This window comes from Vipera ursinii (assembly GCF_947247035.1).
Source record: "Vipera ursinii genome assembly, chromosome: 1".
Lineage (NCBI taxonomy): Eukaryota > Metazoa > Chordata > Lepidosauria > Squamata > Viperidae > Vipera > Vipera ursinii.
In genome coordinates, this window is record NC_139512.1 from 153,095,934 (window position 1) to 153,240,112 (window position 144,179).

The following is a 144,179-nucleotide window of genomic DNA, read 5'->3' on the forward strand; positions in this document are numbered from 1 at the left end:
TAGGCAGCTATTGTGAGCTGGTTCATAGGAAACTATAATCTGCTTTTAGCACAAACTACTAAATAAATTACAGTTAACTGGAATCACATGCTAAACCACTGACCGTGATTTTCTAGTCACAAAGACTAGAGTCATATAGTAATGATTGCTTTACAGCTTAGAGCAGACATGTCAAACTCATGATGTCACGTGATGTCACGCGACGTATCGGGACTGTTTTGCCATTGCCGGCAATGGGGTGGGAGCGGCTTCCGCATGATGCATCCGGCCTGTGGGCTGGCAGTTTGACACCCTTGGCTTAAAAAGGTAAAGGTAAAGGTTCCCCCGCACATGCGTGCTAGTCGTTTCCAACTCTAGGGGCCGGTGCTCATCTCCGTTTCAAAGCCGAAGAGCCAGCACTTGTCCGAAGACGTCTCCATGGTCATGTGGCCAGCATGACTAGACGCCAAAGGCACACGGAACACTGTTACCTTCCCATGTAGTGGTCCCTATTTTTCTACTTGCATTTTTACGTGCTTTCGAACTGCTAGGTTGGCAGAAGCTGGGACGAGTAACAGGCGCTCACTCTGTTATGCGGCACTCGGGATTCGACCCGCCAAACTGCCGACCTTCTGATCGACAAGCTTGGCTTAGAGTGTTACATAAACTACGCTGGAGTTTTACTAAAGTTTTTCCAGTACTTCCCAGGGCCAAACTGGCTTTGTTGTTCTGGTTATTTCTTGGCCCTATGGCTAAACTCGGTTTCTTTGTTCTGCATCCACATATATGTTTTCTCACCCAGGAAAAAGCATAGATTTGATGAGAGGACTTTCAAATTAAGGCAGTGTGGATTAAATAAGTGTTTTTCATCCTTGGCAGCTTGGAGATGTGTGGACTTCAACTGCCAGAATTCCCCAGCTGTAAATTATTCATGACACCTTTCTACTTACTTATTTAACCTGCTTCATGTGGTTGAGATGGATGTAAAGGCCTTTTCTCCAGGGAGATGGCAATGCATTTCAGTTCACTGTAGTATCTTTATTCCCCCTATGATGCTGACTGCAGCATGTTTTTACCAAGGTCAAAATGCTTGAATTTCTATGAGTAAAGATAAAACAATACATCAGCACCATACATTGAATATTGGTTGTGGGTTGTGAGGGGTTTTTTCCCCCGAATAAATCAGCATGGATTCATTCAAACCCTCATTTCAAATGCAACAGCAAGTGGCAAATAATGATTTTTCAGTAAGATCCAGAACAAACAAATGAGTGACAATGAATTAACTCAACTGGAAGTCAATTGTAGAATTTCTGTCAGTGGATGCTTGCATTTTGCAGTTTTTGCATACTGAGAAGGAAAGGAAATTTGACTTTAGAATACTGAAAAAATACCTTGGTAATTTTTTCTGGTTGGGCTCCTTAAAATTAAATTGTAAGAGAATAATTTTTGACATTTATCTCTTTCCTCATTATATTTGCTACTACTCCCAATGGCAACAGTGGTATAATGGGCTTCATTCATTCATTCAGCTTATGATCCACTGTAATCCTCAAGGACCTCCAGCTGTAGAAGAAACGGAAGACTCTGGGGGTGGAGTTAAAAGAGGGATCAGCCTAGAATCCCTATGAGTCACAATGGAATGAACTCGAATCTACCTTGAATTCTGTTGACTTGCATCTAACCCCATGCAGGTGTTAACTGTTAGTTGAGAAGATACTTGTGCATAGCTATGGTTAGCAGTAAATCAATTTAACTGAATCTTCACACGAGGACCTGAGCTTTTGTGCCTGACACCAGTAGTTAATAAAGCCACATAATAAAAGCATAATATAAAATGACATAATTTCATAACCAAATCAAAGCTGAAACCAGCAAATCAACCCCTGCCCCCAACCTTGAAATGGCCACTGCTTACACCACAAATTTCATTGGAAAAGCTTAGTTTTCAGCAACTTCCAAAATGACACTGAGGAGGTCAGACTGAACTCAACCAAGATGCTGTTCCAAAAAGCAGGTACTGTCCCAGAAAAGCAGCGCTTCTGTATCTCAGCTTTTCCCACTTCATGGAAGTGAAGTACTACCAACAGTTTCTCCTGGACAAACAAGTCAGGTGGGTCAATTCTGGTTGGAAAATAGGTTCCTAGAGACATCTGAGCTCCAAGGCCTGTAAGCCTTTACTAATCAGAACTTGCAGTTTGATTGCATCTAGAAGCCAACGCAGGGCCTGTAGCATAGGGACTAATGTGCATTTGGTGACATGTGCCAATCAGCTAGCTGACTACTGCTTTTGAAACTAATTGTAGTTTCGGCATGGTCTTCAAAAGAGACCTCTATAGAATGGATTGCAACAGTCCATATGGGTGGTAAGGAGAACACATTCCTTGGTTGAGTTCTCCTGAGGAGCACAACCATGAGTAGTTTTATCGTAAGATTACATTAACAGCATCTTGCAACAGTGGAAGTATTTCCTTCCTCATTTCCTTTTCCTGCCCAGAAAAGTAGGGAGGGTCCCTTTTGAAACCCTTCCCATGCCACCCCTTCTGTGGGATGAGAAATCTTTTACAGGAGAGTTGTCCAGTCTGTGGCTCTTCCCCTTGTGTCCCAAGGTCATTCCCACATGCTATCTGCTCCTTTAAAGCTACAACGGTATATCAATCAGAAGTGTGGAAAAAGACTCACCTCTTCCTGGCCATGGCTTCCACTTAGCATGAGTCAACAAGGACCCCAAAGTTGTAGTCCTGCTCCTTCAGAGGAAATGCTTCCCCATCTAGGTGCAAGAGAGGTAGTCCTTGACTTATGGCCATAATTGAGCCCAAAATTTACGCTGCTGACAGTTGTTAAGTTTTGCCCCATTTTACAAGCTTTATTGTCACAGTTGTTAAGTGAATCACTGCAGTTGTTAAGTTAGTAACAGGGTTATTAAATGAATCTGACTTCCCCATTGACTTAGCTCATCAGAAAGTTGCAAAATGTGATCACATGACCCTGGGATACTGCAACCGTCATGAGTCAGTTGCCAAGCATTTGAATTTTGATCATGTGACGGTGGCAGTTAGCTTTACTGGAACTTTCAAATCAGTGGTTTTGGTGTCATCCATGCAACACTGACAAGACTATTGTAATTTATCATCACTGCTATGGCAGTGTTATAAATTGCTAGCATATAAGCTCTCTTTGCTTGAGCACAATTTTATCACACCGAGGCATCAATGTAGAATCTGTCATTCAACAAAGAAATGAACAAATGGTCATTAATTATTTTATTTTATTTTTTTAGTACTGTGGAGAGCTCAGTTGAAAGATACAATGAAAATAAAATAAAACATGGAAACCAAAAGAGCACAAATGTAGTTTTATGTACATCAATACTGCTTTTTTTTTACATTATTTATATATGCTAATCGCACTGCCAACAGGTTAAACAGCTTGCATTATTCCATATATAGCCTTGGTCTACACCATTTAGTAGCCACTTCAAATTTCAAAAAGCTAAAAAGAAAAGTGATCAATAACTGCAAACTATAATTCAGTGATAGGAAGAACTGTTTTCATTCAGCACTTCCTGTAGAAAAGAAAGATGGTTGATAGAAGGATCACAGCACACTGGTAGCAATGGCAATATTCACAGGCTTCAGCATCTTCCAAATTATCTCTAATGGCACAGGACACAATGATCTGTCAATAGTTTGCAAGCGAGGCCTGCTAGGGCACGTTTGCAGAAATAACGTTGTGTCCAGAACAACTGTAGGCTCAAATATGTACAAACAGGTCTTTACAACTCATACCTGTAGCAGTATTATTTTTTAAAAAAAGAACGTAGGCATATACTATACTGAGAGCAGCTGATTATGCAGTACTTTAAGACAAAATAGAATTCTACTTTTTTTTTCCCTCCACTCTTTCCACCATCAAGGCATTTTTGTTCGCTGTTTTTCTCCTCTGAACATTTGACTGCTACCTTGAATTAACAGATAACCTCCGACATTTGTATATTCCTTATTCCTATCTGCTGCAATGTGCTAGGAATTAACCTGTGACCTAACTGATTGTTCAGTGCAAAGATAATCCCATCTTAGGCAAGGGACTGGATTTCGACAAATCCCCAGGACTAAGATACTACTTGCATGTGTTTGTATATGTGCATGTGTGCTTGCACACACGGGCACAAACACAAGTGTGCGCATGTGCACTCATTCCGATTTGGTAACCAGCATAAAAAATAATGCATCTTGGAATTGGTATAAATAGTAGGGATAAGAGGTTGCCTCTTAACAGAAAGTATAAAATTGCTCCAAGCTGAAACAGCAAAACAGTGAAAGCCTGTGCTGGATGATGCCACAAGGGTTCCACGCACAATCCAAGGAGTGCAGCATCTCCTCATACAAATTGCTTCCCTGTCTGAATGTTATAGAGAATTAAGAGACTAGAACACCTGGTCCTGGTTTCCCCCCCCCTCCCTTCCCTCCCATCACAACAGAAACCCCATTTACAAAAATAGTCACATATAAACACCCTGCGGATTTGATTTTTTTTTTAAAAAAAGAACAACACGATAAATTCACCTATACTGTGTGTTGGTGTGCACACATGCGAGAATATGGCGAATGCGGCTGCTGAAGAACACACAGTGAGAACACTTCCTGAATTAAGTGTCTTGTAACTTTACTGAACGTGTAATGGCTTTGCCCAATTTACACTGAGCAGCAGTGTCACCCCTCTCTCTCTTTTGCTGCAAGAGCAACAAGGGGCGGCCACTTTGTTTTCCAGAGTTAAGGTCTGGTGACGAAGGGGGGGGGTCACTGTCTTATTAAGAGGCACTAACCTTGAAAGAGAGCGTACATATCTATATAGTGACATGTCTGCGTGTGTCTATATCTATACCTAGATATACACGTAATATATTTATAAACACTGACAGTTTAAGCATAACTCTCCAGTGGAGCTTTGCTGACAAATACATCCCCTTCAAAGGCTGTAAACAAGTTGAAGAACAAATAATGCAAATGATCGGTTTCACTTTTTGCTAATCCTTATATCTTTCCCTTTAAAGCCTCTGTCTGTTTTGCCCTTTTCATATTTCTCTTTGTTTGCCTTAGTAACACTATCGTAGGAAGGGGGGCAGGTGGTGGAGGAGCTCTTGTCTGTTCTCTCTGGACTGGAATTCCCATGAAACCTATCAGAGGTCACGTCTTTGATTGGTAGGACGTTGCCGTCTCTGCATTTTTCTTTATTATACCTAGAAGTTACTTTTTTAACTTTCTGCTTCAGGAGGAAACGCCTGAAAGTCCGCTGAATGACGGTGGCGGACACCTCCTCCTGCTTCCGCTTTAATGTGGTGGTGATTGGTTCGTATGAAACTTTGGATGGATTGGCTGCCATGAAGCGGTCTTCCATTTGCACTCGCAGTAAATCCATTTCTTCGCTTTCTCCCAAGACGCGCTTGGTAAAGGCAAACAAGATGTCGAGGCAGTGAATTCTGTCACCGCTCACCATGGGCAGGTCCATCGCAATAAGCTGAACTTTGTTTGGTTTTGCAATCAGAAGAGGAGGATCCAACGAAGCAGCAAAATCAGAGAGTTTACTATATTCTATGAATTGGGACGCATCCGGATCAAACTTTTCCCAGACCTCGTAGAACATCTCAAAATCATCCTCGCTCAAAGGCTCAGCACTTTCTTCGGTAGCCACGCTGAAGTTCTCCAAAATGACAGCAATGTACATGTTCACTACAACTAAAAATGAGATGATAATGTAGCTGACAAAGAAGAAAATCCCAACTGAAGGGTTGCCACAGTCTCCCTTGACTGAGCTACCCGGGTGGTCTATCTCCGGGTCGCAGTCTGGAGGCCCGCTGTTCAGGATGGGCGCTAGCAGGCCATCCCAGCCAGCAGAGGTGGTGATCTGAAAGAGGCAGAGCATGCTGTTGCCAAAAGTTTCAAAGTTGAACAAGTCATCGATGCCAACTTCTCTCTTCACGTAGGCAAAGTTGGACATTCCAAATATGGCGTAGATGAACATAACCAGGAAAAGGAGGAGACCAATGTTGAACAAGGCAGGGAGAGACATCATCAAGGCAAAAAGCAGGGTGCGGATCCCTTTTGCCCCCTTGATTAGACGCAGGATTCGACCTATCCTGGCAAGCCGAATTACTCGGAACAAAGTGGGGGACACAAAGTATTTCTCAATGATCTCCGCGAGGAACATTCCTGCAAAATAAAAATAAAAAATTAAAAGTGACACTGTAACAGCACCCAGTATTTCTCATTACTTTATAAAGCAGAAGCTGGGCATACATGAAAATTAAAACAAAATATTTTTAAATGATTCTTAAATATAAACTGCTATATTAGTCCAAAGGAAACATATTGATTAGATGCTGGTAGGTTGAAAAAAAATTAACAAGCAACAAACTTAACAGTAAAGAAAAATTAAGACTGTTAATCTTCATTATCTTAGGCAAATTCTAAAACAATCAATTTGCAAACACAAAAAAAATGTGTAAAAATTCTTTGGCTCTGTCAGGGAACTGTGCAGCCATGGAGTCAGACGCTGAAACGACCTTGTAGTTTTATATAACTAAATATATTTTACATTTATATTTACAGTAAACAAATAAATACTGTCCATTAACACACGAAGAGAGAGTCAGTTTGGTGGAATCGTTAAAATAGCGGTTCCCAATCAGCTGGGGGGCAGAGGGGAACCAGGCTATGCGAGTGGCAGGCTGTTATGCATGCACATGTGCAAAGCTCCACTCACGAGACTGGCGAGCCAGCCTGCCGCTTGCATGAGTGGAACTGGGCATGTGTGCATGCTGGCCTGCCATTTGCACGAGTGGAGCTGCACACCTCTCATGCGGCCCGGTTCTGAATAGGCCATGTTGTGGGCCACAGCCCAGGGGTTGGGGACCCTTGAGTTAAGACATCAAGATACAACCTAGGAGACCTTTAGTTCTAGTTCCACCTTAGGCACAAAGCCAAATGGGTGACTTGGGCCAGTTATTTGATTTCAGCCCCAGGAAGTCAGCAAGAGCAAATCACTTCTAAAATCTTGCCAAAAAAACCCACAGGGACTTGTCCAGGCAGTTGCCAAGAGTCCAAACAGACTCAAAGGCACCCAAAAAACTCAAACAACAATGAAGATCATCATCCCTTATTTTGTCTCTTGCATTCTCTTCATATGCCTTTTAACTCGTTATTATAAAATTTCAGTTGCATGAGCTGACTCAAATAAAATGCCAAACCAGATTTTCCTTTCATCTATCCTCTGATTTACTTACCACTGTCTTAAGACATGCTGTTTAACTGGGTTACAAGATCAACCTATCAGGTGTACAAGCAGATTAATGTGAGAATTTCAGCCTATGAGAAGGGAAAGGAGAATTCTCAACCTTTATACTTGTTTATTAGACTATTTTAAAAGCTTTGTTGGATCAGGATGATGGCTTATGCAATATATAATATCATATTCCATGATATATAATGTCCAATAAGATGCATGAAGTAACTTCCCATTATTGTTTGCCAGAAGCTGCCAATTTAAGACAAGCTGCCTGTGATTCAGGTGATAGCATGCAGCTGCTAGCAACCCTGTCCTCCATGAGTATGTCTTGATTGCACTTAAATTCAACAAAAGTCTGTATTTGAAGTTGGCATTTTTGTATATGCTTCAATATATCATTTTGATTATGCTTATATTTAATTGTATTTGCCAATTACTATTACTGTAACTCTTGTTGGCATTAAACAATCCTACTACTAAACTGGGAATCTAAAAAAATAGTACATGACTTTAATGAATCAGTTTACAAATCTATTACTGAATTAGAACTCTAATGCAATTTAGTAAATTATTTTAGCCATCGTTTAATTTTGGAAACAAATGGTTCTTACCTACAATGGAGAGAATGACAACGACAAAATCAAAAATATTCCAGCCAATGGTAAAATAATAATGACGAAGTGAAATCAGTTTGAGTATACATTCTCCAGTGAAAAGAATTATGAATACCAGGTTAATCCTGGATAAGATAATTTCCATTTCTTTACTTTGGTCATCTGTTTCAACCATCATGGTGACCATATTAAGGCAAATAAGAATCATGATACTGATATCAAAGGCTTGTTTGGTTACAAAGTCAAAGACTAATCCTTGAAATTTATTCTGTAACAACAAAAAAACAAAAAATGTTAATAATGCAAAAATAATTTTATTATCGGATTATTATTTTTTCTTTATCGTTTCTTTTCACTAATGTTCATGCCCTCTTCTTTGGGGAATGGATGACTGTACTAATCAGAAGAAAACAACAACAAAAATCAAATCTTGAACCCAAATCCTAAATTTGATAACACAAGCTACAATTTTACATATTTCATTGTCCACATGTAATTACAATAAGTGCACTCCATGTTATTTTGAACAAGATGCTAAGAGTTAGAAAGCGTGGTCCAAGAGCAGAAAATATTCGAAACAGAAATCCTTACCCCTGGTCTCGGTATTGGCTTTTGTGGTTTTTTGGAGCCCAGCTTTTTCATTGCATTGTAATATTTTTTCTGTTCCTCTGTCATAAAAATGTCTTGTCCTCCAAACTAAAGAAATAAAATCAAAACTAGTTACACAACATGTTGCCATATTGATTTGTGTAATGATGGATGAACACATTTTAATCCATTGATAATAACACCATATAATCACAATTTTGTGTAATATCCACTGGCCCGAGTCTATTTTTAGGCCAAATAAAAAGAAATGGGTTTGAAATTTAAGGCCTGGAAGAGTCTTAAGAACTTATTTCTATATAATACCATATACACTGAGCATTTCAATTTCAATTTATTATTACAGCCAAAGGCCGACACATAAATTAAAACATCCAAATACAACAAAACTAAACAGAACCAGCACAAGAGGACATAGCAATATATTACAGTTAATGATGTAATCAATGGGCGACCAAGGTCTGCCTAGTTTTATAGACAGTATAACAAAAACTAGCTAGCTTCAGAAAAACTGAATCATACTGACCTGACAATAAAAATACATTGAATATAGTCTAAAACTGGATAAAACAAGTAATAAAAGTAATTATAAAAGATTATTTAAAAAATCTAAAATGTTTAGTCATGTTTCTGGCGAATCCCCAATGCTGCTGCACAGAATCTAGCCACTTGCGCCGTGATCACTGCCTGCTCATCTTTAAGCAGCCACTGGAGATAAATACTTTCCAAACGACCAGGATACCTATCAATTATGGGGAGGATATGTTTTTCCCCGAATAGGTCTATAGAAGGAACATCGAAGGAGTATGTGTCCAATGGTCTCCACCTCTCCTGAGCCACAGGAGCAGAGTCTTTCAGCCAATGGTGTCTTTTTATACTTGTACAGGACGGCCGATGGAAACGCATGGTACTGAGTAACTTTTTCTACCTAATCTTGCCCTTCAAAATATGGAAGGTAGTTACACAAGATAAGATTTCTTTTTCGGCTATGAGATCAAAAGAATATATAACCCTTCTCGCTGGTCTACATTTGGTAGTAGAAGAAGGAAGTACCATTAAAGGTATCTCTTTTCTCTAGTTTCACCACTGGATCATTTTAACAGAATGGCTGTAATGTTTTCATTGTTTTAGTTGCCGAACTGTAGTTTTGTTAGTTGTCCAGGGAATATTTATCAATATAGAATACTACAGAATAAGTAAAAAAGTTAAAGCAGGATTGGTTAAACTCTTCCTGAAAGAGCAGGTTTATAATCTAGGAAAGTCTTTCTCCACATCTGTCTTTGTATCCCCCAGTGCCAAGAAGCACATTTACAGAATTATGCCTGCCATACCAAGCAACAACCTTTCTGTAAAGCTTAAGCACAGGCACAATTATTTATGTCTTGGTTGGGTTTGGAGTATTGCAATATGCTGTGTGTGAAACAATCTTTGAACAGTGTCCCAAAGCAATTACAGTAATGTAAAATGCAGCAAGTTATTGTTAAACGACTGTTAAAATTCCAGGAACATATTATATTTATGCTAAAAGAACTGCATTAGTTTCAGCTATCTTATAGGCAGAATTGAAGACATAAGAGTTTAATTTTTAATACGCTGGACGGTTTAGGGCAGGGGTAGGCAACCTCGGCTCTTTTATGACTCCTGGACTTCAACTCCCAGAATTCCTGAGTCAGCTGACTCAGGAATTCTGGGAGTTGAAGTCCAGGAGTCATAAAAGAGCCAAGGTTGCCTACCCCTGGTTTAGGGCCTAATGATCTGTTAGGAACCTTTCTTGTTATGAATTTGTTTGGATGTTAAGGGCTGCAGGAAATGTCTTATTTAAAAAGCACACACACACCCCTCCTGTTGTGTATATGGAACAGGGTCTTCCCATGCATCCCTTCCTAGTTATCAAATGCCTACTCTTAGGAGTTGCCTTCAGCCCCTCTTCTCCTTCTGCCTTTGGAAAGGGAGTTAGAATTCACTTCCTGAACTGAGCCTTGTAGTGTTTTCTATGATTCAACCATTTATACGTCTAGTAGTTTAACTATGCTTTGACTTGTTGATCCCTTTTTAGTTTTGCTTTTATGCTGTTGCCCATCCTGATCATCTTTTGGAATAATAAATATGTTTTATTAAATAAATATGTCTACTCCTCATATGAAGTTAATATTCCAAATACAAACAGGCAATTGTTGTAAAGGTCAAGACCAGATCACATGCTGCACTGAACTGTAAAGTCCTGACACCCCCCCACCAACCGCCCGCCCACCCCCGTCACTCATGAAACTACAACTCTGAACAAACCACACTTTCTCAACTTAGCTTGTTGTGTTGGGATCAGGCTCAGGGCCCACCAGTGAAAAGATGTACTATAGTAGCCTTGGTGGAGCAGTGGGCTGATGCCTCCTTAAGTAACACCAGCTGCCTGCAATTAGTGCAGGTTCGCATCCCACCAGGCTCAAGGTTGACTCAGCCTTCCATCCTTCCGAGGTAGGTAAAATGAGGACCCAGATTGTTGGGGGCAATCAAGCTGACTTTGTAATAATGCCGCTTGGGTGTGTGTGTGAAAGCCCTAATAAGCAGGCATATACATAGAATGAAGGCTACTGCTAAGCTTGTAAGCCGCCCTGAGTCTTCGGAGAAGGGCGGGATATAAATGGAATTAAAATAAAATTTAAATTTTTTTTAGAAGAAATTAGTTTTATATACTCTTACTTCCTTATTTCCCCCCCCCCCCATTTTACCAACCAGTACATAAGAACATTTGATTTCTTTACCTTCATATTGGTTCCTGCACTGAAAGTTAAGATGTGTTTGGGGAGGAGGATTACAGATAAAAAAGAAATAAACTAATAATGGTGACATTACTGTAGATAGCAGAAAACCTACTGGAAACTCAGGATGACAAGATAGTAGTAGTCATATAAATATTTAAATATATATTGTTCTAACATTTTAAGGGGGTTTCTTGTGTTGTTTTTTTTAAATTGTAGATTTTACTTCCAGAGGATACAGCAAACACTTTAAATACTTATCTTCTTTTTTTGCTGATTGAAATTATCTATAATGACGCCAATGAAGAGGTTTAAGGTAAAAAATGATCCAAAGATTATGAAGATAACAAAATAAAGATACATATATAAGTTGTCCTCATAATAGGGTTGTTCTTTTACCTACAAGACATAAAATAATACAATCACTTAAGGCAGGCAGTAATCAGATTCTTTTGTAATGCAGCAATTGCAAATTAGGAATCTATTCAGTGGTGGGATTCAGCTGGTTCTCACCACTTCAGGAGAAACAGTAGCTAATTTTTTTTGTTGCCCAGGCCCAGAATGGACTTCTGGATCCAAGCTACTAAATGCAAATGTCTTTCAGTTTATCATTCCTGTAAAGCTTGTTATCAATTACAACAACTCAGAAACACTTTTAAGTATTTCTTATTAACAAAATACGACATATACAGTTATGAACCAGAGACATTTCTCTGGGTTTAATAGAATATGAAAGGATACTTACATCCCGTGAATCAACAGCTGCATACATAATATCCATCCAGCCTTTAAAAGTAGCCTAAACAGAATCAGAATGAGTGAAAGTTCAGTGAAAAAGTGAAAGAGATACAGACATGGGGGGAAAATCCTATTTTGAAAAGTCCTGTTAAAATCAGTGGAATGTAACTTGGTCATGAGGAAATTCTAAGGATGTGCAAAATGATGAATGTATGACTCAAAACGTGAATGTGTCAGCTGTTTCATTCAGGGCTGTGTGAGGGTGTGGGGAACTAGGATAAAGTCAAGGAGACTGGCAGCTAAAGCTGACGAATAGACAACGTTGGTAGAATATGCGGCATGGGAGCACAGGAACAATGGCAGAAATAGCTGCTGGCAGGCACTTCTGTGGAATATACACACTGGGACATTGGCAGTGGCTGAAAGGAAGGTAAAAATACACTAGGAAGACCAGGGACTATCAAGCTAATGGGCACGTTGGAGGCAGCTGACAGGACGGAGTGCAGGAAAGCGCTAGAAAGATGGTGGAAGGGCCAACGAATATGTTGCATGGGGAACTGCTGATGGAAGGAGGGCAGAAATGGGTGAAGCCTTTGTCCTCTTCATCGACCCCAGATTTCATTTTGAAGCCTGGAACAACCAAAACATTCAGGTTTGTGGAACAATTCATCTGGGAGGATTCAACAGAATCTAAAAAACAGGACGATTTGTTTCAGAAATAAAACATTTTTTCTACTTCTGCGCACACCTCACAGTGTGCAAGGATGTCAAATGTAAGCTGCAACAATCCAGATTGGACTTGAGTGGCAGCAAAGAGTTAGGGGGTTTCTAAATTTCTATGCTGCTAGCTACTGGTCATATCAATTTCTGCAGCCCACCTGGAATTCTGAAGTCTAAATCCAATAAACAAAGCATTAAATGTAGTGATTTTACTTTTGCCGCATAAATGCAGGGAATATTGATCTAAACATTTAATGGAAGAGCTGAGTCAGTACTTTACAATCTAGTTTGCATTCTGATATGTTACAGAAGATGGAAGCTGATACAATAATATTGGACTAGAACTAATGCAAAGGAAAATTAGAAGATCCCTCAAAAGGTGTATTTACTTCCTGAATTTGGCTAACAATAAGAATTGGTACACCTGCATTAGTGAACTTGCTATACTCTACTGATGTTTTTATTATATTTTACTGAATATATTTTTGACGTAGTGATGGGATTACTGGATCTGGACGTGGGAAATTAAGTCCCTCTCAGCCACAGAGCTCACCGTGAATAATTTTGAGTCAACTATTTTCTCTTTGCCCAACCTATCTAAAAAGGTATTGTACGCGTGAGAATAAAATTAATAACACTCTTCACTTCAATACGAAGAGGTATCAAGGCAGCCATAATAATATTCTGCACAACAGAATAGGCTTTGGAGATGAGAAGTGTGGATGGATCACCAAATAAATGGTAATACCAATGAACCAAGCTGTGCACCTGATCTCAGTCTCTTCTTAGAAATAAATTAATCTTGTGCAAGCAAGAACAATGAATGGACATTTCAAATCCTATTGTATTAACTCCACAAAAGGAATGTTGTCGCTACAGCAGCAGCAGCCCAGAATCACCCTATCAGTAGAGTTTGCTAATAATGGTAGACAAGGTATATGAATCCCACCATCACGATCCACTGGAATTTTCTCACTGTTGCATTTCCTGTGGGAGTCACTAAAGATACTTGCAATATTGATACAGAACTGTATCATTTCAAAAATGGCTTACCATATATCAGTTTACTCCTTTTGATTTGTCCGCCTCTAACTGCCTCTACAAACAAACCTCCCCAGGAAGAGAGTTTCACTAGATTGACAACACCTACAATACTTCTCCTTTCTTATAACAAGCCTTATATCTGATGGAGTGGCATCTAGAGAAGAGCATCATTGGTGTGATCATGCTTAAATCAGGATTTTTTTTTTACTGGTAGAAATTCCAATGTGAACAGTGCCTGCAACGGCTTCATTACTGCTTTTATTTATTTAATTAAATCTACTCTATATAGTCACCCATCTTACCAAAGGCAACTCTTTTGATCCTGGATCTTGGTACAAGCAAGTATCACTGGAACTTATGTGGAACTTTAGAGTGAATTCAATGAATTTAGATGATTTCCATAGTGATTTTTATATACAGTGGGGGTAGAAAGAATATTACTTACAACTTGAAGCAGAGCAAGATAACCAGCCCCAACGTTATCAAAGTTAACTTTCACGTTTTTCCATCGGGCTTGCTGATTGTTGTGTATGAGCTCATCACATTCAGTTTTATTGTTGACATCGCTGACGTTGAACATTTCACCCGTTGTGGTATTAACGCAATGGTAGAACTTGCCAGCAAAGAGATTCACACCCATAATACTAAAGATCAGCCAAAATATGAGACAAACCAGAAGCACATTCATAATGGAGGGAATTGCTCCAATAAGGGCATTAACAACCACCTAGGTTACATATTGAAGAGGGGGAAAAAAGGGAGGGGGGAGGGGAAGAAGGCCTAGATTATTATTTTTTTTTGCAACTGAAGCTGTTTATATTCACAGATTGTATGGAAAATAATACACTACGTCAAAAGAAGGCAAGGTAAAGTTTACTCTCCCGCCCAAAAGACAAAACAGAAACCAAATGCTACAGAAAGTAAAAAAAAATGAAAACGAAAACCTGGTAAGATGGAATCATAACATTTGCGTGCACTGAGGAGACAAAAAAAGAAAAGAAAGAAAAAAGGTTACATACCAAGAACAAGTAAAAAGTACATATATGTCTGATAAATAATGGCTGGAACAAGAACATAAATATGCATAATATATGAAGCCATAGATTTCAAGAAATGAATAGAGAGACAAGAAAAGGTAACAACCAATGTACGTAGCCCCAACTAACAATTTGGGGAGAGATGAATGATCTTTTGGTTCAATGCAGCCAATCTGGGGGGTCTTTGTGGATTCATAGCTTCTGTTCAACAATGGACAGCAACTGTGATCAGGAAGGTCCTTGCACAGGTCCATCTGGTGCACAGTTGCATCATTTCCAGGATCAGGAGGCCCTCAAAACAGTCACTTATGCACTAGTCACTGTATAGCTTAAATAGTACAATGGGCTCTGGTCTCTTAAAAACCTCCTGGAAGTTTCAACTCCTCCGCTTTGCTTCTGGAGGCGATTGACCTACAAAGGCATACACGGCAGAGGGCCTGGTTATTTGAGGGACCACCTCCCTGTTGTGTGTTTGCCTGGCTGATATCAGCTGACTTGCTTTGCATGCTCTGGGCTCCTTTGATCAAATGGTGTTATCTATGCAGACCCAAGAAGTGTACCTTCTCTGTTGCAGTACCTGCTCTCTGGAATCAGGTTTTCTGAGATCTGGATAGCGTCCACCCAATGGAGTTCCAGAAGGATTTAAAGATCTGGCTGATCCACTAGTGCCTAGGCTAGGGTGGAATCCCTCAATGGATATGTCTTTTAAATTTAAATATTTCTTAACGTGGATAATCAAAACTTCAAAATTTTTAATTTTCTGTGTATACAACATAAATAACTTGGGAGTTTTAGAAAATACACCTTTGTGATTCATAATGCATGTATCGTAGTTATCTATACTGATATTCACATACATGTACGTACATATATCCTTAACACCTGAAGAATGTCCTAATACTTGAAACACAACATAATGTGTGGAAGCACTAAAGTTGGCTTAAACAATTTATGGGGGATATCTCAAAGAAGGTAATAGAAAGGTGTTTTTTTTTAATATTTTGAAAGTACTTATGACCATAGCATGAAATAGTAGTGAAAAAAGCTCAACATTTCTACATTAATACATCATTGCTTATACTGCTGAAACAGATTTAGTTCATGAAAATGTTAATTTCAGGTTTCTTTCTTAACATCTCACCCTCATTCCTTCAAATCGTGACAGAGCTCTTAAAGGCCTCAATGCTCTTAGTGTTCGAAGTGATTTAATGGCACCTAATTCAGAATAGCCTAGTGCATTGGCTACTAAACTGACCAATGAAACCTGGAAGAAAAAAAGTGCATCATTAGCATTTCATTAGGTATCATGGAGAAAGTTCAGATATTCATAGAACGTATTTTGAGTGAGATTCTACAGGCCCCAAAAGGATGGATGGGCCAAGGACACAAAACTGAAACAAAATTCCCATAGACTATGTTCCATCAAGCCAGATTCTTAAGTATTTCTTACTGCTGTATACGTATGTGCCTATAGCTTCTTCTTTTTGTAAACATAAGATGCTTGGCTTCAGAACAGATCTGATGGTACTGTGTACCTCCAAGCCAAGTTCCACTCTGACCACAGAGATTTGAGAACGATCATTTTGGTTCACATGGATTTCTCTTCAATATTGCCAAATAAAAATAACATGCTTGTTTGCGTGCTTTACTCCTGAACCTTGCCTTCCTCTACTGAAAAAAGATAGTTCCATGTATAGTTCTAATCGGTACAGACAATCAGAGGTAGATTAGAATTATTTCCTGATACTTCTATTACAGTTGCTGAAAAACCGATTCCTTTATCTGCAGTAAGGTTATAAGAATCAGTGCAACCACTGCTGAATATTCTGTTCAAGTCATGTTCGGTGACAATTTTTGTTTCCTGGAAAAATTGCTTTAAGAGTCTGAGGATGAGTCTGAAGCACTTCTGTGAGAAAAAATAAAGTAATTAAGGTACTCATTACTTTACATATGCATCTGTTTTTTCTTCTTGTTTACATGGCATGGGTCCGGATTACCTATGGCAGCACCTGCTGCCGGCATCAACTTCCCTCCGTCCAGTGCGCTCCCACAGAGAGGGCCTCCTCAGGGTGCCTCCGATCAAAGAATGTCGATTGGTGGCCCCCAGGGGGAGGGCGTTCCTTGTGGGCGCACCAGACCTGTGGAACCGCCTTCCGGTTGAGCTCCGGATGGCTCCCGACCTGCGCTCCTTCCGGCGTGATTTAAAAACTTATCTATTTGAACAATCTGGCCTGGTCTGATGGGATTTAAATAAGTTCTTAACACATTTTTAGTATTGTATTCTTGGGCATAATTATTTAATTTTTTTAATCTCTTTTTTAACTTTTGTATTTACACTTTTGATATTTATTGCCCTGTACACCGCCCTGAGTCCTTCAGGAGAAGGGCGGTATAAAAATTTAATAAATAAAATAAATAAATAAATAAAAAAGAAATCACAAAAGTAAACATTTGGAGCAGGTTCCTAGCATGGGGTCAGGAAAGGTTTAAATATTTGTTCTTTCTTTTTAGTCTTGATCAGGATCACTTTTCTCCTACTTCTGCAAGCTACACTGCCATTTTTTTAAATTAATTGAAATTGGCTCAATAAAGAATGGTCAAGAGCCATTCCAATGAACTTAGTGCTTACCACCAAATGATTTCTACGTGTTATTGCAATGGCATACATTTCAATTATGTTTATATTGTTCCTTTTGATTTCTTTTCCACGCTGCTAAAGGAAGGTCTCTAACATTAGACGAAGAAAGCCTAACCCAGTCTTCCTTAACTTGTCCCTCCACCCCATCCCATCGTCTCATAACTGGTGTAATCGATGTGGAAGATAACCTTGAAGAAGAGGAAGACCTGCAGCCTAGACATTGTTCAGATAAGAAAAATCTGAGCCCAAACCAGAAATGTATTTTGAGAAAACTTGATTCTTCCAAGTTCTCTGGCGCATAAAGGCAAGGAAAAGGAAAGCTCCTACACAATTCTGTTATTGTAACCTTACAATAAAAGTACTATTAGTATTCATCTTTTTGGTTTCCTGCTCTGGACTACCTCGAAGAATTGACCTATCTAGTTATACCTACTTGAACAAGATAGCAGTAACACATGTGCTATTGGTATCTTCTTTTGCCTTAAAAAAAAATTTTTTTTTTGCCCCCTCACATACTTCAAGGCTAGGATTCTATTATTGCCCTCACTCAGAAACACAGTTTTTGGAGAAGTTAAACTCTTTTCCTCCATTTTTAATTCTTAATGATTCTCTTCTAGTAAGGAAGAAAGATGAAATAGTTGCACAATGTTGTTTTGACCAAAAAATCTAGAACTCCTTGCTAGGGAATGTGGGAACATTTACGAAGAGATGTAAGTTACAAATGTTGGAGGTCCTGGCATTATCTCCTTCACCCATCTAATTTCATGCATGAAGTACATTTCTCTAATTTACTTCATGCATGAAATTGAATGGGTAAAGGAGATAATGCCAGGAACTCCAACTTTTGTACCTTACATCTCTTCGTAAATGTTCCCACATTCCCTAGCAAGGAGTTCTTGTGCTAGGAGATAGGAAGGAAAACTAATACAGAAAACTAATAAAGTTGGAGGAAACCTTGGAAGTCTTATAGTCCAACCTCCTGCTCAATCTATGTTGTTAGCTGTGAAGTCATGTCCGACCCATCGCGACCCCGTGGACAATGTTCCTCCAGGCCTTCCTGTCCTCTACCATCCTCTGGAGTCCATTTAAGTTCACGCCTACTGCTTCAGTGACTCCATCCAGCCACCTCATTCTCTGTCGTCCCCTTCTTCTCTTGCCCTCAATCTTTCCCAGGATTAGGCTCTTCTCCAGTGAGTCCTTCCTTCTCATTAGGTGGCCAAAGTATTTGTGTTTCAGCTTCAGGATCTGGCCTTCTAAAGAGCAGTCAGGGTTGATCTCCTCTAGGACTGACCGGTTTGATCGCCTTGCAGTCCAAGGGACTCGCAGGAGTCTTCTCCAGCACCAGAGTTCAAAGGCCTCAATTCTTTGGCGCTCAGCCTTTCTTATGGTCCAACTTTCACAGCCATACATTGCAACTAGGAAGACCATAGCCTTGACTATATGCACTTTTGTTGACAGGGTGATATCTCTGCTACTCAATTTATACCATACCCCCTATACCATTCCGGGCAAAAGTTGTCTACTCTCTTCTTGACAACCTCCAGTGATGGACCACCCACAATTTGGATTGTGAGGCAAGGTATTCCACTGATTAATTGTTCTCTTGTGAGGAAATTTCTCCTTAATTCTAGACTGAATCTCTTTGATAATCTTGTTTAGGTTACATTAGCCCTTTCAAACTAGGTAGACTATACTTCACTTTCAACATCAAATATAAAAATTTAATAAAAAGAAATTAGTGTATGTATGGTACATGTGCACACGTGTGCATATGAGCATATGAAATTTAACATATGTATATATGTGTTTCTTTGCATGCATACACGTACACCTTTCACCAATTTTTAATCTGGTCAATTCATTCTTAAAATAAATTCCAAAAGGAGGCACAATTAATGTTCTATAGAGCAAGAACTTTAAAATAGAGAGGCAGGAATGACGGATTTCCTCATGTTTCTTTCAAAACTATGGATTTCTTCTTGGATAATATAAAGATTATTTATTACCTTGCGTTCACTTTTCTTTTGCCACAGAATGAGATAGAAAACAAGAAACTAGCATTTGGGGAAATGATACAAAACTGAGAGTAAATATTAAATTTAAATATTATTATTACTAATTTATTATTAGTTAACCAGCATGAGGAGAAGAACATTCCCATGCAAAATGAGAAGGAGGGAGGAAAATAGATGCTATTTATCTTCCAAAGTACTAAGACTACGTCAGGGTGACAACTAAGTTTATCTTTTAAAATTTACTGTAGACTCTGCTTTGAAGTCATGACTGTTTTTCAAATCAAGCACATACTTTGTGCAGGTTGAGAAAAGAAAAACTGGGACATGAGCAGAACTCTCAGGATGACACTTCTCAGAATGACAATGGCTTGACATTATGGCTGAATTCAACAGATCCAGTTAATTATTTCTTCAGTCAACCTTACAAACTAAAAGGGATTCCACAAACTGAGACACCTGCTATTTTTTTTATTCTGAAAGCATTCATGTTATTCCTTACTCTTTTTTTTTAGTCTATTTGATGTTCCTGTGTTTTAAATTTTTCTATGGCTGTCACTGGTTGGAAGCAGTTTGGGTCGTTCTATGACTCTCAAAGAGTTAATATAATTAGCATTGCCTGTCAATTAATTCAGTTTTGTAAACATCCCATGTTGACAGCTTGTGTAAACAAGACTTCAGAGAATATTAACTCAAACAACATATCACTTTCATGGTAAGGCAGAATCAAGCACATCTATTATTTCTCACATATTAGCTTTTATGGCATTCTGAAAGCACAGAAAGACCAAGCTATATTCTAGAACAGGATTGCCATCATTGACTCATGCAGGATGGCTTACTAGTTGCTCAACACTTCCATTTTTTTAACTGCACTCTGGCAGGAAATAAAAATAGGAGTTTTCTCAGGGCAACGCACTAAATATAACAGTAAATGGTTCAGCTTTGTGCTACATATTTTTATGTAGCACAAAGCTTGCTCCTCGGGAGGAAAGCCATGGCAAATCTAGACAGCACACTAAAAACCAGAGACATCACCCTGTCAACAAAAGTGCGTATAGTCAAGGCTATGGTCTTCCCAGCTGCAATGTATGGCAGTGAAAGTTGGACCATAAGAAAGGCCGAGCGCAAAAGAATTGAGGCCTTTGAACTCTGGTGCTGGAGAAGACTCCTGCGAGTCCCTTGGACTGCAAGGCGATCAAACCGGTCAGTCCTAGAGGAGATTAACCCTGACTGCTCTTTAGAAGGCCAGATCCTGCAGCTAAAACTCAAATACTTTGGCCACCTAATGAGGAGGAAGGACTCACTGGAGAAGAGCCTAATGCTGGGAAAGGTTGAGGGCAAGAGAAGAAGGGGACGACAGAGAATGAGGTGGCTGGATGGAGTCACTGAAGCAGTAGGCGTGAGCTTAAATGGACTCCAGAAGATGGTAGAGGACAGGAAAGCCTGGAGGAACATTGTCCATAGGGTCACGATGGGTCGGACACGACTTCGCAACTAACAACAACAACAACAAAAATTTTAACCAGGTGTTTAATGGTTTATGGTGTATTTAATATTAGGAGGGTTTGATTATAAGAAAAAGGGATAGAAAAACGTGAGCCTTGGGGGGAATCATAGAGTAAGAGATAATTCTGTTAATTGTATTCATATTTGCTGCAAAGGAATTCCTTTCCTTTCCTCTTTTTTCTTTATTAGTTAGTGATAAGTTTTTATGTGCTTCATACAATTTTTAATAAAAACCAAATTCCAATCTTACTTTTATGGATATAATTGTGGCTCAGCCTTTAAAATCTTTTTAAACTGTTGCAGTGATTTTTATATACAGGTAGTTCTTGAAGGACGACTACAATAGAGCCCAAAATTTCTGTTGCTACGTGAAACATTTTTTAAGTGAGTTTGCCTCATTTTATGACCTTTCTTGCCACAGTTGTTAAGTGAATCACTGCAGCTGTTAAATTAGTCAAACTGTTGTTCAGCGATTCTGGCTGCTCCGTTGACTTTGCTTGTCAGAAGGTCGCTAAAGGAGATCACGTGATCCCAGGACACAGAAACCATCAGAAATATGAGTCGGTTGCCAAGCATCTTAATTTTGGTAACATGACCATGGGGATGCCACAACAGTCCTAAGTGTCAAAACAGGCCATAAGTCACTTTTTCCAGTGCCGTTGCAACTCTGAACAGTCACTAAATGAACTGTTGTAAGTCGAGGACTATCTGTATACAGTCAAATTTATATACGTATAAGAAGGAATTGGCATGTCACAAGTTGCACAGATCTGTCACATGAAATTATACTATAAGCAACAAAAGAATAGAAAGCTGTCTAATGATTCACACTGAAAACCTCTGAGCGGTCAGAATAAAAAAGAAAACACAGAAAGAGTTGCAGCACAAAAGCCGAGGGTTGTAATTGTTCTCTAATAGAGTGTCGGATTCATGTACTAAACTTTTAGCCATAGTTTCTTAAATAAGCAATAGTAGTCTGATTCATACTTAAAGCAAGCCAGAAACATGACTATAAATCAAAGCAAAAAAATTAAACAACCACATTACAGTACGGTGTTCATGTGGATCCAGATAGCTATTTACTGTCCAGATCAGTCTTCCTCAGCATGGTGCTTTCCAACTGCTGAACTAAAGTCGGATATCATTTAGATTACATTAGATTAGATTAGATTAGATTAGACAGATCTAGACAAGTTAGAATGCTATAAAATTTTGCAATGGACCAAATATAGATGTGCATATTTGAATTAAAAGAGAAAATTACGATCAACTTGTTGCTCCAAAAATCTGCTTTATGCTAATCAGAATGCTAGTAGTATTTCCAGAATAACATTTTATTAAAGGAACACCCATGTTCTATTTCAGTTCTTTCTAACTTATCGGGGTGTTCTAAGCAGAAAGTTGCCAGATAATATATCTACAAAGCAAACTATCATTTTTCAACACTTACATCAACAATTAAAAAATCCAGCCAACACCAGGCGTTTGTGAAATACATCTGGAAGCCATAGGCCACCCATTTCAAAAGCATTTCTAGAATGAAAATGTACGTGAAGACCTTGTCTGCATATTCCAGCACTGTCTTGATAGTCTTACGCTGTTCAATATATATGTCTTCAAAGGCCTGGAAAGAGATGTGTTGCTCTCATCATATTTTAAAATGGAAGAAAAAGGCAATCATTTTCCAGTATCACACAAGGAAAAAATAGCAAGCTGCAAAATGCTTATTTTTCTAATATTTTCTTTTACTTTCTTTTTTTAACATAAAAATCTCAATTATCTTTCCATGGCTTTATTGATTAACTAAAGCTTTCAGAACTGAAAACACAGCCTATGCAACTTCTTGTCAAGTTCTTTCTAAAAGTATTGACACCATTAACATTTTGAGAAGAATATTTAATTTTCTTTTTTTTCTCACCAGAGCACCACTGCTGAGGAGAATCATAAATACAATGAATGTTTCAAACCAGTTATGTTCAACAATGCTGTAGCAGGTTTTTCTAAAATTCCACCAGATTTTTCCTTTGCCATCTTCTATACTCACTTGACAACATGGGAACTTTTGGATGCAGCCTGTTATAACAATAGTAAAAATGTTACTGACAGATATTTTATTTTTTTTAAAAAAGGGTATAACTTTTATACATGGTATTTAATCTTGTAATATCCCTCTGAGGTTAGCATAACCTTAATAGGCATATCAACATTTCCTGAAGTATTAAGTAAATGACGGAATTCATTATTGCTTAGAAGGAAGAAAAGCCAGACTTAGCACAGTTCCGTTTAGCTAAGGAAAATAACTGGCACCTGTGCTTTTGTCCTATGGATAAAATGCAGCCAACAGGATGTATAAAATTTCTGATCGAGTTATTTCTGTGGTTATATGTTAGCCAGGATTTAAAGAAACCATATCCTTTCAGAAGACTGGAATAACCACCTATGATGGCAGAGACTGAGAAGAGGACAAGGCTATAGGGGTAGTACAGAAGACAGTGGTTCTTCACACATGGAATAAGCCGCCTCCAAATTATGCTTCGGTACTTGAAATGACAGCATGTGGCAAAGTTTTTTCATTCCAGACTTTTAAAGCCAAAATCTCATCTTCTAAAAATCTGTTATGTAAGGGTTATTTTAAAGTTTTGGGATACAGGTAGTCCTCAACTTATCACCACGACTGAGCCCAAAATTTATGTTGGTAAGGGAGGCTTTTATTGTGAGTTTTGCCCCATTTGGCAACCTTTCCTGCCACCGTTGTTAAATGAATTACTGAAGCTGGCGGTTGTTAAGTGAACCTGACTTCCCCATTGGCTTGGCTTGTCAGAAGGTTGCAAAAGGTAATCACGTGACCCTGCCACCCTCAAAAATATGAGTTGCCAAACATCCAAATTTTGATCACATGACCATGGGGATGCTGTAACTGTCCTAAGTGTGAAAAATGATTGTAAGTCACTTTTTTCAATGCCACTGTAACTTTCCAATGGCCACTAAATGAACTGTTCTAAGTCAAGGACTACCTGTAGTATATAGCAGGGCTTTTCAACCTTTTCACCCATTGTACCACTTTTAGGATATGGCAACATCCAAGTACCACCAGTCGCCTAGCAAAAGTGATGAAGTACAGGTAATCCTCAACTTACAACAGTTCACTTAGTGACTGTTCGAAGTTACAATGGCATTGAAAAAAGTGCCCCCCAAGCCACAGCCGAGCAAGACACCTGCCTGCCCGCCCAGTGGCGCTCTTCCTGTTGTACGGGTTTTTCATTGTTGTGAGCATTTCTGTTGAGGATTGGCAGTGGGGGTGGGGTGGGGTGGTGTTTGGTTTTTATTCCCCCCCCCCCAATCTTCTGGGTGGTTGCAGCAGGTTTTGGTCACGTCACATGACCCTGGGACACTGTGGCTGTCATAAATATGAATCAGTTGCCAAGCATCTGAATGTAAATCACAAGACCCTGGAAATGCTGCAACATTCCAACTGATCGATGCTTCTTCTGGGCTCAGACGCGCCAGGATCAGCGCTAAGCTCCAACTGGAGCCTGGCACTGATCCTGGCGCTTCCACTGAGCCCTGCAGCTCCAGCCGTCTCTTGCTCAGGCTTGTGTGGTGCTGCTATTCCCCTCCCCCGCTACCACTTTTCTAGGATGGTCGTGTACAACCTGCCAGGTGCCAATGTACCACAGGTGGTACCCGTACCACTGGTTGAAAAGCCCTGGTATATAGTACTCACGCACTCCTGTCCAATGAACCACTAAATTTAAAAGTTTAAAAAGAGAAGAGTTAAATTACTGACACAGGACACATTTGGGGAATGTTTCAAATTAATATTCCACCCTGGGCCTTTGAGGTTCTGGAAACAAAGAGGAAACCTTCCCATAGCTGCTGCTTCTGATTCTCCAGTGGTTTATTTATACTGGAGGGCAAACTCTGTGTGTTATGCATCCGTTCATGACCTCAAGTATGATGACGATTGTCAATACTGAAAAAAAACAAAACTATTCTGTCCATCCAGTCAGCTTCTTGCCGTGGAAGATGGATGGGGTATCATTTTTTTTTCTTTCCCTCAGTTAGCAAAGTATCTTAGACAGGCTCTGGCTTCTGGGTTTTAATTTTTCACAAAGTGATTCCAAAAAATGTTTTTAGAAGCAGACGATGGCATTCCAGGGAGAGGTTGTATTTGAGAAAATACACACAGAGACATTTTTTTTAAAAAAAATCCCGCCTCTGCCATAGGTTTTTTTTGGGGGGGGGGATATGACCCACTAATTTATTTTTGTTTTCTTCTTTCAGGAAAGTGTTTGTTCTCCTGAAAAGAGGGTGTGGAAGAATGGGGGAGGGTGGGAGGAAGCAATGTTTGGGGAGGTGCTTCACTTTTGTTTCATGCAATTTCTCCTCCTAAATTCCTCTTCTAAGTTACTTTCAGATTCATGGAAAATAGGTTTTTTTTCCCCCCTGTGGAGGAAGAAACATCTGAATGGATTTAAAGAAATGAGCAAACTGGCATGAAAAGAGTGAGGCGCCTGACTTTTTTGATGCTTGATAACAGTTTCCAAAGCCCTTTTAGGATGGCGCGCTGCCCACAACTTCAAGCAAGATACGGTATATAAAGATGAGCCTTAAATTGGCCTATCCCAGGGGTAGGCAACCTTGGCTCTTTTATGACTCGTGGACTTCAACTCCCAGAAGTCCTGAGCCAGCATAGCTCAGCATGGAAACCTTTCCCTTTTCCCTCAGCAGGGCTGGCTCAGGAATTCTGGGAGTTGAAGTCCACAAGTCATAAAAGAGCCAAGGTTGCCTACCCCTGGCTTATCCTTTCTGAGAACCCAAACCAAGGAACGTAATCTGCAAGTTATTGACAAAGGACCAATGCTGCGTAATGGTGAGAATGAAATCTGACTGTTAGTGCTTAGAAGCCAGCCTAGTTTGTGCAGGTACCTCATCCACAAAATGGCAGTTCCTGGGAAGCCAGGCTCAGAAATACCCTGTTACCTTCTGTGAAACAGGCTTCAGGCTCAAGAGCTTCTTCGGGTTCGATCTCTGCCTGCTCCCCCTCTCCTGGCAGGGCAACATCCACAGTACTGCCTTCAGATGAACTGGTGGCATTTAACTTCTGGAAATAAAACCCCACAGAAAAGTTTGCTTTTTTTTTCCCCCTCCCCCTGTACGTTTATCACGCTCAAAGAAGGTCTCTACCCAATTTTACACCGATCGTTTCAAAGCAGTGAATAATTTAACATGAATATTAAATCTGCTCCTGCGTTTATGTTTACTCACCAGAAACAGTGCTGACAAACATCTCTATCTGGCAATTCATATTTCATAAATAATATTGTATTGCAATAAATGCAATATCAATTATTATCCTCCTAATGAAAGCAGACGCTACATAGCTACCTTCACGACCGCTGAATATTACAGAAGAAAATGACAGAATGATAGAAAATGGCCTGTTGTCCAACTGTTCCTTTCTAATTTCGCAAAAAAAAAGCAAATTAGCAAATTAAGTTCCTGATATCATTAATATATTAATATCCACATATTATTAAATTACAGGCTGCTGAAAATCTAGCATAAATATAATCCTTAAACCTTGTTGCCAAAATAGAAGAATTCAGCTGGATGGGGTAGGGAATCTAACAACAGCATGTCTTTGTATGTCATTTTAGCACATGGATTTTGTTTGTGCAACTGCAAGTGTGAAGTGCCCTGTGGAACGCAGCACTTTTTGAAATATCTGGGTCACAATCTTTTTCAACTTATGGAAATGCTGGAGTTCTGGAAAAAACTGGAGCAATAATAAGATACAGATTGCAAGACAAGACAAATTCTGAGCAGGAAGGCAGCAATTATTTTGCAATAAATTAAAATTTGAAATCTACAATTTTATGCCTGGATCTGTATATTATTTGAGAACCAGTAACCCACAAATTATAGAATTCAGTCCCCTCATGTTTTATTTTGGAAGTTAATATTTGTTGTTTCGACCCCCCTTTTATTAAATAAAGACTACTTCTTATTTATATATCCCTATAACTTAGTCACTTTTTTCTCAACCCCCTCCCATCTGACAAACTGCAAAACCTGTGGATTTCACACACTGTTTGGACACAGTACAGTTGTTTTTACATTCACCCCAGTGCTGGGAGACCAAGGTGCAAAAGAAATGAGACTATATGAATATTTCCAAATAAAAGCCACACACTGTTTTCAGGTTTGAGGAGCTTCAGTGAAGGGATTAATACAGATATGTTACATGAGGGAGGTAAAACTTTTGTGGATTGTGTTTCGTCTTTGGGCGATGTTCCCTGGAGATGTTCCCAAAGAGTAATGAATGGGGTCGGCATAAAAATTAAGTTTGATTTTTTAAAACATTACTTAACATATTTTCCAGTCACGTATTCAAGAACTCTCCTGCTGCATTAAGATTTTCATTTGGTCACAACTTTCAGATTGCATTTGGGGGCCAGGGAAAACCCTTTGAAGCTCAGCTTACTCACCTCTGCTTAACCAGACTTTTAATACAATGTTGCACCATTATATTCTAGCAAATCTATGTTCCTTCTAACTGTGGTAAGGTGCCATGCATGGTCACAGACTTTCTGGCCAAAGTATTTTATGGAGTCGTTGGTCCTCTTTGAGTGTGGTCGTTTGCTTGGAGATATTTCATTATCCAACTAGGTACCATCATCAAGGTGAGTTTGGAATTTGGTTTCCATTTATATGCAGTAGCTTTTTTGGGGAAGGGTTGTAGTTTGCTTCCTAGGAGTTCCTAGATTAGGGCATTGTTTCTCCATATTTATCTTGGTGCTGGCCGCTAAAGAGGATGTTGTCTTTGTTTCTTTAGTTTTTTTATTGTCTCTTTTGAATCATGTGTAAATATGCTTTATTTCTATGTGTCTATTGATGGCCAAAGTCATCATCCAGATAAGCAAGAACCTTTCTGATGTTTATATTTTATGCACTGTAGAAATAGATATACTGTATTTCTGGGAAACTTCAGGATTATTAATTTTTTATGTTATGGGAGCATTTGATTCACCAGCATGTGCCATCACAGCTATGTGGAAGATGTACTTGACATCTTTTTTTTAATAGCAATATTGTAATATTTTCTAAACAATAAAATATATTCTGCCTATAAATATACTGGTCCTGGTTTACACAAGAAAAGAAACCTTGAGAATTCATTTCTTATTACCCTGTACATTTTTAGTGATTCATTTTTAAATGTTAATTCCTTTGTATTGATACGTTTTTAGGCTGCTACTTTTGAAGACTTTTTCAAAAGACCATGAAGAAGATAGTCCAGAGTTGGACATTCCTCCAAATAATAAATGCACATACTATATGTGAGAAATATCAACAACCTAAGATATGCAGATGATACCACTCTAATGGCAGAAAGTGAAGAGGAACTAAAGAGCCTCTTGTTATGAGTGAAGAAGGAGAGTGCAAAAGTTGGGTTGAAACTAAACATTAAGAAAACCAAGATCATGGCATTCGGCCCTCTCAATTCCTGGCAAATAGATGGGGAAGAAATGGAGGTAGTGACATTTTATTTTCCTGAGCTCCAAGATCACTGCAGATGGGGACTGTAGCCAAGAGATTAAAAGACGCTTGCTCCTTGGGAGGAAAGCATGGCAAATCTAGACAGCACACTAAAAAGCAGAGACATCACCCTGCCAACAAAAGTGCATACAGTCAAGGCTGTGGTCTTCCCAGTTGCAATGTATGGCTGTGAAAGTTGGACCATAAGAAAGGCTGAGTGCCAAAGAATTGAGGCCTTTGAACTATGGTGCTGGAGAAGACTCCTGCGAGTCCCTTGGACTGCAAGGCGATCATGCAAGGCGATCAAACCGGTCAGTCCTAGAGGTGATCAACCCTGACTGCTCTTTAGAAAGCCAGATCCTGAAGCTGAAACTCAAATACTTTGGCCACCTAATGAGAAGGAAGGATTCACTGGAGAAGAGCCTAATGCTGGGAAAGATTGAGGGCAAGAGAAGAAGGGGACGACAGAGAATGAGGGGGCTGGATGGAGTCACTGAAGCAGTAGGCGTGAGCCTAAATGGAGTCCAGAAGATGATAGAGGACAGGAAGGCCTGGAGGAATGTTGTCCATGGGGTCGCGATGGGTCATACATGACTTCGCAACTAACAACAACATATGCCTGATAGTTCACCAATGTAGTTCAATAAAAACTTGTATATCAGACAAAATTTACAAACATCTCAATTCAGTTTTTGAGTTGAGATGTACCAGAAGAGAAGTACATGTAATCATTTAAATAAGTTGCAGTGAGACTCGTACTTTACTCTCTTCATCTTTACTTCTGCAATCACCAATCAGGATATCTGTTTTCCTTTTTAAACAAAACACCATTTCCACTGACATCCATAGTGATGAAAAATTGCTTTTTAAACTTGTGGTTAGTGAAGACAAATCAAAATCAAAGTATGCTTTCTAATTATGCCTGATTATGAAACCCGAGATAAAATAAATCATAATTCCCTGAATTAGTGTTGAGAAATATAGTCAAGAATCATAGGAGAGGGCAGCTCTTTCCCAGAGGGCAAAAAGAGCAGAGAACTTGGAATGTCCAAAAGGCAGGAAGAGAGCAAGGCTGGATTCTCCCTAGTAATTCAAAGAGTATTTCTATAGTTATTGCAGATAATTCCTTTAGTCTGGCAAGATTCTGTTTGTAGGTAAACAATGATAAAGGAACAACTCAGAAGTAACTCTATGTGTTATTTTTGGTTCTTTGGGCCTAAGAACTAGGATGGCACAAGGAACTGATCTTGGCTCAAAGTGGGGGCTTTTGCTTCTAGTTACTTTTTAAAGTTTAGGGAGTCAAGGAAGATAGCTGAAGATGCAGCAACCTATTTATGACATGGGGAATAATAATTCATAATACATGTTAACGGGACTTTTTCATGTTCATTTTCTCCAGTGGGATACAACATCAGCAACATCAGACCTGTTACAATATACCTCATTATTCTCACCTACAATGCAGTTCCTAGTATGTATTAGAAGTTAAGATCCTGAAAATAGTATAACTTTATAAAGCAAAAAGGAGACAATTATAGGTTCTAACTCACAGGAAATAACACATGCATAGAGTAACTGGAATTCAGGAAGGAAGGAAGGAAGGAAGGAAGGAAGGAAGGAAGGAAGGAAGGAAGGAAGGAAGGAAGGAAGGAAGGAGGGTTCAGGATAGGGTTGTCTGTTATTACAAGATACTCAAATCCTTTTGCATAAAATATTAAAAGTTTGAGAAAAGTTATCCAACTATTTTCTATGACAGACCACTCTGCATGTATAAAGAGGAAACATCTTAATTATCTAAAAGAGTACACTGGAAGACATTTGTTGATGAGGCAGCATTCCCAAGGCCTGGATCAGCAAAACAACATGCTGGATTAAAGCAGAAGCCTGTGCAATATTAGTGAAACTGTGCCAAGACAGAGAGATATCCAACTTCTCTTTTTTAAAAAAACATTACATAACATTACATAACATGGGTGCAGTCTAAATTGGCATAGATAGCAATGGGACAATGGGATTTTAAAACTCTCTTTTGGATTTTAGAGAAACTCTTTTTTTGCCCATATCTGTTTGCCCATGTAAGACCAATTCATACAAGCTTTGCACCACAGCATGTTAAAATAGCCCATTTCTATTATTAAAGCATTCACTTCAGACCCAGTCTTGCTCTCATTTTATTTTTGCTTTATGTTACTTCAATGGGAGCAGGAGCAGGTTATTTTACAAATGTTAAAGCTTTACAAACCACTTCATGAGTCAAATGACATTCAAATAAACAAAGGGATTCAGCCATTATAAATTATTAGGAATAAGTCATCTTGTACAGTTTGAGTATTCGAAATTGCTTCATGACTTGACAAACCTGCAGGAAATAGTTACTCTTATTCTTCACATTTCAACCACATCTCTGACTATTTTTATGGATTTGAATTGACTCCTGAGCAATTCTCACTCTGTATTAAAAAAAAAAATTTCTTGTCTCCAAAGCAACTTGAGCACTTAATTTGCAGCCTGGATATAACTGTATATCTACAAAAAGGAAAACCTAACCACTGAGCCTGTTGAAAATCCACCAGGCTGTAACTAGCGCTTTTAATGAAAACAAAGAGTTAATAATTTGCTTGAGTTCGCCTGATCTGTTCAAATGTAGAAGAATTTAAACTCACAGAAGCAACTCTCTCATTCTATTCTAGAGCATTTCTTCGAACTCATTGTATGAACTATAACCATTATGTTTTGTCTCTTCATCCCTTATGCAATTTGATGGTACACGGAGGGAAAGTTTCATAGGAAGGACGTAAACTGGGGAATATAGCCAGAGAATGAGAAAGTACCGTGGAAAATCTTGTATCTGAAGAGCAGAATGTACAATACAAGATATACAGTAAGAGTAGAACCTTGTTGTATTCCAGGGGTATTTGGATAGTATGAGCTGCTTATTACTGAATCACGTAAGAGTGCTTTAAAGCTTCTACATCAGACAGAATTAAATTCTGAATAATTAAAGTTCTCCTTTTAGAGTAACAACCTATTTGTCAATAGTTGTGAATGTTTGTAGTTATGCAGTAGCTTATAACTATTGCTTTCTTATAATAACTTTTATTTCTTTAAGGTTAAAAACATGATATTCAGAAAAACAAGTAGGACAGAAACATCTGTTTCCTAGCAATGGCCAATGCCGAACTGAACGGAACAATCTGAGTAATCTTTTTACTTTTTAAAAATCTCTTAGGCGAAGCAGTAAATGTCACTCAGGCTCTACCTGGGTTGCTTCTTTAGGAGAAGAAAAGGAATCTAATTGGATTTTTTAAATTATGAAATACATTTTGTATGTATTTAAATTACTGATTGCTATTTATTGCACTCTGCCAATATTAAAATCCAAATCGATGCTAGGGTTAATTCATGAATTCATTCTTTGTAGATCATATCTTTGTTCTAAGCGACTGTTTCATAAAACAGTGAAACATATTTTTTTTTATTTCCTGTGTGCACCAGTTGATATCGTACATGAAAATCCAAAATACTCAGACAAATACTGCAAGAAAAGATATTAGAAGTAGAAAAGCTTGCTGCGTGAAAATACCTTGAAATTAAAAAGCAATTAAGCAAACAGAATACAATAAAAATAATAATTTGAAATTGTTTCTCTAAAGTCCACCTGTGTTAATTGTATAAATAATTACACAGCACATTTATAAGGGCTGAATCAAAAAGGGTTGTTTTTTTTCATTGCTTTAAAAACTATGCATGCTCTGTTTTTTCCCCCCTTGACCTTTGAAGGAGTTAACATTCTCGTCAATGTAATCTACTTTGCAACACCTCTAAGTCATGCAGTAGCTGTTCCAAAGAGTTGATAATAAAATGTAATCTAGAGAAATCATTAGCAGGATCGAAATGTATGTAAAGGTTGCCAATCTTGCCTGACCATGCTGTGATATGTGAGTCATAAGACTCAGCAGAGAGTAGCTGTATGTCTGCACCATCTTGCGATGAATAGGGAAGGAAACACAGCTCAATATAGCATGCAGGCCAGTCAATATCCAGAAATTGATTAAGTATAGCTTGTTTAGGTAACCTGCTAAGAGGTGTGATAGGTTGAATCTACCTGGTTAAAAAGCAACAGAGATGCATTCTTGATTGCTCCAGCTTGATTTTACCCCTGTGAGAAGTAAGAACGGCAGGCAATGAAGTTCATGACACAGTTACCTCACAACTTTTGCTCTGGTTTCGAAGCATTTTCAGAAAAGTTAAACAAAAAAGGAGGACGAGGAGGAGAACCTAAAGATGTACCGTAATCATAAAACTAAGAAAGACGAGAGATTGAATGCTCACAGCCCTAATTACACTTTAAATCAGCTTTCTCCAAGCTGGTGGCTTACAAACATTTTAGATTACAAGTTCCATCCTCTCCAAAAGACTTGCCGGATTTTGCTATAGTCCAACCATTCTGTAGACAACTGTGTTGGCAAAGCCATCGATATTACTGGAATAAAGTAAAGCATGATGAACCACTGATACTTTATCACTGGGGCTATGTCACATAATTGCTTTTGTTTTTGGTTTGTTTGTTTGTCTACTAATGATGCGATGCTCCCAATTCATTAGCAATCCTTAAGCAAGCAAGAAAGGATCCTCAACTGCATGCTCCCTCCCTCCTTGACTTGGCTTGACCTCATCTACTCTGAAGAAAAAGAACTTGGCTCACCACCAGAAACAGGAGCTGCTGTGGACCGACCATTCATTGGGAGGGACTCATTGTGGCCACAGTTGACAACTGACTTCTTATTGAATCTGGAGGATCTAAGAGCTTCCTTTGCTCCTTCTATGTTCTATAGTTCTGGTATATTATCAACAATGGTGGTGACAGGAAAAGGTTGTGTAAGAGGGAAATTACTCAAATGTAATTTAAATATTTCTTCAAAGTATTTATTTATTTATTTATTTATTTTTATTTATTTATTTATTGTTTAGAATCTAAACAGCAGGTGATTGATTATTCAGAACAAAACTGAACTATATCAATCTCTAAAATCGAATTATTCCATTATCACCAAAAACACGCATCTTCAGAAATATTTTTTTTTCTTTCCTCCCTTAACATCTCTCTTACCAGAGGACATTCTAATGGGCTGCCACTAAAATTAATTTAAATTTTATAAAAAATTGTTCAAAAATTAAATTCCCTCACTTCAGTTTCTGTAAGGAAGCTTTCCCTAGTCTTTTTTTAAAACTACTGTTCACAGTTAGCAGAAGCACTAAATCAGTAGATACATCAAAGAAAAATAAAACAAGTTTATTTTCTTTGAGGAAGAAAGTATAGGAACTTTTAGAAGGGAAACATATAAAATCCTTTAAAACTCTGCCATTCCCAGTTTGGAATTTTAATAGAAATATAAGAAAATGACTATTTTCCAAGATGAAAATATTTCTTTAACTATAAGTAAATAAAAAGAGGATTGAGCACTTTTCTCTTTCCTTGCAAATCCATATATTCTTTCTTTACCCATTTCAGTGAAAAAGCTGGCCTTGCACAGTGTTATTTACTTAACATGGCTAAAATAAGGCTACAATTCTAGTTTATTTACCTAGAAGTAAGGCTGAACAAATATTGCATTAATTACTTCTGAGTAAACCTGCTTGGAATTTGGCTTATTACCCCTCACTTTCAAAGAAATGGATAGTTAGTACTCAACTGTTTATACTTTATTGTAGTTTTATTTCTATTGTGCACAGTTTATTTCTTGTGTGTCCCTCACATTCATGCTACTGACTGCATTGATCTGCAGAGATGTTCACCTAATTGTGCCCTGCTCCTGTGGCTTCTACTTTACTCTCTAAATTAGTTTGTACGATTTAGGAAAAATCACAATAATTCTTAATAGGTTTGAAAAATATACAAAATTAACTACCACGCCCCCCCCAAAAAACCCCAGAAGTATTCAAATACAAGTCTGACCCAAACATATGTACTGTTCTTTCTGCATTGCGTTGGCTGGGAAATGAAACCTGAAAATGTTGAGGTGTTTAGATCTGAAGCATTTCTTCCAAATAATTTTTGAAACAGGCATATAGGCCTGGCAGATCCTATGGGACCTTTTAAGTAAACAATGAAACTAAGTCCAACAATTTACCTCAAATCCCACATTTATGTGCTTGAATTTTTCACAACCATTTTTGCAGGAGGGTGAAATATTCCCCATGCAAGAAAATGGAGAGTAAATTGAACAAATACCAAAGAGTCTGATTTCTTGACTTCTTGAATCTTTGATAATAAAAGTTTTAACTGAAACTAAAAATACTAAGAATTAATGAAAATGACTCATGCGCTTTTACTTTCTTCTCCCCCCCCCAATTCCTGCATACATATCTTCTTTTCTAGCATGGCTGAGGGTTCTCCAGAATAACATCCTAGGAAGGAACATTATACTTACTAAAATGTAAACCAGGGGTGTCAAACTCAATTTCATTGAGGGCCACATGCCCTCAGGGGGCCGGGTGGGTATGGCCAGGGTGGGCGTGGTCTACTGGGTGGGCGTGGCTAGAGTGCGTATGGCCTACTGGGTGGGCGTGGCCAGCTCTACATCGTTTGCATCAAGGCTGCCTATGGGGGCCTGGGCAGGAGTGGGACAGATCTGAGGGTCTCTGGCAGAAGGAGGGTCTCTGGGCCAGGGCCAAGGCAGTGGGGGCCATTCCCTCACTGTTTCCAGGATGGCTTCGCGGGCCACATAAAACCACTTCGCGGGCCGCATCCGGCCCCCGGGCCTTGTGTTTGACATGTCTGATGTAAACCTACATAAGAAGGCAAGCAGAAGTGTATTGGAAAACCTAGGATGAAGGGGAATGCAGTCTTTAAAATGGATATACAAATCCTGGGTCATCGAAGAAAAGAAAGATCAGCTCGGGCTTCACTACTAAACACCTAAAAATCAAAGCAGCCAAATGGCATGCCCTATAGAAAGATGGCCTATTAATTAACGCAAAGATAAAATGAAGACTAGTTCAAAAAGAATCTAGTTAATCTCTTAGGCTGTAGTAGGTTATCTCTACTGCTAAGTAAAATAACGGAGACCTTGTTGCATGTCTATTGTAAAAAATGCAATAGGATTTTTTTTGGGGGGGGGATCAACAAAGAAAATTCCAGACATGTGGTCAAGAATTATCTCCCTGAATAGTTTTCCTTCCATAACTGTGCTCAATCAGAGTAGCCAGGAATCTATCATGGTTGCTTTAATACAAGTTATAGGTTTGGCTTAATGGCCTAGATACACTCTACTGACTCTGTAGTTTCTTCTTATTCATCTATCATCTGTTTCTTTTTGTGCCTTCAAATCAGTTTTGACTCCTTATGACTGCCTAGATAAGTCCACGCAGCTTTCATGCCAACATTTTCAGAAATGGCTTGTCATTGCTGTCTTCCTAGGTCTGAGAGAGACTGACTGGCTCAGAGTCGCTCAGATGGCTTCGTACTCAAGATAGGACTAGAACACACTGTCTCCCAGTTCCTAGCCTTTAACCACTACACCAAACTGCTTCTCCATTCCAAATTACACAGAACAAAACAAACACCAGTTTATAACTACCAGTTTATAACAACAAATGAATTCATTGTTATTTTTAAAAAATGATTAGTTTTTATTTAAAAAAGACAACTATGTTAACCTTTTAAACTATGTTATAAATAAGAATAATTCAATGTAACACAATTGAAATATTTTTGTGTCACTATTTTTCTGCTTAATATTATATATATACATATATATATATATATATTATAAATATAAGAAGGCCTACCTCTTTGCTTCCTTCCAGCTCAGATTCACTGCTAAATTCTTCTATGTTTATATTTTCAAAATCTGACTCTCCAACTGCAATTGGTACAGTTACAGTGAGGCCTGGATTGTTTATAAATGACATGTAATCATTTTCATCAATAATGTATTTTTCCACACTGCTGCCCGTTCCTACACCACTGGTCGTTCCATTTCCATCTCTCAGATAATTAACTTCCTTAGTTATTTCAACCATGGTGTGGTTGGAAATGTAGACATCTTTCTTGTGGTTTAGTTCTTCAAGGATTTTGATATCATCTATAGCTTTCTGCTTTCTGCTTTTTTGGGCAACTTCTCCCAATTTTTTCTTAATGTAATCTATTCCTTTCTGAATCCTCGCCACAGCAATCTGGAGATTGTTCGTCTCATTATCATCATCGGTAGCAGCAAGATTGTCTGAACTGAAGGAGCTCAGGAGCAAGGCTAGAAACAGGTTTAATACCTAAAAGACCAAGAAGGAAAGCACCAGATGCAGATGAGTTTTTTTATATAAAATTAAGATTTATAGCAAGAAACAATGACAAGCATGGAAGAGGAAACTTGCTTGTGAAAGGAGTGCAAATATCCTTTCCCAGTATCCTATACTGTATTCATCAGCAAGAATGAACAGAGGTCCCCAACCTTTGGGGCACCAGGTTACGTGGAGAGAGGTTTTTGTGCGGACTGGAGGGGGCATGTTCTTGTGTGCTCCCTGCATCCCACGGATGGGGGTTTGCTTGTTTGTGCAGCCCGGTTGCTGGCATGCCGCAGCCCGGTACCAATCCACAGACTGGGGGTTGGGGACCCCTGGTCTGAGATGATGAGAGGTGTTGGCCCATCAATATATTATATCAGGAAAAACAGAACTACACTCTTGAAGTACCATGTGCTGCTTCAGTTCCACACCTCCATTATCTGCTTTGTTTAATTTTATTCATCAGCACCATCCCAAAGAGACAGTCTCACCTTCATGGTTAGCAGAAATCAGAGATGGAGTGAATTGTCTCATTATATTTTAATTCTTAGCAACACTCCAAAACCTTATAAAGTAAATAAATGAAACATACACATCAATTTTCAGTATGTTAAAAAAACAGAACACCAGGACCAAAGGTTCCAGTCTCCTTGCTTTGTGCTATAATATTATTAATAAAAATGTATTAAAGTCATATACTGTCTAACTCCCAGTGACTCTGGGTGGGTTTATATATAGAACGGGGCTTTGCTGTGTTAGTTTTAACTTGGAAAACATTAAAAATATGATACCTCTTAATCAGTACATTCCATTCTGAGAACATCATTACCTCAGTCTGCAGTACACCAGACTAGGCATTAGAATCAACACACTCCAAATATTTATTGATGTTCCTATTCTGCACTGATTTGTCTATTCTTTTAATACTATTAGCACAGTACTGTAAGATGTCCAGTTGGTCCTTATGGAACAAAGTTTTACCCAATCCAACACAACAGTTTCATTCTTATCTATGTTTTATTTTCCCAATTTCTCTATATAGGTAAAATCTTATATAGGGCAGTAATTTTTTTAAAACTTTTTTTAAAGCATCCAGAAAAAGGAACTGCTGTCATACAGCCAAGAGCTCCCTTTTGATCTTTTAGCTGTTTCTGGCTTCTAATGAGACAAGTTGTTTTCATACTGTGTGATGGCTTGCTTCTTTTGCGATCGGAATGATTTTCAGGAGAGCATTCAAACAAAACTCCTGTGGTCAGTTAGCCAGCGTATTTGAAAGCTAAATCTAGCAAATGTGAAAAAAAACATTAGCTATAGGTGACTTACAACAGTTCATCTAGTGACCGAAGTTACAATGGCAGTGAAAAAAGTGACTTATGACCATTTTTCACACTTACAACCATTGCAACATCCCCAGGTCATGTGATCAAAATTCAGATGCTTAGCAGCTGGTTCTTATTTATGGTGGTTGCAGTGTCCTGGGGTCACGTGATCACTTTTCGCAAACTTTTGACAAGCAAAGTCAATGGGGAAGTCCGATTTACTTAACAACCTTGTTATTAAATTAACAAATGCAGTGATTCACTTAACAACTGTGACAAGAAAGGCCATGAAATAGGGCAAAACTCACTTAACTAATGTCTCACTTAGCAACAGAAATTTTAGGCTCAGTTGTGGTTGCACCTGTACTTATATGAAGGCCTCACAAAGTTAAATATGCATGTAATTAAAGTCAACTGATTAAATTGAGGATAAAAGCATGCCTACGTTACTCACTTATACTCAGCCTCAATTTTAAAATAGTTAGCCAATTAGTAGACTCTTCACCTAGGCTACTGCTTGAGAAGCTTTCATAAGTAATGAATATTGCGCTATATTATAGGTAATATCAATAGTAGTCCCAACAAATACTGTAATATATGAATATATTACATCCTGTCAAAGAGGATTTCAGAAATTTGGGTTGGTACATGCCCTTCCTTACCGAATCTTTTAACTCTTGCTGGGGTGTGTGTGTGTTTAGCATCACAAAATATTTCTTCCAAACTGCTCCCACATGTTTTGGTCTGATGCAGGACAGTGGTGGATTTAGTAAAGTCAGACTGCATTGGGTCAGTAGTTTCTTTAATTTTGGAAGAACAAGCTGAAGAGAGCACTGAAGTGTGAGCACCCAGTTCTGATTCACTTCCTTCCATGTTTTTGCGTACCGCAGATAAAATTCCACTTTCTCCCCAAGGGCTAATTTATGCTTTCAATAATCAATAATGCTAAATGCATTCACATTGAGAGGTTTTGTGTAAAGCCTAAGAAGAAATGAAACCAATCTTTAGCCTAGTGACTTTTCTACTAATAACACAGTTACTGTATTGGATAATAAAAAGCAGAGCACTTACCACTAAATTTCCAATCACCATGACCAACATGAAAACAATAAGGCACATGGTTTGGCCTGCAACCTCCATACAGTCCCACATGGTTTCTATCCATTCTCCACAAAGAACACGGAACACGATCAAGAAAGAGTGGAAAAAATCATTCATGTGCCAGCGAGGGAGTTGGCAATCTTCTGCAATCTTGCACACACATTCCTTGTAGCTTTTACCAAAGAGCTGCATACCAACCACAGCAAAAATGAAGACAATAATGGCCAGGACCAAAGTCAGATTTCCCAAAGCACCAACAGAGTTGCCAATAATTTTGATCAGCATATTTAACGTCGGCCAGGATTTTGCTAATTTGAAAACACGAAGCTGGAAAAAAGCAGTAATAAAAAATATACAATTATTAATAGTCAAAACTATTTGGGGGGTATCTTTTTACATTTATAAAAAGAAATATTAGAGGAAGAAAGAACTATGCTGCTTTGTAATGTCCTCGCTCCCAAAGTGAGTGGATTATTTAAGCCCAGTATTTTCGAAGTGTCACTCAAGATTCAAAACAGTTTTTAGTCTATTAAATAGTGTTTACTTTATTAAAACCCACAATAGAGAAAATACAGACAAATGTTTAGAGAAAAAGCAATAGGATTAAAGTATAAGTATCAACCAAGAAACAATAACTGGAGTAATTCTTAGATGGAGACTGAATATCAGGAAAAGGGCTTAGGTAAGGAGCTGAGCAAGGCAGGGGTGTCAAACTGCCAGCCCACGGGCCAGATGCATCATGCCGAAACCCTACCTACCCAGTTGCCGGCAATGGAAAAAAAGTCAAGATATGTTGTGACACGTCACGTGACAGTGAGAGTTTAACAGCCCTGGAGCAAGGCTTTGAACTCATTTAAAATAAAACAAAATGCACTATTTTCTCTCTGTTGTGGCACTTAGACATCATTATACATTCAATTCCTTCCTGCATCTTAGGAAATGGAACTCCATAATCCTGGAATTGGCTTAAATTCCTTCTTTATTCCCAAACAACCAAAACCTCCAGCAAAATCTTCCTTCACTACAGTACATTACTCAATGGGAGATAATCACATTACTAGTGGTAGAGAAGATCAATCCATAGGCTCCAGATTGCTCCAGAGCTCCCACTACTAGAAGTGCCCGTTACCTACTTAAATCCGTGAGCTGCATTGGCTTCCGGTTGCCCTCCGGGTGAGATTCAAGGTGCTGGTAATCACCTATAAAGCTCTAAATGGCTTGGGACCGGATTATCTAAGGGAACACCTGCTGCCGGCATCAACTTCCCATCGTCCTGTGCGCTCCCACAGGGAGGGCCTTCTCAGGGTACTGCCGGTTAAGGAATGCTGGCGGGTTATTCCCAGGGGAAAGGCGTTCTCTGTGGGCGCGCCGGCCCTATGGAACCAACTTCCCACGGAACTCAGGACTGCCCCCGACCTTCGCTCATTTCGCCGGGACTTGAAAACCTGGTTCTTCAAGCTGTTTGGCCCAGACTGAGGGGTTTTAATTAATTAATTTATTGGGTTTTAGCTTAACTTTAGGGACTGTAATTTAATCATAGTTTTAACTGATTTTAATTTTGTATGTTATGTATTTTAATTCTCCCTGTAAACCGCCCTGAGTCCTACAGGAATAGGGCGGTATATAAATTTAAATAATAAATAAATAAAAAATACATTTGATGAAATATAAGCTAAAGATCAGTAAGAGCTGCTTGAAATGTGAGAGCAATATTGAGAAACATATTTTAATTTATCCTTAAATAGTGAACAAAGTTCTCCTGTTATTTTTGATTTTTCAGACTTTGTGAGGGACATTTGCACAGTAATATAAACTGTACTTAAACAGGTTTATGGAGATACTGATCAATTAATCTAAAGTTCATAAATTGAGAATTTTGTTCTATTTCTTATTTCTTTTTCAAATATAGAAGTTAAAATTTACTTTTCAAAAATATTTGTGTTCTTCTGGCACTGTTTTGAGCTACTCTGAACATTATCTAAGTTCAAAAACTGTAATATTAATAATTATGAACTTTGAAAACACCCTTTGCTTGAATAATGGCTGTTTTAGATTTCCCTTTTTATTATTAAGGGTTATAAGACTGCTTTTTTGATGTTTTTAAGGGACATTATAAGTGTTTTTTTCAGTCCCTGGAATATGACTACATGGTTTCTAGGAGCATATTGTACCTAGCCCAGATTAGAAACTGTTCCTTCAGAATCCTTAAATTCATTTGATCATTGAGAGTTCATTGTAAGCTTTACAAAATAATTTTTGAAACAGTAGTATAAAAAAACATTCAAGAATTTTTCAGTTCATAATGAATATTGTGATATTGTTTGTGAATATAAAGACATGGAATTTGGTAAAAAAATATTATATTTCTTGATATATTTACCAGTCTGAAGGATCTTAGGACTGACAATCCTTCCACATTTGCAAGACCCAACTCCATCAAACTCAAGCTGACTATAATGCCATCAAAAATATTCCAGCCTTCTTGGAAATAATAATAAGGATCCATGGCAATTATTTTGAGGATCATTTCTGCAGTGAAGATCCCAGTGAAAACCTATATACAAACATTAGTAAATATGAGTTACGATGTTTTGAAATTAAAGCAAGTACTCAATTCAAATATTTCCTACACATGAGAATCACTTTTTATTCTGAAACTGACCATCATATTCAGGGTTGAGACCTTGTATGGAAATATGTCAGTGGTGGGATTCAAATATGTGAACAACTGGTTCTCTGTGTGGATGCCGCTTCTGGAAATGCGTTCTGGGCCTGGACAACAAAAAATTAGCTACCAAATCCCACCACTGAAATATGTTCTATATCAAATCCAAAATCTTTGGCACAGAAAGCCTCTGTTCTATCAATGAGTTATAATTTTTCCCCACAGAAAATGCAGATACAGCTTGCTATAGAGGTATAGCATTGCAGAGATAGTAATACACAAGTTTAAATGCTTTCAAATTATATAGGTATGTTTTTAATACTTCATCGGGTAATGTATTGGGATTTACTTGAACTACTTTCAAGTGTTTTTTGAATGCTGCTTAAGGTTGCTCAATTGGTATGCCTGTGTAATGGTCTCTGACTTGCCAGACAAGCTGTCTCCAAGAAGATCATTGGAGGATTGGTGGAGCAGTGGGCTAATGCCTCCTTAAGTAACACCAGCTGCCTGCAATTAGTGCAGGTTCGCATCCCACCAGGCTCAAGGTTGACTCAGCCTTCCATCCTTCCGAGGTAGGTAAAATGAGGACCCAGATTGTTGGGGGCAATAAACTGACTTTGTAATAATGCCGCTGGGGGGGGGGGGCGAAAGCCCTAATAAGCAGGCATATACATAGAATGAAGGCTATTGCTAAGCACTTTGATTTGTGCTTTAGATTGTAAGCTGCCCTGAGTCTTCGGAGAAGGGCGGGATATAAATGGGATTAAAATAAATAAATAAAAAATAAAAAATTTGGGGCGGGAATTGGTTCCTTTAAACCTATTGGCTGCCACCTAGTGGCCAACCATATAAGTAGCTGCGCAGAAGCCTCTGATTCAGTTCTGTTTCTGTTTGCCTCAATAAAGCAACGATCCTGTTTGCAATCGCTTGTCTCGCTTACTGCCTCCAAAGAACTCACTACACAACAATCTCAATAGAGGACTCTTTTCTTAAGCCTTGTATGTCTATGTATCTCCCATTCCAAGAGTGTTACTATTGTGTAGGGTAGAAAAACCCAGGTTGCACCCCTTGTTAGCAATAAAGCACAGAAAGATGACTGTGGCCCAATCTAACCTTTCTTAAAGGTTTGCAGTAATCTGCCTTGAACTCTGAAGATCTAAACAGGATGGATGGAAGGAAAGAGAGGGAGGGAGGGGGGAGAAATAAACAGATAAGCAGATATGAGTTCTAGGCCAGTTGGGTGAGCTTAGGCCAGTTGCACTCTCTCATCCCAACCTACCTCACAGGGTTGTTGTTGTAAGGAAAACAGGAGGAGGGAAGAGTATTAGCTATGTTCTCTGCATTGAGTTACAGATAGGTGGGTGGGTTAAAAATGTTAACTCCCTCCCACAACATATCTTCATCCTTTTTTAAAATTTAAATTTCTGTACAGATTTTAGAATAGATGATGAAATAATTTATTAGATTAAGTAAATTCATTATCTGATTTCTTTTTTTTAAAAAAAGAACTTGGTTTAATGTGATTTGCTTTAAGTTTTATAGAAGTTAATCATCATACTTCACCGTAACGTTCTTTGAATAAAAGGAACTGTATTTATTATAGTCAATAGCTCATTCCATACAGTGCATGCCAACCTCATTTATCAGCCAGAAGACTTAAATCCAGGAAACCCCCACTGGCACTGGCACAACATCTGCCCAACAACTTTAACATTGATTCCCAATGGAAAGCCAAGTGGGTCACTGAACACCCAAACATAGAAATATAAATGACCCCACAAAAAGGTGTTCAACAGGTTTTGTACTACCACACCCGCAATGGACAATCCTGAATAGGATTTGTACCTCACATGGCATTTGACGGGGCTCTCTGTATAAATGGGTCATAATATCCTCCCCTCAGTCTGACTGCAGGATCCCATGTTGAATTATAGATTAGAATGTGACTGGATGTAAGCTGAGAGCTTATACAAGTCCAGTATCCAGTATTTTTTTTTAATATAAGCGATGCTGCGTTTCAATGGTTAGATGGCCTGGGCATTGGTATTTGAACACAGATCTTTGTAACATTTATCTTTTATTGTGTTTTTTTACTAAGCTAGGTGAAATGTTAATATATATTGCTAGTCCTCAATTCTTTGGCGCTCAGCCTTTCTTATGGTCCAACTTTCACTGCCATACATTGCAACTGGGAAGACCATAGCCTTGACTGTACGCACATTTGTTGTTAGGGTGATGTCTCTGCTTTTTAGTGTGCTGTCTAGATTTGCTATGGCTTTCCTCCCCAAGAGCAAGCGTCTTTTAATTTCTTGGCTACAGTCCCCATCTGCAGTGATCTTGGAGCCCAGGAAAATAAAATCTGAAATTTTTTCTGCACTGAAAATAATCAAGAACAGGAATTGTTTGGCAGGGAATCCTATTTGGCTCCTGAATTTCAAGGGCACAGTTTGAAAGAATAGGGTTTAGGCCTTGCCTACAGTCTATTCTATAGCAAAAAGCTATAGAATAACTCTCTGTGCTCTAGGGCATAATCCAGGAAAGAGCAACACCCTGTACTCCAGATCATCAAAATGATTGTGGAAAAATCTATCCCTTTCATTAAAGGCACACTATATATTTGCAGTCTTCATAGATCACAAATATGGATACCTAAATGGCATCAAGCTCTATGTCTTCTACCTGGATTCAACTTCCACATATTGTCACATAGTTTTGGCATGAATACATGATTTCTGTCTATAGAAGTTAATACCTTGGTAGACATTTTCAAATCTCTGGCTTAAATTAAATATTTTTTTAAAAGAGTGGCATTTGCTAATAAAAAACATATTGTGAGTTTCAAAAGTGAATGAAACAAATTAACATAATGCAATTGTTATTTCTGAGTACTGTTTTCTCTCCAATATTAAAGTAGAAATATCACACTGAACAATTTTTAAGACTACTTTCAGAAATATGAGTCTCTCAAATAAGTTTAAGAAGTTAAGTGATTCTGACATTATAATACGGTTCAGAAAGTTTCTAGCATTAGAATTTTACAAGTGAACAAAGATGGTACCACTAAATCAGCTTATAGAATTGTATATAGGATAAACCTTAATATTTTTTAAAATGATCTCTATTAAGAAGCTTAGCTATATTTAAGATTGCATAATATTGTCAAACAACATTACTAAGCACATTGAATGTAATAGTGGACTTCATGTAAAGGGAATCATCTACTTAAGAGCTTTGTGTAGTCATTTCCCACTGGTCTTCCTTACAAAGGGAAACTGTCAATGAAATTTCATTAGACAATTTCAGGACAATTTCAAGTAATAATCTTGCCCCTTGATGAGTATGACACTCTTTAGCTTAAGACTGTTCTACACTGCTTCTTCAGCTTCCACTGGCATACTGCTATTAATGCATTACAGAGAGTCCTCGAATTAAGACCATAATGGAGGCTGCCCATTATGACTGTGAGCTGTAACAGTCATAAAACACAATTTTACGACTTTTTTAGCTATCATGTTGCAATGACTCACTATCGGTGTGGTTTTCCTGAAAACCAGAAGCAACTGCCAGTTGTTTAGCAAAACCATTGTAAAATGCGGTCATGTGACTATGGGACACTGCAAAAGCCCTTGAATGTAGCTCTGTTCTCAATCACCCAAAGTTTGGTCACATGACCTGGGGGGGGCAAACTGTCAGAACTTTGGATCTGGGTTGTAAGTCCCATTTTTCAGGTCGGTCGTAATTTCGAACCACCACTAAGCGACAGATTGTAAGTTGAGGACTAGCTGTAATGCATATCCTCCGCAGTCAACTGGAAGAACCTAGGATAAGCAAAACTCTCCTCAATCCCCCCGCCCTTCTTCGCAATCATTGGATAACATCCTGCATTTTTATGAGGTATAATTTAAATTTGAGATAATATTTTCAAAATGTAATGAAGAACATCGTGAAAAGATGACCATGGTTTTAAAATTGGAGAAAGGAACATCAATAACCTGCACTATTTGGATAGGTGAAAATATATCGGATCTGTAACATCCAGTAATAAAAGTCAAGGAGCAGAGTGGAAAAAAATGGACAAAAATAAAATAATAGAGAAGACCAAACTAATGACACAATGGAAATAACCAGCCTTAGACCTGACAATGATATCTATTCAAAAGTTGATACCTTCTGCTTTTTAGGATCAACCACCCAAAGGAACAAGCAATCGAGAAGTATGCTACAGACCAGCATATGGAAAGCAGCCGTGAAGGTGTTAGATAAAAATATTCAGATTACATGATGGGTCTTGAGGGCCACACAGGATGCACTTTGTTATACCAACAACATGGACTTTGTAGTATTGTTTTACTTGCTAACTAACATAATTATTTTGTATTTTATTTTGACTTATTTGACTCTCTTTTTAAAAGATGTTAGTGGTTTGATTGATAACTTCTCACATTCCTAAACTTCAAGATAAAAAACTGTCTTTGTCCTCCAAATCGAGATAGGATGGGATGTCTGATAAGAGAAAGCTTATTAGCACTAATTGTTATCTGGTTTGTCTCTTTGTGAACTCCAAAAGCTTTAGGACTTTTTTTCCCCTCATGAACGTTTTAAATTTTACACCACTGCTTTTGTCAGACCTCATTTAAATGGACATGTATGTGCCTTGTCACATGTAATATGTTTTAACTCCATATAACTGCTTTTCTGTGCAAAGGAGGGGTTACTTTCGTTCTGTCCAATCAACTTTTCTCTTGTCGTTTCCTTTGATGTATTAATTATAAAAGGGACTGAAAGCTGGGTCTCAAGGTTCCCTCTTTGAATGAGAGGAATCCTTTTTAGTCAGAACATTCAAAATAAATTGTAATAAAATGAAATTCCTGTTTTGGTCTGTTTCATTGGAAAGTATGCATGCTGAGGCCTCAGAAACCATATTTGGCTAACAGTCTATACCTACAAAGAACAGAACAGTACATTGTCAGCCTTACCAGGCAGACCAGACAGAAAACATGACCAGATAAATTAATTATATTTAATTGTAGAGATAATAAAATCTTGCAAGCCTGAAAGTAAAATTCTCCTGTTCCCACCTTTACAGATCAAGAACTTCTGAGCCTCTTACTCCAACTACTATGCAGTTGTGGGCTACACTGTCCCTTATCCATTGGTGGGATTCAGCCAGTTCACACCACTTTGGCAGAGTCAGTAGCTAACTTTTTGTTGCCCAGGCCCAGAACAGACTTCTGGAACCAGCATCCACACAGAGAAACAGTTGTTCACATATTTGAATCCCACCGCTGCCCTTGTTTGACCATTCACTAGGCAGCATCTCTTCACCTCATCTCCCAAGGTCTTTCCCACATATCATTATTTTTTGTTTACTAACCGCATTTATATAACTGCCTATCTCACTAAAGGTGACTCTTTTATATATATACAAGTATTCTCTGTAACACTCTATGGACCTGAAACTTGGAGTTTGAAGAAGGATAGGGAACATATTGATGCTTTTGAACTTTGGAGTTGGAGATGACCCGTGAGCGTACCAAGGAAATAAAGAAATGGAGCGAACGAATCAACTTAAAGAGTTTTCCCTCAGGGTATAAATGACCAGGCTGAAATTAGCTTATTTTGCACACATTATATGAGGAGCCCTGGTGGTGCTGTGGTTAAAGTGTAGTAGTGCAGGCAAACTCTGCCCACAGCCTGGAGTTGGATCTTGACAGGGCCTCAAATCAACTCAGCCTTCCATCCTTCCAAGGTTGGCGAAACGAGGACCCAGATTGTTGGGAACAATACGCAAATAATGCTTACATTGTAAACTGCCCAGAGAGTGCTGTAAAGCGTTCTGGGGCAGTATATAAGCCTAAATGCTAACGCTATTGCTCTGAGAGCTAGAGAGGGGTCGAATGCTGGGAAATGTGGAAGAAAAGAAAAGAAGAGAAGAGAAGCAGCAGCAAATGGGTGGACTCAGTTATCATGGGAATGAGTACACCGTAGAAATACCTGAAAGACCATTTTAGGGACAGGTCGTCATGGAGGAAAAAAATCTATCTATGTGGTTGCTAAGAGTGGAGAATGACATGATGGCACATACTCAATTAAATCAATCAAAATAAATAAATAAATAAAGAGCATGTTTTTCAGATCCAATTTAAGAGGCAGCCACTGCATTTTTCTTCCCATACAATAGCTTCTTTTCCCTGTGAGTTTCAGAAATACAGCAAGAAACATTTCCCTTTTCACAAATGAAACCAGCAGTTCTGAAACAGGGCCAAAGCCATTGTGGAGCTATAATATAAATTAATACTTAATAGAAAAAGGAATAAGCTTAATATCCAATTATTTAACTTTGGAGGAAATTTTCCTGGCTCTTTGTTTATTATTAAATGGATACCTCAATACTTTACTGATGATTTTTTTTTTGCATTGGGTTCAATACTTATTCTTAATAATTTAAAATCCTGTACTGCACACTTAACAATTCCTACAGAAAGATGCTGGACACACATATGAGATATAGAGTTTTTAAATCCTGTTTGTCAAATACATACCAGGTTTCCCACTGAAAGTACTTGGTAGAAATCAGAAGTCATTGGGTAATGTTCCATGGCCATAAACAGTGTATTCAAAACTATGCAAATAGTAATAGCAAGATCGACAAATGGATCCATCACTATCAAATTCACAATGTGCTTTACTTTTAACCAAGGGCTCCAGCAATCCCAAATCAAGAAAACATTTGCAAATCTATACCAGCATGGTGGACACTTCTGCCGGGATTCTTCAAGTTCTGGAGATTGATGAAAGATATGTATTAGCTTTTTCAATTTAATGTATTCCATATTCTGCAGTATTCTGATAAACTACATAAAATTAAGAATGCATGGGAAATTTCCTTATGTATATACCAATTGCGCCCCTTTTTGGACCGAGATGCCCTACGTACAGTCACCCACGCACTCGTTACCTCCCGTATTGATTACTGTAATGCTCTCTACATGGGGCTGCCCTTGAAGACCACCCGGAGGCTTCAGCTGGTGCAGAATGCAGCTGCACGGGTTGTGATGGGAGCTTCCCGATACTCCCATATTACACCCCTCCTGCGTGAGCTGCATTGGCTACCAGTTGCCCTCCGGGTGAGATTTAAGGTGCTGGTACTTACCTTTAAAGCCCTACATGGCTTAGGTCCGGGATACTTGCAGGACCATCTGCTGCCAGGAACAAATTCCCATCGTCCAGTACGCTCACACAGAGAAGGCCTCCTCAGGGTACCGTCAGCTAGGCAATGTCGGCTGGCGACCCCCAGGGGGAGGGCCTTCTCTGTGGGAGCACCAACCCTATGGAATCAGCTCCCCCCTGAGCTTCGGATAGCCCAAAACCTCCAATCCTTTCGCCGCGGCCTCAAAACACACCTGTTCCACCAAGCTGACCTAGACTGACAGGCATTTTAATTAATTTATATTTAGTATTTTTAATTCATTTTAAAATTCTCTAATTTTTTATTGCACTGATGTTCTCAATTTTCATTTTATCTTGATTTATGTACTTATTATATGTTTTATTGTGAGCCGTCCTGAGTCCTTCAGGAGATAGGGCGGGATATAAATCCCATCAATAAATAAATAAATAAATAAATATGTTTATTACTATTGCTTACTAATTTATTTACAGAGCCGATAGAAACATCTAGCAAAAGAAGAGGATTCCACGGAAATATGTACCTTTATAACTAAACATGTTTTCATACAGTCTTCAGAATTAATTCTGACACAGGACATTTTAACTGAAACAAATAGACTCTTACTACTTATTGTCTTAGCTGCAATTAAGTCTTATTCACCATAAGAGTTTGCTGCAGTTAAACCAGTAAACATTAGGGGAAAATGAAGGAAGACTTCAATTTTTCAGTGAAGGTAGAAAAACTAGCACACCTGGATCGTGGACTGCCCTTCATTGCTTTATCTGGCCTGCTCTTTGAATTAATTTATTAAATTTACATGTATCTTGTTACATACAATTCTATGTGGCTAAGAACAGTAATAAAATACAGCAATAAAATTACTACAACAAAAGAGTTGCAAATATATTACTTTTTGAAGTCAGAGTCATATTTTAAATTGTTTGAATATGCTATTTTTAAAATAATCACTTGATTCTATGTACAGTAGCTGATCTTTAACTATTCAGGCTGATCTTTTCATGAATTCTATCTTTCTCTGTTAATCTGAAACATTAGCATTTTGATCTAGTCCTCATTCACTACTGAACGAAGTTGTCCCACCATAGTGTGGCACAGAATGTTGGAAGCCAGCAACTCTTAACCATCCCTACATTCCACTTGCTCTGCTACCATCATTCCCACAAAAAGAAAAAAAAAGTACTGGAATCCTGGAACTATTAAATATATGCCTACTAGGATTTCAGTAAGTAAAACTGCTTCCATTTGAGAGAATGAAATCAGAGTGATATCACTTCACGTTAAAACAATGGCTTCACATCCCACCATACCTTCCATAGTATTTGTAAGGATGCTGGCTATACTCATGGCTCTCTGCCTTGCTGCAGATTCTTCCATCAGTTCCATAGAAATCTGATAAGAGCTTAATCTTCTTTTTCTTATTTCTGTTTCAGTTGTTATACCCTAAAAATAAAAAATATTTTCATTTTAATGTGTTGCAGGAGTGAAAGACAGATTGAGTGTTGTTGGACCATCCTTGGTACTTATGTAACCTTAGGGCAGGGGTCTTCAAACTTGGCCCTTTTATGACTTGTGGACTTCAACTCCCAGAATTCCTCAGCCAGGCACGCTGGCTGAGGAATTCTGGGAGTTGAAGTCCACAAGTCAAAAAAGGGCCAAGTTTGAAGACCCCTGCCTTAGGGGGGGAAAAACTTTCCAGATCTCATCTCTGTGTGCCAGTTAATGCTATTAGACCTATCATTTATTATGTGATAATGGAAGTGAGATGTTTCCTCACAGTTGATCTAAGAATCTTTTTCTGTTTCCCAAAATGGTTTCAGACTAAGTTCAGAGAAGAGCAACTAAGATGATCAAAGGCCTGGTGACTAATACATATGAAGAATGGCTGCAGGACTTGGGTTTGGCTAGTCTAAAGAAAAGAAGAAACAGGGGTGACATGATAACAGTATTCCAGTATTTGAGGGGCTGCCACAAAGAAGAGGGCGTCAAACTATTGTCCAAAGCACCAGAAGGCAGGACAAGAAACAATGTTTGGAAACTGATCAAAGAGAAAAGCAACCTGGAATTAAGGAGAAACTTCCTAACAGTGAGGACAATTAAGCAGTGGAACAGCTTGCCTCCAGAAATCGTGGGTGCTCCATCACTGGAGGTTTTTAGGAAGAGACTGGACAGTCACTTGTCTGAAATGGTATAGGTTCTCCTGCTTGAGCGGGGGGCTAGAAGACCTCCAAGGTCCAGCTCTATTCTATTCTATTCTGTTCTGTTCTGTTCTATTATCAGTCTAAAGCTTTAAGTGTAAATCTCTTCACTATAATCCGAAAATGTCACAAAAGAATTAAACTTTTATGACAGTATGTTGCAGGTTTTAGTGAAAGAGCACACAAAAGTTACTCTGAGGCAGTCAAATATATATCATCACATCTATCTCTTCTGCAAGGATAGGAAACAGAAAAATCAGATGAAGTGACGGCACAAGCAGAGTTCCTGCTCACCCAAGCTTAATTTCTTATTAATTCTCCATCCCTCTGTCCCTTTTTCTTGAGATTTCCCAACTCTCAAAGAGCATTTTCATTGCTTAGAGTTCTGAAGAAGGGATGAGTCAATCAGACACACCCTCAGGCAATGTAGACGCAAGTATCTCAAGATGAAAGGATGGACAGTCCAGAAATATAGCAAGTAAGTATTTCAGGCAAGGTCAAATGCAACAAATGTGGCTTAATCACCTCTGGTAAAAATTGTCCAGTAGGTGAAGGGAATGCAGGAGGTCCTCCCATTAAGGAAACAACACCATTGCAATCCACTGTGCTGTGCATCTTCCCATTTGCAGGAAGCACCGGCACCATCTTTGATGACAGGCTGATTTGACTGGCAGTGCTGTTGCGACGCTCACTTGTTTGTCTGTTTGGAACAAAGAGAGACTCTCTCCGGCTCTCGTTGTCTTCCAGAGTGCTGTGCTCGTCGTCAGCAAAGTCATTCTCTGACCCAATATCCTTTGCTCTCCCTCGGAAGCTGAAAATGCTTGTTTTGCTACTGCGTCGTGGGGAAAACAGGGAGCCACGAAAGCTCAGCAAAGACTGTGAGAGAGGCAAAAAAAAGAAAAAGAAAGAAAGAACAAAAGCAAACCAGTTATTGTTGGGAACTCTCTGTAGACGGGTGGCTTCCCTGACAGTGTCTTTCAGGAAAGCAAAGAACTTATAAATGAAAGAAATAAATGCCGTTATTCTACAATCTCATCTTTGACATGCATTCTTGCAAATTAAGATATCTAGCTCGGACCTGTTCTACGAGACCACCTGAGAACAATGGGTCATATATTCTTCTATTCATCCTCTGCTTCCTTGAGTGGAACACTTCAAAGGAAATGTCTTCCAAAGACAAAAAAGGACACATTGACCGGTCAGCTGTTACATACTGTACAGTTACTGGTGAAACTCAGTGGCTAGATCTATTTAACTAAGCCACTGCAATTAATCCACCATTTATTAATCACGCTGCTTCATCAATGAATGCTTTCAGCAGCCACAGGAGACTGAAGTGATGATTTTGAAATAGAGAGCACGAACAAAATCAATTTCTTTCTGCTTGCTTATCCTTTTATTTAATTGCAGTACAAGAAATCCTTAATGGGAACTTTTGCTCCTTCCCTGCATATTTCATTAGTAGCAATCATGAATTAATAAAGTCATCACCAATGTCAGAAGAAACCACATACACATAAACAATTGTTCCTATATTTGAATTTCTTTTCAGTAACTTAAGATTCACAATGACCATTGCAACTAACGATTTTGTTTAGACATTGCAGTAGTACTCATCAATATGAGTACTCATATTAAACTCTAACTGCTCTTTTAAGGAAAAGATAGAGATAATTGCTGAAGTTACAAGAAAAAGTAACTTTTTCAGGCAAATATTTATCAGACAACCATCTCTTAGACCAGGGGTGCCAAACTCAATTTCACTGAGGGCCGCATCAGCATTGCGGTTGCCCTCAGGGGGCCGGGTGGGTATGGCCAGGGTGGGCGTGGCCTACTGGGTGGGCGTGGCTAGAGTGCGTATGGCCTACTGGGTGGGCATGGACAGCCCTACATCGTTCGCATCAAGGGTGCCTATGGGGGCCTGAGCAGGAGTGGGACAGATCTGAGGGTCTCTGGCAGAAGGAGGGTCTCTGGGCCAGGGCCAAGGCAGAGGAGGCCGTTCCCTCACTGTTTCCAGGATGGCTTCATGGGCCACATGAAACCACTTCGCCGGCCGGATCCGGCCCACGGGCCTTGTGTTTGACATGTCTGTCTTAGACTTTAGAGAATCCATTGCAATGCCCAAATACACTTAGTGTAATACGAAATATTTGTCAATATGATCTCTATTTATTGTCTTGATGTTTTATACTCTACTTTATTTAAAGTCCATAAGCCGCCCAGAGTTACCTTGGATGAGATGGGAGGAATACAAGTTTGATAATTAATAAATAAATAAATAAATAAATAAATAAATAAATAAATAAATAAATAAGTATGTAAGTAAGTAGGGAAGAAACAGTCTTTGGCCCTCTTTGCATGCAGTATTTACTTAAATTCTGTAAACCGGGTACTTGAAAACAATAATAATAATAATAATAATAATAATAATAATAATAATAATAATAATAATAATAATAATAATAAGAAGAAGAAGAAGAAGAAGAAGAAGAAGAAGAAGAAGAGGAAGAAGAAGAAGAAGAAGAAGAAGAAGAAGAAGAAGAAGAAGAAGAAGAAGAAGAAGAAGAAGAAGAAGTAGTAGTAGTAATAGTTGGAAGGGACCTTGGAGGTCATCTAGTCCAACCCCCTGCTCAGGCAGGAAACCCTATACCATTTCAGGCAAATGGCTGTCCAGTCTCTTCTTAAAAACTTCTAGAGTTGGAGCATTCACCACTTCTGGAGGCAGGTTGTTCCACTGGTTAATTGTTCTGTCAGGAAGTTTCTCCTTAGTTCTAGGTTGCTTCTCTCCTTGACTTGTTTCCATCTGTTGCTTCTTGTCCTGCTTTCAGGTGCTTTGGAGAATAGCTTGACTCCCTCTTCTTTGTGGCAGCCCCTGAGATATTGGATCACTGCTATCATGTCACCCCTCGCCCTTCTCTTCGTTATACTACACAAACCCAATTCCAGCAACCGTTCCCTATATGTTTTAGCCTCCAGTCCCCCAATCATCTTTGTTGCTCTTCTCTGTACCCTTTCTAGAGTCTCGACATCTTTTTTACATCGTGTTGACCAAAACTGGATGCAGTATTCCAGGTGTGGCCTTACCAAAGCATTGTAAAGGGGTATTAGTACTTCACTTGATCTTATTCCTGCTTTACTTTAGGTAGGCAATACCATTCTTTCCTTTCCTTGGTGGTAGGATATGAAAGCGTCACAGCCCTTCACAATAAGGAAGTCTTAACATAATAAGATAACACAAAAACTAAAGTTAAGGTTTTTTAAAGTTCTTTGGAAAAAAAGAGGATCAAACACAAATGGCAGATTGGAGGCCACACGGTAAAGCAAGTTAGACACTACAAGTATTTCATGACACACAAGGTCATGAGAAGCCCAAATCCCACAGAGGCCATGATCTGATACTCTTTTAAGATTTTTTTCTAAATTCAAATGGGAGGCCAGTTTCTGGGAAGTTTCAAAGAGTAAATATTGCAAAATCTTTTATTTGGTGTGCAGGCCTATGCCTATAAAGATTTCTGTATTTGGGGAAAATACAACCTAACTTTCTGAGGGCAAGTTTTTGGATTCCAAAATAAAGCCTTATTTCTTATTTCCCTAGAAGCCCTGTTTGGCAAGATAAACTCATATATTTGGCTAAAGCTATAATACTGGCCAGAAAGTTATCCCATCCCAACTTTATATAATCAACATCATTCCAGGCAGGTAAACTGTCTCTTGAAATAAAGCGATCTTTCCTTCCCTTTCTAAGACTTCTCCTGAAGAGGCCACTGTGTATTTTTATACAAGTGCCCCACATTTTGAATGATTATGTACTTATCTGTCCTGGTCTGGTTGAATCAGTGACACATGCTCTATCATATTGTTCCTTTTATAAGGATTGCCAATAACATCTCTTTTACCAAACTATGTAGGTAGATCAGACACATTGTAATGGACTCTTTTATCTCATTCATATCTAGCCATCACTTATAAGGTAGCAAAATCTGTTTCTTGGAACTGAATTATTAAGAAACAAATAACAGAATAGGTGATATAAAGGTTGAGTCATAAGTTTAAATGCAATTCTGTTGTTGCACTTCAGATTTTAGAGCCAGTTTGGTGTCGTGGTTAAGGCATCAAGCTAGAAACTGGGAGACCAGGCATTCTAGTTTCCCCTTAGACGCAAGGCCAACTGGGTAATCTTGGGCTAGACCAGGGGTAGGCAACCTTGGCTCTTTTATGACTCGTGGACTTCAACTCCCAGAATTCCTGAGCCACCATGGCTCAGCATGGAAACCTCTCCCTTTCTCCTCAGCATGGCTGGCTCAGGAATTCTGGGAGTTGAAGTCCACGAGTCATAAAAGAGCCAAGGTTGCCTACCCCTGGGCTAGTCGCATCCTTTCAGCCCTAGAAAGCAGGCAAAGATAAAACCACTTCTGAAAAACCTTGTCAAGAAAACTGCAGGAACTAGTCCAAGGAAGTCACCAGGAATCAAAAACTGACTTGAAAGCACTAAATAAATAAATGAATATATAAATAATATTTTTACATTCATAATGCATTTTGTTCTTATGTCTGTAATTATTTCTCTTCTGCTAGTATGAGATCTTCTTCAGTCCAAGACTGAAATAAAGTAACTTTCTAACCAAGACTTTGTCTACTGAATTTTTACTTGTAATGTACTTCCCCACTCCCTTTTTTTTAAACTATTTTTTATTGAAAAGTTTTACAATACATTTTATCTTTAACAATCCCTCCCCCCTCCCTCCCTCCACCCCTACCTAACCTTCCCTATCCCTCCCCCCCCACCCCCCTCCCGACTTCCCAGAGCTAAGTACAAGGTAAAAAGACAAAAAACAATCATAAACAACCATATGCTAACAACAATAAACTATTAAGTCTATCGCACTCTAGCTCATATGAGATTAGGGGTCCCCAACCTCCAGTCCAGGGACTGATACTAGCCCGCGGCATGCCAGCAACAACTGGGCCGCACAAACAAGCAAAGTCCCATCCGTGGGATGCAGGCAGCACACAAAACCACGCCCACTCCAGTCCGCAGAAAAACCTCTCTCCATGTAACCGGTCCCTGGTGCCCAAAAGGTTGGAGACCTCTGCACTAGATGACATTAAAAAAAACAGGAAAAAAAATCTTTGCTGCCATTCAATGGGCATGCAGATCTCTTTTTTTAAACTATTTAGTGGAGCCGTGGTGGCACAGAAGTTAGAATGCCATATTGCGGGCTAACTCACTGCTCACTGCCAGCAGTTTGATTCTGACCAGCTCAAGATTGACTCTGCCTTCCATCCCTCCGAGGTCAGTAAAATGAGGATCCCAGATGGTTGGGGGCAATAAGCTGATTCTATAAACAGCTCAGAAATGGCTGTAAAGCACTGTGAGGCGATACATAAATCTAAGTGCTATTGCTATTGCTATAAGCAAACAACTTGTATATTGTTGCTAAGGTAATGGCATGGGAGGGTCCATATAGTTACTTGATTCAAGGGAGACTTCATTGGGTGTTAATTAAATTCATTGTTGTGCGGCTTTTAGTCTGGAGTCAGTTCTGTACCCTTAGCGTAAATAGTGATAATTTTAATTGTTTCTTCTTTTTACAGTATACTATGGAGGACAAGGAAGAAGCCTCCCTGACTAGTGTAGGAATCTCTAAACTCAGACGTCCCCTGGGCAGCGACACAGAGTTGGCTAATTCTTCCACGACAGCAGCCTGACAATCCTTGTGATCTCCTGGCTTAAAACACATCACTATGAGAAGGCCTTAGGAGTTTGCCACATGATAAATAAAGTAAATAAACAGTGTAACTCTCCATTTTGATTTTATTGCTTTTAATTATCGTAAGTAGCTTTAGGGTCCTTCTGAGCCAAAGAGAAAAAGATAAAGGTTTCCCTGTCAATTAAGTCTGATTATAGGGCACAGGTACTCATCTCTCGTTTCTTAGCCCAGGGAGCCAGCATTGTCTAAAGACAATTTCTGTGGACACGTGGACAGAATGTCTATACTGCCAAAGGCACACGGAATGCTGTTATTTTCCTACCAAAGTACTACTCACATTTGCATGTTTTCAAACTATTTATCTACTCACATTTGCATGCTTTCAAGCTGCTAGGTGGGCAGAACCTGGGGCAAGTAACAGGAGTTCACCCCGTTGGGTGGAGCTCGGGTCTCAAACCCGGGCTGTCAACTGGCAAATTCAGCGTCTTTAACCACTAAGCCATCACACCCCTCTTTCTGAGCCAAAGAATGAGAGAGGTGAAAAGAAACCAGATGGCATCAAATGCAGCAAAAGAAGAAGGGGAATTTCTAGGTGCACCAAGATCTCTGCCTCTATCTCAACATCAACTCTATCATCTCTCTTCCTCTCTATCACCTCTATCTCTATTTCTTTACTGAACAAATACATTTTGAACATAAGCCTCCCTCCTTATGGTGGGATACAAGTATATTAACAAAGAACAAATAAACTATCGTGCTTCTATATTTTACCCACAAGCACAAATGCTTAAGTTGTAACTGAAGTTGCTTTTGCTTTTCAGGGTAGCTATTGGTGGCATATTATCCCATACTCGTAACCCTATGGTTGTCCTGGAATCTGGAAAAAAAAGAAACACTAACTACAGGTGAAACTCAAAAAATTAGAATATCGTGCAAAAGTTCATTTATTTCAGTAATGCAACTTAAAAGGGGAAACTAATATATGACATAGACTCATTACATGCAAAGCAAGATAGTTCAAGCCGTGATTTGTCATAATTGTGAGGATTATGGTGTACAGTTCATGAAAACCCCAAATCCACAATCTCAGAAAATTAGAATATTACATGCAATCAATAAAACAAGGAGTGTACATAGAACAATATCGGACCTCTGAAAAGTATAAGCATGCATATGTACTCAGTACTTGGTTTGGGCCCCTTTTGCAGCAATTACTGCCTCAATGAGGCGTGGCATGGAAGCTATCAGCCTGTGGCACAGCTGAGGTGTTATGGAAGACCAGGATGCTTCAATAGCGGCCTTCAGCTCTTCTGCATTGTTCGGTCTCATGTCTCTCATCTTTCTCTTGGCAATGCCCCATAGATTCTCTATGATGTTCAGGTCAGGCGAGTTTGCTGGCCAATCAAGCACAGTAATCCCATGGTCATTGAACCAGGTTTTGGTGCTTTTGGCAGTGTGGGCAGGTGCCAAGTCCTGCTGGAAAATGAAGTCAGCATCCCCATAAAGCTCGTCTGCGGAAGGAAGCATGAAGTGCTCCAAAGTCTCCTGGTAGACGGCTGCGTTGACCCTGGACTTAATGAAGCACAGTGGACCAACACCAGCAGATGACATGGCTCCCCAAATCAACACAGACTGTGGAAACTTCACACTGGACTTCAAGCATCTCGCAGTGTGTGCCTCTCCATTCTTCCTCCAGACTCTGGGTCCTTGGTTTCCAAATGAGATGCAAAAGTTGCTCTCATCAGAAAAGAGGACTTTGGACCACTGAGCAACAGACCAGGTCTGTTTTTCTTTAGCCCAGGCAAGACGCTTCTGATGTTGTTTGTTGTTCATGAGCGGCTTGACAAGAGGAATACGACATTTGAAGCCCATGTCCAGGATCCGTCTGTGTGTGGTGGCTCTTGATGCACTGACTCCAGCCTCAGTCCACTCCTTGTGAAAATCCCCAACACTTTTGAATGGCCTTTTCCTGACAATCCTCTCCAGGCTGCGGTCATCCCTGCTGCTTGTGCACCTTTTTCTTCCACACTTTTCCCTTCCACATAACTTTCTATTAATGTGCTTTGATACAGCATTTTGGGAACATCCAACTTCTTTTGCAATTACCTTTTGAGGCTTTCCCTCCTTATGGAGGGTGTCAATGATGGTTTTCTGCACAACTGTCAGGTCAGCAGTCTTCCCCACGATTGTGATTCCTACTGAACCAGACTGAGAGACCATTTAAAGGCTCAGGAACCCTTGGCAGGTGTCATGGCTTAATTAGCTGATTAGAGTGGGACACTTTGAGCCTAGAATATTGCACCTTTTCACAATATTCTAATTTACTGAAATTGTGGATTTGGGGTTTTCATGAGCTGTAAGCCATAATCATCACAATTATGACAAATCAAGGCTTGAACTATCTTGCTTTGCATGTAATGAGCCTATCTCATATATTAGTTTCCCCTTTTAAGTTGCATTACTGAAATAAATGAGCTTTTGCACGATATTCTAATTTTTCGAGTTTCACCTGTATAATGGACCCTTGTCACTAAACAGAAGAATTGTGACTTCATAATAAGGTTACCAAATTGGCAAGACACACACACACACACACATATACATATATCTATGTATGGAAAAATGTAAAAATTTTAAAAGATGATACCCATTGTGATCCATAATCAGCAGCCGCTTTATCTTACCCTATAAAAAATCAAAGGGAACTATAACAAACAACTCCAGCATCTGTATGCATATCCTGCCCTGTTCACCAATCTTAAAAAAAAACAAAAACCCACACGTTTTCCTAAAGATGGAATTTATGAGGGTCTTGTAAAAGGAAATTCCATCAATGTGGGACTGATACACCAGGTTCTGATTTTCGGAGCTGAAACACATATTAGAATCTACTGCATAATTTTAGATGAACCCTGTAGCATACCTGGTGAGTTGTGGTTCTCTTTTCATAGGACAAGGGACCTCCCCTTCTGATGCTGTCTTCCGATTCACATTTAGGAAACCTCTCCACTTCTTCCTTATCTCCTGCTTCCGATAACTCCTTCTGCTTCTTTTTTTTCCTTTTGTTCCTTCTGTCTTTAGCGCTCTTTGAGCTTAATTTAGATGCCTCTGAAGAACTTTCCAAGAGCTCCCCCAGTCCACCCACGCCGCTGAAATCTCTTGATGCAACCGATGCTGCGGCCACAGCTGCCGTTGTCTGTGGTGTTACAGTAACAGGGAATTGGCATTACTTGGATTACAACATTCATCGTCCTTGTGGAGAATGCCATTATTATGCCAAGGATACACAGTCACAAAGCAATTAAATACTAACATCAGTAATGGAAGGGTCTTCTTTGGAATGAAATAGAAAGGGAACACAGGCAAACGAAGGCAAATATACGTAATCCCGGGATAATGTTGCAGGATCCAATCTGGGTCGGTCACCGGGATCAGAGGTTTAGTCTTCCAAGTTTTCGGACGTGTGCTGGAGCCCGTCCCCAGGGAACCTCTCTTTACTAGAACGTATACATAGACAGTGCATATTCTTTCTGTGCTGGAGCCCCTGAGGGTTGGCTCCAGCTCAGGTTCGAAAGCTGGGAAGGCTAAACCTCTGGTCCTGGTGACCGACCCAGATCGGATCCTACAAAGGTAATACAGTTTTCTGCAAATACGGGAGTAGAGCAGTAGCTAATGTTTTTAATCAGGCTGTATTAAGGAAGTGATTTGTTGTTGTTGTTGTTTTTTACTTTAGGACCTCTGCTCCAGGATCTAAATTCTGACTAAAAAGTCAAAACTTGGCTGGCGGAGCATCTGCTTTGTGTGACAAGTTCGATCCTTTGCCTTTCTAAACAGGCAGAAAAGTCTCCGTGCTTGAAACCCTGGAGAGCTTATTGTCAATAATGCTGAGCTAGATGGACTAATTGCTCTCTCTGCATAAATTAGCTTGCTCAGAGAGGCTGCTAACCCACAATCACCTCTTGAAACATCTGCATAGGGGTTGTTTTTTGTTTTTGTTTTTTGTAATACAGCAGACCATTCCACCAGCTGTTCAAGAATCAGCTAATGTCAAAGTTTGTAACTACCGTTTCTAGTGTTTTTTAGAAGCTTCGCCTACTGCAGTATTTTTACATTTTCTTGAATGCCAACATGGTGTTTATATCAACTGCTTTCCACATATCTGGCAGCAGAAGGTGAGAGTAGCCACTGCATACATGAATGTGAACTTCAGTCATGTCGGGGATTCCAATCACGTATGAAAACTGTATCAACAAAAAGCCCACTGTTACCTTCCCTTAGCTATAGAGAGTACACAGAACACAATTTTGCCCTATTCCCTACAAGAGCCCTGTTCAACTGCGTCATTAAGGACTTCAGTGTTCTGTATCAGCCTACTATCGGCCCTGCAGAAAAGGCAGGGACAACCCCTTTACAAAATGGCAAGAGGCTGGAACTAAGCCTGCCAAATTTATTAACATAAAACAGAGCAAACAGAAACACGAACCATGAAACAGGAGCTATTCAAACAGTTGCCTTCAGCAAACCAGCCCTCCCACACATTCCCCTTTTAAACAGTTCAAGGCGTGGCTTCCCTCTGCCTCCTTCCGAGGTGCCCCACTGCCTTCCTCTGTTTACTCCTGATTGACTGCCTCCTGTGTCGGGCGTCCTTGAACAGGGCCAGCTGTGGGTCATCTTCATCCATGCTGTCAGGCTCACACAGCTGGGTCTGCGTCGTAACCAGATGGGAGGGGCCTGGCTGAGGGCTCTGCGGAGCCTCAGGGCTATCCTCTGGAGGCTCTCCAACACCCCCCTCCTCCTCCTCTGAATCGTCCGACCCAACTGCCGAACCCACAGGCTGACCCTGAATCACAACATTCAGACAATGTAGATGATGAAACTGTATTTGTTGTATTAACCTCCTGCCCAGTCCAAGACAAGCTCTCTCCAACCTCCACACATTCATTTGGGAAGTGAGAAGAAAAGTATTGCTTTCTCCATGAATGCAAGTAGACCTCCACTTATTACCTGGAAGCCTGGTGGCAGATTACTCAGAACTGAACTCATAATCAGGCATATATGAATTCAGTATTCTTTAATGAACTTAGTTGAGTGTGTGAAGCTGGAAAAATCAAGGATGGGGTGAGTAGGACATGGGAGTAGTGCGGGGAAATATTCCCACTTTTTACATTGTTCAAAATTATCATGCAAATGCCTAAATAGAACTACTGATGGAGCACAAAAATAGGGCTTATTTTTTTTAAAAAAATAAATGCTTGTGCTGTAGTCTAATTTAATTTAATTTAATTTATTAATATTTCTATACCGCCCTTCTCCCGAGGGACTCAGGGCGGTGTACAGGGCAAGAATAAAACATGAAGTTACAAAAATTAAAAAGTTATTAAATACATGCCCATAAATAAAAGCAATAAATACGTTAATAAAACCCCCGATAAAATAGTAATAAAAACCCCAGCAATCCCACCCTCAGGCCAGGCCGGCTTGTTCGAACAGGTATGTTTTCAGATCGCGGCGAAAGGAGCGAAGATCCGGCGCCGTCCGGAGCTCAACCGGTAACTGGTTCCATAGCTCCGGGGCGCCCACAGAGAAAGATCTCCCCCTGGGGGCCACCAATCTACATTCTCTGACCGGTGGCACCCTGAGGAGTCCCTCTCTGTGGGAACGGACAGGGCGAAGGGAAGTTGACGCCGGCAGCCAAACAATTTAATTGTTAGAATAGACTGCTTTGGGCATTTCTTGGATAATGTTACAAAATCAGTTCAGCAAAAATAGGAGGCACTGTTTTAGTCTCAAGTGGGAAGCCATAAAGAGGGATTCCAAATGGATGGGAGTATAGATTCAACAATCTACAAGATGACCAAGATGATCCTCCCCTTGTATTGCGACACTGTCATTATCAATTGATACGGGTCCAGCTTCAGGCAGTATTGTTTAGCATGTTCCTGATAGTGCGTAATGGCAAAGGCATGAGAATGCAGAGATGAGGTATTATGTCACTGGGTTGGCCCTATACTGCAGGTTCGCATCCCACCAGGCTCAAGGCTGACTCAGCCTTCCATCCTTCTGAGGTAGGTAAAATGAGGACCCAGATTGTTGGGGGCAATAAGCTGACTTTGTAATAATGCCGCTGGGGGGGGCGAAAGCCCTAATAATAAGCAGGCATATACATAGAATGAAGGCTATTGCTAAGCACATTGATTTGTGCTTTAAATTGTAAGCCGCCCTGAGTCTTCGGAGAAGGGCGGGATATAAATGGGATTAAAAAAAAATACTCCTGAATGGATGGCAAAGACACTTCTTACGGCTCATAAAAGAATAGGTTTTTTTTTTAATCTGTTCAGAAGATCTGGAAAGAAAAGGTCTAGTATAAACAACTCACATGACAAAAGAAGAGGGAGCATATGAAATCAGTGTGGCTCCATCTCTTCCAGGGTCTGGTAGCCAGCAACCTCCCATTCTGATATGCATCCTATATTTTGCCCATTATCAATTGGGATGCACTTGGATAAAAATTTGGGAAGATGCATTTAATGCATCCCCTGCATTTCAGCAGTTTCAAAATGACATCTTCTAAAAGCAAGCTACCTGAGCCTCTTCTTGCTGTTTTTTCAGCTGTTCCAGCATCTGCTGGAACTCTGCCTCTTTCTGCTCAGCTTCTTCCATGGTGGCTTGATTCTGCTCTTCATAGGCCATGGCAACAACAGCCAGGATCAAGTTGATCAGGTAGAAAGAACCCAAGAAAATCACCAGGACAAAAAAGATCATGTATGTTTTGCCAGCAGCACGTAGAGTCTGGGAAAGTGAGTTGAAGAAAGAAAAACAAACACACAAAAAAGAACTCATCTACGTGATTGTAAAAAATCAGTTTTAGTTATTAAAAAATCATTATTACTTTATGATTGCAATCAGAAAACTACAGTGACGTACCAAATAGGCACAATAAGTAGCAATTCTTTGTTGAAAAGTTAGTTACACTAAAATAAATCAGCAGCAAAGCTGATGTTTTTGTTCCAATATCATACATATTAACCTTGCCTCATGACTGTTCTCACCAGTTGGTAAAGATTTTCCCAGAAGTCCTGAGTCATCAGCCGAAAGAGTGATAAGAAGGCCCAGCTGAAGGTGTCAAAGCTTGTGTAGCCGTAGTTGGGGTTTCTACCAGCTTTTATACACATATATCCTTCTGGGCATTGGCTATGAAAAAGAATTGCATCGAGTATTCTTGTTATTTGCACTTTAAAAATATTTTCAAAGTGACATTTTAATTCTAAACTGAACCATTTGTTTTCCATTATGTTCCTGATTGTGCACGAATGCACAAGACTGGCTTCAGCTGCACTTTAAATCTCACTGAGATCAATGAACATTTTAGTCCTAAATAACTAACACTCTGTTCATGCTGAGATACCAAGAGGCCTGTTTGCCAGAACATGCCATGATTGGTCTTCAAGAACACCGACCCCACAGACTGAGGATGGGCTCCAGCAAAAGTCTGACAGCTCGGAAGACTAAATCTCTGGTCCCAGTGAGAGACCCAGATTGGATCCTGCAATGTTATTTTGGGACATGTATATTTGCCTTCATTTGACAGACTCTACCCTTTTCAGCAGTTCCAAGAAGGCACCACACCCATTTGTACTTCTCAGGTAACCCTGAGGACACAGATAAACCTCCAAGGGGCCTCAATGACTCTCTAAAAGAATGCAAATGACCAGCTATCTGCAAGGAATATAAATCCTTCCATTCCTCACCACCCAATGAGAGCTGAAAAAGCTTCTTTGATGTGAAGCTAAACGTCTTCAAAGAAAAACAAGAAAGTCCAGTTGCCTCATGAAAAAGCACCTTTGGGAGCTCATTAATTTCAAACACAGCTGTCTTAGTGTATGTATTACAGAAAGAGATTTTGCATTATATATGTTTTGTAAAGCATACACAGGCACCTGATGCAGTGGCCAAAATCTCTAATAGTGGACCAGGGTATTTGCTTAATCTGAAAAATACATTAGTTCGTAATTTCAAAGCTATCTGAAATTAGTCTTTACCTGGTGATAAAAAGATTATGGTGAAAAGAATAATAATAAGTAGCCTTCACAGTACTAGAATTCCTGGTCAGCAACAGCTACATATTTAGAGTAAACTACGAGATATTCATGAAGAGTAACAAAGCTAAATACTCATATAATGATCATACTTGTTGGCAACCTCTGCCTACTTTAGCACTTTATCATGCTACTGTATTTTTACACCAATTGTTGACAAAATATGTCATTGTATAGCAAGGGCACTATACAATACTAAATAGTAGGTGGAAATAAATTCAATGAGTGATTGCTTTTGATGCTTTTCTTGCTTATTATTGATATCACCCCATATCATTTACTTTTGTCATTTTAAATGTATTAAGCATCACATGTATCTCTAAAATGACATTTGCAAACATAGTTTTTCTTTAATTGTATTTGGCAGGGACAAAGAACTTGTGAAAACATTTTTGAATAGGCAGAAGTTTCCCAGCCACAATCAAAAGTTTCAGTTAATTAATAAAAGTACAAAAACAAAGTTCAAATACATGTATTTTAAAAATAATGTTCCACATGTGTTGGATTCAGAGAAACCAGATGTAAATGAATATTACAGAACAAGGAAGTCCCCAATTTCCCCAAATGTCTAGTTTCTTTTGCTGTAGTTTTCTGTGCAATGTCCCTCAACTTGTTTCGGAAAGGCAAAAGAAGAACATGGGAAAATGAACAAAGTTGCCAGGAACAATTTGATAAAATATAGGATAATAGATAATAATGCAAGATAAGGATGATCTTCTTATCCCAAACATAATGTTGCAAGAGATGATATCCCCCATCACCACAACTAACCATTGGCTTGAATTTCTCGGCATGCAAAAATTAGCTTGGCAATTATTTAAGAAAGATAGATACTGGCACATACATATTTTTGTCTTTTGACTGATTTTTTAAGAAGTTCTTGCCTTATTCGGTTTGATGTTTTTAACATAAGAATGGTGTAAAAGGGATCGTTGGGTTTTTTTTCCTGCTTCTATTTTAAACAACTCTCGCAGACCGATGGCTTGATAAATAGCTTGGCAATCTTTTTAGAGAAATTTTGATATGCTCACAATTTTAAAAAAAAAATTAAAATACATTTCCAAAATTAATCCTCTGATGATCAAAATACTTTAGAAACATTTTGTTTCAAATAATAGAAAAAACTGGGCGCTTATATTTAGATAAATCCATTACCAGTGCATAACTAGGAGTGGGCTAATTTCTGCTAGCATTAGCTTAGGTAATTACGTGACATTAGAGTGATCATTCTTAATATGCACAATCATCTCTTATGCTCATAAGACTTCCTTCTTCTCACAAGTAGCTCCTGCAGATCCTGGATCATGTGAGGTTAAATGTTTTCTAACTTCATTGTAACAGTATGGAATACAGCGGATTATGAAATATTCTTACCCAGCATCTGAGCTATTACCACAAAGAAGTGCATCTCTATGTCCTTCCAAAACATAAAAATGACCTGATTGAGAAAAAGAAAAAAAAACAACTACAGTACTATTTTTGTTTGCAGATATCAAATATAGATCCATAAACATCAGAAGTATGAAAATACTATAATTAATTATAAACATGTGATGAGGAAAACCCTCTTTTATGGAAGTTATGGATTATTCCTCGAAATGCTATTACTTTTTTTCAATCATTTTTATTATTGTTTTACTGAATTATTTTGTAAACCTCTTGGAGCTTTGTTTGAATTACTAAGCAACAAATAAATTACACCAGTGCAAAACTTTCTCTTCCATATGTTTAGCTTTAGATGGTCATTGTTAGAAACATTCTACTAATTGATTCAAATATATAAATTTGTATTGTCATACGTCTAATAAAATCTTAAATTATAGTCCCACGCCCAATTTCTAGGGGTTTGCCCCACTGAATTCAGGCGAGATCTTGGGATCCTGAGTATGTGATAACGGTGAATCCCCAAGGAGCTTTTTTTACAAAAGGCAAGTAAGCTTGATTTTTTTCTTTGAAAACATTTTGCTTCTCATCTAAAAAGCTTCTTCAGTTCTCACTGACTGGAGGAAAATGGAAGGATTTATATTCTTTGAAGCTCATCGGGTTGTTAGTTCTCTGAGAGTCATTGTGGTCATTTGGGGATGGCTATGGAGCCTTCTTGGGACTGTTGAAAGGACTGCTATGTATCCCTCCCCGGTTGAGAGAGGGCTGTCCAATCTTAATGTAGATGGCCTCTTTGATCCCTCTTTCAAACCAGTGGTCTTCTCTCTCCAGATTGTGGACTTTGCTGTCTGTAAAAGAGTGACCTTTGTCTTTCTAATACAGATGGACCACTGAATCTTGTCCTGATGGGTTTGTTCTCCTATGTTGTGCCATGCATTTGTGAAGTGGTTGTTTCCCCAATGTGCAGGCCTGTACATGTCTCACTGCATTGCACTGCATATACTAGATTACTCAGTTTGTGTCTGAGTGTTTTGTCTTTGGAGTGGACAAGGATCTGCCTTAAAGTATTCCTGGGTTTAAAGTGGGCACATAGGTTGTGTTGGCTGAAAATCCTCCTGAGTTTTCAGATATTCCTGCAATGTATGAAATGACAACACTGCTCCGTTTGATGTTTTCTTCTCTGTTATGAAGGAGCTCCTGTTGGATCGTTTCAAGGAGGATTTTCAACAAGTTTCAGAGAGATAACAAATGACCCTCTGAATGCTAATGACCAGATGACTGCAAAGATAGAAATCCTTCCATTCCCCTTCAGACAGATAGAATTGCAGAAGCTTCTTGGGTGAAAAGTGAAGTGTTTTCATTGAAAAAAACCCAAGAAAGTCCAGTTGCCTTTTGGAAAAAGCACTTCTGGAATCTCCATAGACCAGAAGGATGAATACTTCTTTCAATGACAATTGATACCCATTAATTTTGTAAAGGACCGTGTGTGTATTAAAGCAAACACACACAAAATGAACATTTAGCCTTATTAATGGGAGGGAATTCAGTAAGAGTCACACCTGGATAAACAAACAGAGGTCTATACCAATTGCTGTAACAATTACCATTATATCCCTAATTTATTATTTTAGCTTGTTAGAGATTATTTTATTAAATCCATAAAAGTTAAGTGTTTATTTTTTTAAAAAATCCATGTTACAACTCCAGAGAGACTCTACAGAGAGTCAAGGAGGGGGCAAATAAAGTGGGTCATGACATCATTTCACCATTATCACTTCATTGTGATTTGTATTCACAACAGAACATTAGGAGTTTTTAAAATACTAGGGGTTTTTTTTGGTTATTTGCACGACATTATGTCAAATGATGTCATTATGTTAAGGTCAATGGAAAAGAAAGGAGGTGATTTTTTTAAACAGTTTTGCTGTTTCCTGAGACTTTTTATAGTAGAAGAATCCCTGCTGGGCACATCTGATAATATACATGATTATATTTTCCCCCCTCTATCTACCAATTATATTAAAGCATTCTTACTTTCATCCTCAATGTACTCCTTCCAGTTAAAAGTGGTCACTGTCATATTTACATAGGTATCATTTTCTCCCTCTGTGCTATTGAAGTGGGAAGTGACATTTCCTTCAAAAGTAGAATTGTCCAACGGCCACAGCAAGCATTTGTGCCTCAGGTTCCCCATGAAAAGTTGGAGCCCTATTAGTGCAAATACACTCAGACAAAACACGGTCAGGATCATGACATCGGAGAGCTTCTTCACAGACTGAATGAGGGCCCCTACAATTGTCTTCAGGCCTGCAGGCAGAAAGGGACCAAAAACGCTAATCAGTGTCTGCCAAACATCCTTCCATTCTATTTAAGATGCCATGCAGCAAAAGCCACGTCCCGTTTGTGAAACGGTAAAGCTTTATGGACAGCCCTGGCACTTGTGAAAATGTATGAAGAAAAATCTTCTAGAGTACAAAATGAGATGTACTGCTTCCCTTTTTTTTTCTTTAAAAATGGCATATTCATTTCAGGTAATCCATTTTTAAAAAAAATTATTTCCCCAAAAAGTGAAAGCAGAGAGATGAGATCCTAGGCCATGACTACCTTGGCATTTAATTAATAGCCTCTTCTTGGCCTTTTGGCTAAGATCAGGCATAATGTATTCAATGTGTATACTTCTCTATTTATCATTTATTTTTATTTTTTTAAAATTATCTCACACTTTTTTTTGGAAGTTTCTTCAGTTCACCGATATGTCTTGACATATTGGGATAGAAATTCCTAGAATTTCTGGGCCAGCATGCTGGCTAAAAATTCTGGGAACTGAATATCCGACATATGTCAAAATCTTATTTCAACCATTAATTTTGAAAAACTTCTGTAACACCTTAATTCAAATCTGAACATGAAGTGGGATCTTGTTCTTTTATGTTCTGTCAGGAATAAATCTCACCATGTTTTTGGACAGTCTTCTAAATGTGTTTAAGATGACACATTGAAACAATATAAAAAAATATGGCAATACAGGAGCCATAGTATTAGTTAAAGCTTTCCACTATACAAGAAAAAAAATGTCATCTATAATGCAGCAGCATCAACATAAAGCAAACCCAGAAACATGTAAGCTGTGCATTTTGTAGGTGTCACATGCAATTGTTTTTAAAACTCAAAGGCTGACTTTGCAAATCAAAATAAATGTTACATTTGAAAAGACAAAGATCTTCCGATTCCTGCCTTTTAGTAACATTAGCAGCAATCAGCAAGACTTATCTACGAAAAAGTGGGTGACTTCCATGAAATTAAGAAGTCAGCCTCTGGTTTTAACCTAGCTCTCACCTGGAATGACTGATATTGTTTTCAATGCCCGGAGAACTCTGAATGTTCTCAACGCTGAGACATTGCCCAGGTCCACAAACTCTGTCACATATCTGTAATAGGGGAGTTCACACACAAACACAATGACAACACACAAAAAACAGCTGAAAATACCAGGGGCCTGGCCCTTCGTCAAGCCACTCCTTACCTGGGATTACAGAAATAGTTTTCAAAGCTCTCAATACTCTGAAAGTTCGAAGAGCTGAAACATTGCCTAGGTTTACAAATTCTGTTACATACCTGTAGAATTAAACCACAGTTATTCAGAATTGAGGCAGAGCTTAGTCTAATTACTCGGTGTTTTTTCATGAAGGCCATGTAGGTAATGTCCTTTTGAAGTCCTATGCCCAGCAGTAAAATCCCCCTATTTAATGCCCTTCAGTCTTTAGCCCTGCTGGCTGGAATCTATGAGCGCTGAAGTCCTAACTCATCCAATTAAATATTTAAATAGGGCTTGGAATTAAAAATTTCTAAAATGTAAATAAACAATTACATTATGTAACCATTTGCATTTTTATTGAAATGCAAACTTCGCTATTGGCAGAATGTTGTTTATTCCGGTCAATATATGCCCCCTAATAAGATAAACCCTTGCACCAATTTCAAGTCCATTATAAAGTTTTTAAAATAAGTATAGTACTTACGCCATCAAAATGACACTGAAGTCAAGCCAGTTCCAGGGATCTCGAAGAAAAGTAAATCCTTCTAAACAAAAGCCCCTTGCAAGGATTTTTATAAGTGATTCAAAGGTATAAATTCCAGTGAATGTGTACCTGGAAGCATGCAGATGTAGGTTGAAGAATGCTGAATTCCATACACTCCTTAATTTGCCCACAGATCTAATACTTAACAACAAATAAAACTTTAGAAATATCAACTTTCCCTGAATGTTCAATGGTATAACTCCAGTGCAATCAGATGAAGGTAACACATGCTATTCATTTATTTTTGTATTTTATTTTGACCTAGCAACGCTAATTTAAGAAATGTTGGATGACTGTGACCATGATCTGGTGAGATCACAGCGAAAGTTGATAAATATATAAATCAGCCTCTCAGTATGTATTCTTGTAGAAAATTGGATATGCAAATACATTACCAATTTCACTTCTTGTTTCTAACAAAAACATTTTAAAAATCCAGACTCCCTTTACTAGTGAACCTGCCTTACATAAGCAAGAAAATGTCTCATGTATCAGAAAATCAGCTTTCTTGCTATTCTTATATAAATAGCTCATTTTCCGAATGTCCATTTTTATGAGCAACACCCACGTCCAAGAACTGGTTTCTGGGGAGTGGGGGAACCTCAGGTTTGCATAAATAATTTACTTATGAAACATATGTGCATGCTACCCAAATAATTCTCAGCGACTCACATAAAAAGTACAATATAAAACAATCCTACGTAAAAATTAAAAATACATCAATACCACAAAAATAGAAAGTGGATAAAATATCCAGCAAGAATCAAATTAAGAGAAAGGTTCTCTGAAAAAAGTACTCTTTACAAACTTGTGGAAAATCAACCTAGAGAGGGCCAGCCTGACTTTCATACTGGCACTGTTGCAGAAAAGCAATGACTTCAGGCCCCGGAACCTTCCAGAAGCATGGGACTTGGTAGAGTTTTGCTTTTGTTTCAGGATTGGAAAGAAATAATAAACTTTAAAATAATGAATGTTTTTTCGTGGCACTTGCGGGAGACTCCAAAAAGGGGGCTGAAATGAAGAATCTTCTTTTAAAAAAGGGTATACTGTAGCAAGTTGGGCAAACAAATTTAGAATAAAGGAGCAGAAGGAAACACAGTTCAGCTATTGAGGCTGCTCATTAAAATCTACAATTGAAAATGCATAAAAACAAAGATAACTTACATATGTTTAAAAAGAGTTTGACTTACTCTACATTCTTTGTCCATTCTGGAGGATTACTCATGGTCATAAATACACAGTTGGTCAAAATAGTGCACATAATAAGCATGCTGAATAATGTAAAACCAAGTTAAGGAATTTTGGGCCTTTTATTATTTGCCATATCACCAAACAAACTTAACGACAGAGCCATCCTTATTTTTCTGAAACAAGGTAAATCCCACAAAGAAACTGGGTAGTATGTGAAATCTAAGCTGAGCAAACACATTAAACTGCTGCAGCAAAAACAGATAAAAACATGGCACATTTAAAACCATGGTTTGTATTAAGACAACTATCATAAGCAGGTTGTCACAGATCATGTCGCTACATATCAGCCAATAATAGCAAGGAGTCTCTATACGGCAGCACAATCTGCTGCCTATAACTGAGTATTTTCTTTGTACTGGAGAGTTAGATTATATAAACCAGCCATACATGTGTTGCACTGAGATCTCAGTTGTATTTGTGATATTTTATTCACCAAGCATTAATGTCTCTACTACATTTTAAACAATGTCAATTTAGTATCAAATTGCCGAGGCCATTTTTTTCCAATTACAATTTCATCACTTTATTTAACTTTCTGAATAAAAGTTATTTCCATAACTAATTATTTTCAACACAGCTAAAAGGATAAGATATCCATTAACAAGAAGAATCCGAATACTGATTTTTTTCCTCATTCCCCTCAAAACATTCATCCATCTTCGTCCCCCACCCCACCCCATCCCACCTTCCCTTTTGTGACCATGTTATGCTCCTCGTGCCAATTGTTGCAGATGATACATTCCATGTCTCCTGAGATACATAATTATTCCAACAGTATCCTTTCCTTTTAATGGCATGAACAAATTTAGAATGCAATTGATGGAAAAAACACTACTATTGAGCATTTAAGTTATGCCAAACATTTAGATTTGTAATCTAAATATCCTGAGAGAGAGAGAAAATATTTGACCAAGAGCTTTGACCCAGTTTATTCTAATACTACTGTCCAAAACATGCCTTTATCATCAAGAGACATTTCTTTCTGACCGTAGCGGTAAAGATAGTAATTAAATTTCAAAATAATATTGGCAAAACAATTCAACTTTCATTTATGACACTGAAAAGGATATGAATGTACCAAAATTTTAATAGCGATTTTTCTGAGAGGATTGAAAGGGGTTAAAATGTACAAGGCAGATGTGGCACTGAATCGGAAAATTGCCTTCCCTCTGTTCAACACAATGAAGGTCTGGGGGGAAAAAACAAATAATGGCTCAATTAGAATGTTCTTATGAAGAATACATAAATGGTACACTTCCTAAATCTTGATCCCGTATTGACCTTTGAACAAAATGTAGCACTGTATATTTAGCACCCGGATTCAAATAAAGTAAATTAAAGGTGTTGGGTTTTGTCGTTGTTATCACAATACCTACAATTACTATCACTGCTGACTTTATTGTCCATTAGTGTGTAGCTTTTTGTAACATTGAAAAACAAATTAATTTTTTATAGGGCAACATATAAGTTTTTAACACCTAAATAAAAATGATCAGAATCAAATAAAGTCCATGCTTTTTTCATCAGCACAATAATACCACACTCTGATGAATTCAAAAGCACTTATTCTGACTAGTTCCCTCCTTCGAAATACCTTGGTGTCTCCCTCCCTTGCTATTGTAGCAACTTTTATCACAGAACCTTCTCTTTGCATTGTTCAACAACTCCCACACTGCCATCAGTTAAGGTAGAGACATGAGTTTAGTTATTACAAAGAAAACAGATCTAGTTTAGGGCAAGCCACTTGTATGTAAACAGCAAACCCACTCCCTTCTAGCACTGATGATGTTACCTAGTTGGGTAATGAAACATCTGCAAGAGAACAACCAAGCTCAGAGACCACCAAGACCTCACAGATATGGTTTAGTCTCCTGTCTGAAATCTCTCTCTTTCTCTTTCAGTTTTCCTTCCCATTCTCTAGCTTTTCTCTTCATTTCTTTCTTGCAGATTCTGCCTCTCTCTAGGATCTGAATTCTGGCAATGAGAAATAGTGATATTCAGTTTTATCGGTGGTACCAGCAATCTTCTAGGACGGGTCTGTTCATTCTATGGGTCCCAATTAAAGTCAATGAGCTTTATTATACTGTGTGTCGGTATTCTTAGCTGACTGTATAGCTATTGCCATCCCCTTTTGTTTGTTTTTTTAAAGAAAAGATTTTACTATTGCAAAAGGTACTGAGCAAAAGGAGATCAAGAACAGATATGATATAGTGTAATTAAATATATTTGTATTATATAAAAGAGTTCTATAGTGTGCTACTTTCTTTCACACACACCCCAGCCACTAACTTCTACTTAGATAATTGTACTTTGCTTTAAATTTTTTATAGTTTTTGTTTACAGTTATTTTACTCATTTTCGTAGTGGTTTTTAATCAAGATCTCGCTTATCTTTTTTCCAGCCCTAGAGCCAGTTCTGCATAAATATAAAACAGGATGCCCATGAACCATACCCGTAAAGCCATGCTGCAAATGTTTTCCACATTTTTTTTCTGAGTGTGAACTGAGAAAGATAAACTTAAGTTAATACACACTGAGAACATCAAGCATTCACAAAACCTTTGCAAATATGATTCAAAATCCAGCCAATCTTAATTAAAACTCACTTTTTTATTGCTATAGTAAGGGTCCAGGTCCTCCAATGGTTCAGACACCATTCCAGGAGGAATATCCCCATATATAAAAGGAAGTGTTTTTCCTGCTTCCAAGTCACTATTTGGTTTTGGCCCATTCTCATCATCATTATCCGTATGTTCTTGTTTGGGCCTTTTCGCTTTTTTTTCTGCGCACCGTTTTTCAATAGCTGCAAGAGATTCTCTAGTAAAAAAGCGGAAACTGTCAGGTCCTGGTGGTACCAGCAGTGTCTGTGCCATTTTTTCATCCTGCACATTGAAATTACTTTTAGCCTATTGCATAAGAATGACCTGCAAAAAAACAACAAGGTGAAATTAAAAAAATGGTTAGAAAATAAACAGTGTTAATATATCAATCACACATACGTAATACAGTACATATAAATAATCAAACACAGATACCTGCAAACATGTACACACAATCCCTTTTGGATTTCTCATCCCAGAACACCATTATTTAAACTTGGCTCTGCTTAGCTTCTGAGCCAAGACCAGATCAGTCATATGCTGTTACCTGCTGTGGCACATGGATGGATGGATGGATGACAGATGCATGTGTATCTTCACCCTATGGAATGAGCTTTATGACTTAAGAAAGAAAGAAATTGCCTAATAGTGACTCTGCTTTGGGGCAAGATCAAGTTTCTTCCTAGAGCTTCCAGAGCAGAGATAGGCAACCTTGGCTCTTTTATGACTCGTGGACTTCCCACACCCAGAATTCCTGAGCCAGCCAGGAAGTTGAAGTCCACGAGTCATAAAAGAGCCAAGGTTGCCTACCCCCGTTCTAGAGTATATATTCTCCAGAGCTACCTGTATCAATGAACATGTCCCTTAAGGTTGCAAAAGCCAAGCAGCATCTTAAATCTGTGTATGTCATGCTAGCTGCTATTTAGCTTTCTGAAAAGAGTGCCATACATAAGAAGTCATGACTTCATGAAACAATCCTCCAGCCACGAAGATTTCCCCATTCTGAGTGGTGATGGCTTGAGTTTTACTGACTGATGACTGGGCAATATAGACATTATGACTAAGTACTACCCCTTGCTCTTCCTTCTTCCAGTCACCCAGAAAGATATTCACCTTTCAGAAAGATCATGGCCAGAAGAAATCAAAGAACCTGAAACTGTGATGAGGATGGGGGGGGTGGGGGGGTGGGGGAAGGGCTTGGAACCATAACAATGGCAAGAACCAATTAGCCAAAAGGCGATCTGAGATTAAATCAGCTCAAAGTATCAACCATTCTAGTAGGAAAGGGGAGTAAGAAACCCAACAAGTACTAAACGGCTTATGTGGATATGGGAACGGGGAAGTTTGGAACAATTGCCGAGACAAAAATGAAACACTGAGAGAGAAAAAATATTTTTTACCTTTTTGATTTCTGAAACTGTGCCACAGAATTTCATGTAAATTCTTAGGGTGGAATATGCATCAGCTCTGAACTACAAAATCTTTTTTTCTTCCAGAGGCAAAATTAATTCATGAAGTCCCATCCTTAACAGTGGCTGAAATAGAACTCTTTCCCAGTCAGTGGATTCTTTTTTTAATTGGGAAACGAGCAAAACATAACGATAATAACGATGGAAGTATATATACTGTTAAAGAAAAAAGGAAAAAAAAGAACACATAAAAAGGTAGAGTTGTGGTTTGTTTTCCTTTTAGCTTGCTCTTTGATCCTTAGTTATGGGGCTGTTATTTTTGAGCAGTGTTTGATTCGGAGGAAAATCAACAATTAATCATTTTTCTAATCTTTTAAAGAAGAACTATCAGTTATATTTCACCTATTTTTTTACTGAAGTTTTAAAAATTGAAAAATGTATTGCAGTAATTTGTTGAAAGTTGGCATAGGGAAGGGAAGGGATTCCTACCATATACAGAAAGATGGGGAAGAAAGAAATTCTCCGCAAATACCAGCTATTTAGACATTTTGATAAGAAAACTCAAACAGCAGTTTTGAAAAATCTGATATAAATAATGATTTGCAGTCAAATAATTATTTGAAATCAATATGTAAACTTTGAACCTTCCAAATTTTTATTGTTCCTGTTAATATTCACCTTTTTTTTCTTTCCATTTTCCAAATTTTTTTACAGCTCTTATAGTCTGGTTTTCTTTTATTCCTGCCTACTTATTTTACAGAATTTCCTGTCGGCTTGTTCTTCCCTAAATGCTGGGCAATTTAAATAATTTTCTCCCAGAATAAAAAAAAATGTCAGCTAGAGGATCTTACCTCCTTCAGAGACTTTCAGATTTACCATCACCATTCTGTGAAGTGCCTCATGCTATAAATAGTGAGGTAATTTTATAGCAGATTAGAACGTGCAGGTACAATGCCTTAAAGAACATCCATTCTCAAAAATCAATATTCAGAGATGCCTTATACAGAGAAAACTTTCAGATAAATAAAAGTCACATTTAACAATAGTCTGCTTATTCCATTTAAATAACAGTACTCATCTTTGCACTAAAACCCCCATTATTTAATCTGTCCATAGATGTGATTTCACTTCTTTTCAGCCTTGTTTTTATCTTGAATGAAAAGTATAAACACTTAGACTGTTCTATTTTGAGAAGAGAGAATTTTACTTAGTAGTGAAAAGCATAGTTATTAATCTATTGGTGATTACTGTATAAACCTCTATTATAACAAGACAAAGCAAGTTCTCTCTAGAAAGGGGCTGGGGGAAAATAATCCCCATAATTCAAGTTCTATTGTATAAATAAAATTTGTTATTTATTTATATCTTGCCTTTATTATTTTACAAATAACTCAAGACAGTGAACATATCCAACGCACCTTCCTCCTTCTATTTTCCCCAGAACAACAGCCCTGTGAGGCTGAGAGAGAGTGACTGACCAAGGTCACACAGCTGGCTTTCATAGCTAAGGTGGGTCTAGAACTCTGTTAACATTTTATGACACAAAGAAATCCAGGTGCAAAATAAAAGTTGGCTACTTTGCTTTCTGCATGTTCCTTTCCCTCAAGTTCCTTAAAAGTAGTTCAGGAAGAATTTCCCTTGAAACAATTTCTTCTGAAAGCATTCTCCAGCACTACTGTCCTGGAGTTACAGAAGTTGATACTGAACACAAGTTTAAGGTACTAAATTTAGAAAAGCTATATGAATGGTATTAACCTATGCTGCCTTCCTTCCAGTGACTGTGGTTGAGAATCATTCCACAGACTGACTTAAAATGCAGCTGAATCTCAATTTGAACTCGCCGTTGTTTACACTGAGAAATGAACTGGCTTTCATCATTCTTGGATGAAGAAATATCACAGATTGCAGAATTTTTAATAAAAGCTTTTTCTTTTCTTTTCTCTTTCCTTTTACCGAAAAAGCAGGCGGAAAAATAGCTTGATGTTTGAATAAATCTCTGGTTGCGGTTTGATCTTAAGTTATATATTAAAATTGTCTGAGATTGGGAAAACAGAACCACTGGATTTTTTTTTCCTGTTAGGATGCACATCCAGCTAAGATTTTGAAGCTCACATTTCTTCAGCTGCTAGCTTGCTTTCTAATGTAAGCTTTGTGCACTTACTTAAAAAGCAATATTGCCAATTAAAACAATGGCAATAATGACATCCATTTGAACTCCTTTGATCACCTTAAATAAGCAATGTGCAATTTCTTTTTTCCTGCCTGAACTTAAAAGAAGCTACAATAATTTGCGCCTGTGATCACAATCTGCACTGCAGAAGATGTAACCACTTTATTTATATTTAAAGTCATGTTGAGAGTGGCATGAGGAAAAGAATCAGGAACTCTGGTGTTAACCTGACCCAGAGAAAAATCTATAACAATACAAGCAATTAGAGAGCCAATTGGGTGTACTGGTTAAGATAGTGGGCTAGAAGCTGAAAAGCAATGAATTCTATCTGTAAGTTCTAGTCCTACTTTAGCCCCAAAACCATCTAAGTGACGTTGAGCACATCTGCATAACTCTTTCTTAACCATAGGAAGAAGGCAATTGCCAACTATTTGTGAAACTCTTGTCAAGAGAACTGCAGTGACTTGTCCGGGCAGTTGCCAATAGTCAACACCGACTTAAAAGGACTAAATAAATAAAACAAGCAATTACAAAAAATCCAAGTTGAGTACCGGTATTTTTACTTTCCATAGGACTCCTAAGACATTCCATTCTACAGCCAAGATATCAATCAATGTCATATATCTGTGGACCTGAAGTCTGAGTTGTCCGTAATTCTTCAAGCCCTTGTTCTTTTAAAGAAATCGAATACATTTGAGAAGTACAAGAGAAACATTTTATCATTCTCCTCTTATGATCCTTCCTTTCTAGATATACTTTACTGTTATTATCAACATTAACACTTTGTCTATTGTCAAACAGTATGGATATATTTTAACATTCAGTCAAAATAATAATCTGCACACCCAGGTAGTCAGTTTCTCATCTAATGTTTTGATTATTTATATAGGACTTCTATCTTACTCTTCAGGCAAATAAATGCTTTCAGTGGAGCTTTGAAAATTATAGCATTATCATGATGAGATAAATTAGCATGCATATATATTGATAAGATTAAAAATGCGAATCCCAGGCATGTTAAAATTAACAAACGAAGCGAACACTGGGATAGAATAAGAAAAACTAAAACAGTTTTTATTGCTAAAAGATCAAGCTTTCGTCGGCTAACTGCCAACGTCGTCAGGATGGAAACGCTGTATGTATGTGTGTGTGTGTGTGTGTGTGTGTGTGTGTGTGTGTGTGTGTATATATGTATGTATGTATACACACACACACAACTGTTTCAGCACCGTGACAATCTAATTCATACAAATTGGATGCTGCCAATAATAAAAAAATAAGAATAAAATGGAAATCTCTTATTAGATCTAAAGCTACAGGTGTAAAATTCGCCACGACACATGATGAGTCGTGACATATCACGACTTATTTGCATTGCTGGAGCTGGGGTGGGCGTGGCCTCCACATGATGCGGGCCGGCAGTTTGACACCCCTGTAAAAGAAACCCACATAACAGCAACTCAGGATCACTGCTGATTGGAAGGAAGCTAACTAATAATGTCTTTAATGTGTTAACAGCCTTAATGCTGAAAGTTTGTTTTGTTGATACAAAAGCACTTCTGATGTATTTGGGTCCCCTGAATGCCACTCCTGCATACTTTTTGTATAATAGCTGTTCCTTAGCTGTGGGGATGTTATTTGTTATACTTTTATCTTCACATTGTTATGTCTACGTTTTAAAGATACACATACACACAATATGAATTACATAAATAAAATATAAACATAGAACTCATGGTTTTGGAGAAAAGAGGGGACCTCAATTCATGATCTCTCAATGTGGAAATTTAGCTATTTCTATATCTCTTAGCATATATGTTAGCAACTGTAATAAAATCAATGCCAATAATATTTCTAGTAATGGCTGCAAACAGAAAAAAGAAAGAAAGAAATGTGCAAAATCCAGCAATGTTAACCAGATCGCAGTGTCTGAAAGGGCTATTTCAAGCCACAATCACATTTGATTTGCAGTTGTGGATTGACCCTCTGCTGGGATTGTGCTCAAGTTTAAACTACCGTACTGCAACTACCAGGGATTTTTATTTTTTATCAAGCAACTAATAGATTATACAGGAATAGATTATACAGCAAAATCCAACTGTTTAACTGGGTAAGAATCTTAATATGTTTATTATTATGCTTTTATTTTTCTAACATATTTCCCAATATTTTTACTTAGTCCTCATGCTTGCAGTAAACAGAATGGTATTGTGGTAAGAGTTACCTTATATTGTTTGCTCCCATCTCTCTGTGGAAGTTCTATGCTTATATAAAATACAATATATCCTCAAAGAATATTGTATTCATTACATGTCAACTAGAAAAACAATCTCCCTTACTTCCTACCCCCACCCTATTTTTGTAAAATATACTATACAATATCTTGTCCTGACCTTGCAATAATTTTGGTGTCGTCACCTTTTCCTTCCCGCCCCTATCTTTAGTGTTAACAGCGTTCCATGCGCCTTTGGCGTCTAGTCATGCGGGCCACATGACCACGGAGACGTCCTTGGACAAACGCTGGCTCTTCGGCTTTGAAACGGATGAGCACCAGACCCTAGCGTCGGAAACGACTAGCACGCATGTGCGGGAGAACCTTTACCTTTACCTTTTATCTTTAGTGACTCCTTTATTATTGCATATATTGCTTTAATATAAAGTTTTGGTTCACACCGATTAAAGTAACATAATCACTGTTACTTAGTGGCACATTAACAACCAAGAAAATAGGGGGAAATAATGTATTGTTCACAAAGCATTTATTTTTTCTTTGTTTGTTTGTTTGAAAACCTTCCAGTGATGGAGCCCTCACAACTTCTGAAGACGCGCAAAGTCAGTGGGAAAAGACAGATTGGTTTAACAACCGTAGCAAAAAAAGGTAGAAAACTAGGCATGACTCACTTAAGGACTGCATCACTTAGCAACAGAAATTCTGGTCCTAACTTTATTTATCCAATTCATTTCATGCTGTGAAATTTTTCCATTTGTCTATTGATAAATATATTCAAAAGTTTCATGGTAGCACCGGCCAGTTTCAGTCACTCAAGAAGGCTTCCATATGGAGCTTGGTATTACTCCCGCCTTGCCCCGGAGTTCCCAATGCCATTCTCCTGTTGCAGCAATCTATAAAACTTCCAATGGGCAATTTGAGATGTTCAAATTCAACAACGCTTTGGGCAGGCTGGTTCTCTGCCGGCAGGAAAGTAGGCCAATGCCCATTTTGTGACTCAATGGACTCCCCACAAATGCAGTGCTTCTGGAGCATCATGGTATCCTTGCACTGGGAATCAAAGCTTTTCATGGGCAAACTGGCTTTTGTTAAGTGGAGAAGCAAGGATAAGGCGGGGGGAGGGGGCAAAGGCCATTGTACTAGCATACCATCAACTGCACAGCTTCCCTGTTGTCAACTGGAGGAAATGCCGATCAACACAAGAGGGGACCCGTTCACACAATGCCGGGGTCATAAAGTCATTTAAAAACCCAACCCTATTACAATTGCTCACTTTTGCATCTATTAGTCAGCCAACTGAGTAAACCTGACCAGGAAATCAACTCCACAGGAAAGCCAGAACTACTTTTATTTATTTTTTATTTACGACCATAAGAGCAGCATCTTGCAAATCTGGTTGTTCGATCCTTCCTCTTCCTTCTTATAGTTTAGTCGCAGGGGTGTCAAACTCAATTTCATTGAGGGCCGCATCAGCATTGCAGTTGCCCTCAGGGGGCCGGGTGGGTGTGGCCAGGGTGGGCGTGGCCTACTGGGTGGGCGTGGCTAGAGTGCGTATGGCCTACTGGGTGGGCATGGCCAGCTCTACATCGTTCGCATCAAGGTGCCTATGGGGGCCCGGGCAGGAGTGGGACAGATCTGAGGGTCTCTGGCAGGAGGAGGGTCTCTGGGCCAGGGCCAAGGCAGTGGGGGCCGTTCCCTCACTGTTTCCAGGATGGCTTCGCGGGCCACATGAAACTACTTTGCGGGCCGGATCTGGCCCCCGGGCCTTGTGTTTGACATGTCTGGTTTAGTGAATTAGGGAAGTTTCTGCCTAAGCCATTTCCAAATGTTATCTCATTCTGGACTTCAGAAAAAAATGTTTCAGTACGCTTTGCCTAGGTCAGCGGTGGCGAATCTTTTTGAGACCGAGTGCCCAAACTGCAACCCGAAACCCACTTATGCATCGTTGGGTGCTGGGGGCGTGGCCACCTTGTGGGCGATGCTCCAGCGACCCAATCAGGGCGTCAGAGGCCTGCAAAATCGGTTGCGGGGGGGTAAGCGAAATCACCCTGCAGCCCTAGATCTGGGCAGCAGAAGCATTTTGCAGGCCTCCGATGCCTGGGTCGGGCCGCTGGAGCATCATAAAATGATTGGATGGGGGGCACAAAATCGCTCTGGAGGCTTACCTGGACCCGTGCTGCAGCTGCCTCCACCATCTAGCCTGGATCCGCCCAGCTCTTGCAGCTGCTCCCTGACTCTCAGTGCAGAGAGAAAGAGAGCAAGAGCGCAGGAGCATGTGGAGAGGGGGCGGGGCAGCCTGGCCCCACCTCCCTCTTGGGTGATGGCGCGCATGCCCACAGGGACAGCTCCGCATGCCACCTGTGGCACGCATACCATAGGTTCGCCACCCCTGGCCTAGGAAACAGATCCTGCATATCTCTGTCCAGATAATCTTCCTTACTCCCTGTACCACGTGCCAGGAAAATCTTTATGTAGGCAGTCTGACAGGGCAAGGAGAAGTCTTCATGATTTCTTCTGCAACTCCAAGGATTTTTGGACCCTTTGTTAAGATCAAGTGCAGATATTTGATTAACATAAGAAACACAGTTAAATACTAACGTGCAGTAAACCCTTGGTTTATTAGAGTTTGGATCATAAACTTCAGATATAATAATAATATTTTCATTTAGACTCTACAGACATTTAACTCAAGTCATTCAATTGCGAGTCTACACATTAAATTATGGTTTTACTGCAAATTATTAGAGTTAACCAGTTACTGTACATAATAACACGAACAGTGTAAACTGATCCAAATGATATAAAATTATATAAATAACACAAATTTTAATTTGAAAGTGTGTAAAAATGAATTATTTGTGATTCTTAGAGGATATTAAAAACAGAATGAATTAACATTAAGAAGGAATAAAGTGTCAGCAATAGCATATTGATACTATATATACTGCTCAAAAAAATAAAGGGAACAGAAAATAAGATATCCTACTATTAAATACAGTACATTGTGTTGTTTAAGTGTTCCCTTTATTTTTTTGAGCAGAATATTTACTTAGGTTCTGAGAGTTAAATTAAGAGTTCCAAAATATTAGTATATTAACTTAATCTCTCAGGGAATTGGAGATGTCAGTGAGCTTCCATTAAGGAAAGAAATTGGGGGACATTAAATATAAATAGATAAATGCCTCTCATACATGCAATTTCAAGCACTTCAGATTTTTCCTGAAATCTCTTTTCTTATTTAAAGAAAAGATATACTCCAAATAAGAAATTACCTGTCTCACAGCTTTCTTCTTCCTAATTCCAAGTTAAAAACTTTAGCAAACACATAAAACTTTGGTATATTCTAAAATATTGGATCCCTTTTCTGCTTTCATTTGGTCAGAAGGAAAATAATTTGAGAAGATTACTGAAGCTCATGTATTAAGAGTTTCATTTACCACACGTAGTGGGGTTTATTCAAATATAACTTTCCATAGGGCTCCAAACTTCATCTACCTCCACACCATATTCTGCCATTTCTAGCAGCTAATGCTGGAGTAAATGACAAATTGTTTATTCATATAATAGCCGCAATGATTGAAGACTAGATTGACAGCTAAGGGAACAGGGCAGGGGTGACCCAGCAGCCAAATTAAAGGCAACTGCAATCATAACGCATAGAATCATCAGAGTTGGAAGGGACCTCGGGGGTCTTTTAGTCCAACCCCCTGCTCAAGCAGGAGATCTTATACTATTTCAGACAAATGGCTGTCCAGTCTCTTCATAAAAGCTTCCAAGCAATGGAGGATCCACAATTTTTGAAGGCAAACTGTTCCTCTGGTTGATTGTTCTCACTGTCAGGAAATTTCTCCTTAGTTCTAGATCGCTTCTCTCCTCCTTTTTGGCAGCCCCTCAGATATTGGAACATCAGTATCATATTACCCATAGTCCTTCTTTTTACTAGCCTAGGCATACCCATTTCCTGTAACTGTTCTTCATATGTTTTAGCCTCCAACCCCCTAATCATCTTTGTTGCTCTTCTCTGCACTCTTGTCAGAGTCTCAACACCTTTTTTACATCACGGTGATCCCAGTGTGAACTTACCAAGGCTTTATAAAGGGGTGTAATCCTAGGCAAGATTCATGCTCCAAAACTCAATGGAAGGAAATATTTCCACACATATTAAGCATGTCATGCTGTGTTTCACTGTCCATCCCATTTTATGAATCATTTTCCAAGAGTACCCAACCCTACTAGGCATCTACCATACTTGGGAATAGGTTCCATTAAACTCAAAAACAGCTATTCCTTGGAGAGAGGTGGGAAACGTTCAGTAGGTAAAACACAACTGAGGGATTCTTATCATTTTATAGTATTTTGTATGTCTGAAATTTTGCTTCTCCATTGACAGATCTAAGGTTACACCCAGAATACACATGTAGGGAAAAATATTGATTTCCTCTGAAACAAGTGATCCTTTGGGTGTTGGGATGTTGCATTTCACAATCTTCTGTGAGGTGTGTGGGTGGATGTGGCCTATTGCCTTTGAATCTGTCATTTATGAATGAGAAGGGATAGCTTGGAAATGAGTCACGCCATTTCCTCATTTCTTGGAAAGTGTCACCACTTATGTCAATTCAACACAAGGCATACATCATCTTTAATCCTCTTGCCAAAGTCTGCTTCCAATTTAGCTTCTTCCCTAATTAAATTTTGCTGATTGGTGTTTTATTTGGAGTTAAAATTTTAATATTTTCAATATTTTTTAAATTAATGTACTGCTAGACTTTCTAAAGCAGGGGTGTCAAACTCAATTTCATTGAAGGCCGCATCAGCATTGCAGTTGCCCTTAGGGGGCCGGGTGGGTATGGCCAGGGTGGGCGTGGCCTACTGGGTGGGCGTGGCCAGCTCTACATTGTTTGCATCAAGGGTGCCTATGGGGGCCTGGGCAGGAGTGGGGCAGATCTGAGGGTCTCTGGCAGAAGGAGGGTCTCTGGGCCAGGGCCAAGGCAGTGGGGGCCGTTCCCTCACTGTTTCCAGGATGGCTTCGCGGGCCACATGAAATCACTTTGCGGGCCGGATCCGGCCCCCGGGCCTTGTGTTTGACATGTCTGTTCTAAAGGATTACATAGCCCGAATGGCAAATGTAGGAAGTAAAAATAAATAAGTGCTTCCTATTTTTCTCCAAAACAAATACAGTAGCCTATCCAGCTGAAACACAGTCTGAAGCTATTGAACTATTATTAAGTAATTTCTATTACCTGGATTTCAGAATGGATAAGATATAAGTTAAATTATGTTTGGCATCTAGGTGAATATTAAACTAATCATATATGCAGGGTCACAATATAATGACAACTTGCTATTAGTAACTTGCCTTTCTCTTCTGCCATGGTTTTCACTTCTAAAGGAAATCTGAGGACCCAGATTGTTGGGGGCAATAAGCTGACTTTGTAATAATGCCGCTTGCCACCCCCCGAAAGCCCTAATAAGCAGGCATATACATAGAATGAAGGCTATTGCTAAGCAAATTGATTTGTCCTTAGAGTGTAAGCCGCCCTGAGTCTTCGGAGAAGGGCGGGATATAAATGGGATTAAAATTTAAAAATTTTTAAAAAATAAAGGCATCTTCCTGGTCTAATCAACCTCCCTCTTGCTATCGGTAACTTATACCATACAATACCTCAGAGCCAGCAACCCTAAGATGCAAAAGCATTATTTAACAGTAGTACAACATGACAAACAAACTTCTTTATTCTTCATCTTTTTTATGTTGACTTTAACTGATCCCCAGTCCATGTGAGGCAACATATGTCAGCTGCATTATGAAGCAGTTGTCCCCACGTTAAGGTAGTGTTTTTCTTCTGGTCTTGGTATATTCAGATATCTGTCTTGGGTAGCAAGAGAGCCTGGCTTTTTCAAACAGATTCTCCCTCCATACTCTCCCTCTATACTCACCACTAAGCCAATATGGTTTAGGGCAGACATGTCAAACACAAGGCCTGCGGGCCGGATGCGGCCCAACATGTGGTTCCATCCAGCGCGGGGACCTGCTCTGAAAAGAGCGAAGGACTGGCCCGCTGCACCTCGGCCCGGCCCAGGCCGACTGGACGCTGATCTACAACCTGATTACATCCATCAAAGCCAGAACGCGCTCAGCGTTAAATCCACGGGGCAGCCCTGCCCCGCCCCCTGTGTGCGTGCGCAAGCAGAGTCCAGTGTCCCTGCTGGCTGTCTTGTCACGCATACTGACTTCACCCAGGATGCTGGCGCTGGCCATCTGCTGTGCGCACACTCGGGGGGACGGGGCAGAGGTGGCAAGGCAGCTCCTTGCTGATTCCAGTGGATCTTAGGCGGAGTGCGTTCTGGCTTTGATGGATGCAACCAGGTTGTAGATCAGCGCCAACCCCCACCCCCACCAGCACTTCCAGCCTTGCAGCCATGAGGCTTTCCTTTCACTGGGACAGACCCCCCATGCGGGATAACAAGACTGGCAGCAACATGGCAGTGCTGGCAGTCCCTCCCCCTCCCATCACCCCTTCCTGAGCGTGGAGGAAGGAAAGAGATGAGAAGGAAGGAAGTTTAGGAGAGAGGGGAATTGGGGGGGGGAATCGGTGCTGGCTGAGAGGCTTTGCCGGAGCTCTGATGTTTCGGCAGAGAGGTCGGGAGCTCCAGAGGCCTCCGCGGAGGCTGGGGGCGGGGCAGGGCGGGGCTGTTGGGGAGGGATTTTTAAAGGGGAAGAGGATATTGACCGGGGGAAGGAGATTTTAGTTTCTCTTTTCTGGAGAGACAAGCCAGAAGGAGGGAGAGCGAGGTAGGAAGGCAAAAAGGTTTTTTTATTCTCTCTCCAGAGAATAAACTTCTCATCTTTCCTTCCTCAGTGCTCGGGAAGGGGTGATGGGAGGAGACGAGATTGCCAGCGCTGCCATGTTGCTGCCAGTCTTGCTATCCTGTGTGGGGAGGGGGGTCTGTGCCAATGAAAGCGATGCCTCGTGGCTGCGAGGGTGGAGGTGCTGATGGGGGGGTGGGGTTTGGCGCTAATCTACAACTTGATTGCATCCATCAAAGCCAGAATACACTGAGCCTTAAATCCACGGGGCAGCCCCACCCCACCCCCTGGGTGTGCACACAAGTAGAGTCCGGCATCCCTGCTGGCTGTCTTGCCCTGCAGGCTGACTTCAGCCAGGATGCCAGCACTGGCCGTCTCCTGTACGCACACCCGGGGGGCAGGACAGAGGTGGCGGGGCAGCTCCTTGCTGGTTCCAGTGGATCTTAGGCTTTCAGGTTGTAGATCAGCACACACCCCCCACCCCACCCCCACCAGCCCCTCCATCCTTGCAGCCATGAGGCATCCCTTTCAACAGGACTGCCCCCACCCAGCCACATAGTATAGGAATGGCCAGCAGCAGCATATTAGTGCTGGCAATCCCTCCCCCTCCCATCACCCCTTCCTGAGTGCGGGGAAAGGAAAGAGATGAGAAGGCAAAGAAAGGAAGGGTGGGAGGGAGGGAGGGAAAAAGGGAGGGAGGAATGGAGAGTGGAAAGGAAGAAGGAAGGAAGGGAAGAAGGAAGGAACAGAGGGAGGAAGGAATGGAGGGTGGGAGGGAGGAAGGGAAGAACAGAGGAAGGAAGGGAGGGAGGGTGGGAGGGACCATGTCCCAGCACTTGCCCTGGTCCCATCCTCCTCTGCCGGAGACCCTCAGACCTGCCCCAGTCCTACCCAGGAACCCCTGAAGCAAGTGATGTCGAGCTGGCCATGCCCACCCAGTAGGCCACGTCCATCCTAGCCACACCCACCCAGTAGGCCACACCCATCCTAGCCACACCCACCTGGCCCTCCGAGGGCAACCACAGTGCTGATGTGGCCCTCAATGAAATTGAGTTTGACACCCCTGGTTTAGGGGGTCTCACTTTGAAAGAGAGATAGGCTGACTAAGACAGACAGGGGTTATGCAGAGCATTGGAAGCAGAACTCAAGAGTTCAGTCCCATCAACTCATCTTCTGTTGGGAAAGATATTTTGAAACATGGGCTCCACCCTCTTTCAGAAAAATACTAAACTTATGTCTAAACTTACGTTACATGGAATTCTCTCTCCTTTTACTCTATACAATTAATCTTGTCACAAAACTCTTGATGCCTGTCAGATAATGCAACAGTGGTCCAAACCAGTGGACGATTCCATTCCAGTTTAGTGCACGACTTCCCTTTGCCCTATATCAGCTACCAAGCACACAGCACGCAGATTGCATTAGCGTTTTGTGGTTAGCAAGGCTAAAAAGAGTTAAAATCCAGAATTCCCATGTGGACTGAATATCACACAATGCTAGGGCCATGCCTTGAATTGAGCATTTGGATATCTACTATATAACTTCTACTAATGCAAATAACTTCATTAATTGTCCGAGAATAAGAATCCTCACTCAGATTAAAGTAGGATAGACAGCAGGCACAGTTTAATTAATCCCAATCACTGATCCATATTACTTTTGGCATTATCTTACTCTTGCCATCAGCAAAAAAAAAAGGAATATAAGAGATTTTTGCAAGCGCAGACATTATAAAGATACATAGGCAACGTTCTTCAACTCTGTACTTCAGAATAGAGACATCGAAATTGACTTCAGTTTGAAATAAGAAGAAATCAGATATTCATTTCTTGGGATTACTTCCCCACCAATGACTAATAACATCTCCATAGCATTACCCATAGCATTATTGTTGAAGCAATAAAAATCTTGTTTTCTTTTACAGCTTTTTTGGCACAGTTAAGTTTGGTCGACTTCAGAAAATACTAATATTGCTAATAGGAGAAATAAACTGAATGTATATTCCAATGTCCCATTGATTCCAATAAACATTTAATCCTAGAGCAGGGGTAGGCAACCTTGGCTCTTTTATGACTCATGGACTTCAACTTCCAGAATTCCTGAGCCAGCATAGCTGGCTCAGGAATTCTGGGAGTTGAAGTCCATGAGTCATAAAAGAGCCAAGGTTGCCTATCCCTGTCCTAGGGCAACCAGACACAGGAAAAAAAACTTTGAATGACTCAGTGGCAGAAAAGTTCTGAGGCTGTCTCTACCTCTTTGCTGCCATCTAATGGTGATTTCAGTTTTTGCTATGTAGGTCCAATAAACTTATTTAATTTTTTTGAATAGCTTTATGTATGTCTTTCAGAAGAGAAAGGTGAAGTACCATTGACCATGTACCGTAGTAATATAATTAGATCTGGGCTGCAAACATCTATAAAATGACTGGAAGGCAGCAGAGAGCTAGAGTTTCTTATATCTTTTTCCTTTTATCTAGTGCTCATCCAGATTTTCAGACCAATCTAGTTGCCTTAATAAACAAGCTATAAAAAAATTGAGAGAAAATTCAGACTGCTGTTTCTCATGATCTACGGACATCTCTACCAAATAAAATGAAATATTACCCAAAGACACACATTTGTTATATTTGCATGTGTCATAACAGAAATTAAGAATCACATTTTTGCCATGATTGAACACAATTAAGAAAACATCTATGCTTGAAATCAAACCTAGTCTTAACGTATATTCATTCATCTTCATAGGTCTATCCTTTTTTGGGTAGAACCTACAAACTAAGTTATTTTTCCAAAAACTTCTATTGCCCACACAGGGGAAAAAATAACAATATAGAATTCATTCCAAAGAAAAACCATTATTTCTGTATTGCAATCTTTTTGAGAGATCTGAACATGATCTAAGTAATGGGACAAGCCATCGATGTAAATATATCCATAGGTTAACTTAATCTGAATTATTAACTGTACAGATCAATACAATAATTCTAGAATAAAAGCTGTGCTGCTTACCGGTAATTAGCACGCACGCACACACACACACAGAGATAGACACAGGAACCACTATTGTCAAAGAAAATACATTAGTGGGAATTAACATATAGCATAATACATATAGCATAATTAATTCTTTGTGATGGCTTCCATTCCTAACAGGCCTCACTCTTGCCTCAGAAACTTATTAAAGGTTGAAAGGAGGGTTCTTTTCATCATCAGTATTCCAGCTATCACGTTCCTTCCTGCACAAAATCTACTTCACGTTGAAAAATAATATTCATAGATTTGGTGCATACTACTGCAAAGATCAAAAATCCAAGGAAAAGGGAGTCTTCTCCTCAAAGCAGTGTTGTGAAAATAAGATAAGACTATAATATGCAATTCTTCCCCGGGGGCACTTTGATTTGAGGGATTTATAACTATACTAAAGCATTTTTTTAAAAATGTCAAGCACATTTTCTTTCTTTCCTTTCAGAAGCAACATGACCTTCTTTGGAAATATAAAACACCCCTGTTCTCGCTTTAGAATAGATAAAAGTCATATTTTAACCAACCGATCCGAGTCTATAAGGGGAGGCGGGCGGGGGGGGGGGGGGAAGCAATATTTACAGTGTTAGGCCATTACTGCAGCATAATCTTGTGCATATTTACTCAGAGGTAAGTCCCAAAGCTTTCACTGGGCTTCCTTGCTCAGGTCACTGTGTAAAAGATTATAGCCTTAGACAAGTAGGAGGGGTGGAGGGCCGGGGCCAGAAAGAATATTATTATTATTATTATTATTATTATTATTATTATTATTATTATTATTATTATTATTATTATAATATTATATTATAATAATAATATAATAATAATAATAATAATATAATAATAATAATAATAATAATAATAATAATAATAATAATAATAATAATAATAATAATAATAATAATAGCAGCAGCAGCAGCACAAAACCACCCACCAGCACAGCATCACTTCAACTGGATAATCCAACATGGCTTTAAATTTTCTCTGTTCCTCTTTGGATTCATCTGTACATCCCAGCCGGAGATTAAAACTGGATGCCTCTCTTTTTTTTTCCTAGGAAGATCTCAGGTTGCTGGCAGCCCCCTTAGCCGCCGCCACCACCACCACCCCCCCCGCCCCGAGGAAATGGCTTGCCAACTTACCTGCTGAAAAGGGAAGGACGAAGCACAGCCCTAACATCCATCTAAGGAGGAACATACCGCACGCTCGCTTCCTATTGTAACGATCCAGGTCTCTGACCACATTCTCTCTCTCTCTCTCTCTCTCTCTTTCTAGATGTGTGTCTATATATTCACTTAATTCCTGCCTTCTTGGAGGAAAAGAAAACACAGAGACCTTTCCAGAATCCTTGTGGCTCCTGCCTCCGCTTCCTGTTCTCGGGCTCACTCTATGGTACCCAACATATATCAGAAAACAGCTCATTAGGAGGGGGAGAGGGGGAAAGGGGGAGAGGAGAGAGAGAGAGAAAAGATGAAGGGGGGGGGGGGGAACGCAGCACCTTACATGACAGCTCCATCTACTGGTCAAGGGAAGGCATAAATGAGAAGCCCGCTTTTTACAAGCTCTTCTTGGATCAACAGCTTGTTGGCTGGGTTCCTCCAGGCTAGGAAAAGAGAGGCACACAGACATCTCTCTCTCTCTCTCTCTCTCTCTCTCTCTCTCTCTCTCTCTCTCTCTCTCTCTCTCTCTCTCTCTCTCTCTCTCTCTCTCTCTCTCTCTCTCTCTCTCTCTCACACACACACACACACACACACACACACACACACACACACACACACACACGGCGCAAACTGACTGCATAGGCAAAGTAGCAAATGATACCGCCGCATATCTGCAGAAGATTTCTGCCCTTCAGGCAAAATTCTGTAGCTTGCCCAAACTCTCAGCACAATGGTTCCTCCCCCCCCCCTCTAAGTCCTAGGGCTGTCACTGTGCTGGACTCAGAAGATGGCCACTTCTTTCAAAGCTGCCTCACAGGTGTGATAATACTACCATTTCCCAGGATTTGTTCCACTAGCTGTGGGTTTCTCTCTCTCTCTCTCTCTCTCATGCCATGTGGCTGCTTTCGTAGGACATTCATTTTGGGCCGCATGATGATAGCTACCATTTATAACTGCCCCATCTTCTCCTGTCACTTTTGTTTTTTCTTAAAAAGAAAATTCTGCCGATGGAAGAAAAGATTCAGCTTGGCACCAAAGGGATCAGAGTTACCATCTATGAGCTCCAGAGGGCATGTAATCATATCAATTACCACAGCTAGCAACACTACTAAATAGGCTGTGAGTTCAAAATATAACATTCAGGCAGTGGTGGGATTCAAATATGTGAACAACTGGTTCTCTGTGTGGCTGCCGCTTCCGGAAGTCCATTCTGGGCCTGGGCAACAAAAAATTAGCTACCAGTTCTGCCAAAGTGGTACGAACTGGCTGAATCCCACCCCTGGATGAACCAGGGTAACCAGTTTCAATTAATATCTGTCTACTACCTGAATAAAGGAATCCACAAGATGAACTGAAAATGGCTCGCGATAGGAAGCTGTAGGATAGAGCAGGGCTTTTCAATCTTTTCACCCATTGTATCACTTTTAGGATATAACAACATCTGAGTACCACCAGTCGCCTAGAAAGGTGTCAAAAACTTGACCAAAAAAAAAAGAAAAAAGTGAAGTACAGGTAGTCCTCAACTTACAACAGTTCACTTAGTGTCTGTTCAAAGTTACAATGGCACTGAAAAAAGTGCGCCCCAAGCCACAGCTGAGCAAGACACCTACCTGCCTGCCCAGTGGTGCTCTTCCTCCTATCCGAGGTTTTCATTGTTGTGAGCATTTCTGTTGAGGATTGGCAGTGGGGGTGGGGTGGGGGGTGTTTGGTTTTTATTTCCCCCCCCCCCGTCTGCTGGGTGGTTGCAGCAGGTTTTGGTCACTTCACATGACCCTGGGACACTGTGACCATCATAAATATGAATCAGTTGCCAAGCATCTGAATGTAAATCACAAGACCCTGGAGATGCTGCAACATTTCAGCTGATCGGTGCTTCTTCTGGGCTCAGAAGCACCAGGATCAGCGCCGAGCTCCAGCTGGAGCCTGGCGCTGATCCTGGTGCTTCCACTGAGCCCTGACAGCCCCCAAAAAGCACTGATCCTGGCGCTTTTGCTGAGCCCTGACAGACTTGCAACTCCAGCCATCTCTCACTCAGGCTTGTGCGATGCTGCCACCAATTCAGCTCATTCACCACCACCCCGCTACCACCTGCCAGGTGCCAATGTACCACAGGTGGTACCCGTACCACCCGTACCACTGGTTGAAAAGCCCTGTGATAGAGCATTAAAAATGCAGTTTAAAAATTTCCAATCTTTGATAAAATCAGTTACATAATAACGGAAGGCACGATCCAGTAGTATTAAGCTAAATCTAAAAAAATATTTACTTATGTATTTATTCAATTTTTATAGCTGTCTATCTTAATCCAATTGACTTTGGGCAGCAAAATGATAAATGTCTGCTGAAGCATGGCCTAAAAGGTTAGAATGAATTAGAAAGCCTTGTGAGAATATTCCACATTGCTGATGGGGAAAATTTCTCTCCAATTCAGCCTACAACGTAAGTAAGACTAAGTAGGAACAGGAGAGCAACATTGGTGAAGTGATACTGGATGGAAATCAGAAAGCAGTTAACAGTAGCTAACTTACTTATTTATTTTTTATCCTGCCTGTATTATTTTTTATAAATAACTCAAGGTGACAAACATACTCCTTTTTCCTCCTATTTTCCCCACAACAACCCTGTCAGGTGGGTTGAGCTAAGAGAGAATGACTGACTCAAGGTGACCCAGCCGGCTTTCATGCCTGAGGTAGGATTAGAAATCACAGTCTCCTGTTTCTAGCCTTAAGCATTTGACCAAACTGGCTCTCCAATCATAATGATAAAACATGCAAAGTAATTTTTTTAACACACTGCCGTATCCTGACATTTGATGCAAGGATATAAATTCTGGGGTTTGCATCAGGATAACACGATGCCCATTTTATCACCTTCCCCCATCCATTTGGATCTCTAAGAATCAGCACAGAGCTGTTTCTGCAACAAAATTAAGTGGGACCCTGAGACTTTCAGGTGAGATTGGTTGAGATTTAGGAGAATGGCAACTCTGTGGCAATCTGCTAATACAAAAGAGAACTCTTGATTTCTTCCTCTTGATTTTCACAAAGGAGCAGAAGAAATTAAGACACATATCAGCTAATATTTCACGTTTGCTTCTTTCTATTTGAGCTCATAACAGTATATTATTGTTCTAAATCAGAGGTGGGAAAGTATGGCCCTTTTATGACTTGTGGACTTCAACTGGCTCAGGAATTCTGGAAAGTCCACAAGTCAAAAAGGGCCATACTTTCCCACCCCTGCTCTAAATTATACTGGAAATTTGGGATAAGTAAAATAATCCTATGTATAGAATTAGATGAATAATATAAGACATTCTATAAATTCTGCATAATGTTAAAGCACTCCACAATCATTAGGGAGTGATGGATTTTTCTCTCAAAGGGTCAAAAGTTGTATTTGCATTTGACAATTACGCAAAGCTTGCTTAAAATTATTTTTTTTCTGATTTAACTATTGTATAATACTATGGGTGCCTGGCATGGAAAGAGCTAATCTGCTGAGTTTCCCCTTAATTAATTAATGGCAAGTTACTGTTTAGGATTCCAAAATAATACCAGGATATACCTGTCAATATTTTGTATATTTTGTTGTCACCCTGCAACCAAATTTTTAATAAAAGCTGTCTTATGTAGTGTGAAAAGATCAATTTACATAACATAACAAAGAATTAATACAATAGCATGTTTTAATTGGTTCAAATACACTTGGAAAAAGACGTTTTGCTTCTCACTCAAGAAGCTTAATCAGTTCTGACAGGATGGTGGAGGTGGGTGGGATGAAAGAAAAACCTTCATCAGGGTCCATTCCAAGCCGGGAATAAACAAACATGGAGACTGCTTTAGAAAGAAGATTGTAGTTTATTGAAGAGGAGAGCCAGACAGAAAGATGGCTCTGGAAAAACTGGCCACATGTAGTAGTGACTGAGTTTTTATTCCTTCTTGGGCTTTTGCTTGGACTTGTTCCTATGACATGAACTTTGACCTGAGTCTGAGTGTGCCTTTCTGGTATTCTGATGGTGGTGAATTAATCCTATTATGTCCCAAAGGTCATATCCTGCTATCCTGAATTTTTTGGCATTTTTCTTTCTAATCCAAGCTTCCTGGCTCCAATCTTTCTGACAAGATTATCACAACTGCATTTCTGTAGACCTGCTTTCTGTTTGGGGCAGAGAGACTTGGTGGGGGGGTGGGGTTGGTTTCTGCCTTTAAAATCCTTTGGGGAAATATATTCTGCCTTTTTAATATTTCCCAAAATATTTCTTTCTCTAGATTCTTCCCACAGAAGGATCATATTTCTTTGCAGTCATCTGGTCATTTGCACTCTCTCGGAGAGCCATTGAGGCCACTTGGGGGGTTATCTTTGCCTTCAGAGTCACCTGAATCAGAGGGCAAATGGCTGTGGAACCAAACTGCTGAAAAGGCTGCGTTGTGGACAAGAAATAAGTTGTGTTATATCCCTCCCCCTCTGTTGAGGGAGGGCTCTTCAATTCTAACATAGATGTCCTCTTTTACCCCTCTTTCAGACCAATGGTCCTCTCTACCCACATTCTGAAGAAGCAAAATGTCTTCTTCCTCAGGGAAAAAAACATAATCCAGTTGCCTTTTGGGGGGGGGGAAAGCACTAACAGAGTGAGACTAACACTAGGAAATTGACTTTTTTCTAACTCTAAATGTGAGGACAGATCGTTCTCAGAAATAATCTATGGACTACAAAATATCACTTCTGAAGATATTCTGAAGGCCATCTACACGAGGCAACATTGCAGTGAAAAAGTCTAGGCCATGAGAGCCCAATTTTTGGCTTGCCTGGGCTACAGTGAATGAAGAGAAATTATCTTGGGCCACATATAAAATTTATAATACAGTTAATGTATATAAACAACAAATTTCTTATAATTTTTTATGATCTCGGGGTGCCATATATTTTTTTTAATCCCATTTATATCCCGCCTTTCTCCGAAGACTCAGGGCGGCTTACAATTTAAAGCACAAATCAATTTGCTTAGCAATAGCCTTCATTCTATGTATATGCCTGCTTATTAGGGCTTTCGTGCCCCCCCCAGCGGCATTATTACAAAGTCAGCTTATTGCCCCCAACAATCTGGGTCCTCATTTTACCTACCTCGGAAGGATGGAAGGCTGAGTCAACCTTGAGCCTGGTGGGACTCGAACCTGCACTAATTGCAGGCAGCTGGTGTTACTTAAGGAGGCATTAGCCCACTGCTCCACCAAGGCTCTTGCTAGTTGTCCAGGGCCACATGCAGCCCATAGGCCATGGGTTGGACCATGCCTGCTCTAGAATCAAACTTTACTGGCGTGTCAAACACCACCCTCTACAAACAAAAGAAAGACAATTCTCTGTCTTCCCTCCATCTAGGCCACCCAGAACAGCAGCACTTGGCAGCATGGTATGAGGTGGCCTTTTTGAGTGGCAGCATGGCACCAAGGTTGAAGTGGAAGCCTGGGTCTCTACTTCAGGCTCAGCCTTGGCACTGCCACCAAGTGCTACTGTTTAAGATGTCCTAGAGGGGGGTTGGGAGGGAGCTAGAGAATTGTTTCTCTTTTGTTCAGAGGCGTGTGTTCAATAAACCAGAGAATCAAGTTGAAATAAGTAGCAACTGTAATCAAAACATGAGTTTAGCTTGGGAAAACAGGAAATCACGAGGAAGAAAAGCAAAAAGAAAAGCTTTGGTCTTTTTGGTATAAGAGGGAGGGAAAGACAAACTCTGTCAGGCTTTCAATATTCAGTTACAGGTAGTCCTTGACTTACAACAGTTCATTTAGTGACCATTTGAAGTTACGACAGCACTAAAAAAAGTGACTTATGATCGTTTTTCACACTTAAGACCATGGCAGTATCCCCATGGTAACGTGATGAAAATTCAGACGCTTGGCAATTGACTCATATTTATGACGGTTGCAGCATCTTACGGTCTGTCTCAAATTTCCAAGTTGCTAGCAAAACCATAAACTAGTTGGAAGAAGAGAGTTTCTCCACGGGAGGAGAAAAACTGAGAGGTCAGAAGGAAAAGCCCTACATGGCATGGGTCCGGACTACCTACGGGAGCACCTTCTGCCAATGTCAACACCCCACCGTCCTGTGCGCTCCCACAGAGAGGGCCTCCTCAGGGTACCACCGCTCAAGGAATGTCGAGTGGTGGCCCCCAGGGGGAGGGCATTCTCAGTGGGTGCGCCAGCCCTCTGGAACTGCTTCCCAACTGAAATCCGGATGGCCCCCGACCTCCGCACCTTCCGGCGCGACTTAAAAACTTACCTGTTCCAGCAGTCCGGCCTGGCCTGACAGCTCTAATTGGGGTCCCAGTTTGTTTTGACTATTGTTTTTCAGTATTGTTTCAATCTGTATACCTACCTTACTCTGTACACCGCCCCGAGTCCCTCGGGAGAAGGGCGGTTTATAAAAACAAATAAATAAATAAATAAAATAAATAAAACAACTAGCAGCTGAAGAAAATTGCCAATTATCATTTTTTCCCCCTATTTGAACTCAGAATGTTTTGGTTGGCTGGAAAGTTAGAACAGCATTGAAAAAAGTGACTTTCAAATAAACCACACACTCCACAGCATCTCCACATGTGATCAACATTTAAGCTTTTGGTAACTGACATGTATTTATGGCAAATTGAAGCATTCTGGTGTTGGAAGAAAAGTCTTCATCATGGTTCCTCCAAGAGGGGAATAAACTACAACCTTCTTCCCAAAGCAGTTGCCATGCTTATTCCCCGCTTGGAGGAACTATGATGAAGACTGTTGGAAGAAAAGTCTTCATCACTGGGATGTGTGATTACTATTTGCCACCTTTCCAGTTGGCTTCTGACAAGCAAAGTCAATGGGGAAAGCCAGATTTGCTTAATAACTGGAGTGATTTGCTTGGCATCCATGGCAAAAAAAAAAAGTTGTAAAATTGGTCATGAGTCACTTAACAACCACCTTTGTCTAGCCGCAGAAATTCTGGTTCCAATTGTGACCACTGTATACTGTACAATATCCAAATTGCACAAGATTTTTCATACTGTGACCTTCAATAAGATGGCGCAAGTAGCAACCTTGCCACCTTTTTCTCATCTTCTGGAACTCCTGCTTTCATCTATGCCAAGTGCCAAGGGGAAATAAGTGACATCTCTGGCTGAGGTTTTATGCCATTCCTACATTGGAATGGAGCCTAGAACAGAATAAAATACTGTACAGTTTGTGCCTGCCTGTTTGCCTGCCTAGATTTTTATTTTCAGTCTGGGTTGATTCATCTTCAGGCTGGGATTGGGAGGTGTGCCAATTGATGGCAATGTTAAAGAGATTAAGTCTTTCTCCATTAATCTGCTGACTGAGTACCCTAGAGGATGCTTTCTTGATAACAAATTTCTAATCTAAACAAGTTTATTGTTTTGTAAGTCGAGTACCATTTTTTGAGAGCAGAACAGGCTCATTTTTTGAGAGCAGAACGGTGTTCCACCATTTCCTATGGGGATATGCAATGGGGAGTCCTTCAGACAGAAGCCAATAATTCCTTAGTTTCTCTCCAGTTTCCTTACCCCTCTTGAGCCCGGCTCGAGTCCCTGTCATTTAAACTTTCAAATGTTGCCGTAATTTTAATATTCATTTCAATACTGCTTATAAGATTCTCCATGAAGGTTTTAAAAATTTGTTTGCTAAATTTTATTTTCACCTTGATTTTTGAAAGAAACCTTACATAGTTTAAATATTGAATATTTCAGAATATGCAAAACTCTGTTAATAGCACTGCTATTCAGCTACAAACCTGTTTTGTGATGAAATAAAGAGGATTGTGTGGCTCAGATAATTCAAAAATATAAAAATGTAGTTAAATCTACATGCTCATTTTCTGTTTCTTTTATTCAGAAAGTACAGCTACGTATTTCTATTCATTGAAATTGAAAATTGGCCTCAGCTTTGTTGTAGGGAAAGCGTTTGCATATATGTATGTATGTATACACACGCACACATGCCATCCTGAGAATGGGACGCATGAAATAAAGAAGCAGATTTTATAGCTATAACTTTAACAGAAAGGATATTTATTTGTGAAAATTCATGAGAAGGATATGCAAAGTTTATCTCCTAGCTTACCACATCCTACCAAGAAGAAAGTCAGAGAAGTATTTGTAGAGAATAGAGATGGTCTTGAAGAAAATATGTGGCAACTGCTGGGAAAACACAAACAGTCCAGGAAAACAGGAAAACATAAGAAAAATACCTCAAGATTGCCCTGTCTTGATTCTGTTTTGTGCAAGAGAGAGAAAAGGGAAAACTCTTGGACTTGTTATTATAATCTATTTCAATAAAGTAGAGTTCCTTTATTTGTTGTTTACTTTCTGACCTGCTTTGCCATGAAGGGATGGCAGTGTTCCATGTGTGTGTATGCATGGAAAGAAAAACAGAAAGCAAACATCTAAGATTCACATTCCCATAAAACGAAGAGCAGGTAGAGGACAGATAAAGAGGGTTCATGGAGTAAATCCCTAACTATGTATAGCCCAATATTCTGGAGTCAGTGCCACTGAAGTCCACAAGCTGGCTGTTGCTTTCTCTGGGCCTCATAGATATATTTATAAATTGGACAACGTATTTCCAGTCTAGCAGAAGATAACATCCTGCCATTATTTCCATGTACAATGATGATTTCTCCTGGCCAAAAGTGATGCATTTTCTCCCATTATAAGATATCTGAGATTATTAAGATTATTATGAATGTTTTTTATGTTTATAATCATGATTTATCACTTGTAGCTTCTGCACTGGAGACAAATTCCTTGTGTGTCCAATTCTGTTCTGTTCTGTTCTATTCTATTCTATTAACCAGGCTTAGCCTGTTTTAAAATACGTTGGTAAAAAGTGTGGTTTACCTACTTAGTTTTACCTGTTCTGAGTTGTAAAAAAATATTTTGATTATTGTAAGCAAGTTCCTATGGGACTGGAGTAATTTTTGTCCATATAATAATGCCTTTTGAAAGAAGCTGCCAGAAAAGCCTAATAGGTTAGTCTTACAATTAGACGGCCTAACTCTTAGGCAATAATGAAATGGAAGTGTGTTTAAGAAATCTTTTTATTTAGGTCTCCTGGGAATTACCCTGTTTCAAAAGCTTTTAGCTACACAGCTGTAATTATTTGCAGGACCAGCCCTACCAGAAGCCAGCAAATTTATCTATCATAAGAAGACAGCAAATAATTTGTTATTTCATTTTTTTAATAAATGGGAGGTCCTTGTGAAATTTTCTTTCTCAACAAATTAATCCAGCCATATAGTCCTTAAAATTATAAACAAAAGGATTGTTTATTCAGCATTATTTTAGTGATATAGCTAATATTGATGAGTGAAAAATGTAATGTATTGAAAAAAATACAACAGCTATATAATGCTAAAATCACAAATTTCTTTAAAGAAACATAATGGTGTATATACAGAGTATAATTTTTATATCATTTTAAAAAATATTTTTCTAGTGACAGTCATGACCAATGTTGCTAAAATTGAAAGGTACAGCTTTTAATATAATTTTATATGTACCTTTGTATGTGTACATACTGTATATATTTAATTATAGCTTTATAGTACTGTAACACGTGTCATTTAAACAGCTATTACTTTTATATTTTAAGAAAATAAAAAATGTCAAAGAAAATACTTAATGCCGCTTAAGAGACCGATTTAAAATAAAACAAAAGTAAAATACATGGATGATAAAATAGCACAAAGATGGTTGGAATACATTTATTTATTTATTTATTTATTTATTTATTTATTTATTTATTTATTTATTTATTTATTTATTTATTTGGTTGGTTTATATACCACCCTACTCCCAAAGGACTCAGGGCGGTTTACAAGGCAAAATTTAAAAACAATACAATATAAAATTAAAATAAAATAAAATTAAGTTTAGCCGCAAAAAATTAAAATCACAATTTAAAAACATTAAAACCCCTCAGTCCAGACCAGATAGCTCAAAGAGCCAGGTTTTTAGGTCCCGGCGAAATGAACGAAGGTCGGGGGCAGTCCGGAGTTCCGTTGGCAGTTGATTCCATAGGGCAGGCGTGCCCACAGAGAACGCCCTCCCCCTGGGGATCGCCCATCGGCAATTCTTGACCGACGGTACCCTGAGGAGTCCCTCCCTGTGGGAGCGCACAGGACGATGGGAAATTGACATGAACAAGTGAACACCTGCAGAGTTTTATATAAACTAACTAGATTTTTTTCTCCTTCCTAGCATTTTTCCTGGAAATGCAGGGTCCACTTCTTTAAGATCAACTGAGTGATGGTCCATTGGTTGTGACAGGGATTGACTGACCAGCTTGTCGCCTGAGCCTGATGTCTGGGCTGAGAGAAAGTGACTGGCCCAAAGTCACTCAGCCGACTTTCATGCCTGAGGCAGAACTAAAACTAAAATTAAAACCAGTTTCCTGGTTTCTAGTCTAGTGCCTTAAATCACTAGGCCAAACTGGTCCCCATATATACCATCTAAAATGTTTACTGTCATCGTAAACTGAGCTTTTGCTTATAGTGTGGATTGCAAATTAATCCTTTATACTACTGTGAGGGTTTATTAAGAACTCCGAAATGTCTTTCGCTTCATTGCCATGACTGTATGTAGGCAGAAGATGCTTCTACAACTAAAGATTAGAAATTGTTGGAAGATGGAAATTGTTCTCTAAATTTTGAAAGTGGAACTGAGCAGGCAACCTTTGAGTTTCTAAAAAAAGCATCAAGAAGAGTAAAAATACAGAGAAAGGCAGTCTTTTATGAATAAATAGTATCCATTTACTTTGTTTAGCTTAGCCAGCATTTCTCCTGCTTGAGCAGCGGGCTGGACTAGAAGACCTCCAAGGTCCCTTCCAGCTCTATTCTATTCATTAGATACTATCCATAAACTTGGCACAGATGGCTTTGTAGGTTTCTGTGAAGCCTGAGAGAAACACTCTGAAACCTGCATCAAGGCTTCAGCAAAAGTCTATTTTCAACAAGCTTTTGAAAAGTAAAGTAGCATGTTATCAACAAACACCAAATGGGTTGAAACAGCCAATTTTCTGCGAGATGATGCACAGGTAGAAAAGTGAAGCTGGAAGTGAAGTGAGCTGCCTCACCTGAATATCTTTAGTTAGAGGTGTCAACATGGAGTGTCTCACATTTCCACTAGTCGATTCTCAAAGTGTCACTTTGCATGGCTCTAGTTTTTAGCACTTAAATGGTTATAAACATTTTTGGTGGTGGATGCCAGAAACATATTTCCTGCTGCAGGATATATAGATCCTTGCAGTGGCTCTGAAATGACCTATAATTGGAAGGTGCCTAGCCCTACTCTGGATCAAAATAAAGCATTATAGAAAGGATATAGAAACAGTGATAAAAGAAAGTGCAGCAGTAAAACTGAACGCTACATTATGAGAAAAATAATGTACCCAGACAAAAATAATGCATCAATTATTATATTGTTGTTTTCATACAACAGTAATATGTGTATTCAAGCTCAGAATGGATGAATTTTTAGGTTAGATTTCAGGTAAGAGATGTTGGGTAACAGCAAATGCACATATATGCTTACGTACCCATCACGGTATTTGCTTTTAGGGGAAAGAACATTATGCAAAGTGCAAAAAGGGGTAAATAATAATAAAGCAAATAAATATGAGATAATGGAAAGGAAACTAAAATTATGTAAATAGTTTGATATTGTGTGGGGTCCTTGGTGCTCTCTGAGCTTGGTTGTTTTCTTGCAAATGTTTTATTACCAAACTAGGTAACGTCATCAGTGTGAGTAAGGAGTAGGGTTTGCTTTCATGTTATATATTAGTGGTTTTCCCTGTCAGTGTTGGTGGGAGTGGCCTTGGTGATTCCTTAATTGAGCTTTTGTTTCTGGTTAGCTTGTTTGTCTGAGCTGATAGTTACTTGACTGGAGTATCGTTTGCTTTTTTTATTGTTGGTTTACATAGTTAACATAAAACAATGTAGCTAATTTTACATAGTTCAAGCTCTATAAATATGATAAATAAAATAAAACTAGTTTATACTTATGACATTCACTATACTCTTCCATCCTTTCAAACCATTTTTGCTTTGACCTCATCCACAGCTGCTTCATACAATCTTTTTTCTACTTTGAACTTTCCACACCTCTTTTTCCAGGATTTTTTATTTTATTTTTATTTTTTATTTTAATCCCATTTATATCCCGCCCTTCTCCGAAGACTCAGGGCAGCTTACAATCTAAGCACAAATCAATGTGCTTAGCTATAGCCTTCATTCTATGTATATGCCTGCTTATTAGGGCTTTGCCCCCTCCCAAGCGGCATTATTACAAAGTCAGCTTATTGCCCCCAACAATCTGGGTCCTCATTTTACCTACCTCGGAAGGATGGAAGGCTGAGTCAACCTTGAGCCTGGTGGGACTCGAACCTGCACTAATTGCAGGCAGCTGGTGTTACTTAAGGAGGCATTAGCCCACTGCTCCACCAAGGATCTCATCAACTCCATCCAAGCACGACTATTCTGGTCTTACTCTTCTTCTCGACTATACTCCTCCTCCCCCCCCCTTTTTGCAGTTAGTTCCTTAGTACTTCTTTCATACTAGCCATTTACATTTGCACTCAAGAATATTTAGCTTCCATTCATTCTGGAATGGTTTTATCACACACATCTCTTAAGTACACCAACCCCTGCTCTCCACCAACTCCTGCCTTCAACTTTCTATAATATTTCCTCTGGCTTAGTCAGCTTTCACTTCCATCTAAGAAAAGGGACAAAAGCTTATTACCCAGGCATTTTTTTTCCTTTTTTGAGCAAACATTCCTTCTTCACAACTACCCACTTATTTTCTGTTAGGTTCTACCTCTTGAGGTTTTTCCATCCATTTCCCATCTTTCTTCCAAGCTAAAGGATTCTATCAAACCGCTCTCTCCCTCTCTCTTGCGCTCTCTCGCTCTGCAATTGTTCCCTCTATTTTTCTTGCTAAATACAATTACCTTGGTGTATGATAGACTTATTTTCAGATCCTTATGCATTCTTGCATAATAGAATCTATCTAACATTCCCTGAGAATCATTCAGGTTTTCAACCAACAGCATGGCATTCTCTGCATACAAAAATACATATACGTTTTAATGTGTAGGCCCATTTAATCTCATCATAGGCCCCCTGCCCCTTATACACTTAAGCATAAATATATCAAATACACAAATTGACAGAACGCATTCCTTGCTGTATTCCTTCCTTAATACCGGAGCTTTGGCTGAGTAGGCAGAATGTTTTCACTTGTTCCCCTATTCAAATACTGCACTTGCTACATTTAGTAACCAACATTCGGCTCCAGGCTTGCATAAAACTTCCTATAATTCAAAGTTATTCACTTTATTGCACATTTTCTCTGAAAGAAGAAACGCTAAGTCTAATATTCATACCAGGAGAGGGAAGGAGGGAGGAAGAGAGTGGGGAAGGGGGGAATGGAGAGGAAGGAAGGAGGGGAGGGAAGAAAAAGGGAACAAAAAAGGGAGGGATGGAGGGAGGAAGGAACAGGGAGGGAGGAACTCCTAGCCATACTTCCCAGCCCTTGCCATCCCCTTACACACCCTCCCCAACCCATGTCAGGACCATATGGACTGGGGAGTGTGCCTGGGGATGCTTGGAAATGCATAAGAGGTGCCATGCGTGTCAGGGACAGTGCTCATGGGTCAGGAGGGGGTATGGGGCGGTGTGTCGGAGGTGCTGCATGGGTGAGGGAAAGTGTGCAGGGGACAGTATAGGTCAGGGAAAGTGCAGGTGATACACAAGAGGTGCCATGTGGGTCAGAAAAGATGCCCAGTGGTGTGACCTAGACCTTTCATTCTTCACTCACTCCCACTCTGCAGCAGCCATTACCTGCCTGCTGGGCTTCAGCTTTCAACCTCCTGCTGGCTTCCCACTGACTTTTCCCCTCCAGCTTCCCACAAGCAAAGTAAATGAAGAAGCTGGCAAAAAGGTGAGGGATGGAGGGAAGGAAGGAAAGCAAGAAAGGGGAGGGAGGGAGGGAGGAAGGAAGAAGGAAAGAAAGAAAGAAAGAATGAAAGAAAGAAAGAAAGAAAGAAAGAAAGAAAGAAAGAAAGAAAGAAAGAAAGAAAAAGAAAGGAAAGAAGGAAGGAAGGAAGGAAGGAAGGAAGGAAGGAAGGAAGGAAGGAAGGAAGGAAGGAAGATTTCTAATGCTCTCTGCCAGCTTCCCACAAGGAAACTCAATAAGAAAATTGATAGGAAGTAGGAAATTGCTCCCACTGCCACTGTTCTGTTGCCCACTTGTGGTCATTCCTTCTCTTTGTTTAGGTAAGGAAATATCTCTAAAAAGATGAGCCAACGGAATCACAAATTGTCTAGTTAAACAAATACAATTAACCTAATAGATACACACAGTTTAAAAGTGCAGAGGAAAACCAAAAAGGAAAAAAAAATCCAAGAAAGTTCCCCCTACATCCCTAGCAAGAATAGTCAACATTAACAACTTATCACTGTTCCTTAAAAAAATACTTTTTCATTTTGTACCTCACCCCATTTTCTATAAGCCCATCTCTAATTCTTTAGCTCTCGTGATTAATCAGCAGAAGGGTGCATCAGAAATAACATCTGAAATATTTATATCTACATTTCCGTTTAAACAAATTCCCCCAATCCATCTCTTCAAATAATCAAAGTCCAATCCTAATTTTAAATATTTAACATTATGAAAAAACAAACATTATTGCCCATCATCCAGTCAAAAAAGTGATTAAACATACCTAGAAAGAGTAACTCATATATAAAAACTAACATAGCTATCAAAAATAATGTAAGTGTTATAAATTAATTCATTACACCCAATTAAGCATTACCAGTATCATCCAATCTCAGTCAAAAAAAGTCATAATTAAGTAAACCAATTTTGTATTATTTTCTTTATTACAGCAATGTTTAATTCACGTGAATAAAGCTCTAATATCTGCTTTCTCAAAATACTTTTCATCTTCATTAACATCGTTTTATAATTCCATTGGAGTAAGTCTATATATAGTCTATATATAGTCTAATAAGGAAAATGATCCACATTATTCATTTGATTTATTATGTGTATATCTTTTAAAAATTTTAAATCATCATCTACGGTACTTGCATTTCCATCTCTTTCTTATTAGTTGTAATTTTAAATCCACCTTAAACTCCATTTCAGTTTTATTCCATGAGGCTTGTTTCTCTTTAATAACATCTTTTGATTCTATTATTGAACTAGCTTGAAAGTCTCTTAGACCTGAACATCAAACATTTCCTTTAAATTAGCCATCTGATGTCCCTAATCTTCAAAGTCTGCTTATCAGTTCAAAGTATACAAAAAACTTTCCCCATGAGAAAGTATCCTTTTAATTAAGTCTTTCTTTAATTCAAATTAATCTCAGTCCTTAATTCAGTTTAAAATTTCCTGAAATCAACACCATAAGTATCTTTTGCTGTATGTTGTAAAGAAAAAAATTTACAAAATTTAAACACATAACTTTTTTTTTAAAAAAGGGATTGAAGATGAACTCACCCAGTGAATATTCAGATGGTTTTTCAATTTTTAACAAACAATAAACAACTTTATTTAAAAAAAAACAGACAAAGAAAAAATACAAACAAGACATTTAAAAAGTGCATTAAAATTAATACATACACACACACACACACACACACACATATGTAGGTCTTGGCGTATTCGGGTCTTTTCCCATGTAAGATTGAGGGTGTCTTGGCGACGTTTCAAAACGTCGCCAAGACACCCTCAATCTTACACGGGAAAAGACCCGAATACACCAAGACCTACATATCTGTACCTGTGAAAATCTACAAAAATTAATACCCCCCAGCTGAATACTAATATATTACAACAATATTAGTTTCCCACCCCTTGCACAAGTCCCCCCCAAATTTTTAAACTACTAAAGTTAATTTCAAGTTATTTGCCTATCATCTATACATTATATTAATAACCAAATAGTTAAAAAGAAGAACAAAAATAATAAAAAGGCAAGATTAAAGTTTCAAAACCCTCTGCTGATAAACTGTAATTGTAAACAACTCATAGAAAATTTACCACAGCATCTTATCTATCCCAATTTGTCCCAAAACATAACAGTGATTTGTCCTGGGTAAAATAGTCCTCTTTATTTCTTAATACCATCTCTTATCAATTATTCTCTGATTAATTATGACATATCTAATCTCCAAAATCAATCTATCTTCCCAAAAAAGTCCAGATGAAATCGTTTTGCAGTTAAATGTTTTGCAGTTGTTTTGCAGTTAAATTGATTTGCAGTTAAATTGCAGTTAAATTGTTTTGCAGTTAAATTGCTCTCTTATCAATTATTCTCTGATTAAATATGATATATCTAATCTCCAAAATCAATCTATCTTCCCAAAAAAGTCCAGATGAAATTGTTTTGCAGTTAAATGTGGTAGGTCGATGCCTCAATTTCCTTCAATCTTCTTAGGGAGAACTAATCAGTTACTTTTCCACTCAGTCATCTTTCTTCTCTTGTAGAAGAATGCAGGTTTGAACTTCAGGGAGGGGTATGGAATTAACTCAGTTAGTTGTGACTCTAAATTCTAAGTCTATAGAGTTCACATTTCTTTCCAGCGAATCTACTACTTTCAGATCACATTCTTTTACGAGTCCAATTTATCTGCAGTTAAATGCACCTGAATATTTTTCACACTCATTATCATTTCATGAAACTTTTTAAATAAGTTATCAGATAGGAACTGCATATTACTAAACAATCTTTTTTCAGATGTTAGCCACGTGGGCCTGTCTGTATTCTGATACATTATTGCTCTATGTTTCTTGACAAGGATAGGTAAAAGAATGCAGGGAATCCTCAGGATGAAAAAAAAAACAGGGAAGATATTTTCTGGATATTTTGTTCCAAAATTAAAAGAATTTTTAAAAAATCCAAACATTTTGCAAATTAGTAAAATGCAAAAATTTTGTATCAATTGTCCAATATAGATGTAAATCTAATGAAACTATTTTCACTATCCCAGATATCCCAGAACACGCTGTTTTCTTTATGAAAAAGCAGAAGTTGTTCAGAACAACAGCACAAATCAAAGGGAAAAGATTAAAAAAAGAAAAAATAGAGTCCAGCAGGGGGCTAAGATAAATCCATATTCAATCAGCCAGTCAACTTTTAGAGATAAAAAGTGAAATTAAACAAAAGTTTGAAAAAGTGAAGTTAAAACCCTGGCATTCTTAAAAAAATGAAATGCGGAGTGGAAAGATTGATGACCACAACTTTCTGGCTGCTCCCAAAGGGAACTGGAATCTTCAAATTTTCTTCCCAGGTGGGTCTACGGTGTCCAAATGCCATCTTTGAGTATCCCTAGGTGCTTACATTTGAATTTAGGGAGCAGTACTGCCAAAGAACCAGCTTTGGCAGCAAAATCAGGAGATCATCAGTAAGACAAAAAAAACCCTTACCATTCAGTAGCCATCTTAGGAAGCCACCAAATATCATTTCCGGACTTATAATGATGATAATAGTAGCAATAAAAATATAAAAACTTGCAAATAAAAGTAGAAGGGCTGTGCATAATACCAATAGTTACAGGAGTTTTGGATGCAATTCCAAAATATCTGCAGCACCATTTGAACATCATCAGCATTAACAAAATCACCATCAGTCAATTGCAAAAGGCACCTTTACAAACCACTTATATCCTGTGATGATACCTTTAATGTTATTAAATTCAGGGCTTTTTTTCTCATAGAACGCTCAGAACAGCATTCTGTCACCTTTTTTGCAAAAAAAAAAAAGCTTTTGCACAAGCTGTGCTGCTATTGGCTTTTGAAAGCCTATTGCAGGGATAGGCAACCTTGGCTCTTATGACTCGTGGACTTCAACTCCCAGAATTCCTGAGTCAGCTATGCTATTGGCTTTCAAAAGCCAATAGGAATTGCTGCTGAGCGTGCCAAAAGACCTGGCCAGCAAATGTTGCACAGGCAAGTTGCAGCAAAGGTAAGAACTTTGCAATCCTCCCTGCTCCCTAACTACACCATGTCAACTAGGTAAGTAAGATATTATTTGCAAATAGGATATCCAAATATGACTCAAGAAAAATTTCCCCGCATGGAGGGAGTAGTGGTTTTTTTCCCCACTTTGTTTTACTTTTCAAATTGCTGTAGGGAAGAAATGATGATTAGAAAAAGCCAGGAAGTTATTTTTATTAGGAAGAATTCATTTATCCCATGCTAGATCTTTGGGAGCTTAGTACCACCAGCACAGAACATTTGCTTTTCTGAAACTTCATTCAAATTCAATTCCTGTTAGGGGCATTTGAAAAAAAATGTTATTTATTAAATTTATATGCTGACTATCTCACCAGGATGACTCTGAAGTCAACTGTGAATCCATGCACAGTGGGGCCATTAAGCACATTTTTTCCCACTTTATTAAAAAGGAGAGTATGATTTACTTTATCAAATCCCTTTAAATTAACTTCAGCCCTTACAATTGCTAGCAACCCTGGCTCTCTGTTATTATAATGAGAGGCTATTGTATTGTGAAAAAAAGGAAAAATCCGTATTGAATTGCTTTAACACTCTGCATTTAAAAGTTGATATCTCCAAAAAGAAAAACAAAAAAACAAAAACCTCACAAAGAAAAATAACAGAAGGAAAAGTCCAAGAAACAGAAATGGTTCATCCAATGGAAAAGTGAATTATACATTAGCTCAGAATAAATAAAGTTTTGGAAACAAAAACAACAAAGAACAACAGATTTGTTCCAGGTTCAAATAAGCCCTAAATGTCAGCTGACATTATGTGTCAGGAAGTGTTCCCAAAACCACATTAAGTCCTTGCATAGATCTTCCATATTCTTTGTACATTTCAGTTAAGAATCTCATCTCTTTCTCTCTCTCACTCACTCACTTTTCCCATAATATCTTCTATTTTGAAACTGCTGGAACCATTCATGGCCACACATACATGCACATACATGTAGTTGTGGGTGTGTATGCACTTCTGTGTATAAAGCCTGATAACAACTCTGGCAAGAAATGTTCAGCTTCTTTTCAATTATATAATCAATTTACACTGCTTTATCAACCCTGCTATATCATATTATATCAGGTCAATTACAATTCCAACTTTTTATAAAAAAATAATCAACGTTTTCACTTTTTCTTAATAAGCATACCTCTACAAATGCCATTTGCTCATTCACACACTCACTCACTGCCCCGTCGCTTTTAAACGCTTCCAAATGCTTCCAAATACCATTTGCTCATCCACTCACTCACTGCCCCATCGCTTCTAAACGCTTCCAAATGCCACTTGCTCGCTCACTTACTGCGTTTGGAAGCGACAGGGCAGTAAGTGAACGAGTGCCAGGGCCAGAGGCCATCAGCTCTTTGGCGCTGGAGATGCCGGGCGGCCCAATGCAGCGCTCTGTGGCTGGGGCGTCTTCAGCTGGTGTCATGGACGGTGCCAGAGGCCGTCAGCTGTTCAGCGCCGGAGACCACTGCCACAAGAAACACAGCTCTGGGTTGGGGTTCAGAGCAGCTCCGGGTGGGGGCTCAGCATGGGCTGAGGCATGGCAACTGCAGGGAGGGGAATCCCCAGGACGGCTGTGGGGAGGGGAATCCCTGCAGCCTGAGGCTTCAAGCCGCAGGGGCGGGGGTGCAAAGGACAGGCAGCAATGCCGTAGCAAGAGGGGGTTCTTACATACACCGGCCTCGCTCCCAGTGATAGCACCTCTGACTTCCAGCACCTTTTTTTTTTAGAAAAAAAGCACTAATTAAATTGATAACATCTGCATATGCCAGGTCCCAGGGAAGGATTGAAAGTGGACAAAAAATGCCATATCTAGTCTATATCTGGCTGAGACCAACCAGATAATAGTTTATTAAACTTGTATGCTGCTGAACTCTCAATGACTCTAGTACTTTCACAACAATGAAACAAAACAGCACAATAAAATCAGTAAAACATGACTAATAAATAATGGCAATTTTGATGAAGCAACGGATCTCTCTTTTCCTCACCTGTTGTTTAGAAGAACTGTGAAGACCTGGCTCTTCACCCAGGTCTTCACAGTTCTTCTAAACAACAGCAGAGTGGGTAGACACTTCAGTGACATTCTGTAATGAAATTATTTTCATTTTATTCTCTGTACTCCATCTGTTTTGTGTCAGCCACCAAAGTTCCGTGGATGACTTTGACAGAATTACCCTTGTTCAGCCCATCTCACTTCATCTTATTCTATCTCACTTCATTTCACTTCACTTCACACTTTACCTCTCCACCGTTGTGAAGCAAAATGTTTATGCCCCTTAATTCCTGAATAAGCAATTTCAATGAAACAAATAAAGATCTGACAACATACTTTATGGTTCTGAAACTGTTGGAACAATGCTTCTTTATTGTTCATTTAATAAATGGTTAATAGGAAATTAATTTCACCTCTTTCATTGGTTCATCCTGATCAATCAAATCCTGTAATGCTTCTTGCCCTTTGTTTTATAAGCAGACTCATATGGCTTACAAAAAGTAGCCAGATGTTGTATGCCAGGGCTTTTCAATCAGTGGTACTGGTACCACCTGTGGTACAATGGCATCTAGCAGGTGGTACGCAACTATCCTAGAAAAGTGGTAGCAGGGGAGAGGAATGAGCTGAAGTGGTGGCAGCACCACACAAGCCTGAGCGAGAGACGGCTGGAGCTGCAGGGCTGTCAGGGCTCAGTGGAAGCGCCAGGGATCAGCACCAGGCTCCAGCTGGAGCTCAGCGCTGATCCTGGCACTTCTGCTGAGCCCAGAAGAAGTGCTGATCAGCTGCAATGTTGCAGCATCTCCAGGGTCTTGTGATTTACATTCAGATGCTTGGCAACTGACTCATATTTATGATGGTAACAGTGTCCCAGGGTCATGTGAAGTGACCAAAACCTGCTGTAACCACCCCGTTGCCAATCCTCAACAGAAATGCTCACAATAATGAAAACCTTGGACAGGAGGAAGAGCACTGCTGGGCGGGCAGGCAGGTGTCTTGCTCAGCTGTGGCTTGGGGGGGCACTTTTTTCAGTGCCATTGTAACTTCGAACAGTCATCAAGCAAACTGTTGTAAGTCGAGGACTACCTGTACTTCATCACTTTTTTCATTTTTTTTGGTTATCAAGTTTTTGACACCTTGCTAGGCTACTGGTGATACTCGGATGTTGCCATATCCTAAAAGTGGTACAATGGGTGAAAAAGTTGAAAAGCCCTCTTGTATACTACTTTATAAAGCCCATGAAGAGATAACAGGTAGTCCTCAATTTGTGACCATAACTGAGTCCAAACTTTCCATTGCTAAGCAAGACAATTGTTAAATGAGTTTTGCTCCCTTTTACGACCTTTCTTGCCACAATTGTTAAGTGAATCACTGCAGCTGTTAAATTAATAACAATTAATAACATATGAATCTGGCTTCCCCATTGACATTGCAGATCAGAAGTCACAAAAGATGATCACATGACCCCGGGACACTGCAACCATCATAAATATGAATTAGTTGCCAAGCATCCAAACTTTGACCATGTGACCATGGGGATGCTGCAATGGTCATAAGTGTGAAAATGGTCATAAGTCACTTTTTTCAGTTCCATTTTTGGTTATCAAGTTTTTGACACCTTGCTAGGCTACTGGTGATACTCGGATGTTGCCATATCCTAAAAGTGGTACAATGGGTGAAAAAGTTGAAAAGCCCTCTTGTATGCTACTTTATAAAGCCCATGAAGAGATAACAGGTAGTCCTCAATTTGTGACCATAACTGAGTCCAAACTTTCCATTGCTAAGCAAGACAATTGTTAAATGAGTTTTGCTCCCTTTTACGACCTTTCTTGCCACAATTGTTAAGTGAATCACTGCAGCTGTTAAATTAATAACAATTAATAACATATGAATCTGGCTTCCCCATTGACATTGCAGATCAGAAGTCACAAAAGATGATCACATGACCCCGGGACACTGCAACCATCATAAATATGAATTAGTTGCCAAGCATCCAAACTTTGACCATGTGACCATGGGGATGCTGCAATGGTCATAAGTGTGAAAATGGTCATAAGTCACTTTTTTCAGTTCCATTTAACTTGTAAGTTGAGGACTACCATATTGAGGATTCACATTAGTAAATTGGCTATATATTTTATAGTATACTGCAAGTACTTCATTGTTCTGTTGCTAACCTTGGAGAATAATATACTGTGTGCTTTTGGGTAAAAACAGTGAACCATTTTGTAGTCATTTTTATTCTAACTCTCTTATGCCAGACGTACTTATAAATTTCACATGGTATTATACAGGAATGATATACATTATAAATAATTTCATTACTCTATAAATAATGTTACTAAATTTTCCAACCATTTTATTTCCAGTTTTGATGAAAATGTATTAATTTTCACACATAAGGTTATTTTTGTGAGACAAAATCATTGTTGAAAAAAGGGTTACACAGATTAGCTGCAGTTTGTCAAAATGATGCAGGTTGCATAAAATGGGAAAGCACATTGAAAGTATGTGGGTTGAAAATTATACATGCAGAAGATTCAGGCTGCACTGCTGTCCTTTGTGCTGATTTCCAGGCTTAAGGAAATATGGCAGGTTTAGATCCTGAATGTACATTGTATTTATTGGGTTGAAATGCGAGGAGGAGGAGGAGGAGGAGGAGGAGAGGGAGAGGGGGAGGGGGAGGGGGAGGGGGGAAGGGGAAGGGGAAGGGGAAGAAGAAGAAGAAGAAGAAGAAGAAGAGGAGGAGGAGGAGGAGGAGGAGGAGGAGAAGAAGAAGAGGAGGAGGAGGAGGAAGAGGAGGAGGAGGAGAAGGAGGAGGAGGAGGAGGAGAAGAAGAAGAAGAAGAAGAAGAAGAGGAGGAGGAGGAGGAGGAGGAGGAGGAGAAGAAGAGGAGGAGGAGGAGGAAGAGGAGGAGGAGGAGAAGGAGGAGGAGGAGGAGGAGGAGAAGAAGAAGAAGAAGAAGAAGAAGAAGAAGAGGAGGAGGAGGAGGAGGAGGAGGAGGAGAAGAGGAGGAGGAGGAGGAAGAGGAGGAGGAGGAGGAGGAGGAGGAGGAGGAGGAGAAGAAGAAGAAGAAGAAGAAGAAGAAGAAGAAGAAGAAGAAGAAGAAGAAGAAGAAGAAGAAGAAGAAGAAGAAGTAACACGGTTGTTAAGTGAATCTGGCTTCCCCATTGACTTTGCTTGTCAGAAGATCAGAAAAGATGATCACGTGACCCTGGGACACCGCAACTGTCATAAACGTGAGTCAGTTGCCAAGCATCTGAATTTTGGTCACGTGACCATGGGGATGCTGCAATGGCCGTAAATATGGAAGTATGGTCATAAGTCAGTTTTTTCAATGCTGTCGTAACTTCAAATGGTCACTAAATGAACTGTTATAAGTTGAGGACCACCTGTACAATTTAGTAGCAACAAATGTAATTGATTATTACACCTTAGTGATAGTATATTTCTTAAAATTAGAAATGATACCTTAATAGTCTTGCTAGTAAGAGTTCTCCAGAAAAAATATCCATGAATACCTTCTCCATTCCCAATTAAGCAAAACTCAGATTTATTTATTTTTCTCTTATGGTTAATTCCAAGCTAAGTGAAATGCCCTTGAATCATAGAGTTTAGAGCAGGGGTGTCAAACTGGCAGCCCACGGGCCGGATGTGTCACACGCAAGCCCATCCCAGCTCCGCAAAGGCAAAAAATGTCACAATATGTCACAATACATCACATCACGTGATAGGATGCATAGTATTACATAGTGTAACTTAAATTTTCCTTTTCTATTTGCTAGTCCCTCAAACGCTGAATACCTTTCTAAAGTGGCATAAAATATTTCAGCAGTTTATCCTTTAGTTCAAGGGGGACTTTTTTAGGGCAAATTGTGAAAAGTGCAAACTGTGAAAATATTGATCCAAAGTCAGACTCATAGATAGTACAAATGTCAAAAGCCTTCTGAGGAAGTGATGAAAGGGTGTTACATATCTGTGCCATTTGAGAAATAGTACTATTTATTGCAGTGAGCCAATAGATTCAGTGTTGTGTAAATATGAATAGGCTTGCATTGAAGAATTGTCTTCATTGATCTGCAGTGCACAATTTATCTTCTCAGAGTCAATTAACAGTCATACCACTTCTTCTTCTTCTTCTTCTTCTTCTTCTTCTTCTTCTTCTTCTTCTTCTTCTTCTTCTTCTTCTTCTTCTTCTTCTTCTTCTTCTTCTTCTTCTTCTTCTTCTTCTTCTTCTTCTTCTAAAAAAGTGGCACACTCAGCAATATTGGTCTTCCCTGCTTTTGTATACGCCGGTAATGAATGTCATCCCAAAGTTGTGCAAAATCTTCTCATTTAAAGTTGCACATTGCAACAGATATTGCAAGTGCCTTTTTTGGCAGATAGGCTGAGAAAACCCTTTCGCTCCTGTCATTTCATGTGATCGCTCCACAGAAGGGTGGGGGGGGGCAGCCTCAACATAAGTAATTGCATACGCGGCTGCATGCTTGGGGAAAGGTTTCCTAAAATGGGGTTGCATTGTTGTCCCCGCCCCTCCCCTCCTTTGAATGGTGCAGTCAGATACAACGTTTGTCGTTTCCTGGTTTAAAGTTGGTGTATTTTTAGCCCTTAAAATGAGAATATGTGACTAACGAGGTAGCTTTCTGTCACAGGGGTGCGAAAACAAGACAACGGAAAAATAAACATCCATTCCTTTTGCCAGTAGATGGCGCTCTCCCTTAATTTGCAGTCTTGGTTTTCATTTCATTATTTAAATACAGAGCAGTCTCTTTTCTTCCTTCTCTTTTTTTTTTAATTCCCCCACAAGCACCCCCTCCCTTACGGATGTTGGGGAACACAGAATGATTCTTAGAGGAAGACGCCAGGGCAGAAGATACCCGTAAAGGTTTGTTTTCAATTTTTGGGGTGGATCGTTTTTGCCCATGAGACGGTGTAAAATGGGAGACTTTGGAAGCTCCTATCTTGAAGAACCTGGACAGCTGCAGTAAGAGGGGAAAAAAAACCGGCATATGCAGATCTATGGATAATGGTTCTCCTGCTGATGCTATAATAATCTATCACTCTTCTTCTCAGGTAAGATAATGGGTTTAAAGGGAATATTGCATTGCTGGGTTTATGTAGCCCCTATCAGGCCCTGTCGTGATTGTCCCCGTCTCCTGCTGATGCAGCTGCTGGACCATTTATTTTGGATGCCACAAGGAGAAAGGAGATTATAGAGAGGTGCATTTGGGCTGAGTTTCACTCCACATATCCCTCTGTTATAGGAGGAAGAGTTTCATCTCTTACAGGTTGCTTATAATGTGCCGTCAATTCGGTGTTACATTTTCTAGAATGTACGGCAGAGATTCGCTTCCCTTCCATTGCTCAGGTCAAAATGTATTGTGGCTTGATCTGGTGCTCAGCCACAAGTGATACATTTTTCCAGGCTGCCTTATTTTGTGCATTAACAAAAATGTTCAAGGAATAATGAAGCAGACTGAGAAATGGGGTGGCGGGTTGAAGAGGACCTTCAAATCGCACTATCACAGAAATATACCATATCGTTAGAATTTGTAGGTGACAATACAGTCTTCTGTAATATTATCCACCCTGTTGTTTATCAAGGTATAGTTCATGTACAGTACTGCAACACAGTAGTTCCTCCCAGTAGAACAGCCTTTTAGGTGGAGGAGATTCATCCACTAGATTCTAGAAGGTGGCAAAAAGCACAGCAAGATTAGCCTCCTTTCTCTCCCCCCCTTTCCCCCCCAAAAAAAAGAGACCATTGCATGTTCGGTCAAGTATTCCAATATATTCCTTGCCTTTGCTTTTGACTCCCACATGTCCCCTGCATTATGTGTCTCATTCACATGATTCAGACTATGAGAAACAACAGGGTTTCCCAGCAGGCAGCAAACCAATGCAGCTCCTGATCTTAACTCGGCTCTACCCCCCCCACCCCAATTTTCCCTCTTGAAAAAATAAATGGGATTGCAATTATTGGGAGAGCTGATTTCCTAAATCAATGATTCATAAGCACTTTCTCTCTGGATGAGAAACCTTCTCTGGTCTCCTTGAGGGTAAGCAAGACGATCGATATTGCGGCTGTCAAGGCAACCTAAAGTAGATTGCCAGGTTGATTGCAGCAGAAGGTATGGCCTCAGCTTCCCAGTTCCTCTTGGCACAGAGCAGATAGCACTCCTGTTGGCTTCTGAGAAGCTGGCTTTGCTGGTTGAGGCGCTTGGATTCTTTTCACAGCTGAGCTCTGAATCACGGACAGTGTGTCATGCCTAGAAGGGGGGGAAATGTTCATTAAAAAGGAGCCGCCCTTTTTTTAGGCAGGAAGTAGGGAGGAGACACCCTTGCTGTTCCTGGCTACTGGGCCATGGATGAGCTTTGCATGTGAGAAAGGTTGAATGTGGAGCTGTGGATGATGCACTTCCTCTCCCTCTCTCCAGCCCTGGCCTTTTGTGCTTTCTACAAGACATTCATTATTAAGCAGAAATATACATCTCTGCACAAAGGCTTCTATTTCCAGTCCACACAGCCATTTGTCTTACTAAAATCAGCTTCTTGAAAGAGCACTTGGAATGGAGATTTTGAAATTAAATGGATAGTGAAGGTGTACTTTCTTTCTATAATTTAAGAGGGCAACAGAAGAAAACCTAAAAAGGCACATTTGAGGAGCATATATTTTGATGGGAGAAGAACCTCTGACGATCGTTTTAGAGAAAGAGACGTGATTAGCTAACCGACAGGTAGCCATCTTATAGTCTGTTGCAATGAAAGGTTGCATGCTCCCTTAGAAATAAACAGATGGACTGTAGCATCTGATTGAATTTTGTGGAGTAATGCTCACTTTTGGTTGTGGGGCAAACATTTGTGACTTGGTTTCAATGGTTGTTTGGACTGGAAAACTACCTTTATGTTTTTTTTGTGTGTGTGTGGCAATGACAATATTTCTAAGCTTTCTGTTGTCATACTCATTTGCACAACTTCATTACCTGGGTTGAGGAAAGTGTCATGCAAACACCAGAATTAGGAGAACTAATGCAGAAGGGATTAGTTTCACTTGAACAGTCTTAGGCAGGTGTTTTCAAACTTGGCCCTTTTATGTCCTGTGGACTTCAACTCCCAGAATTCCTCAGCCAGGCACTCTGGCTGAGGAATTCTGGGAGTTGCAGTCCACAGGTCATAAAAGGGCAAAGTTTGAAGACCCCTGGTCTTAGGGCTTTCTGTTTTTCCCCCTTTCTGAACAGGTCTTAGAAAAGTCACCGTGAACACAGGGGGGACTTTGTCCCCCTTTTAGTTTTCAGCGCAAACCCAACCCAAAAAAGGGGGTTCCTGTGGTAGAAAAAAATGGGGAATGATATCCTTCCAGCAGACACATTCAGTGAGGAAATGGCTGCTCCCCTCATCACTAGGTCACTGTTGGCCATAACCTATCTGCACATGAAGATGGTCCATTAACCAAGAGAATGACTAATTGGATTATTCTGTCAAATGAACCTAACTTTTATGTCCCATGCATGCATTTCAGACCTGTTGGTCCTTTCTGAGAAATATTTAATACTTTATGCCTAAGAGGCTTCAGCTTTGAAGAGTTGTTTCTTAGCAAGCATCCACACCACATTTTAATTACAGGCAATCCTTGACTTAACGACCATTTGTTTAACAATTTGAAGTTATGATGGCCTTGGAAAATGTGACTTCTGATCCATTCTCAAAGTCATGATCCTCATATTACTGTCCCAGCCTGTGATTGGAATTTGGCCACTTGGCAACCAGCTTACATTTATGATGGTTGCCGTATTGTCTTGTGGTCACATGTTTGTGACTTGCAGTCTTCCCATCTGGCTTCCAACAAGTAAAGTAGTTGGGGAAGCCAGATTTGCTTAACATTCATATGACACAATTTATATTTATATTTATATTTATTAAACTTATATACCGTCCTTCTCCCGTAGGACCCAGGGCGGTTCACAAGGCAATTAAAACAACATTACAATACAAAAATTAATAGCAATTAAAATAGATTAAATTTTCCTTGATTAAAATCTAAAACCCATATATCTCTGATTAAAAACCCAATTACAATAAGTTAAAAAAATTTAAAAAAATCCTCAGTCCTGTCCGGAAAGCTCAAAGAGCCAGGTCTTGAGGTCCCGGTGGAACGAATGAAAATCAGGGGCAGTCCTAGGTTCTACGGGTAACTGGTTCCAGAGGGCAGGCACGCCCACAGAGAAGGCCCTCCCCCTGGGTGTTGCCCGCCGGCAATCCTTTGCTGGCGGCACCCTGAGAAGGCCCTCCCTGTGGGAGTGCACAGGACGAAGGGAACTTGATGCCGGCAGCAGGTGTTCCCTCACATATCAATGTATGTGGTGTTTCACTTTACAACCATAGTAAAAAGGGTTGTAAAACCAAGTCTGGTCATGTGACGATTTGCTTAACAATCAGTGACAGAATCTGCAGTCACAATGGTGGTCGTAAGCCAAAGTAAAGTAAAAGTAAAAAAAAAGTAAAAAGCTATGAAGTTCAGACAGTTCACATCACTTATAGTTTAACAAAGTCTTTATGTAGTTTTCCCAGAAATAATAAGGAAGCTGTTTGCTATTTTCTTCTCGATTCTTACCTGGTAATTTGTTTGCCCAATTTGGCCCAGTTTTCTAAATTGTCTTCCATCCAAATACTTGCTAGATTTGACCCTATTTAGCTTTTTGATGTCAGCCAAGATTAGCTGGTGCAACCACTTGTTGTGATATTGGTTTTGTACTTTTATCTTTTATTCATTCCTCACAATACTACAATATTGGAGATATAGTTTCTTCCCCAGCCTTTCATTAATGATAGGGGGGAGAGGGAGAAACAAATATTTTACTTTGGATTTCATGAGGAATCATGGTAAAACAGAAATCATGAGGCATTAGTGCCTTTTTCTCTAGTATCTACCTAACATCTGAAACCAGTCAGATTTCTCACCATTTCTTTTCCCAGCTATCAGCCCTTGAGAGGTCTCTCATGGATTTGCTTAACAGTCAAACATGCAAAGCAGTAAACCAATCTGAAAGTCCCCACAGAGTCCATTGACATACACCAATCCTCTCAATCCCGTTTCTCATTCTCTGAAATGAGAAAACTTTACCAACAACTTTAATCATCAATACCTAGCATAGAATCCAATTCTTCTACTTTCTCAATCTGCCCAAACACTTGGATCTATTTCTAAGATTCATCTCCAATAAGTAGGGAGCAGCTAAAGAAAGAAGAGTCCCAGAAGAGTCGCCATCCTCCAATGGTCCTCTAGAATCTAGACATGTCAAACACAAGGCCCGGGGGCCAGATCCGGCCCACGAAGTGGTTTCATGCGGCCCACGAAGCCATCCTGGAAACAGTGAGGGAACGGCCCCCACTGCCTTGGCCCTGGCCCAGAGACCCTCCTTCTGCCAGAGACCCTCAGATCTGTCCCACTCCTGCCCAGGCCCCCATAGGCACCCTTGATGCGAACGATGTAGAGCTGGCCACGCCCACCCAGTAGGCCATACGCACTCTAGCCACACCCACCCAGTAGGCCACGCCCATCCTGGCCATACCCACCCAGCCCCCTGAGGGCAACCGTAATGCTGATGCGGCCCTCAATGAAATTGAGTTTGACACCCCTGCTCTAGATCCTCTACAATAGCTTCTCTGCAGACTCCTTTCTATAATTTCTTCACTAGGCATAGACTTTGTCATGTTTCCATTCTTTAAAAAAACTTAGTTTTACAGTTTGTCTTTAAAGCAAGGTGTTCAATTATATGAGGGCCATGGCCATTTTAGAAATATTTCTCTTTCTGAACCTCCACACAGCTCTTCTTTTTTTCTATATCTTATCCAGCATAACTTGGTTTTCAACATTAAAGCACTACCCTATAAATGTACAATACAGCAGTCTCCTCCTAGGTAAGCAGGAGTACAAAATCAGTTTAATTTTTATTTGAAAGTGACAATAAAGAAAGTCACAAGGAAATTAACTGATGTATACCTAAATGAGTGTTATATATTTAACTAATTGTGTAAATAAGGGAGGATAAATCTCAAAAGTGAATGGAAGCGTAAGTAGTAACAAATAATAGTGCTAACATGACAGGTTGCAAGGTTTAATTGCATCTGATTATGGTTACCAGCTATGTACATAAATAGGGCTAGAGTAACAGTTAAGGCAGTGTTTCTCAATTTTGACAGCTTTAAGATGTGTGGACTTCAACTCCCAGAATTCCCTAGCCAACATGATTGGGTTGGGGTATCAAACTGGCTCCAGAAAAACTCAGGTTTAAGATCACCATTAGCCACAGCAGTTTACTGGGTAACTTTGGACTGGCTCTCGGTTCAGTCTGGAGTTGGTTGTTGTAAGACAAAATAGCAATGCTGTAGTATTTAGTTTCTGAATGAAATTCAGGATCTAAACCCATTAGAACAAAACATTAATGTTCTCTGCCCTGCTGGAAAAATAAAGCAGCTACTATACTTTTTTTTTTTAGCTACATGTACTGCTGAGCAACAAGATGTGGGCTACTAGTTCGATCCTAATTGTCGCAGCATTTCCTAAAAATTAAAGGAACAACTTTGGTAGTTTCCAAAGCTGGACATTTCTTTTTGAATTAGCTTAAAATAATCATTTTGTTTTAAGCGCTGAGTGTTTGCCATGGAAGAGATTTCTTGGCAACTGATCTTTATATTCCCATGGATGCTAGACATACTTCATGTCCTATATCCACACAAAGCAAGGATGGAAAGTTGGAAGATAATTTGGTAACAGGGAAAGCCTAATAAACAACTTACAGCACTAATAATGAAGACAAGCGAGACTTGATATTATAGTTCACGTAAATGGAGTTATAATTTATTTAGCCTGTAGCTCTAAGCAAAGGGATTCATGCCTTATGCACACATGAAGTTGATTTTGTTCTCCTGCCTGAACTCCTTCAGCAGTTTTCCTCAGCCTGTTGTCCTCCGGACACACTGGATTTCAACTCTCAGAATTCTTGGCCAATAGGGATATGGTGAGATGTTGGGAAGCTAAACAGAGCAGGAAAGTCTCAAGTTAGGGAAGACCGTCACACAGCATGAATATGTAATATCTAAAGGAAGCCTATTCACCTATCCATTATTTGAAGACTATAGTTTTTATAGAAGCCATTCATTTAGTGACTGTTCAAAGTTATAAAAGCACAGAAAAAAGGGGACTTATGACTGCTTTTCACCCTTATCATTATTGTAGCATTCCCACGGTCATGTGATCAAAATTTGGAAGCTTCGCAAGTCGGTTGCAGTGTCCCAGGATCATGTGATTACCTTTTGCAATCTTCTGACAAAGTCAATGGGGAAGCCAGATTCACTTAGCAACTTTGTTACTAATTGAACAACTGCAGTGATTCAGTTAACAACTGTGGCAAGAAAGGGTGTAAAATGGGGCAAAACTCACTTAACTGTCTCACTTAACAACAACAAAAATTGGACTCAGTTGTGGTCATAAGTCAAGGAATACCTGTGTTCATTTGCAGGTTAATCAAATATGGAAAAATAAGTTTTTCATACATTGTTTTATTCAGGATTTCAAACATATCTCTCACCTACTTGAAATGCATTGTCCTGGAAAAATATGAAATTACATATGTTGATTATTTGCTTGTTTATATGTTAGGAATGAAGGGACGCGGTGGCTCAGTGGGTTAGGACACTGAACTTGTCGATCGGAAGGTTGGCAGTTTGGCGGGTCGAATCCCGAGTGCCGCGTAGCAGAGTGAGCGCCTGTTACTTGTCCCAGCTTCTGCCAACCTAGCAGTTCGAAAGCACCTAAAAATGCAAGTAGAAAAATAGGGACCACTACGGTGGGAAGGTAACAGCGTTCCGTGCGCCTTTGGCATTTAGTCATGCTGGCCACATGACCACGGAGACGTCCTCGGACAAGCGCTGGCTCTTCGGCTTGGAAACGGAGATGAGCACCGCCCCCTAGAGTCGGAAACGACTAGCACGCATGTGCGGGGGAACCTTTACCTTTACCTTTTATGTTAGGAATGTACCAGCGATACAGTGAGGATAGCTTCCATTTCTCGAACTTACTCAGACTACAGTAATACAGCTGTCTAATCTGTAGCTAGCTCCCCATATGGTTAATGCAAGGCAGGACAAAATCAAACTTTGATCTGATAATGCTCCCAACATCACCCATGAAAAGTCTTGCTTGATTCAGTTAAAAAACAATTTTTGCTGCTTCTTGGCTACTTTCATATTGGAAAACACTGCAATTGATAAAATAAGTTAATTCTGAGCTTGATTGTGATGTGCTTACTAAAGACAAAGGTTGTTTTCATACATCCAAATTCAGCTTTAGATTAGCCCAACATGGTGCTGTTCCCAGGCCAGCTTCATGCTGTGTTGTTTTCAGAAAAAAACCATGTAACAAACTGAAGCATTTGACAGCATTGTGGCAAATGGATGACACTTACTGCTTCCAAGTTCTGTTTTCCTCGCTCATAACACTTTATTACTCTCTTTCTGAATGATTGCTTCATGTATACTTTGACAGTGCTGTTTGACAGAATTAAAATATCAATATTTGCTATAGTTGCTATAGGGACGCGGTGGCTCAGTGGGTTAGGACGCTGAGCTTGTCGATCAGAAGGTCGGCAGTTTGGCGGGTCAAATCCCGAGTGCCGCGTAACAGAGTGAGCGCCTGTTACTCGTCCCAGCTTCTGCCAACCTAGCAGTTCGAAAGCACGTAAACATGCAAGTAGAAAAATAGGGACCATTACGGTGGGAAGGTAACAGCGTTCCGTGTGCCTTTGGCGTCTAGTCATGCCGGCCACATGACCACGGAGACGTCCTCGGACAAGCGCTGGCTCTTCGGCTTTGAAACGGAGATGAGCACCGGCCCCTAGAGTCGGAAATGACTAGCACGCATGTGCGGGGGAACCTTTACCTTTACCTTTATTATTAATTGCTATTACTTTAGACTGTCTCCCAAACTGTTCCATCACACAACATTAGGCATGTTTGACCCTAGATATTAAACCCACTTTTTTCAAGAGCTGAGTCCCCCAAATATCTCCATGGAGCCATAGTTTTAAGAATATGTGTTCAAAATACATCTTTTAATTCCAAAATAAATTAAACATTTATTTGGAACAGATCTGGGCAGGGCTAAGCCTTGTTCTGAACACTGGGACTTCAGCCATGGTGTCTAATAAATAGCTAAACAGGGTCAGTTATGTACAAAACACATAACCCTCTTTGGACTATTACCACAATTAGCCTCTGCACAATTGTGATTGGGGATGGTGCTTCCTATTCAGGACCCTGAACCACCTATACAAAATTAGGGCTGGCACTACAGTAAACATAATTCAGATAGGATATTCTCCAGTCCATCATTACCTGCTACTTCGTCTGTATTCACTTGGAAATAACAAGCAATTCATCCTTGTTTAGCCAGTTTAAAAAGTGTCATACATATGGTTGATAAAGTTCCTTACTGTAAAATGAACCATTACATTTTACACAGTTTTTAGATAAATAATAACAACAATAAGGTTTAGAATGTTCTCAGCCTACTTTCCTAATGGGACCTCAGCTCCCCCACCCATATCATTCTCCTCTTCCTATGTTATGGTATTATTCAAGCTGTCTCCCCCCACTCACTATGTTCCAATGCAAACTTGCTATTTTTTCTTACTCTTTAAGAGTTTGGGGATTCTGTAACGTAGAGCTGCAGCTGTGCATCTTTACATCTGCGCCTGTAAGAAAGGAATGGAAAAGATGAGGACTATCTATCTATCTATCTATCTATCTATCTATCTATCTATCTATCTATCTAGTTGGACTATGTGCTAATGAGGACAGGACATTTAATAGAGAAGGATCAGTCAAGGAGCTTATTCAGCATTTATTATAAGGAAAGCTTGTTTACTGTCTCTTCAAAACATGCAAATGCTCCTGTGTTCCAGTAAAGGTTTCCACCCACAGAAATTGTGGGTGATCGTGCTCTCTTCCCCCTAAAGGCTCTTCCTTATATCTTCCCATATTTTGGAGCAGATTTTCAGGGGCATGTAACCAGTGGTGGGATTCAAATAGGTGAACAACCTGTTCTCTGTGTGGATGCCACTTCCGGAAGTCCATTCTGGGCCTGGGCAACAAAAAATTAGCTACCGGCTCTGCCGAACTGGTGCGAACTGGCTGGATCCCACCACTGCATGTTACTTATCCCCTTGCCTTTTACTGCCAGGAGTTGGGTTCTGCTTGTAAAGGCTATGCCAATATATTATTGAGCCTTGGTGGAGCAGTGGGCTAATGCCTCCTTAAGTAACACCAGCTGCCTGCAATTAGTGCAGGTTCGCGTCCCACCAGGCTCAAGGTTGACTCAGCCTTCCATCCTTCCGAGGTAGGTAAAATGAGGACCCAGATTGTTGGGGGCAATTAAGCTGACTTTGTAATAATGCCGCTTGGGGGTGTGTGTGAAAGCCCTAATAAGCAGGCAGATACATAGAATGAAGGCTACTGCTAAGCTTGTAAGCCGCCCTGAGTCTTCGGAGAAGGGCGGGATATAAATGGGATTAAAATAAAATAAAATAAAAATTATCATGCCTTTCAGGTAAAAATTGCTTCCCACAGGAATGCTCGGTTATCATAATTCACTATACCATTGGTAAATGCTATGTTTAAATAGAAAAAAACAAAACAAGCAGAACCAATTCAGGCTTACAAACAGGCATGCCCTAGAGGGGAAAGAAAGCAGAAGGAAAAGGTAGATGAGGGAGATAAATTTACGGTAACACTGCTGGAACAGAGCAAAGTTTATATTTGGCTGGCTGGCTGGATTGAACTTTTCTTGCTGCTGGACTGCTGATTAGCATGATACTTCCCTGCTTAGTCATACAAAGAGAAATGGATAACCTAAACCAGAGCTTTTTTTGTAAAAGAAAAAGGTGCCGGAACTCCCACATGTCATACAACCCGCCTTGCCTACCCTATAAGGTTCCATCCAAAAAAGGTGCCGGAACTCCGTTCTGAGCGTTCTTTGAGGGAAAAAAGCCCTGACCTAAACAGATAACCTAAATATTGTTTTCCTTTTCCAAAGCTTCATCTGCTCATCTCATCCGCTGTACTGGGACAGAAGGAAAGAATTAATTTAGTATAACAAAAGGAATCCAAAGGCAGAAGGATTATTCTCCTCTGACGCTAAGCCGAGTATTACAGTGCCATCCTGCCAGTGGAACAGTGAGCCTAATAAGCAAGTCTTAACAACAGGTGGTCCTCGACTTATGACCACAACTGAGTCCAAATGTTATGTGGCTAAGGGAGACGTTTGTTAAATGAGTTTGCCCCATTTTACCACCTTTCTCGCTGCGGTTGTTAAGTGAATCACTGTGGTTGTCAAGTTAGTAGTGTGGTTGTTACGTGAATCTGGCCTACCCTGTTGACATGGTTTGTCAGAAAAGGTCACAAAAGGACAACTGCCGCCATCGTACATATGAGTCAGTTGCCCAGCATCTGAGTTTTGATCATGTGACCACAGGGATGCTGCAACGATCGTCGGTGGGAGAAACAGTCATGTGCCGTTCTAAAAGAACTGTTGTACGTCGAGGACTACCCGCACTTCTGTTTTCAAAGTTCCTGTTCACAGGGAAGAATGGATTTTCTTGGTTGTGGTTGGATGCAATGGAAGGATTCCAGCAAGCACAGCAGGGCTTTCTTTCAGCGTAGATAAATAAATGACTGCAAATAGTGCATTCTAGGATGGAGGCTGGCATTGAGGGAAAGGACAGTGCTTCTGTGACCCCTATACTTCAAGGAATTTTTGACAGCATCAGCCTGTACAAGGCAAATTTAAATAAAAGGAAGGAGATATGCTGACTGTGCAATGCTCGGGCGGTAGCAATCCATTTATCTTTCGTGCAATCCCAATGTTTCTAAAGCATTGAAGGAACTTGTGCTAACTCATCGTGTTATCTCAATAAAGATATCTGCAAACGTGCCAGAGATGAAAGAATATATATTAACTAGAGTTATGCTTGTACATTATCTAATACAGGGTAAATCCATCCAGGCTCTTATGCTTTACAGTGTAAACGTAGGGGGAAAAATTCTGATAGTTTCCAAGAAATTGTAAAATTCATTGATTAAATAGCAATGCAGAGCAAAAAAAAAGAGTAAAGTTTTACAATTAAAAGGTAAATATTAAGCTAAAGAAACGATCGCATCCAAGCAGACCACTGAAAGTACTAAGAGTTCAGTGATTTATAATAAGCGAAACACAATGTTGTCTTACATTAAAACTATATAAAAGGATTTAAGACCATACAATTAAAGGTGATGCTAAACACTACCGAAGAGCTCTGCAAACAAATCAAGAAGGAACTTAAATAAAATACCTCTTTTTTTTGTACAACTTAATTTAGCATGCTAATATTGGCAGATTCCAAAATGTCCAGAGAAAATGTTATTATTTAATTTTATCATAACTGCTCAGAGTCCATTGGAAATGGACAGCTATAATAAACTTAATTTTTTTTTAATGGACTAGTTCTACAAGCTAAGAAAATCTTTCCTCATATCTGTTCCTGGTTCTGTTCAGCCCAGAACAAGCTATATTGGTCCAATAGAGTTTATCCCAAAACTAACAGGTTTTACCAGAATGGACAAAAACACAGCAAGTATAACCTTAGAAATTTAAGATTTCTTTATCCTTTACAATTATTAATTTTTGTTTCCATAAGATGCAGGTTTATGCATCGGGATCGATCGAGACATCTTTCTTTTAAGGAGAGTTTTTGAAGAAAGTAACCTAGGAGATAATTTGCAAAGTAAACTTATGAAGATTATTCCCAAGATGGAGACATATATAAAGATATCTGCAAACGTGCCAGAGATGAAAGAATATATATTAACTAGAGTTATGCTTGTACATTATCTAATACAGGGTAAATCCATCCAGGCTCTTATGCTTTACAGTGTAAATGTAGGGGGAAAAATTCTGATAGTTTCCAAGAAATTGTAAAATTCATTGATTAAATAGCAATGCAGAGCAAAAAAAAAGAGAGTAAAGTTTTACAATTAAAAGGTAAATATTAAGCTAAAGAAACGATCGCATCCAAGCAGACCACTGAAAGTACTAAGAGTTCAGTGATTTATAATAAGCGAAACACAATGTTGTCTTACATTAAAACTATATAAAAGGATTTAAGACCATACAATTAAAGGTGATGCTAAACACTACCGAAGAGCTCTGCAAACAAATCAAGAAGGAACTTAAATAAAATACCTCTTTTTTTTGTACAACTTAATTTAGCATGCTAATATTGGCAGATTCCAAAATGTCCAGAGAAAATGTTATTATTTAATTTTATCATAACTGCTCAGAGTCCATTGGAAATGGACAGCTATAATAAACTTAATTTTTTTTTAATGGACTAGTTCTACAAGCTAAGAAAATCTTTCCTCATATCTGTTCCTGGTTCTGTTCAGCCCAGAACAAGCTATATTGGTCCAATAGAGTTTATCCCAAAACTAACAGGTTTTACCAGAATGGACAAAAACACAGCAAGTATAACCTTAGAAATTTAAGATTTCTTTATCCTTTACAATTATTAATTTTTGTTTCCATAAGATGCAGGTTTATGCATCGGGATCGATCGAGACATCTTTCTTTTAAGGAGAGTTTTTGAAGAAAGTAACCTAGAAGATAATTTGCAAAGTAAACTTATGAAGATTATTCCCAAGATGGAGACATATATAAAGAGAGAGAGAGAGAGAGAGAGAGAGAGAGAGAGAGAGAGAGAGAGAGAGAGCATTTGGGAGAGGAGAAAGGGGAAGGACTAAAGAGATAGACATCATAAATCTGGCAATGGAAGAAAGTAGCAAGTGGTAGAGAGAAAGCAAATAATACTTTCCTTCCATATAAGGTATACAAAGATATGTTCAAAGAGGAAGATCACTTGTCCCCACTGTAATGATGAATCCATCGTTATGGGAGCAAAAACAAATGGTGTTAGTCCTGAAGTTACTTTACCAAAGAACATCAAATGAGTGTACATGTGTGCAAAGATGGCCATGGGAGTCATTCAGGTTGAATTTTTCCAGCAGAGGTCCACGATGTCTTATCAGTTAACATATCTAAAAATGGAGATTAAAAAATAATAGGAAGGGGAGTAAAGAAACAAATTTAATCTTCCTCCTAAGTTTGTTAAAGGGGCAAAAGCAATGCCAGGAACGACTTCCCATCGCCCTGTGCGCTCACACAGAGAGGGCCTCCTCAGGGTGCCGTCCGCCAGACAATGTCGGCTGGCGACCCCCAGGGGGAGGGCCTTCTCTGTGGGGGCACCTGCCATGTGGAATGAGCTCCCCTGGGAGCTCCGGATGGCCCCAGATCTCCGGTCCTTTCGTCGTGACCTCAAGACATACCTTTTCCAACAGGCCGACCTGGACGGATGATAAGGGTTTTTAATTATGTTTTTATTGGTTTTAGTGGGGCTTTGTGATAGTTTAATTTTTTTTAATATTTGTATTCTGCATTTTATTGTTGTTAGCCGCCCTGAGTCCTTCGGGAGATAGGGCGGCATATAAGTCCCATAATAAATAAATAAATAAATGCAGATAATTAAACAGCTTGTAAAATGTGGCAGTCAAATATCCTTTTGTATCCTCCATCATCAAATGTGCCATATAGCTTTTCTTCCTATCCTTCCTTCCTTCCTTCCTTCTTTGCATTACCATCTTGCATTTGGAGGTTGAATCAGATCAGCTCAATTACAAAGGGTAATTTACAAAGGGTTCTATAGCAACGGTCCCCAGCCTTTCTGTCTCTGCAGACTGGTGGCGGCCGGGAGGCAGAGGGGAAGGTGTACACCGCTTGCCCAGCCCAGTTCCCAACAGGCTGCAGCCTGGTACCAAACCATGAATGAGGGTTTGGGACCCCTGTTATATAGGGTTCAACCCTATATAAACTTCTAACATACAGTGCTTACCCAGGTTTTAAAACCCAGATTAGGTAGCTGTAGAGGCCTTAGACCAGGGGTAGACAACCTTGGCTCTTTTATGACTCATGGACTTCAACTCCCAGAATTCCTGAGCCAGCATAGCTGAGTTTTTCTGAAGCATAGCTGGCTCAGGAATTCTGGGAGTTGAAGTCCATGAGTCATAAAAGAGCCAAGGTTGCCTACCCCTGCCTTAGACTGTATCAAATTCTTTCCAAAGCTCTCTTTAGGAAGAAGAAACAAGAAATATGTTGTTGTTATTATTATTATTATTATTATTATTATTATTATTATTATTATTATTATTATTATTATCCCATTTATCAATCTCAATCCCACTGAAAATCAAAACTGTTTCCATTGTTTTTGCTTTTAAAGACTTTAAGATTCTTAATGAACTCTTCCTCCCCCAAGGGTATCTTCTAGTTTTAATACAAAAGGACTCCAAGGACATCACAACTTTGTGACTTGTAATATCTACCAAGTGTGTCCCTTATGTGAATTAGCTGGTCCCTGATGATCTGTGGAAATGCCTTGGCTCTGTAAACAAGTCTAGGTCATGCCAATAACGTTAATCATGTACAAGAAAATATACATTTGCAGATGAGTCCATTCTAGAAGCGTAACCACAAATTTGCAGGTATGCTTAATGATATGTAAATTGTAAACTTTAATCTTATGGAAAGGAATTGGATAAGAAATACCTTTTCACTTGGTAGACCAAAATTCCTTAGCAATAGTTCTTTCTAAACTGCCATGTGTCTACTGTGAAGTAAATTACCACAAATTTTGTAATGTTGGTCTTAATAGAAAAGCCCAATAAATAAATAAATAGTGATAACAGTAGACTTAGATACATTCAGATTTCTCCAGCTATATCTTCATTTTTTGTCCTAGTCATGTTCCATTTGTCCAGAATCAAAAATTACTCTAAAATGTCTGGGATTGGAGCCATAATGGATTTTATGAACCATTTGACATTTTACTGTAAATACATACATAATGTATAACATATATCTTAACCCCCTTCTTCAGACCCTATCCTTTTTTAAAAGCTGAAACATAATAATTGGTCCTTCAGGTATCAATATTATTTTTTTAAAAAAAAATCCTGGGATACAAAATCATTTGAAAATGCTGAAAAAATATTTACAGTCACATCCTACAGCAATTTACACTTTTGGAGTTACCACAGCTGCAGCTAAATTTAAATCTGGTTCATTTTGTTGATCACACACTCTTGTGTTTGTCTTCAGGCCTGGTAAAAGAATCCAGATAATAACACAATGTGAGAAACAGTTGTGTTGGTTTATAGCACTAAAATTATATTTAATAAGTACAAATTTAACTACTTTTTAGTCAGAGTGACTGGCATTCTAAAAAATTACTTTTTACTGTGTCTGAGTAACCTATGTAAGACCTGCTTTATGTCTGAATTATTCTCTTTGCCCAGTTTTATAGAAACCAAGGCAACCAGAAAGGTTTTTGAATTTGAGGCAGCTCATTAAGAGTGGAATGAGTGAGCTGAATTCAGGTTGATAAGTAAGAATATATGTTGTGTTTTAGTCTTCATAGCCAAGAAATCCAGTTTAAGAACAGCCAAGGACTGATTTAGTCCTTTTAACCCTTTAGCAATATATCTACATCCACAGGAAGACATTACCTTGCTGAAAAACCCAGTCATAGAGTTAATTTTCAGGAAAAAAATTTGCTTTGGAATAGGTTTTAAAATATATTAATACGGGTTCTCTAATATGATTCCCTTGAGGGAGTTGAGAGCAACTTACAGAGGGTCACTAAATGTTTTAACAAATACCAGGTTTGCACAGGTAAAAATGAGTGCCACTAAACTCACTTCAAGCATCTCTAGCTGCTTTGCCCATTCAGGTTGGACACAGTTGCATTCAAGTTGTAATGCCAACATTTTGAAAACCCTTATGATAGACTAAAATTTAATTATTAAAATTACATGTTAACAGTATATGTATTCTAACTCTAGGGAATCGATTTTATTCCAGGAGTTTCATTTTATCATTTTAGAGAATCACAGTACCACAAAGCTTGAAGATCCTATATTACAACTTTGGTCATGCCAATATATGCATATATATTTAAATCTAAGGATAGCTCAGATAAATTTATTTGGCTTATTTTGCTCCTTCTTGGATTCTGAACATGTGTTTCCATCTTAAAAGGTTTAAGTGAGTAGGTGCATGACAGCATTTCATCCTACAAGTTATAATTCTGGTACAAAAAGTTGGTCTTTTTCCCAGCTCATCTTAATTAAATAAACTGCCCTTTCTTCTGTTTTTCTCCCTCCTGAAGGGTATTTTATAAGAATTCACCTAGTAAATTCCTGATTAATCCATTTGTCTTACGAAATTCAAGTTATCCCAACCAACGGGTATGGCATGAAGAAAATAAAGCCTAGTCAATCGTTTCAAATGTTTTAAATGCAGTATTTTTTATTGAATTGCAAGCCAATTAGCCAGTCAATTTTCGTTCAGATAAAAAATGACAAACTCAATAAAGACCAGCTTAATGTTTCCTAATGCTGTTTTGTATTGTCTGAGCTTTCCATTAGCTAGGATAATAAATACATCAGAAAAGAGTTTAAAAACTGGAGTTAAAAAATGTCTCTGTGGAAAAGCAAAAGATTCTGATACATCCACAGGTTTTAGAAATTTGGACGTGATGCAACCATGAGAACAGGGATAAAACAGACAAGCCATCCAGCTATTTATTTGTTGTATGGGAAGATCTTCAGTGATCCTTAACAGCAGTGCTTTTTTTGCAAAAGAAAAAGGTGCCGGAACTCACACATGTCATACAACCTGCCTTGCCTACCGTACAAGGTTCCATCCAAAAAAGGTGCCGGAACTCCGTTCTGAGCGTTCTATGAGAAAAAAAGCCCTGCTTAACAGTAATTCTCAGAGATAATTTTGAGGCTGAGGGAGCAAAAGGCCCTGTCCTTGTTAAGATGGCTTTCAATAGCTTATCTTTTTTGGTTCCTAGATAAACTATTCCCATCTGTGGCTGAGTGAAAGGAAGAGTCAGACTTTTTGAATTCTTGGAGAAAATTCTCTTTCCATAGAATATCAAACTTCAAACGGAGTTAAGAAAGAGTAGCAACCTGTATTACATCACAGGAATCTACAACAAAATGAGATGTCAACAATCATGACATATGCAGATGTGATACCATGATTTAACTGCCCTTCAGTGCTTATGTCCTGACATCACTTGCCCAGCTGACTCCCTTTACATGCGTATAACACGCACAAAGCTCCAGCCATACTGCTGAATGGCTAGCAATTGGAGCAACCATTTGTTGCTTTTTTGAAATGAGGTGAAAACGGGAATGGAAGAGAATCCCGCATCTGACACATATGGGAGACAGGCTCGAACTCTTTGCTTCTGTGAACCGTCTATTTCAACTTCTTGGCTTGAATTCTGTAGCTCCCAATCATCAAAAGGTTGCCAAATTTTATTCATTTGGGTGGAAGCACGAAACTCTTTCCCTGTTTCTAACTGCCTCTTAGAGTATGCCTAAGAGATAAGGACAAAATTAGGGAACTTTATAGACATCTAAGTCTTTGTTATGGCAAGCAGTGTAGAACAGAACAATGACATGAAGATGTCTATCTATCTATCTGTCTATCTGTCTATCTGTCTATCTATCTATCTATCTATCTATCTATCTATCTATCTATCTATCTATCTATCTATCACTAGTTGGGGGTGGTCTCATCTCCATTTCAAGACCATTGAGCCAGCGCTGTCTGAAATCACTGAAATCACTTCCATATGTCTCTATAGACATTGCAATTGAGTTGCATAGGGGCTTCAATTTTGGGGGGAATCACAAGGACAAGTACATTTGGGAAAGGGCGTTCTGAAATATCCCAAAAATTGTTGATGGAAGCACATTCTACTGAGCCTAAAATAAGTCCTCCAATTGGGAAAAGGTGAGAGATGCTAAGTATTTTGTTGGCATCCAAAGTCAGGGTTCTGCTGTTATACGGGATCCTATTTATCTCCAAGAGGTACCCCATATCATCTGTTCTTTGAAGGAGCACATCTCTGGCCTTTTATTTATTAGATCTTTATCCTGCCTTTATTACTTTATAAGTAACTCAGGATGATGAACACACTTAATACTCCTTCCTACTCCTTTTTTTCCCCTATGGGATGATTGTTGTGGAGGGGGGGGGAAATGGGTTTAGTCCTGCATATGCCACTTCAAGGTGGAATGTAAGGTAGGATATAATAAATAAATAAGGAATCAAACTGAAAGAAATATAAGAGTTATGTAATTTGGCTTGCTAATTGCTCAACAAAACCCCTGCTTTTGGGTGGCTGTTATAGGAAACCAGTCAGTTAATTGGATTTGATTCCATGATGTGCTGTATTATGAACTGTCTCTGATCCTTCACTCTGTAAACACATGCTCTGGCTGCATTGACCTGCCCTGGATTATCATATACTTCATCCTCATCTTCATGTCATCTATAGATCAGCACAAAGGCAATTGTAATTGTTTTTAATGTGACATAGTATCTCTAAGTGAACTTCTCACTTTTTCTGAACAAGCTGAAACTTTTGTTAAGTTCTCCTTTATATGAATTGATAATTCTCATTCTGAACCTACTGGAACATGGAGAGTTTTAGAAAAAATATTTGCAGAACAAATTTCACAGCTGTAGTTTTTCTTGTTGTTGTTGTTGTTAAAATATTGATTAACCTAGCTGCACCAGAATGACTGCAAAGAGCTGGAAGAACGTGGATTAATGTTTGGGTAACAAGCAGCCATTTTAGTTATACCAAAGAAAGAATGCTACGCTGGCTTGCATATGGTGTCTCACCTGCCACATTGCAGGGAAAAAGGGAAAAATGGAGAGATGGCTTCAGTAAAATACCAACTTATTTTTATTAAGCTATTGCCCACCGGGCCTACAGGAATTCAAATACAATTTCTTGTGAGCAGGACTCACTAATTCTTAAGGTGATATATTAATGAATCATTTCTGCAGAACTACTTCCCAGATGTTGCCAGATGCCAGTACCAGTGACACCTGTTCCTTTCTTGCTCCTTCACTTCTTGTTCTCCTCTTTTGTACCTTACTTTTACTATGTTCCTTGGTTTCTGCTTGGAACAATAGCCCTAAGTGCACCTCAAGAGTCAGGGCATAATTTTGCACAGGTTAACAGAATTAATCTGATGGATAGCTTTCTAGATGGAAATAAAGAATGGAGAAAGAAAATGTTCTCCATCAGGGTGGGAGACAAGGTAGTGCTAATGGGGCTTGCAATGTTGAGTCATTGGGTATATGACGGAGAGATCCTGCTATTTCATAATTTTATGGGTGGATAAGATGGCGGACGTGCATGGCTGAGCTCCGTTAGGAGCTTCGGCAATTTTAACAATGTGGCGACCCTGGGGAGCTTCACAGTGATATTTGGGTCCTGTGAAGGTGAGGAGGAGGATGAGGACGAGGGAGCTGAACTTTGGTGCCTGCCTTTAGAACGCCTACATGGTTTGCCTGGCTCTGGGAGCCTGGACTCACCGAGGGCTCCGAGGACTCCGAGGACTCTCTGAGGACCTTCTGAGGACTATCAGCTGTGCCCGGAGGAGCCTGGAGGAGCCCGGAGGAGTTTCGGGAGTTCCTGGACGGCTTGGTGGACGCGGCGGAGCCGAGCAGAGCCCCGTGTTGTATGGCGCCGATCAGCTGTTTATCGGTGCCGCAGGGACCCGGCGAACTCCGATGGAGGCTGTAGGGCGCGGAGGAGCTGGGCGGAGCCCCGATGGAGACTGCTGAGGCTGCTGAGGTGCCTGGAAAGACCCTGGTTTTTTTGCTGAAGCTCTGCTCAGCGTGGCTCCGACCGGCTGACCGTTTTTGCAACGGAGGTCCCGAGACCCCTTCTACGGAGCCTGGTGGAGTTCCTGAGATCTGTGACGCCCGGATTAATTTTTTACAGCCCGGTGATGCTCCGGAACGCCTTCCTGCTGCTTGGGGAGCCGCGTGTTGCTGGACTGACTATGAATCGCGGCTTGGAGCGGCGGGGGGGTGAAAATGCTGGAGTGGTGGAGACGTCGTCTAGCTGGTTTCCGAGATGGCTGACGGTGAAGGGAATGGACCTTTCTGATATGGTGACCTGGCCTGGTGGTGGAACGCGGACGCTGTTGCCTCGGACATTTGTGAGGCAAAATTTAATCTCTGCGCCGCCAGAAAATCATTGGACCATGTTGTGGTTTCCCTTCTTAACTGACTATCATCCAGTCTTTCTTGGCAACATGGAAGTGACTTATATAACCGGAATCTCTCTTACCATTTTGTGACCATGCCGGCTTATTAATCCTGATGTATTTTATAGATTCTTTGCTCGAACTCCCTCCCCTTCTCCCCCCTCCCCTATAATAGAAGGCCCGGGTTGTAACCACTGTGGGAGAGTGGTTAAGCTTTTACATCTGCTGCCTCCCAGAGGTGAGAGCTCTGGGGGGTATTGCTCCCCCGGTTTGTATGTACCAGGTTGCCCCCCGGCTTTGACCGCCATGAGAGGGCGGGATTCGATCTGTTCCGGGATTTCCCAGCTCTAGTGGCAGTGGAGCTGGGCTGGCTCTCTGGTCATTTGCCTTCGATTTATTTATTTTGAGATCCTCCCATGTTGATCTGGTCTGCCTTCTGTTTTCTTTGTCGGACTTGTTAAGATCATGCATCTGACTTACTCTAGCACGACCTTATATGCTCTCAGGGGGGCCCCCCCATCCTGGGAGCGACCCGCCTTATTTTTTACACCTCCTCTTGATGAAGGGCCCGAGTTTTGGGACCCTGAGAGATGGCTGGGCATGGGTAGGGGCCTCCGATATAAGCCTAATAAGAGGCCCCTGGTTAGTTTTTTGGTTAAATTTTTTAGGAGGTTAGGGAGGGGGGTGGGAACTTCTTTTGGTTGTTCGGATATGGGGGGCAGTCCAGCAGCCACTGTTCGGGCCAGGGCCGGGATTGATCGCGGAGGGGAGGAGCGGGGGTCGGTCGCCCCCGGGGCTCCAGGGCAAGTCGTGGGAATGCCTATTCCCACGACGTTAGGGAATGGCAGCAGGTGTAGGAACAGAGGGCCGTATCGATCTCAGGGAAGGCCTCTCCGCTACTTGCAAGCGGTGAGGCGTTCCGACCCTCTTGTTCTGCCCCGAGGTCCCGGGAGTGAGGATGTGCAGCCTCCTGAGCTCCGGCTGGTGTACCTGAATGCCAGGTCTGTCGTTAATAAAGCTCCTCTCGTCCGCGACCTGGTCGAGGGTGAGCAGGCGGACCTGGCTTGCATCACAGGGACTTGGTTGGGCCCAGAGGGCGGTATTCCTCTGGTTGATCTTTGCCCACCAGGTTTCCGGGTGCTACACCGGCCTCGGGCTCAGGGTAGGGGTGGGGGAGTGGCTGTTGTTATGAGGGAGACCTTAGCTCCGCGGGAGGCCACCGTTCCGCAGATAGTCGGGTGTGAGTCTCTCTTCTTGAGATGCGGCCCTGGTGCGCAGTTGGGCTTGCTGCTGGTGTACCTTTCGCCTAGTCACGCAGCAGCAGCCCTGCCTGAGCTTCTCGATGTCCTCTCTGGGTTGGTGGTTGAGTTCCCGAAACTTATAGTTTTGGGGGACTTCAATCTACCGTCCCTGGGAGGATCATATGAGTTGGCTCGGGAGTTCATGGCTTCCATGACGGCCATGGACCTGACGCAAGTAATTTCAGGACCGACTCATGAGGGAGGCCACACCCTTGACCTAGTTTTCTTACCTGGTCGGTGGTTAGATGATCTTGGTGGGGGCTCTCCAATTATTATGCCCCTGTCATGGACCGATCATCATCTCCTGCGGCTGGTCTTCCGTTTTGCCACCCCCCGCCGTGGGTGTGTGGAACCAGTTAGATGGTACCGCCCCAGATGCTTAATGGATCCCGCGAGATTCCAGGCAGCGCTGGGGTCCCCACCTGCCTCCCCCACTCACAGCTCGGCAGATGCCTTAGTGGAAGCTTGGGAAAGGGCAGCCACTGAGGCTCTTGACCGAGTTGTACCCTTGCGGCCCCTGACCCGATGCAGATCCCGTCGAGCTCCATGGTTCTCCGCGGAGCTCCGGGAGATGAAGCGCCGGAGACGGGGCCTAGAGAGCGGTTGGAGGTCCAGCCGATCCGAATCCGACCGATTGCGACTAAGAACCCATATTAGGTCTTATCTCGCTGCGATAAGGGTGGCGAGGTCTAATCACTTCGCTACCCTTGTCACGTCCGCAGATAATCGCCTGGCCGCTCTGTTTAGGGTGACTCGCTCCCTCCTTAATCAGGAGGTGAGGGAGGAACCCTTGCAGGGTCGTGCCGAGGAGTTTAACAATTATCTGTCGGACAAAATCACTCGGATTCGGACCGGTCTGGACTCTGACTGGGCAGAGTCTGGCGATCAGGACGCGGGTGGTCTTGTCAATATCACTTGGGAGGAGTTTGATTCTGTGACTCCGGAGGAAGTGGACAGGATTATGGGGAGACTGAGCTCCACCACATGTTTATTGGACCCGTGCCCTTCCTGGCTGGTTTATGCAGCTCGGGAAGGGACACGCAGCTGGTTCCAGGCAGTTATATCAGCTTCTTTGAGTGAGGGTAGCTTCCCTGCCGTCTTGAAAGAGGCGGTGGTGAGGCCCCACCTCAAGAAGCCTGCCTTGGACCCAGCAGTATTGAACAACTTTCGTCCGGTCTCCAACCTTCGCTTTCTTGCGAAGGTTGTTGAGAGTGTGGTGGCGCATCAGCTCCCTTTGGTCCTGGATGAAGCGGATTATCTAGACCCGTACCAATCGGGTTTCAGGCCCGGGCACAGCACGGAGACGGCATTGGTCGCGCTGGTGAATGATCTCTGGAGGGCTCGGGACAGGGGTCATTCCTCTGTTCTAGTCCTATTAGACCTCTCAGCGGCTTTCGATACCATCGACCATGGTATCCTGCTGCGGCGTCTCAGGGGATTGGGAGTGGGAGGCACGTTTTTACAGTGGTTCTCCTCCTATCTCCAGGGACGCTCGCAGTCGGTGTTGACAGGAGGGCAGAGGTCGACTGCGAGGTCTCTCGTTTGTGGAGTTCTTCAGGGGTCGGTCCTCTCGCCTCTCCTGTTCAACATCTATATGAAACCGCTGGGTGAGATCATTCGTGGCTTTGGAGTTGGGTATCATCAGTAGGCTGATGATACCCAGCTTTTTCTTTCTACCCCAAACCACCCCAGTGATGCCCTCAACGTGATGTCCCGTTGCCTGGAGGCGGTTCGGGTCTGGATGGGGAGGAACAGACTTCGACTCAACCCCAACAAGACCGAGTGGCTTTGCATACCTTCATCCCGGGTCTATTCGGATATTCCATCTCTTTCTATGGGGGGTGAATTATTACCCCCCGTAGATAGGGCTCGCAACTTGGGAGTCCTCCTAGATTCGCGGCTCACCTTGGAAGATCACATGGTGGCTGTGACTAGGGGGGCTTTCGCCCAGGTTCGCCTGGTGCGCCAGTTGCGGCCCTATCTAAGCCAGGATGATTTATGCACGGTCACTCACGCGCTCGTGACCTCTCGTCTAGACTACTGCAACGCTCTCTACATGGGGCTTCCCTTGAGGACCACCCAGAGGCTCCAACTGGTACAGAATGCAGCCGCGAGAGTTGTGTTGGGAGTCTCCCGATACTCCCATGTGACACCTCTGCTCCGTGAGCTGCATTGGTTGCCAGTTGTCTTCCGGGTGAGATTCAAGGTGCTAGTAATGGTGTTCAAAGCCCTTCATGGCATGGGGCCGGAGTACCTCAGGGAACATCTGCTGCCGGCATCAAGCTCCCTGCGCCCTGTGCGTTCCCACAGAGAGGGCCTCCTCAGGGTGCCACCGGTCAGAGAATGCCGGCTGGTGGCCCCCAGGGGGAGATCCTTCTCTGTGGGCGCCCCGGTGCTATGGAACCAGTTATCGGTTGAGCTCCGGATGGCGCCCGATCTGCGCTCCTTTCGCCGTGATCTGAAAACATACTTGTTCGAGCAAGCCGGCCTGGCCTGAGGGGGGATTGGTGGGGTTTTTTATTATTTTTATTGGGTTTTTTTTTTTACTATGTATCAATTGTATTTTAATCGGGCATGCATTTAATTATCTTTTAGCTTTTGTAAATTTCTGTGTTTTATTCTTGCCCTGTACACCGCCCTGAGTCCTCCGGGAGAAGGGCGGTATAGAAATATTAATAAATTAAATTAAATTAAATTATAACTTAATCTGACAGCAATGCAATTTAATCTGATAGTTGGGCCACTGCATTCTGGACCAGTTGAGTGTTGCTGGGTGGTGTTCAAGGCAGCCTTATATGTGGAACACAGTAGTGTTCAATAGTACTCAAGCCATGTGGTAACCAGGGTGTGACTATCTGAAAGTCATGGATTTCTGTACTGGGCAGTGGGCTAGACCAGATGATCTTAAAGATTCCTTCCAACCTCTTCTACAATAACATGATCTTTGTGGTGTAGCTTCAGGTGTTCAAGCTAGAAGAGATACATGATGTCCACTAAAATCTTCTGAGAAAGTGTTCTAGAAATTCTCAATATTGTTGCATATCTCTGAAATATATGAATTTCCCAGACGTGTTAATATGATGATGATTCCCAGTTCAAATTCCAAGGGAGTTTTGCATTCCATAGTGAAAGAGATGAGATACGAGATATTGTAGCTGAATTCTGGCAAGATCAATGAACTTGTATCCTGGAAATAATACATTGGTATGTCTCAAAATAGGGACGCAGTGGCTCAGTGGGTTAGGACGCTGAGCTTGTCGATCAGAAGGTCGGCAGTTTGGTGGGTCGAATCCCCAGTGCCGCGTAACAGAGTGAGCGCCTGTTACTCGTCCCAGCTTCTGCCAACCTAGCAGTTCGAAAGCACGTAAAAATGCAAGTAGAAAAATAGGGACCACTACGGTGGGAAGGTAACAGTGTTCCGTGCACCTCTGGTGTCTAGTCATGCCGGCCACATGACCATGGAGATGTCCTCGGACAAGCGCTGGCTTTTCGGCTTTGAAACGGAGATGAGCACCGGCCCCTAGAGTCGGAAACGACTAGCACGCAGGTGCGGGGGAACCTTCACCTTCACATGTCCTCAAAATAGGTGTGCAGCCTATTTTGGAGCATTCCATCAATGAATGACTTTGGGGATACTCCAAGATCCAGCTCTGCCAGTAAAGGCCCTCAGTAAAGAACCTTTTTTATTGATTTCGGCTAATCTGCATGTATTATTTTTCTCAGTAGAAACTGTTTGAACCAGATGTCCCTGCTCAGGATAACCTGGTAACCTCATTAATGAATTAAGACAGGTAAAGGGATAGGTCTGCCTTTGAGGATGACCCAGAAAGTCCAGCTTAGAGAGACGTATAGAGACTGTGGTCACTACGATTAAATGAAGCAGCTTTATGGAATCACGTTGCACTGGAGATAGGCAACATGATACCTTCCAGATATTTTGGAGTCCCAGCAACACAGCCAATAGTCTAGAGTTATGGGAGCTGTAGCCCAAAACATCTGGGAAGAACTGGGTATCATGCAGATTCTGGAGGAGTTGCACTTCCCACCAACTTACTCCTGAGCCTAATTCACAAAGTTGATACCAATTGCTTGAGATAAGTATTAGGATTGCTTCTCTATATGTGACTGTCCTCATATCTTGATGACATCGTATCTGTGGAAGAACTTTGCCATCAATATTTGACTGGCACCAATTTTGCAATCTATTGGTTCCAGGTCAAAACTTTACCCATACAGACTTAAGTTATTTCATTTATTTTGTTGTTTTGTTTTAGACTCAGATGTGTGCCAAAAAACAAAAAGAAAACTTGGAACAGCATCTATAGTTTGTTGTATTTTACTCTGCAATAACCCTTGGAAATACACATATGACACAGTGGTTAGAATTCATTAACTCATTCACCAACAGTTCAAATCTCCATTCAGCAATGAACCACAGTAGCCTGGTGACTTCAGTCAAAATCGCTCTCCTCTTTTAAGCAGTGTAAAATGTCATTTCAAAATCTTAAGAAAAGAACTGGAAAATCAAAATTATATTTTTAATAACTTTAGTCATAAATCTAAAGCAAATGTGATGCAAACCATTTTATGACTTACATTGGAATCCAAATTAGCCTAGGTACCCCAAAGCAGATGTCTAGTTTCATTAGAACATTAGCTTTTCTTCTTTTTTCATTTAGATTTATTAAGTTTTTTAGAATAAAAGACTACTCTAAAAAAAAGAAATAGGAAAGCGCAAAGAATGGAAATGACGGGGGGGGGAACCCTAAAGCTAAGAAATATATGAATGATTTCAGATCTTTTTTTCAACAGATAATTACAATCTCCCTTTTATTGTTGTACAAATCCCTTCAGCCTCTCAATATCTTCTATAAACTGCTCTTTCAACCACTAGAGCCAATTCCTCCAAATAAAAGGCAATCTACATCATCAGTAAAGTCGTACAGGAGTGACTACCAGTAGTTCATCTATCAGTCTGTAAATAACTTCAAGATGCATATTTGACCAAAAAGAAATCGACTCTATCCTATGAACAACAACAACCACAAAAACCCTCCTCAGTTATCAATACCTAGTCTCAGGCACAGAGACCACATAACCCTTAAAACACCTACTGAAAAGTTCCAAAAAGTTTTCCAAAAAGATATCCGGGTAAGTGCCAATCAAATCTCTGGGAGCAGGCTGTCTTGTAAGAAACATTTCTAAAGTATGTAGGGCAGGGGTGTCAAACTCAATTTCATTGAGGGCCGCATCAGCATTGCAGTTGCCCTCAAGGGGCCGGGTGGGTATGGCCAGGGTGGGCGTGGCCTACTGGGTGGGCGTGGCTAGAGTGTGTATGGCCTACTGGCTGGGCGTGGCCAGCTCTACATCGTTTGCATCAAGGGTGCCTATGGGGGCCTGGGCAGGAGTGGGACAGATCTGAGGGTCTCTGGCAGGAGGAGGGTCTCTGGGCCAGGGCCAAGGCAGTGGGGGCCGTTCCCTCACTGTTTCCAGGATGGCTTCACGGGCCGCATGAAACCACTTCACGGGCCGGATCCGGCCCCCGGGCCTTGTGTTTGACATGTCTGATGTAGGGAAACGTGAGGATTCCCACTTGGGATAGACCTGTTCCACATACCTACCAATTTCTAGTTGGCCAATATAACTGGTCTCTGTTAACTGAGATTAGAGTCAGCTGTCATGGTACTAATGGTTCAGGGTGGGTTTTGTTGTTGCTGTTTACATTTTAGAATTTTATTGCTTGTTTTTAAAGTTTTTATGCTATATTGTAATCAGCCAGGACTCTGTTTTTATTTGCTGTTATATAGAAATATAATAAACAGATAAATATTAGCTCATGCCACTGATTATAATACCAATGGGGAAAAAAGCCACGGGTCTGAATTTTATTTCCCGTGGAATATTGTAAAGATGCTAAAAATGCCCTGCCCAATAATGATTAAGGATAGCATTTTAATAAAAACAATTGCCTAGCTTAGAAGAGAAATACTGTACAGTGTGGTGTTAACCATTGTTGTAAGCAATCAAGTTAGAATTAAGGCAGCGATGACAACATAGCAAGTTCTTAAATTTTAAAACTTAAATAGGATGGTCTGGGAATCTGATCCTAAAAATTGAGTTGCAGGTTTTGGTACTTATGTGCAACCTGCTGAAGCCACAAATGAGTGAAATCAACCCACAGCATGTCTACAGCAGGTGAAGAAAGCAAAGAAGCTGGCCTTTTCAGTCCCGCTGTTCTCTGTGAAGGAGTTCACCTGATTCTGCCCTAGGCAGAAGTCAGTCAACAACAGCTGGGACTGCACAGTTGCAGAGAACTGTCACAGGCAACTGGGCCCCAAGAGAGTGTTTTCATATAATAATGATTAAAATATTAGTGGCCCCTTAATAATAATATGCTCACCATGTTTACAGCAAAGACTCCTATTTGATAAATTTACGGATTTTACCCTT

At 39.9% G+C, this 144,179-nt stretch overlaps 1 protein-coding gene across 1 annotated transcript; it reads right to left on the minus strand.

Moving 5' to 3' along the window:
* Positions 1 to 4,995: 4,995 nt before the first annotated feature.
* Positions 4,996 to 74,905, minus strand: LOC310642018 (sodium channel protein type 3 subunit alpha-like; the record flags this gene model as incomplete). The annotated part of the gene is given in 27 exon segments (XM_083365395.1): positions 4,996 to 6,188; positions 7,875 to 8,145; positions 8,469 to 8,573; positions 11,501 to 11,638; positions 11,985 to 12,038; positions 14,187 to 14,468; positions 15,920 to 16,042; positions 22,388 to 22,561; positions 22,856 to 23,010; positions 25,921 to 26,041; positions 36,271 to 36,750; positions 39,153 to 39,509; positions 41,563 to 41,736; positions 48,390 to 48,628; positions 50,347 to 50,479; positions 51,760 to 52,110; positions 59,869 to 60,141; positions 63,528 to 63,734; positions 63,995 to 64,136; positions 66,416 to 66,479; positions 68,459 to 68,731; positions 69,761 to 69,936; positions 69,938 to 70,039; positions 70,444 to 70,572; positions 71,694 to 71,774; positions 72,813 to 72,943; positions 74,360 to 74,905. Coding segments are annotated over 27 exon segments (6,195 nt in total). The 5' UTR covers positions 74,627 to 74,905.
* Positions 74,906 to 144,179: the final 69,274 nt, after the last annotated feature.